Here is a 119,999-nt window from a genome sequence, read left to right as displayed (position 1 = left end):
TTTATGGCAGTCGGGCAAGGTAGCATGACGTCACGAATCGAAGTGCACCGCCCTTGTGCTATCTTGGAGGCGTTGGCCAACGCGCTCGCTTACCCGCGAGGAGTTAAAGGACCGCTCATCGGCGTTCTATTGGTCAATAATGCTTTCGCATTCAGAACTCATAAGAAGTGCTTAGGGCTCCTCGGATTTTTTTTAGATTGAACTTGTATGAAAGCAGAAGAGGCCGCGTGACAGCGCTAATAATATTGCAGTCGATCTACGAACGATGATAATCTGGCTCCACTCGCCAAAATAGGTTCGTGCACAAAACTGGCGGTTGGAGATTGACAGGGACACAGTCAATTTTACGCTGCCTGTTAACATGAAAGTGCTTGCCCATTACTGAGATAGCGGCAGACCCTCAACGCAAACCACGACTTAATCAATAGCAGGTTATTCTTTTCGACGCCCCCGTACAACGCCGTGTTCGTCCACTATTTCACCTGCATATCCACCCACCGTCTCTGCTGTGACCCTCAAAATACACACACAGACGCCACTAGCCAGAAATGCTACATGACGCACAAAAGCCACAAATCGATAAACGTAGATGTTGTGTAGTAGCCGAGTGGTTAGTGCCCCCAGCATCACATTGTGCATTTCCGCAAGGGAAGGCATGAGTTTGATCATCAGCGGCGGTGCTATAGGCAAAGTTTTCTTTTTCTTTGCCGTTGGCTGAAGGCGAAGCTGAGCATGGTGAGGTGGCCGGGGGCTGATGGGATAGCGGAAAGGAGCAGCGCATTAGGTACTGTGCAGCGAGACTCACAAGTAACGTCTGCCTGTTACATTGGCAGCGCCTTCATAGAAGGAATGTGCAGAGCTCATGCTAATGAAGCTCGGTATTCCACGCCGAAGCAGCCACTTCGTTCTCCTGCGCGAGGAACAATTATGGGCCGCTGGTGTGCCCTGTATTCCTGCTTTCTTTTCTTTCTTTTTAGAGCGAAGCTGTCATGGGCTCACCTTTCGATCGTCGCGTCCGGCAATAGAAAAAAACTCTCATTGGCCGCATGCTGTATGTGCGAGTGAAAGCGCGCGAGAGCGAGGCACGCGCGTTTTCACGGGGAGCGAACGCACGGCGGAGAGCAAACGCGACTTCCTAGTGGAAGGGGAGTGGTGGGTGAGGAGGACATCGAGGCACCCTAGACTGTGCGTGTGCGTGCCCGCTCTCCACTGCTATATTCTAGCACTGTACCACTGCGGCGTATGCGCGCAGCCCTGCCGGCCTCTGCCGCCGACTCTCTCTGGGCTCTCGCCCACCTCTCCCCTAACAGAGCCACCTGGCGCCGACTCCAAACGCACTCCTTTCCCAGCCCGCAAATATACGCACACTTTTACCCTGACTTGACAGACCAACACTGCTCATTATGTGGGTCCATAGCCTCCTTAAATCATATTCTCTGGGACTGAAGAGAAGGTCTCCCCCCACCAGATCTCCTGGCCGCTCCCTCGCCTGAAGCGTGGGAAGCGATACTCATGAACCTGAACCTGGAGGTTCAACTTCAGGCCATCAAAAGAGCTGAGGAGGTGGCTGTAAGGCACCACCTGGTAGCCACCCCTCACTAAGCAAATTAACAAAATAAAGTTGTTTCCTCCCTCCCTAACAGAGTCGACAACGACGACAACCGTTCATCACGTAGCCAGCATCTTGACAGCAGTTGTGTGCGGTCACACAAACAACGCGCAGAACTGTTCTCGACGGCGGTGGCGTTTTGCCTGCGCTCGCACCGAACGCGCTCGGCGTTGGTGACGTGTTTATGAAGAACGTGCCAACCTTTGCCGTACACCCTGTGGCGGTGTACCGTAGCGACCATAAGGCCATGGTCCCTGTGGTCACTAAATAAATGAAAACCACTGGATCATACATATTTCTCATTATTTAATTGTTCAAATAACCAATTACACCAATACATCTTAATAGTCATAATTTGAAATACATAATTCCCACCATAGTACAGCTTCACTGGTCTTCCATCTTCCCCCCAGTGGAAGGGCTGACAGATTTTTTGACAGTGGGGCTGTTTAAGCTCTTGGTTGCGCCGCGTAGTGCAAACAAAAACTGATCCTGCCGATGACGTCACCGCGCGTTGCCTAGCAACCACCTCGCGGAGCGGTGTGTGCTTCGCCTCCTCTCAGTGCCGTGCACAAGTCACTTTGACATGGAACGTTAAGGAGACGGATGGAGAGCATGCACGCGGCACGCGCTATGCTTGGGAGAAAGAAAGAGAAAATGAGAGAGAGAGAGAGAGAGAGAGGGGGGGAAAGAAATTGTAGCAGCACCAACGAGGCAACGCGCAGAGCTGCTGCCGATGCCGTCCGCGTTTCACCGTTTCCCTGCGTTCGCGCCAAACGCGCGCGGCGTCCGTGACTGCAGCAGGCGCCTCTGACGCCGGCTCGGCAGGTTTCGACCGGCCACGCACCGGCAAGTGTGGAGGAGCAGCTTGGCCGTGGCGTCACCGGGGAGATAAAGCTCAGAGCAGAACTCTCGTTGACTCTGTGGCGAGTACATGTAGCCTTGCCATGGGACGACCAAAGAAGATCCGGGCATCCGAAGAAGAAGCCGCTAATCTTGGAGCGCGTCGCGCTGCCAAGCGAAAATCTGCGCGTCGGCGGCGAGCCGATTTGGAATACCGTGCTAGCAGCACTTAGCATTTCCTAGCAATTCTTAGCCAAGCCTATTAAAGCCTGGAAGAAGCTAGGTCGATCAGCAGCTCCGCTGTTTACTTCAGCCTTGCACCACTAGTGCAAGCTGCCCCCATTTTTTTTCTTATTCGGAAGGATTTGCCGCAAGGCATAAAGGATAAAATTAACTTACCTATATAAAAACTCCCAACAGTGCATCGCCTAAGAAATGCAGCAGTGTCTTCGCGAACTAATTGACTATCACGAAATTGTTGCAGTGTTCAGGTAGATCTGGCTTCAGTCTACGGTAATCCGATTAGCATTCAAGCAATGTAGCAACACATGGACAGTTAGTCAAGGTTATTTAAAATGTGTAGTGGTCATTCTGAGACTTCTTTTGCTTAGGCTGTATGCGGCGCACACTGTCTCCGGTATCAGCCTACTTTGGTATGGCACTTGCTTGCCAAGGTTGCCCATGAGCATGACAGCATGACGCCAACTGTATGATGATGACAGTGACAACGATGGAATGACGAAGAAATGGCAAAAATAGAAGGACAAAGGCTTATTTTTTTTTTGGGGGGGGGGGGATTTACGTGCCAAAATCACGATTTGATTATGAGGCACGTTATAGTGGGGAACTCCAGAATAATTTTCACCACCAGGGGATCTTTAACTTGCCCCCTGTTCACGGGACACGGGTGTTCTTGCATTTCGCCCGCGTCGAAATGCGGCCGCCGCAGCCTTGATTTGATCCCGCGATCTCGTGCTTAGCAGCGCGACACCATAGCCGCTACGGACAAAGGACGGACAAATGACAAGGGACAAAGGCTGCAAGGAGAAAGGCTACATGACGACGGCGGCATGATGTCAGTGAGAGAGTGATTCTGAAATGATGACGATGGGATAAAGACGAGAGCGTCACAACGATGGCGTGAGGACACTGGAACGGCGACCAGTGTTCGAGACAACCTGATGACGAAGTTGGAATGAGGACGATGGCATGGCCCCGACGGCATGACGACCACGAGCACATACCTAGTGGCCCAAGTTAATAGACAACATGGGCCACTGGCTTGGCGTAGCAGGCGTGATGATGACGGCGTGACGAGAGTCAGGTAGTAGAAAATTGGAGGACGCTTAAGCTTCACCTTTAAGAGTGAAACGCGATAGCATTCATGGATCCCCGGCTGCTTCTCACGCTTCCCGGCAACTGCAGCTTATGTAACCGTAATATTTACCGGGAAACGTTGTTGATGATGTACGCTATATGCACGAAAGCGAGCTTTGTGGTAGAAACGCGGCCTCTTGTGTGGGCCGGTCCCGGAGGTTGTGCACAACTGCACCAAAAAAAGTTAGACAATTTTCAGGCTTCTGTTATTGTATGGCACTTTTAATATTTCAGTCTGAGAAGATTTAACATAAAAGGCATGTGCTGTCGGTGTTTTGTTTCGTGACATTTGTTAGTGGACTGTCGTTCTCAAAATTCCGAGGACTAACTTTGTCAAGAATGTAAGACAAAGTATGAGCAACTTTAGGGATAGAATGGTGTGGCAATATAACCCGCATATACCGCATGTCATATAGCAAGGCGTGGCATATACATATACCTAAACATATACGGAGCTTTTTCCTCCCGGACAACTCCGACGATGCCGACACCGGATTTTCTGACACACGGGGGGGCCCTTAACACTATCGTGTTAAAACTGCGATGACGACAGCAGAACGACCACGACAGCATCATGGCCGCGAACACATAGCTTATGACCCATGTTGGAAGACAACTTGGGCCACTGGGTCAGCGTAAGATTACAGACGAACGGACAGACAGGCATAGAGGCTTAAAACGGCCGATGTAGGCAAATAATGCTAATTACATGAAAAAATAAATAAAAGCGAAGTAAAATCTTGGTTCAGTTAAGCTAACATTTCCCATATTTATGTTGCGTGCTAACCTAACTTTCATTTGACGGGTGCTTTTTCAGGAGGCGACGTGGAAACGCTAGGGGATCTGGACGGATTTGATATGTGGCGGTACCTGTCTCAAGGAATAGGCTCACCTCGTGTCGAGATGCTCTACAACATCGACGACCGGTTTTTCAACAACTCAGCTCTGCGACTGGGCCGTTACAAGTTGGTGCTCGATGGCACCGGGTTCATGAATGAGCGCTACGCTCGACCAGGTGGCGGCCGTCCGCACGACGACCTCGATAAGTTGCTCACTCAGTCGACAGCAGCCAAAGTGCTCAGAGGCTTCTATAAAAGGGACCGGCTCAAGTTTCCCAAGGGCTGGAGAGAAAGAGCCACGTTAAAATGTGATAATCCAGACAACGGACGATTTGACCCGAACGACGCGGTCCACCTGTTCGACATAATCGAAGATCCGTGCGAATTGAATAATGTGGCCACCTCACATCCTGAGGTAAGAACTGATCGCAATTCTCTTCGCCTTGGCAACAGAAATTATAATTTGATTATTGTACGATTGCTACATAAGTAAATTTCGAATACAGAGTTAGAATGATACTATTCAAGTAAACAAAGCAATAAACACTCAATCAGCGAACGAACAAGCAAACAAGCAAGCAAGCAAAAAACAAACGCATGCGTCTGACGCATACCTAGTATACTACTGCCATGCATAAATGACGTCATTGAGAGGACGATGTAAAGAAGCAATGCTGGAAGACCATTCCACACCATTGGTTTAGGTTAATCCTACTAGGGCTTATGTCGTATTATTCGAGTACGAAGATATACAACACTTTCTGTAGCGCTCGAATGGCTATTCTAGCAGGTCATACCTGCTGTTAATGCACCAGCTTCATGGGTATAAAACTTACAAACAGGCATAGGGTGCCTCAGGAAGGCTGGCACCTTATCCCTGTTTGTAACATTTATACCACAGTGTGCCACTCCATCTGTCGGCTCCTTCTTGATTTCATCTTCGTGGTTGTCACTTTGGACGGCCGGCTTTGATTTTAAAGATGACGAACAAGGCTTTTCGTTGTGGGCAGTCGGTTATATAATGGCTGCGACGGCATTGTTGTGTGTGCGTATTTAAGCTGGTGCATGCACTAATTTTTAGAGCACAACTCTTAGGTGCCCCTTCCTGTGCCGAGTGTCGGCGGCGGCGTCCCTCGTAACCGAGCGAACGAGCACGGCGAAGGATGAAAGAGCGAACGCGGAGCGCAGCGGGAGATGAAAGACGGCGATACCGAAGAGATCGCGAGGAGGAACGTGGAGGAGGGTGCAGCAGAACCGTAAGGCGCAAAGCAGAGCAGGAGCGTGTGTCGACGGCGTGAGAAGAAAAGCGTAGTATAGTTGCTTAGAGGGTAACGGGTAAGAAAAATTCAGACGGGAGCCATGGCGTAGCACCTATGTATTCCAAAATGTCTTCTTTCTTTTCTTTGCCTACACTGGCTGGCCGCGGCTGGTCGCTGCGCAAGGCGTGCTCTGTGGCGACGATCGCTACCAGATGCCGCCAGAGTGGTGCGCGTCCGACATATGGAAACAAAGCGCTGCATGAGCGGAGGTCTGCCTGCCGCGGCTGCTGTGAATCGGGCCTACGCTTCACTCAGGCGCTGCCTCTCGCGATCTCCCGTTTAGCGAGGCGGTCGCGCCACACTTCCCTCCGTTTGCAATGTGTCGCGCGAGACAGATTGTCCGCGCCAGCCAATATATCGCGAAATGAAAACACGTATCGAGCTGCGCTCAAATTTCGCATTAGGGAGTATCGTAATGACCAGTGAATTTTTTTTAACCATTTTTACAGGTTGTGGAATTCCTGAGGACGCGCATTGCCGCCTACAATGCCGAAGCAATGCCAGTGCAGTACGAGCCCAAGGATCCCGCTGGCTTTGCCGAGAAGCACAATGGAACATGGGCGCCGTGGGTTCATACATCGTGCGGATAGCATCATGTGTGTTGTCTTCGAACGCAGCGTCAATTAGCTTTGAATGAAGCGTATCTCACAGCAAATGCCACCTTTAAAGAAAACGCCTAGTTTTCGACAGGACAGCGTTTGTTCTTAGGAGTATAAAGGGTGGTTCATTCTAGCTGCACCAAAATTTTAAACATTGCCTGTAGCAGATAGCACAATTATAATCCTTGATCTAAACTACTCGATCAGGCGGCCATTACTTCCATGAGAAATCAAAAATCTAATTGAATAATAACATAATTACGCTAATTTACTTTTTCATCAATTATTTTACGGCACATCTTTCAATACACGAATTATAGCCACTAAGTTCGCAAAGCGTATCCATTTGGAACCAATTCTCAGGACTGTAACAGTTGCGAGATATTAATTGTCAATGTGTGTGACTAAATGCATGGGCGTTCCAGTTAACTTTTCGAGGAAAACACTGTTTTATGCATTGAAGCACAGCGTTAACTGGAACGCCCATGCATTTCGTCGGACACTTTGACAATTAATATCTCTAAACTGGTTCAGTCCTGAGAATTCGTTCCAAGTGAATACGCCTTGAGAACTCAGCGGCTATATTTCGTTGATTGAAAGATGTACCGTAAAATAATTGATGGAAAAGTTAATTAGCGTAAATATGTTAATTATTCAATTAGGCGTTTTGATTTCTCGTGAAAGTAATGGCCGCCTCATCGAGTAGTTTAGATCAAGGATTATAATTGTGCCATCTGCCACAGACAATTTTTAAAAATTTGGTGCAGCTAAAATGAAACATCCTGTATACAGAAAGCCTGCGACGTAAGCAGCCTTCACTATGGTTCTTAGCCGATGTGTAAAACATACATGAACGAATCGTGAAAACACGTTCTTTTCAAATTCAAAATATTGTACAACTCATATAGTGCTACTGGCACTCGCGCTACGTTGGCCTGATGTGATCAGTAATACACTAACACTGATTTTTAGCGCTATTTATGCAATCAAAGGTTGAGTATGTGATGCCGATGAGTGTGTTATGCAAAGGAAAGCGTATCATTGTGGAAAACCCGCGCATAAAGAAGGCAGGAATAAACAATAACTAAAGCTTTCCTCACAGCGTTTGTATCTGTTGTACCTCAGCCAGCGCATCGTGCACGGCCGGGATCACTGTCACAAGAAACACAAAATGTATTTTCAAGAAACGATTATTATACTTACGTAAAAATAATCTTGAAATAGCGCGCAACAGGACGGCACAACAGAAAGGAAGACGAATACAGGCTCAAACTAATAACTGATTTATTGGAGTCAGACCCACAGGTACATATATCCACAACCTGCGCAGGCACACCGTTACAAGGAATATGAAAACCGTCCAACAGGAAGTGATTACACCAGGCGCGAAAAGAATTTCCTTTCTGCATTGTACAGCTAATAACGAGAAAACGCATATTGCTGACCACTGCAGTAGCTGTCCCACTTGTCAACCACGTTTCCATAGCGTGAAAATCCAAGGCAACAGCAAGCATAAAACCGCTCGTGAAACGGTAGAGGCTTTTTTTTTTTATCAGAAAAGCAGGTCAGGAGTGTGTAAGCGATACATCGATTGCACTGTACAATTCAGAAATGAAATTCCTTTCGCGCCTGGTGTAAACACTGTTTGACGGTTTCCATATTCCTTGTAACGGTGCGCCTGTGCAGCTTGTGGATGTATATACTTGTGGGTCTGGCTTCAATAAATCAGTCGTTAATTTCCGCCTGTGCTCTTCTTCCGCTCTGTCGTGCCGTCCAGTTTCGCGCTATTTCAAGATGGTTCTTATGCCAAAATACCAACTAGCCCAACATTCAAGTTTTTTAAAGATTATTATATATACTGTACATACGGGTATTTACAAAAGAGTTTGATGGTTGAATATTTAACCCGCACCTGTAATAGAGATAAATGTAGGATGATGATAATGAAGTTCTCTTACGTTTTAGTAAGCACCTTCTGAGCCCGTAAGCTCTCGAAGTTTCTCGGGTAAAATTTGATAAGTTGCAAAAAATAAAATAAAATTCGGCAGATACACTTAAGACTGCTTACGTGTGGTAATGCGAAATCATTATATCGTTTGTAGACCTCTTAACGTCATGAACGTGGTCAATTTGTAAGCTCACAACGTGGCACCACTTCCTCCCGAATGGCTACACCGTCACGTTCCCAATTACGCACGCGCTATACACGTTTAGTCAGCCAGATGGCTGCGGCGTGACGTGTGCAGTGACGTGTGCATTGACGCACACACTATAGGCACACCTTTAGTAAACCACAACCGTGGAGCCACCGTGGCGTGACACAGTGAACAAATAATCTTTAGAAAAGCGAACAGTCAGAAAAGAAATAGAGAGAGAGAGACATTCAACTTTTATTGGTGCCAGCAATCCCGAGGGCGGACGCAGCCTCCCTCCGCCTGGCAGACGGCCGAGATCCTCTGGGTCTCAGCGGCTGCCTCGGCTAGCTGGACGACCCAGACCTGGTCTTGCTGGTCTGAGCTGAGCGGCAGGGTCTCCCACTGCTGCCGGTTTGAATTTTGCGGCCCTCGAAAGGAGCCGCCTTCGAGCATGTCCATAGAATATGTGGCAGATCCGCCCTACCTTTACATAATTTGCATTGATCACGCATAAGCCCCCATAAACAAGGTCTGGATATTAAATTTGAAGACACCACCAATTCTGGCAGGACATGAACTAGGTTAACCTGCAAGAAGGCTCGTAATACCGGCTGAGAGCTATACTGAAAAAATAGAAAGCGCGAGACTAACTGTCGCACATATAAATGCACCAGTTCTAATTCTCCAACACTCACTGGTCGAAAAATGTTGTCGCATCTCATAGGTTCAAAACTGGAAATCAAATGCAAGTTGAAAAAATTATGTAAAAATGTTGAATATGGAAAAATATAGTAAAGCCTTGCGCAGTGAAGAACCGGAAACACAGAAAACTTTGGTTGCCAAAACTTGTTGCCGGCTTCTGGTCTTCCAAATATTGAAAGACGGTGCGGGACAAAGTTATTTGTGTAGCGCTGGAGGGCTGGAACGCGCTCTCTCATTTAGTGTGCACTGAACTTGCAGGTATGCAGTGGAACTCCTAGATATTTAGCTCGCGCACAAGACCACTCAATGCCAGCATAATGTGATGGTGTAATGGCCCAATATCCAAACCAAAGCCCTGAGCTCTTAGTGCTATTCAACCGCGTACCGCAGACAGAACCAAACTCTTCTATGATAGACAGTGTCACGAGAAGATCTTTACAAAGATTTAATATCAATGATGTTCCCACCTCCGTTTTATCGATCCGTATACATCACATTACCAGGACATCATGTGCTTGCAAGAGTGCGCAAAATGCCAGTTCCCCCGTCTACAAAAACTGTTCTTTTTTTTTTACAAATTACACACTGAGACATTGCCCGTTAGAACATGGCTTCAGAAAAAGAATATTTTTGTTTCGTCAATTAACTGTCGCCTTTGTGACGTGCCTGAAACCATTGAACACTGTTTTATCGTTTGTAAAGATGCCATTTTTTGGGGTGTTATCCATAGAAATTTGCAAAAATATTTTGATATAAATTCTCGCAGAATCCAAACTCTGGTTCCTCCGTGTGATGATGTACCATTCGATATGTTTTTACTGATAGGCCTGCATTGCCTATGGAAAACTCGTATGCAAGACCGAAATGCACAAAGAACAACTTCCTCAAGATCGCATTTCGCTCATATGAATACGCACTTAAAGGACATTTACGACCAAGAAGAATGTCAGCCGGATTGGTATACACTTTTGATTAGGTCTGATGACGCTTAAGCTTAAGTAGTCCAAGCCATGCTTAGCTAGACTTATCCTGGCTCAGCTTCGCTAGTTCACAGGGGTAAGTTCAATTGCGCTTGGACCCTTTCTGCAGGACCTCCAGGCTCGGCCCACAGTTTTTTGTACACGCTTCACGGACTGACGGTCGGCTCAAACCATAGAGTTTCTAAATAAAAAAACCTAGAGGGAAAAGTGGCGCTAGTGTCTACGGGGGTTCTCCTGAACGTCGCCTCAACCTACATGGGAATGATGGGAAGTACAGGCTTCGGATTGACTTCTGTCTTGAAACTGGTGGCGTTTGCATGCGGCGCAGTAAACGAAGCTGTATTAAAACATTTTCGTGCAAAAATTAATTTTATTTATGTTGTGTTTTATATAATGCATAATACATTGAATAAAGTTTGTATGACTTTGAGATTGAAGCATGGTTTACCACCAGGGTATGCATCGTTCTGCCTGATTTAGCGTCATTGAATAATTATTTATTTACTTTCACAACAGCAATAACAACCGTGCATGTGCTTATATAAAAATACTCATCAAATATTTGTGGGAATAAAAATTTTGTATTATGAGAAAAGTGTTGCGCCTTTGAGAGAAATGTTACAAGTGTCGTCTGCTACGACGCCTGCTCGCTGCGAACGCGGGGAAAGTGAACTTTTCTCGCAGACGCACTTGCGTCTGCGCAGACGCACTTGCGAACTCTCTCGCTCTTTCGAAAGGCTGCATCGGCTGTCACGATTGATGAACGTCTTCGAGTACTTTTAAACACATCTGCTGCAGTGCTATCTTGGACGCTTGTGGCCTCTTACGAGCATGCTTCACTATATTTTATGTTGACGTACCGCTTCTTCTGAAGTGCGCGCCAGCAACTGTTATGTCGTGGCTTTGCGCTTACCCGTTTTGCGACAGCAGACTACAGCCAGGAAGCAGCAACCTTTCCTACCACAAGTAAGTTTGTGTTCTACGGATTGTAGCAACTGCGCTTGGAGCAAAACTAGCGAAACCAAAACTGACAAAAAATACCTGTAGACTAGTTCGCCAGTCAACAGAATACCAATCCGTAGCCTGTACTTCCCATCATTCCCATGATAGTTGAACGATCGCAGCGCCACATTGCCCTCTAGTTATAGTAATATGAAACTCTATGGCTCAAACCGCTCTGCTGTTAATAAAGTGCAAAACATCCGCTACGGCAACGTTTTAACAAGTGTGTACTTATGTAGGGTGGCTTGCAGGATCGCATAAATAAAAAAAATATTACTATTTTACTACCGTGTTAAAAATACTCTTTAAAATGCTTCATCTTCGTATGTATGTTACCAGCACACGGAGCCCCCATCTAAAAGGGAGGCTAAAGAGAAATATAATTGGAACTGTATTAGTGAAATACCCGTTCGCAATACCAAAAACATGCTTGGTCAGCCAGAAAAGGTGCAAAAAGAAAATGCGATAGCTGATGCCGCCTTCAAGTTAGCGGAACAGTTCGGCCTGACGTCATGGACTTTGACATTGTTTGATAGGGTCTAGTTTGGACTGCGTATTATCCTCTAAAAGAGCCAAGGACTGAAAATGGCAAGCTTCGCGAACTTTTGCTATGCCGAGGCAACCCGAATACGGTAAAAAAAAAAAAAAAAAAAAAAAAAAAAAAAAAAAAAAAACTTCCGGCTCTCTCGTAATCGAGAGTAGATGTAAGCATGAAAGTGGCTACCGGCAAACCAGATTGGTGCCGCGACGCAGGCCTGAAAGCTTACTGAGCCGAAATGAACCTGTTTTGAACTGAACCTCATCGCGGTCAAACAACCATCCGCGCCGCGCCGGATGCTGCTGGCCTGGTCACGCAGCATGGCACATTCTCTCAAAGGAGGCGGCGCTAAACCCGCAATGTGGAACTCACGGACCACTGGCGTTGAAAAGAGCACAGACAACCCTGTATTACCGCCAAAAGATGACACTAAAGTGTATGGTACACTGTATCTGCATTTTGAACGTCTCTATTGGAAATCACAAAGGTTCAGCGTACAGCTTGAGTGATATTGTGAACAAACATTGGGAAGAAATCGGACGCGATATTTTTAAACTTGTTTGGGCAGTAACTACCTTATATAATGCGGTTCTTACAAGGGATTGGGCGACAGAGACCGCATTTTCTTAAGTTTGACTGGTTGCCCGGATAATCTCGTTTTGCTTTCGCAACGATGCCCGGATATTCTCGCAGGTTGTCGTTTCGTTCTAGCGCCCATTCTCGCCTTGAGTGCCCGGATAAAAGCTCTGGATTTTCACTCAAGGTCTCTTGAAGATCGCCGACAACGGGAGCTAAAAGCATTTCATGCTTAATATATTAAGTTCCGTAACGTCACACGGATGTACCGTTCATAGGTTATGGCGCGAGATTTAAAAAAATGAAATCTTACCTTCATTTTCTCTACAGATAATCAACCTAATATCGAGAAATTGACGACAATAGAGTTTTCAAAGAAGACTTTGTCAATCTAAACTAAGTCTCTCTCTATAGCGTCACTTGGTTCTCTTTAGCGTCACTTCGAGGCGAAGCTATAGCTCGAACCCAGCCAAATAGCTTCTATGAGACAACCACTGGACCAAATTGAATGAATTATGTTTCATTTGGTAAAGTTAAAGTTTAAAGACCGCAGTTAGCAGAATTTTGATTTGGAGCCTAGAATGTGTTACAAAACTTTTTGGTGGCGCACTTCTACTCTGCCAACAACCACGCTCGTCGCTCGCCAGCACCGTCACTTATATCCACACGGCTCTGACCTTTATGCGCCGTGCATTCGCCGCTCAGTTTCCATTGAAGCGATAGAGCGCACGTACCTTCGCCCGCTGCGGCGTATGCTTGCTGCCAGCGTTTTGACAGTCGTTGTCTGCAGTCATTCAGTGTGATCTATTCGTGTTTGTTTGTGCGTGCTCACACCACGCTAGTTCATTCAGTTAGTAATAGTCGGGCCACATTTTCCAACGCACGCTACACATGCAATGCTGCCCGGATCGGTAGTGCAGCCCTACAGGTGTGTCCCTTCGCACGCACTGCCCACGGGAAGCGCTTCTCATCAACACCACCGTTTCACACGCGCCTTCTCGTGGTCATCGAGTCTCTCTTCATGTCGGTCTACTTACGCCGCATCACACCTGCTTACTTAATCAGCTCGTGTTTACTACAATTCATATTGCAACCAAAGCCGCTCACCTTACTTCGTATGACATTGCTGTGTTGCTATCGCATTCATTGCTTCGCCCTTAGGGCGAAACTGTGACATTTTTTTAGGTGCAGTTAACAGAATTGAGACGTTGTTGAGTTATCTTCAGGCTTCAGGTATTTTCTATTTTCGGGGTTGTACCATTTACACATTTACACGCAGCAGAAGCTTTTTTGGGGAAAAAAACTATTGCTCTACAAATACGGCATGCAATGAAGCCGCTTTGATGCGTAATGTCTTCTGAAATAATTTTTTTCAGTGTTTTAGCCTGCTTTTTCCTGCGTTCCAGAAAGGAGGGGTCTTCTTTTATCGGACTGCACACAATTGCTTGAAGGCTCATGGCCCTTTAATACTGCTTCATTGCAAAGTGATAATACAAAATCCTTCATTGCTTCATTGCAGAGTTTAATTACAAAAGTTTCTTTCAAAACTCGGCGACCTGTTGAAATGAAGACAAACTTCATAGGTACCATGAGTGTTACGTGTGGTTACGCCACTAGAATGAAAGTGAATGAATCCGCATTTCACTGATGTCACCTTTCTAAACTGAACGCTCTACCGTGGGCTTCAAAAGAGTGCATAAAGTGGTAATTGAACCCATAACAAACTCCAGAGTAAAGGCTGAATTTACGCTTGGCGAAACAAAAATTGTAACAACTTACGTCAGCGAAGCGTCTTGAGAGCACGAAGAAGTGTAGCGTTGTAGTCAACCTTCTCAGTCGTTCTTGATCAAGTGGTACGACTGCTCCGGTCCCGCTGCCACCGACAGCTGACACTAGTAGTCCATGCTTCAGGTTCTCGAACATGAATTGGGTTCAAATGGATGGAGAAACGCTATCAATAGAGGTAAATGATTAGATGGCAGGATATGATATAGAAATTGAAGTCACTCGAGTTGCTTGACGTGGGACACGGGTATGAGGGATTGCTGGTATAAGCCTTTGTTTTGTAGTGAAATTAAATAGCCCGACAATGGCGACTACGAGGATGATGGTGCAAGAAAAAAGCTGCAAGGAAAATAATATCGGAACTGCCTCTCCGATGGATTAGCCTTGGCTTAATAGAACCTGTTATCCTTTCGTTTTATGCTTGCACTCTGGGATTGAGCCCCAAGAATGTTTGCTTCGCTGTCCAGGAATTTCTTATGGAGTCCAACCAAGTTCCCTGTTAGCCTTGTACTAGTTCCTTTTTTAATTATGATTATTCATTCTTCATGATATAATTATAGAGTAGGATTATTTATTCATAATAATTAATAATTATTGATTATTCATGCTATTTGTGCGTTTATGCTATCATGTATTTTTGACTTTTAATAGCACTTACTTTATAGGACTGCTGCATATTTACTTCGGAGTATAACTAAGAATAATCCATCTATTTCTAGGCCAATCTCTCATAGTCCGTATGAGCCACATGTTTGATGTGCAACACGTTTGATGTGTAATAACTCAAAATATGGCGTGACCGCAATGTTTCCACTGCAAATATACTTGTGTGCGGTGCATTTGGTCTATGTTGGAGCCGCTGGAGTACAAAGTCAATCAATTTACACTCATCCAAGATATCGCGAGAGCCTATTTTTTGTACCTCATTGTGTAGTTGTTTGTATGAATAAAAATCTCACAATGAGCACAGCTTTGCCATTTAGGACAAAAACCCAGTTAGAAAATAAAAAGGAAAGGTTGACGACTCATACATTTGCAGATGGCATGCTTGACAATTACCGAATCAACGTCCTTACATCCGTTGTTCTACAGCTAAATTGTCCGCTTGTTGAAAATTATGTGTTTCAACGTAGAGCTAGTAAACATGTACAAAAAATACACAAAATTCAAGAGTGAACAGTGCCATTACAGGCCTGCGTCGACCTCTTCATAATAGTTGCAACATGCTTTCTGGCATGCTTTGGTAATGACCTCGTGACTTTTGTTGCGTGACAGTTCGAGATACAATTCATTTTCATAATGAATCCGAACGCCAGCTGCGCTGCTACATGGATTCTAAACTAAGGATTTTTATAATTTTATGCGATGCATTCTGTTTTTATACGAAACAGACTTGCGACGCTGCATTTTGATTCGTATGGTGGCGGATTACCAACTGCATGAGAGGCTGTGCGCTGCCTAACACCATTGCTAATGCCACTTGGAGGCTTACGATTAAAGGCACGCCTGAGGCTAAGTGAGTATGCATGGTAGAACTTCTCGAGATCACAGAATAACGATTTCTACCACTGAGAAAATATGAGTAATGCATAAAACGGGCTGGCAAACTGGGAACAACACAGTTGTATAGCGCAATGTTAAAAGTAAAATTCATGCAGTTCTTGACCTGACACCTCAAAGAACGTGATGCAGTAGCACCTGTTCCCCTCTCAACACAATCCCATCTTTTGTTTGCCTAATGCTACTAAGGATCGTCTAAAGATTAGTCCACAATATGAACCCTAAAAGTGAACACAACACCCTAACAGTACCACTTGCTTGGCTGTACTTAACGTTTTCCCGACAGTTATAGTTTTCAACGAAAATAACCACGATTTACTCATTTGTGCAATATTGTAGTGCTGCGTGCAAAACAGTTGCCTGAAAGGGAATCATGGGAAAACTTTCGCATTTGCAGTAGTTCAATACTGTAATAGGTCAGTTCACTTTTGGCATGTTACGTGGAGAAAATGTATACTTGAGACAGCTCTGCATCATAAAATATTAAGATCGGATGTTTTATATCATGGTGTGCCAGCAGAAGGACATGCTTTTTATGCGATTGTACTCACATAATATTCGGACTGCCCCAGCGTAGAATTTATTGGTGCTGGGGAGAGCAAAAAATACGGTAGGTTTGTAGCACGTCACATTTATTCGTCAGAACTTTCTGTGTGGAAATGTTTTCTGCAGCAAATACACATGTTACTTTTGCCTATACTGGAGCAGATTTATGGGGCCCTGCTCTGAGACATTTGTCCTTTTTTCAGTTGTCCATGTCAGATAAACACATAAAGGCTGAAAGGAAATAAAAATACCAACTAGAAAATATTCTGGAACGTAAAGCTGTTTTGACTTGGTCTGACTTAATTTGATTCAAGGGATGGATCAAATTAAACGTACTGAAGAAACATCGAACATCTCACACACTGCCTCTGTTAACGTTGTATTATTTCCTCTTTTCTTTCTATGTACTTTTCAAATAATGATTATTGATTCTTCATACTATTTGCGCATTTATTCTATCGTGTAATTTTGCCTTTAAATAGCACTTACTCTATAGCACTCCTGCATATTTACTTCTGATTATAGCTAAGAATAATCCACTCATTTCTGGGCCAATCCCTCATAGTCCATATGAGCCACATGTTTGATGTACAACACGTTCGATGTGTAACAACTCAAAATAGGGCATGACCGCAATGTTTTCACTACAAATATACTTGTTCGTGGTGCACTTCGTGAATGTTGGAGCCGCTGGAGGTCAAAGTCAGTCAATTTACACTAATCCAAGATATCGTGAGAGCCTATTTTTTGTACCTCATTCTGTAGTTGTTTTCATGAATAAAAATCTCACAACGAGCACAGCTTTGCCATATAGGACGAAAACCCAGTTATAAAATACAAAGGAAAGCTTGATGACTCATACAATTGCAGACGGCATGATTGACAATTACCGAATCAACGTCCTTACATCCATTGTTCTACAACTACTGCAAAATGTTGTGCACCCAGTGCACAACATTGTCGGGTGTTGTGCACCCAGCGCACAACACCCAGTGCACTAGCAGAAACACTTGATCAACTAATGTTCCTCGGCACACTTGACTTGGAGTTCGGAGGACCATTTCTTCGGCATTAAGGACAAGGTTGCCTGCTTATAACTTGCTTTGCTGCAACAGGGCGGGTAAACCCGACCTGCAGAAGTTGAATTCTTGCTCGAGAGGGCCATTCAGGTTTCTGGTCGTCCTTATTTCCCACAAGAATGTGTCGTTGTCACTTCGGTTTCCCTGCAGTGTGTTACGTACAATGGGAGCTCTTCCTGGTGGCCAGACAAGTACTATGCTTGGTCATGCTGACCTTCAAGGTGACGCGTTGTTTCTGTTCTCGCTCGTCGCTGCAGCCATGGTCTGCGAAACCTATGCTGAAGTCAACGACACCCGTTTAATCTCGGTGTTGACCATCCTCCGGTATTTTGTCTGTGGCGTTATTTTTAGGCTACTGTGCATAGGCGACTTCGTTGTTATTATAGCAACGCTGACCTAGACCCATATATTGTAAGTGCTTGCCGAGAGTGTGATGCGGGACGCGGCGTTCCTGTGAGCGGCAGGTGTGGTCATGTCTGTACCCCGTTAAAAGCAGCATCCAAGACACATTGCCACACCATGTGTAATCTAGGCCTGCTGGTTTATGAACATTTTATTACTGTCTGTGTACGTGCGCAGCGAGATGACCGTCTTGGCGACGGTTACTCAACCGGCCGACCACTTTAACACTGTAGAAGAGCTGGAGACCCGCCGGGGTTGCCTAGTGGCTATGGTGTTGGGCTGCTGAGCACGAGGTCGTGGGATCGAATCCCGGCCTCGGCGGCCGCATTTCGATGGGGGCGATATGCGAAAACACCCGTGTACTTAGATTTAGGTGCACGTTAAAGAACTCCAGGTGGTCGAAATTTACGGAGTCCCCCACTACGGCGTGCCTCGCATTCAGATCGTGGTTTTAGCACGTAAAACCCCATAATTTAATTTTTTCTTGCAGAAGAGCTGGAGGCCGCCGTGGGCACGGATAGCATTACAGCATGCGTAGCCGTATAGACTGGGAAATCAGGAGATCGTGGAAAGCACCTCTCTGCATCCTAGCTCTCTTAGATATAGGCTTTAGTTTTATTACGCAGCATAATCAAACAGCCTGACAAGAAAATTGAACTTTGTAATTCGTATTGATTGTCTACAAGCTGTGCAAGGGTACATTTATCTAGGCAATAGTTAGATAGTCCTGAATCTTGAAAAGTGTATTAACCCATGGACCTGTAACTTCGATGATATTAAAAGAGTTGGAGAAAAATATATGGCCGGTGCAAAGCTCGGTAAACTAAAAATTATGCTTTGGCGTTAAAGAACAGAGAGACAGTACCACGTGTGAGAACGAAAACGGTTATAACAGATATTCTAGTTGAGATTACGAGACAAAACTGGAGCTGGGCGGGACACGTAAAAGTAGAGTAAAGACGTTAGGATGGGTAGTTGGGCGTGTTGGTTAAGCATGATCTGAAGTGAAGGCGCGAAAACGACTACGGGCGAAGAGAGAGCACACACACACAGGGCGCCACTTCCAACAATGTTTAATCAGAAAAGAACGCCACTAATTTATACAGGGAGCACAATCACAGTTTCTCAGTGCGCATTCGCGTTCAGGTAAAGTAGTTCTTTGCGTTATAGAGATATTGAGGCAACACTTACGCACTTATCACCTGCCTCAATGATCCGTTTGGCCTCAATTATTAAACGAACCCATTTGTCACGGCTTCTGGCAACCACAGCGCAGGCGTAGAAGTCTGGCTTGCATTTGCAGTCTCTACAATGAATTGCCAGGTGGCCCTCTCTCCCAATGTTGACTTTATTATTGTGCTATCTCAGCCTGTGATTCATTCAGCCTGCAGGAGTAGTTTACGAAATTCCTTTAGATTGCGGTAGAAAGTACGTGGGCCAAACCGAGCAGTGCCTGAATGACAGGCTGAGACAGCACAATAATAAAGTCAACATTGGGAGAGAGGGCCACCTGGCAATTCATTGTAGAGACTGCAAATGCAAGCCAGACTTCTACGCCTGCGCTGTGGTTGCCAGAAGCCGTGACAAATGGGTTCGTTTAATAATTGAGGCCAAACGGATCATTGAGGCAGGTGATAAGTGCGTAAGTGTTGCCTAATATCTCTATCACGCAAAGAACTACTTTACCTGAACGCGAATGCGCACTCAGAAACTGTGATTGTGCTCCCTGTATAAATTAGTGGTGTTCTTTTCTGATTAAACATTGTTGGAAGTGGCGCCCTGTGTGTGTGTGTGTGTGTGTGTGCTCTCTCTTCGTCCGTAGTCGTTTTCGCGCCTTCACTTGAGATCATTAGAGTATAGATATTCGGTTGACTGCTAGAGTAACAAGATGGTTCTAAAGAAAAGAGGAACGTGGTTAAGGTCGGCAGAAGATAACGTTGTGTTATGATGTTGGGAAACACGCCGGCATAGGATATAATTGACGCACTTAGGACAGAGAAATTTCAGTTGGTATTAGAAGCCAACTCGGGGTCTTTGTCTTGCAGTGCACATAAAGTAAGCTGTTGCTGTTTATGAAATCTAAGGAAACGAACGTTTTCGCATTCCACCACATCGTTGGCAGCAGTGGCCGGGAATCACAACCACGGCCTTGTGCTTAGTGCCAGAACACCGTAATCAATTATCAATTGAGAGAACAGAGCTGTACGTTTTGTATACTAAGCTTACATTGTAACACAATGTTAACTTAGTATTCTACTTAGTGTTTTGTAGAACGAAGCTACAACGGAAACCCAAACGTGTTTCTCAGAAACAAAGCTTTGTAGTTGAAGAAAAATTCGTCCTGGTGCTCAGATAATACCCTGGACAAACGCCTGTCCGGTGCGGTCGCTCTGCCATCTGAGATAACCAGCAGGGGTTCACTTCCTATTTTCGCGCCACAGTTTTGTGGATGACAATTATTTCTCCTTCACAACATAGGTAATACTTCAGGGACACAGAATAAAGCGCACTATACGCAAGTGCATCTGCATGGCTCTTGGGCAGGAACAAATATGGGCAAGAGCAGCTAGAGAGTTACTTTTTAACAATGTCACAGTTGTCCTCACTTAATACAAGACTCCACTGTATACCAGAAGCACACAAAGAGAGTGTGAGCCCAAAAAGATGTCTGCAGCGAACGTCTCCAGTTTTGTTAAAACATTTGCTCTTGCTCAGGCAATAATAACCTAAAAATAAAGTTCTGGGGTTTCACGTGCCAGAACCAAGGTATAATTACGTGGCATCCGTAGTGTGTAACTCCGGATTAGTTTGGCCAATTATAGACCTTTAATGTACACCCAGTGACCAACACGGGAATTTTTGCAGTTCACCCACATCGAAAGGCGTCCTCAGCGGCCGGGTTTTGATCCCGCGACATCATGCTTAGCAGCCCAATGCCATAGCCGCTAAACTCCCACAGGCGTGTCTCTTTATGCCAGACAAGCGGCGTACGCGCAAACGTGTTGCAATGGTTCCAGTTTTGCAGGTGGAGAGCCAGCACTGCTGCGATCGTGCCATACAGCGTGGAGTGCACACGTACTTTCCGGCATTCAACTTCACTCCCCTGGTCTCACGCTATTATCTAAATATACCGTATTTACTCGCATAATGAACCCACTTTTTTTCTCCAAAAATATGCGCAAGGTTGGGGGTGCGTTTATTATGCGGGGTAAAATTTTGAGCGACTTCTCTTTCCGCGGCCACCTCTAAAAAAGTCGCAGTTTCGCCCGAAAGGCGAACGATCGATTGATGTAGCAAACGTCTAGACAGCTATACGAAGTAAGGATAGTAGTTTTATTCGGCCGTATAAACTTGAAAAGTAATTTAACCAGCATGCTGTCAGCGCGCACAAGCAAACATGAACCAATCCCACTCGATGACAGTGGACACTCACTGTCGAAACGCTGGCGTGAGGAAGCGCCGCAGCAACAGCGAGCGAAGTGACCTTCGTGCCGTGTATCGCTTCAACGCAAACTGAGCGGCGATAACGGAGCACACACAAAGGTATAAGCCGCAGTTGCACCTATACTCAGCCTCCGACGCAAGTCGCTTTCAAGATAAGGCACGCGTGGCCGCGCAATGTGCAGTTGCTGTGCCGACCCCCCCCCCCCCCCCCCCCTCTCTCGGGAACCATGCATGCGACAAAATACGGCGCGTTTCCTCCCAGCTTTCCTCCCTCGAACGCGGGAGATAGAGCCGCGATCGTCGGCGCCGAAGGCAAAAATGCGCCTGCAGTGTCGATATGATTGCTATTGCAACCAAATTAGGAGACACAAGGTACTATTCGGCGTCCGATATGGCGTCCGATACAATCGTACCCGCCGGATGCCATGTCGGACGCCGAATCGTACTGTGTCTCCCCTACTTCACGGCAGCAAGTGCAGGGTGTGTTTATTACGCGGGAGGAAAAAAAACAATTTTGACGACTAAAGTTGGGGGTGCGTTCATTATGCAAATGTGTTCATTACGCGAGTAAATACGGCATATCTATATGTATCTCCAAATAAAGTACTGCATGGCAACCCAAATGAGTACGCTCCCTGTGAGGCATAAACAGAAACTCCTATGCGCTGTGAGCAGCTGTGTAGAGCAGCTGTTAAGTCAGGCAAAGTAAAAGGACAAGTGGAAAAAACAGAACAGATTGAACGAATGGGTTATCTTATCCACCTTAGTTTCCTGACATGTGCATCTGTATTTGGTGAAATCATGTACTTCGAAATTATGACGGTCACTGCTGCAGAAGCACTGTGTTAGAGGAGCACGTAAGTAACCGATAACGCAAGTAACCGTCCCAAGCCTGCTTTAACATGTAAGTAGTGCTCATGTATTTAAAGGAAGATCGTGTCACCTTAAATGAACTACGCGCTGCAGTGCGATTTGTGTACGCATCTGTGAGAAAAATGTCTCTCTTCAACAGCATTTATTTGGTAGCGTTGGAAAACGTCAGCAGTTTAACGTAGGTATTGTTAATGCTCGATAGAAAAAAAGAATGACCGGCTGGAGGAAACTGCAACTGAGCGTGAAACTATTTTCTCGATTCTTTGTTTTTAATGCTCTGGAGAGAAAGATCTTCGAGGTCAACGACGTGATTGAGCCGCCGCGATAGTTCGGTGGCTGTGGCGTTACGCAGCTGAGGTCGAGGTCGTGGGATCGATCCCGGTTTCGGCAGCCTCATCTCTCTGGGGGCGAAATGCAAGAACGATCGCTCTTCAAATTTCACCGATGTTCAGCGGAATCGAGCCTACGTCGCAAGGGTTCCTCAAGGAGAGCCACCCAACGCTTTAGCAGGCTGCGCCACGAATACACTGGATATGTGCCGGCTTTAACCGAACGCCTTTCACGTCAATGACTTAGCGTCAATGACTTACTCCTCCTATAGGAGTAGGCAGGCGTTGTGCCCCTCTCGGTGGCAGTTGTCAGCTTGCTCCCTCCTTAATCCCTTTGTGTCCTTGTGTGTATATGTGTACAATTCAAATAATAATAAGTGCACTGCGTATATGCCGCTCTTCAATGAACATCTCACCGACTTGGGTGACTGAGTGTGTGGCACTGAGTGTGCGGCAAGCAAGGGAACAATTATCAGCGTTCGCAGGCACCGGTGCGCCACGCTTCTCGTCACGGAGGCCACGCGCGGACTTCTCGGCGGTGCCACAAGGTGGCGCAGCGTGTCCACAAAGAAGCGCCAAGAAGGAGCCCGTTTGCCGTATGACGCGTCCCTCAGCGTTTACACGCACCGGCGCTCCATGCATTTTGGAGGCCATGCGCAGGCTGCGCGCTGGCGGCGCTAGCTGGCTCCGAGTGTTCTTATGGAAGCGCGAAAGAAAAGTCCAGCTGCAGTACTCGCCTCATCCATAAATCGTTTCCACGGTGGCGATAGGTTGTGTCGCTAAACGCAATATATCGTTGACAGTCCTCGCGAGAAGGGTTCTGCCGCACTCTTTTCTCCTTCAGTTCGGAATTAGCTAAGTTTCATGGCTAATCAGGCAGCTACATGTAGCTAGAGAGAGAGAGAATATTTTATTTAGATTATAGCTCTACGCCCATTCGGGAAGTGGGTCAAGGGAAAGGAGCTTAGTATGGCTCACTATGGACGCTTCGCCCGCGAAGCTCTGTAGTGAGCTAAGTGTCTCGTTAGCGTTAGGCCATGGTCGGACCCAATCCTCAGATGATGTCACCTCCTTAAGTCGGTACATCTCCGGAAATGTCTTGAGTTTTTCACATTCCCACACGAGGTGATGGACATTTGGAGTTACCGCTCTTGAGCAAGCATGGCATTTCACTTGTGGAGGTGATTACGAGCGGTCGGGGTGATTACGCTGCCGCTGCCATCGCCATGAGACGATTATGTTGTCTGTCACGGCATACCTTGCTCTTGCCTTGTTTTAAAAACTTGTGCTCCTCCAAATAGTCCTCTGATAAGAGGGTCGTCTGGATCAGGGATCGCAGCTGCATGTAGAAATTCTGAAGATGCTGTTGTTCTTTTTTTCATGTTTAAACCCTTTTTTTTCTGAATGACTTCCGTATTTTAAACACATGTGACTGTCCATATGTCCAAGGGGGGTGGTCGAGCGCATGCTGCTTATTATGTGCTTGTAAAGGACTCCACATGCGTGTTTGCATCGCCCACTACTCTGCCCTATCCACTACTCTTAGATAAGACTGCACGTTAATGTTCGGTGTTACCATTTTAGCAGCCCTGTGAGAAGATATCTAACACATTGCGCATCCGTTCAACCAATACTTTATTGACAACTCACAATTTTATAAAGAAATAAAAATATCCAAAGAACCTTTGGGTGGCAAATGCATAGTTAACCAAATCAGAAAGAAAGATAACATTTACCGAAAAATGAGGCGACAGCCATTTAATGCCGCTCAAGCAGTTAGCTACAAGAACTACAACACTCTTAAGTCCTTAACAAAGCATGCTAAGAAATGGTACTATGGCAATGCCCCCTTTAATGTTAATAAAAATAATCCCCAAAAACAGTGGAAGCTGCCTAATGAATTCTTAAACCTACCTTCCTCAAATACAGATATTTCTATAATTAGTTATAATGGCGTAACTCATCACCAGCCTGCAGAGGTTACTGAAGCTTTTTCTCAGTACTTTTGTTCACACAAAAGAAATCGCAATTCCACGTGCTTGCCAAGTCTTACGCGCTTTCCTCACTCATATTTTTCTTTTTCCCGCTACTTCGGACGAAGTGAATTCATTTATTCGTAACCTGAAGAATACTTCTGCTGGTTAAGATAATATTTCTCTACAACATTTAAAGTTAGTTTGTCCTTTTACTTGTAAATTTTAATGTATATAATTAACATTATATTTACCACGGCTCTTTTCCCGATTCCTTAAATTCCGTTAAGTTCGTCTAGTATTTCAAAACGGTGATAAGGAAGTCAGAACCAATTATAGACCATTTAAATTTTGTGTTCCATTAGCAAGCTTTAGCCGTTGTCTGTAACAAGATGGGATTCGTACCTCAATAAATTTAAGATCGTCAGGCATGTCAGGCAAATTTAAAATCATTAAGGCATGTAAATTTGGATTTCCTCGTGACAGCTCTAACCATTTAGCCTTACTTTCACCAACAGATTTCATTAAACACTAAGTTGATGTTGGTAGTTATGCGGTTTTTGTATATTAAATTTTTACAAAAGTATTCCACACAATTAATCACGCCATATTATTAGCAAACTTAAAGCCTATAGAATTACCGGTCCTGCTTTAACTTTCACGAAGAAATATTTGCACGATATACAATGCATCGTCTAAGCAGCTGGTGTATTGTAAGACAACAAAGCCAAGGACCAAGGTGTTCCTCAATGGCCTATTCTAGGCCATTTGCTTTTTGTCTTGTACAGGGTCGTCCGCTCTTAGTACGAACACGGCGCCGCGTGGCCGCGTAGGGTGCCTCGATGCCCAGCGCCGCCGTCCAGGGTGGAGACAACCCCGCTGGCGCCGCCATATTGAGTCACACGAGCTGAGACTCAGCTACGCTTGCGTTCATAAATAGTGTTACTCGCGGCGCACTTCCAAGTGCTTTGCCTTGATGAGGATTTTTTTTATCGGTATCGCATCTGCACATCTTTATAACCAATAGCCGTTAACTCGTCGAAGGTCCAAGACGTAAATGTATGGCGCCGGGAACATGCCCCAAGTTGCCTAATTCAATTTACATTTAACATGCCGTGTGTTTGTTTGAAATACGCACTATTTCTTTTTTGCGCTTTGATGCTTGGTATATAAGGTTTGCGACCCCCTGTGTGTGGAAGTTTTTCTTTTTCGCTGTTGTATTTTGGTTTACACGTCACGCCTCCTTTACCGTAGCCAGCCACTCGCGCACGGCGGCTAGTTTCCCTTGCGTTGCGCGTGCTCTTCGCGTTCGTTGCAATTATTTGACGATATCTACGCGCAATTTTGCTTTTTTTTGCCCACAAAACTGTGTGCTGACAGGATTAAGCTGGTGTCAAAATAAGTGCGATGTGAAAATAAGGTTTAGTTAGTGCTGTAGAGAAACATGTAACGTAACTTGTCTGTGTCAATCTTGCGTAGTACACACAAGAAACCAAACGATGCACAAAATACATTTGCTTATAATGTCGAGTACAATCAATCATGAAAGAGATATGTACATGAAAAATTATATGTACTGTGTGGCGCCTGAAGGTTATGTTGAAAGACGAGATAAAAAAAAATTCGCAATGTAGGCTTGACACACAATTCGGGATAGTGAGAGTTTTGTTTTTAATTTATTCATTACATGGGGGGGGGGGTTCAAGTGAGTACATCAACCTTATTACACACAATATAAATCGAAAACAAGAATGCAAACAAGAAAACGCAACCGCGGGTAATATTAATCAAGATATCCAGCCAGAATACATCAGCTACCATCGAATACGTCGCATCAGCCAAACACATCGATGGCGAGTACAGAACATTTTATAAATAACCATTAGAACACTGATAACTACATTGAAAAAATAAACAACACTGCATACATATCGCGTACAAAAACCGTAAATGAAACTAAGACAGTCAAATACAGATTAGCAATGTTTTTCACTTCGAAAATATAGTCCATGATGATGTAGGGCTGTTGACTTTAACAGACGGCGCCCATCCTGTCGATTTCCCTCGTACTGGTCCTCTTCAAAGTGTTTCTAAGTACAAGTAAAACAACAAAAGTGATTAGTGATATGAAAAGTTGCCTTGTAAATACAGAGAACCCATTACAGTGCTTAAAAACAAATTTTCGCAGAAGTAATGCTGTATTACCTCGCTTCACACGTTTCGAAGAAATGCACAGGCTACAACAGACACCATGCCAAAAAGTGCCGAAACATTTTGGTCCCATGATGCCCCTTAACTCTACTACACCTGGGCATACCGTGCACAGGCATTTAAAGACCGTAACAGTACCCACTACGATCAGGAATGAGCACGAATGACCATCGGCTTACGAGCACCACGCTACAAATATATTCGTCTAAAAAATCAGCTATATAACGTAACAACCTGAGATCCGCAAGATATCTGCTGAGAATATAGAAAATCACAATGCTTCGCTTGCCACGTACACAACAGCCGCTCTCCCCAGAAAAAGCACTGCGTTCTTTAGTCCCAAATAACCAGTAGCGAAAAAAGAAACTGAGGGGAAAAAATAAAGAAACAAGAGACACACGATGTGTGCTTCCCGTGAAAAAGTAAAATAGGTGGTTTACATGACGATTTGTAGCTAATGTAAGGCTATTTCGCGGCGAAGCATTTTCGTCAGTTCTTAAAGTAAGGGTACTACTCGCATAGACTGCGCTGATCAAAGCGGCAAAAGCCTATGCGACGCGCGCTCGCAAACCCTAGGCTACTCAGCATCGGTGCAGTGCTTAGTTCGTGAGCGAACGTAGGTCGTGAGCGAGGATCAGAGAATACTTTCTTATTTATGAAAAACACGATGCGATAGTCTAAACTTTCTTGACACTTACCTCGCAAATGTAGGAGCTATCCGTTGCCTTCCAGTGATACCGCTTTACTTGGGCTTCCCATCTCTTCCTTCGCTCTGGGTCCCGGGGGAAGCGTAAACAACGAAGCCCTTTACGCGTCGATCCGGTGCACTTGGGAACACAACAGCCCGTCATGTCGACTCGATGCACTTGACAAGCTTGTCATTCATGCGGCTGAACATTGTCCAGCAAGTAGAAGCGTCAGCGAAGCATCCGCGCGCACTGTGTCCCGAACTAAGCACCGGCACCAAGCACTCGCAACCGCTCGCTGTGACTCAAGATGGCGTCGCAGCGAGAAAGCGGCGGCGCGGGTGCGGTCAAAGGATGGCACCACCCTGAACGGCGGCGCTGGCATCGAGGCACCCTATGGCCGCGCTCCGCGGAGCGCCACCACACATGGCGCGGCCGTGCATCGAAGCTAAGCGGCGCAGGCGCACAGTGGCTTGGAGGCGGTGCTTCGTGTCGTCTGCTAAAGTGCGCGAGCGCGCTTTGCTTTAGCAGACAACAGGCGGCACAAACACGGCTCGCTCGCGCACTTTAGCAGACGACACGAAGCCCCGCCTCCAAGCCCCTGTGCGCTTGCGCCGCTTAGCTTCGATGCGCGGCCGCGCCATGTGCGCTGGCGCTCCGCGGAGCGCGGCCACGCGGCGCCGTGTTCGTACTAAGAGTGGACGACCCTGTACATTAACGACATTCACAACATACTGCGTTCAACCCATCGTTTTTTTTGTATGCTGACGACACTACGATATCATGTGTGCATAAATTGCTTACCTCTCTTTCCTTTAAACTAAACTCGGGATAACTGCGGTTGCTAACTAGTGCGACAATAATTACTTCATTAAAAATCTTTCTAAAAGTTAAATTCTTGTTTTTATATCAGCGTAGCGACTTTTATCGATGCAGATTGTTTTATCACTCGGACCTTATTTCATTTCTGTGTCGGACAGTGTATAATTTCTAGGAGTCTACTTTAGTTGCAACCTCGATTACAGCTCGCATTTTATTCAGGTTAAAAAAAAAACTGCGCTCGGTATTCATGCAATAATCAAGGCTCGGCCTTATTTTTCAACTAATGGGGTTATAACTCATTGCTTCTCTTTCATCCAGAGTCATCTAACATACAGAACCGTCGCCTGGGGAAACACGTATCAATGTTACATTATTACATGCAGTACACGCAGTACAAGTGATCTTCCATTGCACCGTGAATATCGCATTTTATCCATGCGCAGGTCGTTTCAATACTGCATTACTAGTTTATATTTTAAGATAAATAATAATGAACTGCCCTTTCAACTTATTAGTAAGGATTTATTGCGCAATACTAATTACACTCACGCATTACATTAAACAGAAGTTTATTATTGCCACGTGTGTATAAGAATTATCGCACGAAAACACTCCTATTTCCTGCAATATATCCTTGGAATAATCTACCACTGCATATAATGTCACCAACGTCGCTATATTCATTCAAGATAGCTATTAAGGCATTTTTCTTATTACATAAACTCGATCGGTGTTTTGTTGTTGTTTATATTTTTGTATTTTTACCGGTTTTATAATCATGTATTTTTTAAAAATGTATTTTTATCGTATTTTTACAAGTATTTTACCTTATTTCTTCTTTCATAGTGTACCTTGCTGCCTTATTCATGTAAATTTACCCCAGTAGCCTTGATCGGGGATCCCGTTCCAGTCTTTGAACTGTGGGATCTATGGTGAGAAATACGTTGCCTGTAAATTTTATGGACTTTGTACTATCAACCAAAAGTATATAAATAAATAGAGACAAACAAATGAATTAATAAATTAATAAATACCATTAGGCTTAGTGAACCTTGAAATATTTTTATAGCTTTGTGGTATTTTTCTTGTTGATGCAAATCTTCCGTTTCATGGAACTTCCTTCATCTTGCTCATGAACTCACTTCCTTACAGTTAGCAGACTGGCATAGGGACAGTGCATAATATATCATCATCATCAGCCTATATTTTTATGTCCACTGCAGGACGAAGGCCTCTCCCTGCGATCTCCAATTACCCCTGTCTTGCGCTAGCGTATTCCAACTTGCGCCCGCAAATTTCCTAACTTCATCATCCCATCTGGTTTTCTGCCGACCTCGACTGCGCTTCCCTTCTCTTGGTATACATTCTGTAACCCTAATGGTCCAACAGTTGTCCATCCTACGCATTACATGGCCTGCCCAGCTCCATTTCTTCCGCTTAATGTCAACTAGAATATCGGCTATTCCCATTTGTTTACTGATCCACACCGCTCTCTTCCTGTCTCTTAACGTTAGTCCTAATATTTTTCGTTCCATAATATATACACGCTAGTAAATCAAAATTTTTTGCAGAGGTAGACCAATGCCTTTGTACTGTGGTAGTTAAGCTCCAACGGCCAGTACCAACACTGGCTCGGCGATTCGCTAGATGAACAGAAAAATGACGAGGAACGCTTCAGTAACGAATGGGTACTCCTGGTGGGATTTGCTGCGATTTCCCAACAATATACTTTCTACGCACAAGAAAAAAATTAATTACTTTGAGCATACGGGTGGTCATAGGCGGCCTATAGATACAAGCCTGGTGGTCAAAATTAATCCGGAGTCCCCCGCTACGGCGTGCCTCATAAACAAATCATTGTTGTGGCGTGTAAAACCCCACAATTCAATTCAATGTGTCTTGCTATCTGTCGGATTCCTGACGTTTGATAGGCATTCCATACATGCGTGACCTGCCGAAACATTTTTACCTTTACAGTTGTGTTACGGCCTCGCTTGGGGTGCAAGAAACTTGTAGACTTCTCAAATAGCATGGTCCTCGTGGCTTTCTGACTGTCAGCAACTGGGTCATCAGTTTATATCGCGTGGTAGCGGCCGAAGGTTGGCTGCTGATCGTCACACAGAATAGAATAACAGGTGCTTTTAAACGGTGAGTGACAGAGATTTTTTTCGCTAATTTATTTAACCCGCAATCGAACAATAAAAAAAATTAAACGCACCTGCTCACACTTATGCACAACCCGAGTCTATGAACTAAGCCATGCAGCACTGTACCAATTTATGTGGGGATGGTCGCATGTGTTTTGCTCAGTTTTGCTCGCATATGTTGGATGCCTTTATTGCACACTTGCCGTGCAGACGTCAACCATTTCACCTGCCTGTCGGATGTGCGAGGGTAAAGTATCCACTGTTTGTTTTCCACATCGCACACGCAAGGATTTTATGACCCAGCAATGATGACGAAGTCAGAACACGCTGCGCTACACGAACCAATCAGGTCTAGACAAGCCTACAACGAGGAGCACGATTCTATTATTCGTCGTGCTTAGTTGCGGTTAAGTGCGAGAAAGAACTAAACTGCATTCTCTGTTTTAAAGCATGCCTTGCGGCAGAAGGTACGTTGGTGCATATTTCTTGTGTTTCTCAGCGTAACCTGCCTTTTTTTAGCATACTTGTTGAGATTATCCCATCAGATGTACAAGGTCGCTCCCTCTTATGGCGAACCACTCATTTAAGAAAGCACTGATATAAGCTTTAGTTTGAAATTAAATCACAAAAAATTACCTAATGATAGGAATATCTTTTTAAGCGTCATGTCACTCACTTTCGTTCTATAAATAAGAAGTGCCGAATCAATACGGTGGGGATCCTTATAGGAGTGTATCCCTCTATTTCCAATACTAATAGTATAAGCAGCGTGTCAGATAATTTTCTCGTTGTATCATTGTGGTATTAGTCGACCTACATTCTGGATGTTGTCGTCCGCTTTCCTGTCTGCAACTAACGATAAAACGGCAATAATAGTTTCTGGCTCAAATGTGCGAAGCCCAGAGTGCTTACTATCCATGCAAATGCTATTGCAGAAAAGGAGCGTGAGTCACGATTTTATTAATCTGTGAACTGTGGTTGCATGCAAGTATACAGGCTTTTTCTACAAAGAAGTTAAGTAATATTTAAAAAACTGCTGCTCCGTACTCCACGTTATCGGAGAGCGCTGGAAGTCCGCTGCTGGGTGACATACGCAGAACATTGCCTCGAGGGGCGCGGCTTTGAGCTTACTGCAGCCTCCCAGTTTCGGTTTCGAGCGCAGTTATAGCCGAAATACGTCAATCCACAGTTCCGCGGATAATCGCATTCTTCCAGATGCAAAAGTTGATACGCTTGTATGGAGAGCTCGCTTCCATTTCCCCGATTACGATGAAACCGTTGAAACTAAATGTCCAAAGTTAATTATTGCTTTTTGTTAATTAGCGACTAATTACCACGTATCACCCTTCACCGAGTAGTAGCCGCCACTGACGGCATGTATCCTAAGGGACCGTAGTTTTATTTCAAAACAGCTATTTTTAAATAATACCTAAAGCCTTCGCAGAAACACCCTGTATATTAATGTCCCAGCTTACGTTATACTGTTCAAAGAAATAAAACATGTCGAAATGACGATGCCCGATACTCTTACAGGAACTATACGGTGTTCGATCATGAGACATCTGATGACCGAACACCGTAGTTCTTGCAATCATATTTTTTTCACCGTGATTTTTTCATCATTTCTTTCTTTGAACAGCTCGGCTAACGTTAGCTGAGAACCCCTATGCATATAGACAAGGGAAGAACAGTTGCCATTTGGTGAGGCAGTATTCTTTTAGCATGCGCAATCTTTCTCAGACTAGCCTCAGTGACTTCTTCGCGTGTTCCAGAAAGAAAGTGAAGAGAATGTCGGCGAAGAAGGGGTCCATAATACCGTCAGCACTTTCTGCACACGACATGTGGAAGCACATATGCGAGCACTGCACGTGCAGAGAATCAATGATTCTGGAGGAGGCTGCCTAAGCAGGTACAACGATGGGCCGGCTGTCAGTATGAATCAAGACGTTACATGGTCAGAGCTTTATTGCAGAACTTTTGCTCTAGTCATCATCATCATCATCATCAGCCTATATTTATGTCCACTGCAGGACGAAGGCCTCTCCCTGCGATCTCCAATTACCCCTGTCTTGCGCTAGCGTATTCCAACTTGCGCCTGCGAATTTCCTAACCTCATCATCCCACCTGACTTTCTGCCGTCCTCGACTGCGCTTCCCTTCTCTTGGTATCCATTCTGTAACCCTAATGGTCCACCGGTTATCCATCCTACGCATTACATGGCCTGCCCAGCTCCATTTCTTCCGCTTAATGTCAACTAGAATATCGTCTACCCCCGTTTGTTCTCTGATCCACACCGCTCTCTTCCTGTCTCTCAACGTTACTCCTAAGATTTTTCGTTCCATTGCTCTTTGTGCGGTCCTTAACTTGTTCTCGAGCTTCTTTGTTAACCTCCAAGTTTCTGCCCCGTATGTTAGCACCGGTAGAATGCAATGATTGTGCACTTTTCTTTTCAACGACAGTGGTAAGCTCCCAGTCAGGATTTGGCAATGCCTGCCGTATGCACTCCAACCCAATTTTATTCTTCTGTAAATTTCTTTCTCATGATCAGGGTCCCCTGTGAGTAATTGACCTAGATAAACATATTCCTTTACAGATTCTAGAGGCTGACGGGCGATCCTGAATTCTTGTTCCCTTGCCAGGCTATTGAACATTATCTTTGTCTTCTGCATATTCATCTTCAACCCAATTCTTGCACTTTCTCGATGGAGGTCCTCAATCATATGTTGTAATTCCTCTCCATTGTTGCTCAATAGGACAATGTCATCTGCAAACCGAAGGTTGCTGAGATATTCGCCATCGATCCTCACTCCTAATCCTTCCCAGTCTAAGAGCTTGAATACTTCTTCTAAGCATGCAGTGAATAGCATTGGAGAGATTGTGTCTCCTTGCCTGACCCCTTTCTTGATAGGTATCTTTCTACTTTTCTTGTGGAGAACCAAGGTAGCTGTGGAATCCTTGTAGATATTTGCCAAGATATTCACGTAAGCCTCCTCCACTCCTTGATTACGCAATGCCTCTATGACTGCTGATATCTCTACTGAATCGAATGCCTTTTCATAGTCTATGAAAGCCATATAGAGAGGTTGATTGTACTCCGCAGATTTCTCGATTACCTGATTGATGGCATGGATATGGTCCATCGTAGAATACCCCTTCCTGAAGCCAGCCTGTTCTCTTGGTTGACTGAAGTCAAGTGTTGTCCTGATTCTATTGGAAATTATCTTGGTGAATATTTTATACAATACTGAAAGCAAGCTAATGGGTCTGTAATTCTTCAATTCTTTAACGTCTCCCTTCTTATGGATAAGTATAATGTTGGCGTTCTTCCAGCTCTCTGGTACACTTGAAGTTGTGAGGCATTGCGTATAAAGGGCCGCAAGCTTTTCAAGCATGATATCTCCTCCATCTTTGATTAAATCTACTGTTATTCCATCTTCTCCAGGCGCTTTTCCCCTGGTCATATCTTTCAAGGCCCTTCTTACTTCATCGCTAGTTATAGAAGGAGCTTCTGTATCCGGTTCATCACTATTTCGAATGGAAGAAGCTTGGCTGTTTTGGCTACTGTACAGGTAGGCTCTAGTAGGCACCTGCTAAATGCCACTCAGCAATTGAAGTTTGTTAGGGGTGCTCATTAGCATGCTCGGAGCCCTTCTGTGCGATGTGGAGATGACGTGAAGTCATTCGTATGGCACAATAACGTGAAGTATGCACCCTTCCAATCTTAAGCTTTCCGTCTTTTCTGATAGGTGTATTGCGCACTCACACACACACACATGCACCCACACAAACACATCCGCACACGCACATAAAACGCACTCACACACACACAAACGCATACGGACATAAAACGCAAACACACACACACACACACACACACACACACACACACACACACACACACACACACACACACACACACACACACACACACACACACACACACACACACACACACACACACACACACACACACACACACACACACACACACACACACACACACACACACACACACACACACACACGCTCAGGCACACACACAAACTCACTCAATGCTCTCTATCAAAATAAATAATAGCTGTTACCAAGCTTGCAGCATCAGTGCCCATCGAACTCGGTGTGGGCTTCACCGCAGATGCTACACGGTCATCATCAGTGACCACTGAACTCGGCGATGACTGAGTCACTGGAGGTCTGCGAAAGACAATAAAAACTGCGAGGGTCTTGAGAGCAGTCTTGGGCTTTATAAGTATTGCAATAATTATAGTTTGAAAACTTCTGATACTCTCCGTGGTTGCTTAGTGGCTATATATGGCGTTGGGCTGCGAATCACGGCGGCCGCGTTTCAATGGGGATGAAATGCGAAAACACCCGTGTACTTAGATTTAGGCGCATGTTAAAGAACTCCAGGTAGTCCAAATTACTCCGGAGTCCCCCGCTATGACTTGCCTCCTAATCAGATCGCGGTTTTGGCACGTAAAACTCAATACTTTTTTGTTTCATTCCGGAACAAGACGCATAGTTTAGCGACATTACTCAGTAAAAGATCGTTGTAGAAAACGTTCGAGAATAAATTTTTGGGGGCTTTCTATGAGAAACGCTAGCTCCAAAGAAATTGCCAAATTAAACACGTCTGGAACAGCTCCATGGTCAAGCAAGTGTTTGCACTATAAGGTCTATCTCGTTTCGCTGCTGCCCCTCATGTGTTTGGCGCGTTTTGTGCATTATGAGGACGTGGCTTTTTCAGCGAGCAGTTGTTTCTCATGTGAGCTGCATGAACACGACGCATAATCGAAATAAAGAACAGGATACTTCCGTGCATCCTTGAAGGTTTAATGTCCATGGGCGTTCATTGCCAGTCAGCATAGTACTGAATAGTTTATTGTGAACGTGAATGGGTGGTTCTCAGGCAACACAAAACATCCTCAGGAAATCCTCAAATGGTCTAAGCGTCCTCGTGCACGACCTGGTATTTTGCTCAAGAAAATACGCCTCATAGAGAGTCCTCTGGAAGCCTGAAAAAGACATTGATGGAACCAATGAGCCATGGTGCCGATGGTCCCGGGGAGTGACAGGTGGACGGAAAGGGCGCGCTAGCGTGATCTACCTCGGCGCTCTTCTATCACGGCGGAGCTGGGACCGATTGTTGCGCTGTTATATATATATATATATATATATATATATATATATATATATATATATAAAATCAGGTTAGCTATATTGGGGTAGCGTCAAAAATGAAAATGACGTACATGGGGCAACACTTTCTTTACTGTCCAAGCGGATGTCACTTTGAGTGCGCGCTGATTGGCTGGTTCATGAAAACCACTGTAATCATACAACGCGGCGTGTGCAACGTCCCGCTAAAGTTATCATCCGAGAATACGTCCGCAGGTCTAGCCAAGCCGAACACTAGTGCTTCGCTCGTTTCCCGCGCGAATTCAACCGACTTATTCTCTCCACTTGCCGGGATTCTTGGTACGGTTCCGCATGTATTGCGGCGTAAGACCACTTCGAATACCAGCTGGCCTCCAGGAGCACGAATTTCAAAATGGGAGAGAGCAGTGAGTATTCTTTATTCGCTTGCTCGAACGTTTCATCCTTTTTTACACTTATAAACAAAAATCAGGCACATTGTAATTTGTGATGTAATGTTTCTGCATCTTTTCTAGACTCCTTGCTGGGTGCCGTCGCGTGACGAGCAGTCTCCAACTCTTGCTGTAAAGCAATGTTAAAGGAACAGGACGAAGTATTTTTTCCAGTTCAAGACAAGCGATGTCTTCGTTTCTCTTTGCGCTTGCCTGTTCTTTTTGTAGTTTTTTTTGTTTTTTTAAGTACATTGCGTATAACTGTTGTAAAAGAAAGCATAGACCCTCTCAATAAGAAACAGCTGTTCACATTACTGCCAAATACATTTGAAGAAAAATTACTGGACAGGTGGCACACTATAGAACATATAACTGTGTGCACAACAAATCATTTTAGCATGTGTTGGTGAAGTACGAGCAGCGAATGTCATTAGGGTGCAGTATGGTTATTAAAGCAATCATATATTTCTAACTTTGAATTTGTATAATGCTGGAACGCAGTGATCAACTTTGCCTGTGGGATGCGTCAGTGTACTGCTGCAATGACACTCATGTCAGGTGGCAGCTGCTTAAAGCGTGCCGGCTGCCAGGTGGCAGCTGCTTCCTATCCAAGTTTGTGAGAATATTTATTTTATTTAGTTAATAAATATTTCAAGCCTTTCTCGTCTCCTTGTAGAAGGGTCGGAGATACAAGAAGTAGCAGGTGTTTAAATTACACAAAAATGCACTCGGAAAACAACACAAGCAATACACCTGAAGTCAGTTTGGATGTTTAAATTAAATCAAGCATTGACATTTTCAATAATTCGGGCGCTAGTTGAAGCTATGTTTAGTGTAACAGTTTAATGTAATGTTTAATGTAACCAGTTTAATGTAACATATCAACCCTCTATTTCACAGCGTGCCAAATTTGGCACATAGTGGTTATTATTTTTTTAGGCTATTGCAAGAAAGCTGGTGACGAAAATTATGCACCCAAAACAAGGCCCATAGCCTTCCTTATCTTGTATTAAACTTGTACTGCCATCTATTGAATGCTCTCCAATGTACAAACATTTGTTGTCTTGAAAAAACGCTTCAAATTATTTTGGCTTACGGGCTGGGGTTTGAACATTCGTTTTTTGTATTGTAAATGTATGCAACAACAATTAAATATCATAATTTTCTAATTTTAGGGATAAACAGCAAACAGGAATAAAAAAATATTTTTTATGTACGAAACTGTGGTTTTGAACCGCAAGACGGTTTGTGCCATATTGGGCACAAAGTGCAAATCACCGGATGGATGCAGCTGGAGTGAAAGCATGGACTCGCGCAGATTTTACGGGTTGAGAAAGCCTCGACAGAGGATGACTTGCGCTAATATTCCCTCTGGAAGTGAAGATTCAGACCTTTCGGACTCAGAACGATGATTATCGAATGGATGAGTAAATAAAACAATTGCGTATAACATTCGCAAATCATAGTAAAGCAGTGTCGACTTTGGCGCGCTTTTGTTTTTGGCGCCGAAACGGGATCCGATGCATGTTTTGTTGGCTGGAGGCACGCTGTGTAGGATGTTCTAGCCGACCAAGTGCGACACTGGCCCGAATTTGACGACAATAGAAAGCGCTGCAAGCGTATATTTTGCACAAAAAATCTTCTGTGCGCTGCAGTAAATGCAGTCCACCTGTGCTTGAAATTAGGAAACAATTATTGTGTTCTGTTTCACAAGGCAAGATAGTGCCTCCTTCAGTTGCCATTTTCACTTCACCTAATGCTGAAAAGGTTTCCGTGGATTTGCACAATTTGGCACATACCGATATCTTTATGAGCATGTGTGCAATAAACGTATTTTTTTTCAGAATGCTTTCTTTTGATGAAAAATGCAATTACACAGCAAAAAAATTTCCCGCGAGGTATGAAATTTCGTGAAGTAGAGGGTTAAGAAGGTAGACTGGAGCATTCAGTTGATGTTTGGATATAGAGCCATTGCAATCTTTCTGCTGTACATTTGAAGACTTTGACACGCCTGGGTTCTTGTTCACTTCTTTAGCTCCAGTATGACCATCCTCAATGTTTATATTATGCATCGGAGCAAGCATTATGCCTATACTTCTTTAGCCAGCCACTTGCTACACCTATGCAGATGCTAGGTGCAGCAACTAATGTCTGAAGTTCCCTTAGAAATACGTGCCGAATTAAGTCACACAACAAACACTCTTCAAACTTCTTGATGTTTATAGACAATATTTTTACATTTATTTTCACTTGTCCATTTAATGAGTTGATGTATTTGTATTCATCGACTAGTTTTCCATACTGGTATTTTATGACCATGCCTTGTTTTTTTAGAGATTTTTACGTTACTTTTACATTGCGTTTACAGTGCGTGTACATTAGCGAAATATTTTTATGCTTTTTCGACTTGTGTAACCTGAGCTTGCGATAATAAATTTTATATTTCAGCTTTTGTGAATGTATTCTTCACTACAATATGCATGTTCTCACCATTACATTTTGACGTGTAGCTGATATAGTTGGTAGTGAGTTGGCAGTGACAATCAATTTCACTTAAATATTTGTACGTATAATAGGAACAATGACATTTCATTACATTCGTTGCTCACCTAAATGCAGGCAGGAACATCTTGAAAAGATACTACAATGGTCCTGACGATGTCCTGAAACTTAGTCCTAAGAACGTTCTCAGTATCATCTTGGATGGACAAATAGATCCAGGTAGGACTAGCTGGGGAAATTGTAGGAAGACGAAACGGTCCTGAATCCCATGTCCTGTGGGACTACCTCAGGATGTATTTGTGTTGTCTGGGTTTATTCAATGAAAATGCATTCTGTGATGCAATCCTACCGCGATTACCTTCTCGTTACTGTATGATTATTCCTATGGGGACTATTATCTACTCTATTTATTACCACTCTTGTTCTTAGGTCAGCGAAAACCGGATTTTTCTACGTCACACTTGTACTTTTAATTCTACCTGTTGTACGGTACCAAAGACAGCCCCCTCACATCGTGATCTTCTTGGCGGACGAACTGGTGAGTGAGTAGTTTCGAATTAGAAGCTTGCACCGATTTGCCCGGGCGTGAGCTTTAAAAGTACACTAAGGAGAAATGTAACGTGAGCTATATAACCGAATTATGCTTCAGTAATAGCAAAGCAGCAACTCTTACCTTGAGAGGAGGCTTGGTGAGACAAAAAAAGTCGCAGTTTCACCCGAAAAGCAAAGCATCGATTGCGATAGCAAATTATTGGACAGCTATACGAAATTAAGGATAGTAATTTTATCGGCCGCATAAACTTGTAAACACCTGCATGCCTACTAAATTAACAAGCATGGTGTCACAAGCAAACATGAACGCATCTCACTGAAAACGCTGTCAAAACGCTCTAGTGAGTAAGCGCGGCTCCAACAGCGAGCGAGTCGACCTTCGTACCGCCGCTCGCATCAACGCGGACTAAGCCGCGAAAACACAGCGCAAGGCGGACTTTGCCACGGCCGCAGACGGCTTTCAAGATAAGCCCCCCGGGCGGGCGTGCGCGGCGGGTGCGACTGTTTTCAAAACAAATCCGTGCAGGGACGGGGCCTCGCCTCGATGACGTGGCCTCGCCTCGATGACGTATCACCATTTTCTTTTTTTTTTTTTTGCTCTGTTTGGCGGCGCAGTCGGTGTGCGGCGCCTCAGTTCGGATCAGCTCATTCCACGCGAGCGAGAAGTTTGCGTGCGGCTCATATTCGCGGCCTGCGTTGTTTTGTTTCGCTTATGAAAGCGCGGAATGCAACGATGAGCGAGCCTCCTGACCGACAGAAGGTGATCGAAAAGTACCTCCAAGGGTTACATCATCATGAATACGGCTACTCCCATGGATATCGGAAGTCTGCCGTCGGCGACGACGGCGCCGACGGCAGAAATCCACTTGAAGTGTCCATATAAGTGCTATCGCAATAAAATAAGCCCCGAAGCAGCGCTCTTATATATTAAAATTCTATAACACAAGAGTCTACATCTACATATTCAATAATTGCATGTCACATTGTTATAATTGCTATTAGTCTGAATTTTTCACAATGACCAAGTAAACAAAATTTTCTAGCATTAGTTTCAAGTTATTATTACAAGATTTTCGAGCAATGCATCTTCTATATAAGCACCGCCCTGTATTGTAGACAATTTTGCACGTGCCTTAGAAGCAGTGAACCTGCAGCACCCAAAATAACCTCTTGTGCCGCCTAGCTATTAGTCTGTAATGCATGTTTTCGAGTGTGTTCAAATCAGTTCAACATACGAGAGGCCATATTATACGTTCTCAACAATAGAAGCGGTAATTATGCCTCAAGTACAGGTATTTATATTTTTTGTGTATTACACGGTGAAATTTATTTATATATGCTTGAGTGCCTGCAGATTAAAATAGTTAAAAATCTGCAGCGTTCTGTTTCTCCCACTACTGCGACTCGCCACTATCTGTCTTGCCGGCTTCATTTTTGTGGTAAAACCGGTGAAATAAGGTTCCCGTTTGTTAGCAGCAGAATAGTTTTGTAGCATGAACTCATAAAGTTAGGTTGCCGATTACTGATGCTATATAAGCACATTGGCAATCTGACAAGCTTCGCTGATCAATTGTCATGCCGGTTGTTGCACATTTCAACCATTAAAGAAAACTGCGGCTTGAAACTGGTGCAAGCAGATGTGCCAGTCATCGCGTCTCACTTAGCATATGCTAACGATATTCGACGCTTTAATATAAGGCTTGAAAATACAATGTTTCTTTGGTCACAGAGTTTGTACATCTGTCGCTGTTGCAGGGATGGGACGACGTAAGCTTTCACGGGTCTTCTCAGATCCCAACGCCAAACATAGACGCACTCGCGGCAGATGGTGTCATCCTGAACAACTACTACGTCCAGCCATTCTGCACTCCTTCAAGGGCTGCCCTCATGACTGGGCTTTACCCTATACGTACAGGTGATTCCTCTTTGTCGTAACCGCGACAGCGAGTACCAGCAGAGCATAAGAGCGAGCCGCATAAATTTAACTACTAGCAAATTCTTCTCCATACCTCACAACGTTGCCATTTCGGTGGTGTCTGAGACTCAAACTGCTGTCTCTATGTTGCCGTCACCATGGCAGCCGTCCGGTTTATGATTGTTCATTTACGCACAGTCGCGTAAAAGGCATAAAACAACCTAGAATACCTTGGTTAATTTTGAATAACCAATGCATTTTCAAAAGCTTCCACGGAATACAATCTACAGTTCTTGTTGAGCGCATGCCGCAAAGAAAAACTTCAATAACTCTTTGCTAATATTATTGAAGCTTCAGTAGTAAGCCCACATCAAAAGTAGCGTCAGCTGTTAACCGGAATTCTTCTCTACTCCCTGCAACTTTGCCGATCACGGGAGAGAGAGAGAGAGGGGCTTTTTGTTATTAAAACAGATATGTTTGCCGCCGCGTATACAACCGCTGGCATGCAACTCTGCATAGGGATGGGAAATGGGATCACGGGAAAACTCCACCAAACTGCAGCGTGGGACGCACAACGAATGTTGCGCTTTTTTTTTTTCGGGCGTAAGCTTCTGTGTCGCAGCAACTGGAAACATAGAGAGCCCATAGAGCGCGTGCCTTATGTTATATCCGAGCATGAAGCCACTACTCAGGCCACTATGGAAACACTTGCATTCACCGGCATGACGTCAGTATTGCTCTAATTCACCAGCTATGCCTCCGACATCGACCCGTGTGCCTACACTTCCGCGAGCTCCAATGCTCATTGCCTGTTTATTCAAACCTCTACCAAGTGTTTTCTAATTAACCCGATTAAATTTTGAAACAATTACGACAATATGCCGGGTGTTTCATATACAAAATACCGGCTGTTTCAACAGGTAACTGGAACGCCCATGCATTTCGTGGACACTTTGAAAATTAATATCTCGAAGCTGGTTCAGTCCTGAGAATTGGTCCAAGGTGGATACGCCTTGCGAACTCAGCGGCTATAATTTGTAGATTGAAATATGTGCTGTAATTTATTTCATGAAAAAGTTAATGAGCGTAATTATGTAAATTATTCAATTAGGAGTTTTGATTTCTCGTGGAAGTAATGGCCACCTCATCGAGTAGTTTAGATCAAGGATTATAATTGTGCTATCTGCCACAGGCAATTTTGAAAAATTCGGTGCAGCTAAAATGAAACACCCTGTATTATTTCCAATCCGCCCGCTACTACCATCTTATTTTTTTCCCTGATCGTTCACAAAGTTCTGAAGCACTCTGAAGTTCCCCTAAAGACCGGTTTTTTTAATTTTTCGATTCCCAGCAACAGCTCAGGACTTCCGTATTTTAACTAGGCAACTTGTAAACCAGTGACTTCACGTCTATTGATCAACCTACAGTGACAGTTTAGCAATGTACTTGATAACCTCGATATATTCATATCATACGGAAACCGGACAGACGAAACATAGTTTAATGAAGCTTAACTGCTGACGCTGTAAAACAGCAATGCAAAACCAGTGCTACCTATACTCCATTTCACATCTCACAAGCTGGTTGCAGCACTGCCGAAGGTACGAGGCGCACACGGACAATATCTTTGCGCCACGGTATATAGTTCCGGGCGTAAGTGGCTGATTATTGGATACACTAGAGAGTTTTATTTTGCTGGCTACACGATACGGTGCAGCGATACGTGACATGCACGTCGTATACCGAGAATTACTGTTGCAGTTACCGCCCGTAACCGTAATAGCCACCTTAAGCGATGCAACATTGCAGTGCGAATACAACGCCGACCACCCTTTTCGATCCGAATTCGCGCTTGTTACTGGCTCCCCGGCTTGTCAGCGAGAAACAAGCGGCAAAATTCGTCATCGCGAAGTCTCATCTCAAGCTGAGGTCAAATGATTAGGTATGTTTTGTCGTAATTATTCGAGATCGGCTGTTTGTTTTCACGCTGCTATAGGACTACACACACGGCACCGAGCCGTAAAACTGGTTTGATTTCTAGTTAGCAGGTGGCACCACAGCATTAGCACTTGTGATGCATTGACGATGCGGAACGTCATAAAATGCTAATTGTTCACTGCATCATTAATTTACCACCCCGCTCTAGCAGGATACGTGATGACGGTAGTGAGCAAACGCAAAGTAGACGCCGAGCAGACGCTGTGGCGCAAGTGAACATATGTAAGGGCATTTGCCCCTACTACATGCTAAGGAGGCTGCAAGGTAACTGCAGGGAAAGCTTACAGGTAAAGCGAAGCCCTGCTGTCGCATGGATGTAAACGCAGCTTATGGCTACGGTGTCAAATTTTTTTTTGTGTCAATCCACCAACAATGAAGCATGTAACTGGATGGCAAGCAGATGCTCAGCAGACGCTGAGCAGACGACGTGGTGCGGATGAGCACATATCGAAAGGCATTCGGCCTTCCTATCGGCTAAGAATTCGTGTAGCTTCCACAGTTGCTGCAACCAGCTTGTGAGATGCAGTTTTGTTTTCCCTTTTTTTTTATAGAGCAGTCCACTACTTCTCTGTCGGAGGACACCTAGGCTACCCGATGTATGCCCTAAAGGCTCAAACAGACCATCTTAGAATAGGACCAGTAACCATGAAAGGTTCACGCAGGGTGCGTCCAACCATTACATTAAATCAGCGCCTGTCCGCAGCCTCCCAGGATCAATCTGACAAACACAAAAAAAGCAGAGACGTAATGTACAAACAGTTTATCGTCGCGGTATTGTCGTAAAGCGGCTACAACGTAACCAAGCAACGTTATGGACGTGTATTTTAGTAAAGCTTTCGCGTTAAAGGGCCTGTAGATGCTTATGCGGGCAAATCCTCACCTTGTTTTCTTCGACATTTATGGAACCTTTATTTTTGTTTTGTTTGTTTTTGGCATTGGACTAATACTTGCTCAATAATTTTGATTTGAACTCGTTCAGTTAATTTGTTGTACAAAATAGCATGCTGTATTTTTAGTATTTAAGCACCTTCTTGTACGCTCTCTGCCGTGACGTCATAAATAGGACTTTCTTTTTTCTTTATCTACGCCACTCAGGCATGCAAGGACTTCCTATTGCTATAGCTGAGCCTTGGGGATTGCCCTTGAGCGTGCGAATCATGCCCCAATACTTCAAGGAACTTCGCTACGAGACCCATTTAATCGGAAAGGTACGTGCCTCGATTGCACTGGTGAAAGGTTTGAAATGTTTTATTGAAGGTCTTGCTGGCCTTTTCCCAAAAGTCTCCCACCCCCTCAGAATTTTCTCCCTCTCTTGGTCTCTCTAAACGAACATTTTTCCTCTCTCTTTCTCTCTTTGAGTTAAAAATGCAGAACCGATAACGGACAGAGCTTTACTTTTTGTACTTACCTTCCATTATTCAGCTATAAACTACGCCCAATAAGTTTTTGGCGCTACAGACAACAAGTTTGTCCTTGTTGTCTACAACCCGCCGCGTTCACCCAGTAGCTACGGCGTTGCGCGTCTGAGCTCGAGATCGTGTGTCGGATCCCGGTAGCGGCGGCCGCATTCGGAGGGAGGTGGTATGCAGACGCACTGGTGTTGCAGGGCATTAGGTGCACGGTAACGAAACCCAGGTGGTCAAAATTGCTCCGGAGCCCCCCACAAGTCGTGCCTCTATCAGATCGCGGTTTTGGCACGCAATATCTCAGAATTTTCATGGATTTTTTAACAGCACAGTTGCAATGAGAAGCACTTTTTGGGATGCTCCGCATTAATTTCGACCACTCGAGGTTTAGTTTTCGCGTACATCTAAGAACGCGAGTGGTCTTACATTCCGACCCCGTCTGAGTGCGGCCGCGTCATGCCGGGAATCGACCTCGTGACCTCGTTCTCAGAAGGAGTAAGCCGCAGCCACTGAGCCACCCCGGCGAGAATAACCGCTAAATAAGCTGAAAAGAACAATACTATACCTTCTCCATAGGTTGTGCGTATTGATTGATATCGATGCATCATTCGCAGTGGCACTTGGGCAGCTACACGAAAAACCATACACCAACCTCTCGTGGTTTCGACAGTTTCTACGGCTTCTACAACGGAGAAGAGGACTACTTCACCCACAACGTTACGTGCGTAAGCATATATACGCAAGCACCAGTTGTGTCGTGCATGCGAACATCGTGCTCTAATAAGATTATGGTTATTCACTTGAGATACAAATGTCCTATGTTTCCAGATATGGCGCTCTCTTGGAGGGGCAATAAAACATCGATATCTCAATACGAACCCCATCAGTCAACATTAGATTTCGAAAGAAAAATTCAGGGGAAAGCAATTTTCTATGACTCATGGAGGAATATAACGGAGGGCAAGGCACGCTATAAAGCGAAAAGTCATGGAGGCGAAGTAGCGCTGCATTGTTCTAAGAGGCCACAAACGAAGAAACGACGATCGCACAGACAAGATGATGCACTAGTTGGTACTGGATTCATATCACGAACAAACAGCCTACATGCCACCGTTTATTAAACAAAGCGTTTGTTCATGTTACTTCACTTGCGAGGTCGGCCTGAGCTGTAGCTTGCTCTGGCCTGCTACTCTACATTGGGGAAAAGAGGATTTTTTCTGATGATTAGACATAAAAAACGCTAAACTCTTATACGCTTTCGTAAGCATCTTCAGCGCTCCTAAGCTCTCGAAGTTTCTCATGTGAAACTTCATATTGTTGCAAAAAAGACAAAAACTACAAAAACTATTTGTACCAATCTAGCTGCACCAGTTGGCATTCTGCATCACTGTGCTGCAATTTATAACGTTTGGCACCACAACTTACGGGTGCTGGCATACGCGGAAGGGTTTCATAATAATGTATTGTGTAGGGTAATGAAATTTCATCAGTAATGCAATATTATACCTTTCGCCAAACAAATTTGCACTAAAAGATAGATCTCTGTCTCACATGGAAATCACCCGAATATATTAGACGACATGTAGAACTGACATCTACCAGCTGATAACTGATTATTAAGAACATGCGACTAGTAACTCTTGAGACCGAATAGAATGCGAATGAAATATTGCCCGAAGTGAATCGAACCGAATCGCATATCGAAAACTTTTCGAATAATGAGCAGCCGTATTGACAAATAATATAAAGCGTTGTTTACATCCTGGTATCAATAACGTTAGCATGTTTCTGTCATTCCATTAAACGTTATGAAGCGTTGTTTATTATAAGCACAAATCGAGCAATAGAAAGAAATAAGCAGAATTATTCGCATGTATAGAACTTTTCAACGAGAGTGAATGATTAATTAATTGAAGTGCAAGTTTGGCTGTCTTAGCGATGAAGCCTGATCCACTATGTACGTTCTGATGATCAATACCCATACGATGCCCGTGGTGATTACATTTATCGCCCTTTTGTTGCAATTTTATAATTTATTGAGCACAGTTTACGTTCTGAACAATTCGAGAAGTATTGGAAAGATATTCGTATTTACGCATAGTGGCCGCTCGATTCGAAGACCGAATTGAATAGGGAGCTATTCTATTCCTTATTCAAAAGTCTGGAATATTAGCGCATCCCTAACTGATTATTTTACTTGCGAAGCATCTGCGACTGTTACTAGCCAGGTCATCTCCCTGACAGCCAAGGTGTTCCGTTCGCTCACTTTCTCACTTTCTCACTATACATTGATGTTCCCCGTCGTCCCGTTACCCGTTTCACTCCACATCTTCATTCTCCGCAATCTGCGGCATTCCCGCCAAGCAACTCCAATTCTACAATTTTTTTCACAGTGCGAGCTATACTACGTGTGCGTATTGTCTGCTGCTTCTCGGGAAATAAGTATACGTGCAAACGCCACCAACTTAACAGTCGGCTTCTCACGCGCAAACTGCAAATCCCGATAGTTATGAAATAATCAGGGGAAAGTGGAAGATAACAATGACGACAATGGCATGATGACAACGAAATGACGCCGACGATGTGACGACGGCATGACGATTAAGGGATGACAAAGCTTGGAGTGACGACGGTGGCATAACGACGACTGCCTGGCGACGACAGCCCGACGATCACGGCGCGTGATGATAACGTGATGCCGATGCTGTACGGCGACGAAGGAATAACAAAGCTGGCCCGACCCCGGCGGCGTCACGACGCTACAATGACAACAATGGCATGACGATGACCAAATGACGTAGCTGTGACGACGACGGCGTGAAGAAAAAATGTCGCAGTTTCGCCCGAAAGGCGAAGCATCGATTGCGATAGCAAATTAGTAGAGAGCTATTCGGAGTAGGGATAGTAGTTTTATCGGCTGCATAAACTTGGACGCATTGGCTTACTAACTAAATTAACAATCGTGGTGTTATCGCGCACAAGCAGACTTAAATAGATCACACTGAATGACCTCAGCCAACGACTGTCAAAACGATGGCAGCAAGCCCAGGTTCGCGCGGTCTATCGCTTCAACGGAAACTGAGCGGCGAATGCACAGCGCATACAAAGGTCAGAGCCGTGTGGAGATAAGAGACGGTGCGGGCGACCGGCACCGCCGGGCAAAGGAGAAGTTGTTGGTAGAGGAGCAGCTGCCCCCCCCCCCTCCCCCCCTCTTCCCGTTTCTTGCTTTCGCGTGGGAGATTGAGTGGCAAGATACGCCTTTGGTGCCGGAGCACAGCGCCGCTCCGCCTCCCTCCCTCCCATACCCCCACGGCCTCTCGGGCGACGGTTGCGTTTGCTTTCCACCGTGCGTTCGCTCTCCGTGATAGCGCGCGGGGGAGTTCGCCCTCCGTGATAGCGCGCGTCCCCCGCGCTCTTTCGCTCGCGCATACGGCGCGCGGCGACGATTTTATCGCCCTTGGAATCTATACGGAACCTCACAGCGACGCCGACGGCAGAAATCCGGTTGAAGTGTTCATATAATTGCTATCGCAATAAAACGTGATGTCGATGCTGGATTGGTACCGGTGCTATGACGAAGAAGGTATGACGACGGTGGTGTCACGGTGAAATGACGGAGCCGAAATTATGACAACAGCATGACGACAATGAGTTCACGATGCTAAAATAATTACAATAATATGTCAGCAATTGTATGATGACTACAAGGTGATAACGGCAGTGGAATCACTATGGCAGAAAGACGACGATAGAGCGACCAACATGACAACGCCGAAATCATCCCAATTAGGTGTATAGCGATACGGGTGCCGTCCTGTGTATGAGCTATTCGGCAAGCCAGCCAGGAACAGTAGCGGGAAAGTCGCTTTAATAATTGACACCGCCATAAATATAGCGCGATAGCTTAATGGGAAGGGCACCTCTCCCAACTTTTCGTTACCAGAGTTGCCTGACTTCAATTTGTATTGCAGAAAGGAAGGCCAAGTCTTAAATTTTATTGTCCAAAATGCCGTAACTGCTGATCTACGTGGCGGCGGTGTGCGTAGTGCGCGCCAGCCAATTTGTTTGTGCCTATTCTGAGTGCCCAGCCACAGAAACGTTTCCCCCTTATTCCTCTACAAAGGAATCCTTAATTTAAAGCTTCGTGACAGATTTCTTTTGAAAATAAATTCCTTTAATTAAAAAGTTATACTCTGGGGTTCTGCATGCTAAAACCACGATATATTTCAGAGGCACTCTGTAGCGGGGGACTCGAGATAAAGTTTGACCGCCTGGGTTTTTTAAGTGGTGCCCAGTGCATGGTACACCGGTGTTCTTGCACTTCGCCCCCATCGAAATGCGGCCGCCACGGCTGGGATTTGACCTCCCGCTCTTGCGCCTAACAGCGCTACGCCAAAGCCACTACGACACCCCGGTGTTGTTGTTTTTTCTTATTGTTCTGAAAGCCGTCTGACGCAAGGCGTATGGTGTGTATCGACGTTTTCCTTGTTCAATCTCCTGCAGCAAAACCAAACCGGTCTCGACTTTTGGCACAACACGGATCCATTGTGGACGAGTACCGGAACTTACTCTACAACCCTGTTCACACAGCGAGCCAAGCACGTTATTCGCAACAGAAAAAAAGGGAAGGTAACTTCGTTGAGACTGCTATTCTTACCTCCAATTGAAGAGGCTAGCATTTTGTTTTGCTATAAGGTCTGAATTTTATTTGTAAAGCTTTACATCTGTTACGTGTAGAGTTGGCCCTCTTCGCATTCTTTATCAGTTCAAACTTATTCTTACCTGTCTGCAGCCGCTCTTTCTTGTGGTGAGCTACCAGGCAGTGCACGGTACAGGGAGCAGCGTGCCACTACAGGCTCCACGGGAGAACACTGAAAAGTTTCCGTACATTGGAGAAACAAGCAGAACAATCTTTGCAGGTAAGATACCTTCGCGCTGCCCTTATTGTTGGTGCATCACTCACCCATATAGTTGTTCTGGTTCTTCGCGATGACGTTGGCAATATTCCGTTAATTATTTACCCTCAGAAGAGTGTTTCTTGCGGTAAGAAAGAATTGGGGCCCTACAAGGTAAAAGTATTCCAATCTGCTTTTATTCCACTCTCTTTATGTCAATCTGGCGTAACCACCGACGCAGGCATCGGGTGGTGACGCGTAGCGTTGTTTAAATAGCCCAATCAAACGCTCTCCTCGTTTATAGCAAGTCACTTTTATTGCCTTGGCCTACGATGACAGGTTTTTCCCTAATTAATTGGCTGACAAGCGGAGATAGAAACTTTATTGGTGGAAAAGGAATCAGGGTTTGTGGAGTAGATAGTCGGAGTCCTCTAGTCCGATGTCATATGTGGTGTACCACAAGGCTCGGTTTTAGGCCCTATCCTGTTTTCATTACACATTAACAATTTACCGCAGGCACTTAAGTTGACACGAGTATTAATGTATGCAGATGACACCACCTTAGTTTACACAGGCGACTCGCTCTCGTCATTGCAAGACATGCAAGACATTGCAAGACTGGTAGACAAATGGTTTTCAGAAAATAGACTAGCCCTAAATACTGATAAAACTAAATATATGATATTTCACTCCAATAGGAGAATACTAGATTACAGTACCTTTAATTTGACTCTAGCGAACCGAACTCTGGATCGTGTTGGTACGTTTAAATATCTAGGAGTTGCTTTAGACTGTCACTTGCATTAGAGAGAACAAATTAACCTTGTCTGTAGGAAACTCGCTTTGAGCTGTTACACCCTGGCCCGTGCCCGGCAATATTTTCCTCATGCTTTGCTTCGTTGTATATATTTTTCTTTATTTCATACCCACCTGGGTAATTGTTGTGAAATATGGGGCCTAACATATAAAACTTACGTAACACCTACACAGCAGTTGCAACAGCGCGTCCTAAAAATAACACTTTCTTCTGTTCATAAACTTAGTAACAATCTGTTTATTGACCTGGGTATCATTTCGTTTACGGCTTTAGGAATTATAACATCACTTGATAATTCATAAAATACTAAACACCAACTTCCCCTTACCCAACACCATATTTAACTTCCCACGTGCAAACACCACACAAGCAACTAACTTTAACTTAAACCTTCTTTATTGCAGCAATATCTATGGTGAACGATTATTGGAATTTTTTGGCGCTATAACATGGAACACTGTGCCTCTGGAAGTAAAAGTAACCAGAAACTTTGACTTTGCATGTAAACGCTTCTTGTCTAGTCAAACGTAATAACTCCTCCTTTACAAATTAACACTCGTCCATGTAAACAATGTTATTAGTCACTGAGAAAATATGTACGCGGTTGACCTATGTATGTTATTTCTATATTGCACCAGGTACTAGCCACATTGGCTATTGGTGCAACTATATTTAACGCGATAGCGTTTAGGGCCCCGTGTCGCAGAAAATCCGGCGTCGGCAACCGGCGTGTGATCGCGGGTGGCGGAGAAAATCATCCAACCACATCGACCGCGCAGGCCCTCCACGTGGTGCAAGGTTTCGGTGAACAAATATTGAATTTCTCCCAGTGAAATCCGTCAGAAAAATGGTAAAGTACGACTTTACCATTCGCCGTTATATTCGCCGTCGGATTGTTTACCAATTGGCATCGGAATGCAATTTGAACGTATGAGGAAACCTAATTCTGCTATGAGGAAACTCAAACATTTCTACCAGACCTGCGCGCGTCGGGGCAATAGCAAACAATTAATAAAATAATAAAAAAATGTCACAGTTTCGCCCTAAGGGCGAAGCAATGAATGCGACAGCAACACAGCAATGTCATACGAAGTAAGGTGAGCGGCTTTGGTAGCAATATGATTTGTAGTAAACATGAGCTGATTAAGTAAGCAGGTGTGCTGCGGCGTAAGTAGACCGACATGAAGAGAGACTCGATGACCACGAGAAGGCGCGTGTGAAACGGTGGTGTTGATGAGAATCGCTTCCCGTGGGCAGCGCGTGCGAAGGGACACACATGTAGCGCTGCACTGCCGACCCAGGCAGCATTGCATGTGTAGCGTGCGTTGGAAAATGTGGCCCGACTATTACTAACTGACTGAACAAGCGTGGTGTGAGCGGGCACAAACAAACATGAATAGATCACACTGAATGATTGCAGACAACGACTGTCGAAACTCTGGCAGCAACCGCATACGCCGCAGCAGCGGGCGAAGGTACGTGCGGTCTATCGCTTCAACGGAAACTGAGCGGCGAATGCACGGCGCATAAAGGTCAGAGCCGTGTGGAGATAAGCGACGGTGCGAGCGAGCGACGAGCGCGGTTGTTGGCAGAGTAGAAGTGCGCGCAGAGTGAAGTGGGCGCAGCTCGATAGCTTTGGAACAATAAGGGAGGGCTAAGTGCAAGGAAGGTGTAGAATTGGAAAGCATTATTTTCTTTAGTTCGGTTTTATTATGCATTAATCAATGTCTACACGTCATATTAGATAGGGAATGTTCGCAGTTTTCGTCGCGTCGCGTGACTGACAGGCGAAGTGGGGGTGAGTGAGTGAGTCAACTTTAATAAATATCCGGCAAATTGATGGCCTGGGTCTAGGCCGCGCGGGGGGAAGCAGAGGGACCCTGTCTCTCGGTAGCTTCCCGGGCTTGCTGGATGGCCCAAAGTTGGTCCTGAAGATCAGAGCTAGTCAGTGCGGTTCTCCACCGCGCCCAAAACATTGGGCGCGGGGTGGACCAAAAACATTTGACCAATGGCTGTTCTGATTGCAGAAATGCAGAAATAGAATAGAAAGTTTGGAATTGCTTTACGTTATAGCGCCCCTGAGGTAACAAAGAATCACGACAGCTGTTTGGACAAGAGCTCAGGGTTGCGATATAAATGGCCGCCTGTATTCACAACAAATTTCTTACGCTAAAGCTGCTCCTAAGAGCCGGCGCCAGCCAATTGGGATGTAGATATATTATAAACGAAGACGGCTGGTCAATGGCAAAACGCACGTAAAAATTAAACGGTTCGGGAATTCCGCTTCTGGCTATGTGCACAGCAGTGACACATGGTTCCTTTTTGCTGGATGACACGATGCTTTCTTTCTTGCTTAGTCATTTAAGTGCCACTGTGTGATTGCCCACTTTAAGATGTCATTGGACCTCCATATTATTCCAGTTCACTAGGTGGCACGAAGTTTTATTCCTTGCTTAACATATTTTACATGTCGCTTTTCTAGAGTGGACCTAAAAAAAACGGGCAAGCTTTCACTCGGTCGTGAAAAGCTTAGGCACAGCGAAACTGTCGATCCTCAAGTCTTACTGGCTGGTACTGCTAGGTATTAACTTGGTTGCCGCTAGGTCTTAACTTGGCTTAACTGAACTACGCATGTAGGAAGGTATTCTCGAGTGATCATTTTTGGAGATAACTTCCCTTTCGCGACATTTCATGTGACTAGCGCTGGACACGTCGGCGCCTACGAGCGACAGCGTTCCTGGCATGCCACAAACGCAGGCAGGCTAACCAAGGTTGGCACGGTTGGCACAGTGCCAAGAACGCTGTTGCTTGGCGACGCCGAACGCGTTGGCGACATTTCGCGTGACTAGCGCTGGACGCGTCGGCGCCTACGAGCGACAGCGTTCCTGGCATGCCACAAACGCAGGCAGGCTAACCCAAGGAAACCTCCTGGGGCTAACCAAGGTTGGCACGGTGCCAAGAACGCTGTTGCTTGTCGACGCCGAACGCTTTGGAGGCTAGCCACTCGATATCAATCGGCCAGCTTCCCTGTGTCTTGAGAGAGAGAGATTGTGGTTGTGAAGAGGAAGAGGCGCGGCCTAGTGCAAGCTTTCGCCTTTTTTTATTGCGATAGCAATTATATGGACACTCAAAAGCAGATTTATGCCGTCGCCGTCGCCGTGAGGTTCCGTATGACGTCAATGGAGATGAAATCGTCGCCGCGCGCCGAACGCTGTATGTGCGAGTGAAAGGGCGCGAGGGGCGCGCGCTTTCACGGGGAGTGAACGCACGGCGGAGAACAAACGCGCGTTCTGCGCCGTGCTCGCTTAAGGGCTGCAGAAGTAGGCGTCTCTTTCCTCCTTTACAATCACCATATATGTAGAGCAAACGCGCCTTCTTCCGACACGCGAGAGGTCATGGGGGAGGGGGGAGGGGGAGGGAAGGGAGGCGACGTTTAGCTGCGGCACCAAGTGCCTATTTATATCAGAGGCTCCGGCAACAGTCACCAACGCCGCACGCATTTTGAGCGAACGCGGGCAAAACGCCGACGGCGTCGACAACAGTTCTGCGTGTTGCCGGTGCTGCTGCATGTCCAAGTTTATACAGCTGATAAAGCTAATATCATTACTCCGTATAGCTCTCTACAAATTTGCTATCGGAATTGATGCTTCGCCTTTCAGGTGAAACTGCGACAACTTTTTTCTCCTGGCTCAGCGCGCCGCGGAGAGAAGAGAGACGAGGGTCGGGAAGGGAGGGAGCTGGCGAGGAAGAGACCATGTGCGCATGCGCCACGCCGCCCTCCTCCGCCCTCCTGGTTGCCATGGCTACGGCGTGGCAGTTTCTTGGTACAAACCACAAATTACGGCTGGCTTAAACAGCTTCGCTGTTAATAATATTACATGCTTTAACCTTCCGGTAGCTTCATGGCACGACCGGACAACGAAAGATCGCTGTGTTAATATACCACCATCTGATCTTGGTTTATTCTTTTTTGGCACGTAAAACCCCATAATTTATTTTAATTTTTTTTGTTTATTCTTTATTTTAACCAAAATGTTCAGTCAATTCAAGCACGCGCTTGAAGATGAAAGCAACGTGGCAGGGCATATATTTCGTATTTCAGGAGATCTTGTGTCGAATTTCAAACCAGCTACCATGGTGCTATTCAACGCGCCGCTCATGCTGACACGAACGGTGCCACACCGAGCGAATGTCGCACAATGAAAAGAACGCTAGTATTGGAAGTAACGTTCTATTCCTGAATAACAGCAATGGGCACATGGAAACAGACTCTGCTGTAGGGTGCATTAACTAAAAGTGTCCACTTTCTTGGCATCGGTGCGCTATGTCTAGGTATTCGTCTACAGTTATTCGTCTACCATAATACAACGCAACTATGTTCATTGTGCAGGCATGGTGGACGCAATGGACCTATCTGTAGGCGAAGTTTTTCAAGCACTGAGCGAGGCCAGCATGCTAGACAACACCATCATCGTTTTCAGCAGTGACAATGGCGGAGCTCCTTTTGGCATGCATTCTAGCCGCAGCTTCAATTGGCCACTGCGCGGTATAAAGGGTACGGTGTGGGAGGGAGGCACTAGGGCGGCTGCATTTGTCTGGAGTTCCCTGCTTGCCCGGAGACGAAGAGTGTCGAATCTACTAATGCATATTACGGACTGGTTGCCCACTTTGTACTCAGCTGCCGGTGAGTACAATGACTTCTATCGTTTGTGCATGAATCGAGATGCTAAAGGAAACAAACGAGATAGTAATATTAATAGGGGTTCAGTGAGACGTCGCTTCACACAGTGATATGTCGGTTGATGAAAACCGCTTGATCAGCTGCACCAAATTGGTAGAATTGAGAAGCTTCTCTTATTCGACGAAAAAAATGTCACGAGGAAGAAAACGCATGTAAAGGTTGAATAACTACACAGCAGTTTCACCAAATATACAGCAGTCCCACCAAAATGTCCACGCTGTATAGTGTATTCTAATTCAATTTATAAACAAAGTTTATTCTTTTTGTTACCATTTCTTTTGTCGCGCTGGAGTGGACTTCACTACACTGACAATGAATGCCTGATTTTGCTAACGTTATTTATTCACATTGAAAATTTCAACTTAGCAAAGAGAAAGCCTCCGCGCAGTGCCGATATTTCGTCCGATCAAGTTGTGTTTAGGAGAGTCTCGAAGAGAGCCTCGAACAAGAACTTTTGCCAATATAATCGCTTCACGCTGAGGCTGGAGTCTTGTTCCACTATTCGTCTCGTAAGTGTTTACATAACTGCTATCTTTTCTTAGGCCCGTACGATTTGTGTTTTTAAGGTGGCAACGTAGCGAAGCTTCCTGAGCTGGATGGACAAGACATGTGGCGGCATCTATCGAATGGGTGGCGTTCACCACGAACCGAGGTGCTGTACAACATCGGTCCTTTGCCCTCGGCGGCGGCAATTCGCGACTCGAGGTACAAGTTAGTGGTGGACAGCACCGGCTTCTTCAACCAGCGCTACTTGACAGCGGGAGGCAGCCGTCCGCGACGGGATCTGGACCACCTGCTCTTACAGTCAAACGTAGTGAAAGTGCTCAGAGATCTGTACGGAATGGACGGCGGTTTCAGGCTTCCTAAAGGGTGGAGACGACGAGCGACGCTAGACTGCAGTGAAGGGTACAGAAGAAATTTTTCGTCCAGTGATTCTGTCTACCTGTTTGACATCGTCAGGGATCCGTGCGAGCTGAATAACTTAGCCAAAGTCCATCCCAATGTGAGTAAGCTGTCTCCTTATTACTTTCACTGTAGCAGTTGTTCTAATCTTTGATCCTTATTGAAAAATACTGGAACACAACCATAACTTTTTTTTATCACTTCAATGAAAGGCGCGAAAAGCAGATTCTGAACGTTTTCGGCCTCACTTAATTCAACAGAATGGGGTTTCTACAACGCTTCCATTGAGGCCCTCTCGTAAGATGGCTCGAGATACAAACTGCAAATTCTTTATTTCGGCTGGGTGCACTGAGTAGGGTATGTAAATAGCATCCATGAAATGCAGACACAGATGCACATTCGAATTCTTTTGCACAGAAAAGAATGTTCCAGAAGCACTATTCAACCGAGGAGCAGCGGATCGCTTCTATTTCTAACTAGTATTAATGATTTAAACACATGCCAGTATTACATGTTGTGTAAAGTTTGGTGGAATGCAGAGAAAATGTTTCGAAAATTCAATACTTCTACCTTGAGCAGTTTACGTTATTTTATCCATCAATAGACGAAATGCACCATAGTGGTTTAAAATTACTACATTTCGATGTGGTAATATACACGCACGTGAACGCAAAAAAAAACGAAAGAAAAAAAAAACGGAAGTGTTCACTTCAGAGAACGCGAGCTATTCTGGAATGTGATAGTATCAATCAACTCAAGTTCTTGTTCTATACCACCAAAAATGCTCTCGAAAAAATTGAATCAATCAAAAGAAAGCAGAGTCACCGCATAAACTGACATGTGGCAGCCACAAAACAACTGCTGTTCATTAGAAGCAGGCATCCGCATTTATTTTTCACCGTTATAATTTTTCGGCGTATCGAAAAGCCCTCCAATTTAAATCTCTCACTGATAATTGCAATTCTATAAATTCGCAGGGCAAGCGCACAAAAATGCACAGACTTTTCAGAACTGCACGAACTCTTGAAAACGACCGCTGAATACTTTTACTACAAACACCGCGAAGTCTAGAGCCAATACACCAATAAAGAAACATCGAACTACTTTTTTTTTTATCGCTCTCAAGACACTGCTCATGACGACTAAGCACCTTAATACCATCGGAGACAATGAACTTTCTAATCTCTCGCATATATACGGGACACAATAAGCTGTGCATTTTCATTGCAACAGATTGTGGCGCACCTGCAGAAGCGCATGAATGCCTACCAAGCTGGTGCCGTGCCGACACTAAACAAGCCACGAGACCCAGCTGCTCTTCCGGACAGGCACAACGGAACATGGGCGCCGTGGGTTCAGTGAACCCAGAAGAAGTTCATGCATTGAAACGTTCCTAGGTTTGGAAGGAGGGGACAGAAACTCCGAACTTCCCTGCCTTCAAGTGACAGCTGCCAGCCTACGCCTTGCTTTTTTTGTCTCTCTTTCAAGTATACATGTGTGTACGTATGCTTTCTACCACCAAATAAAAATGATACAAGAACAATTATTATTATTATTATTATTATTATTATTATTATTATTATTATTATTATTATTATTATTATTATTATTATTATTATTATTATTATTATTATTATTATTATTATTATTTCATTCGTTTCTTTTCCTATTTCTGTTATTTCCTGAACTTGACTTTGCAGGGAAATTTCCTCTTCAGATTGTTTTCCACCACATTACAACGTCTTCCGCAGCGGACTTCAGTGGATTTAAAGGGGCCGTGAACCACATTTTTATCGAAGTGTAGAAAGGCATTTGAAGTGATAATAGGCTACTTAAGAAATACTTTGCAGCAAAAAGTACTCTGATGCGTTCAGCAGAAGCGGAGTTATTGGCAATCAAACACGGCCTCCGCTGTGCTCCCGTTCCTTTTTCAGTGCTTTGCACTGCGAAGGCTACGGCGGAGTGAGGCGTGCCCAGAACGATTCCGCCTTCTAAATGTCACCGTGGCGCGTAGTTCGAATTTCATTTTAGATGTTAACGTAGATGCCACGACTTCTGATCTTGGTGCCTACGACGCGCTAAACGTCAGCCAAACGCGGTTGTCCGAAGCGAGCCGCGCTGCGCTTAGCCAGTGGAGTCGTGGCGGCACCCTGCGGCGGCCGCGGTATCTACGCTCCAAAGCCGACCGCATGCAGCAACCTATCGCAGCCGAGTACGGTAATCCGCTTTATTACGAAATAAAGCATCCAGAAGAGAGTGAGGAGCAGGCTTCTGTTTGAAAAGAGAGCGTTTGAGACAAAAGTGACTTCGCGCCCCGCTTGCGAGCTCCACGCACCGCGGACGGCTGCAAAACTTGGCTGAGATGTCCAAAGCAGCACATACTACCCGCGGACTATGTTATTTCATCAAGCCTGAGGGATGGTTCAGGGCCCTTTAAACAAAAAGGTGGTAGCGTACTGATTGCTGTTGACAACTCACGGAGATGTGTTAGGCGCAATGACATAGAAAGTGTACAGGAGTCGATTTGGCTTGAAGTGATCCTAGAGCGCTGCGAAAAAAATTGCCTCGCCATCCATGCCCTGCGAAAGTCGATGTCCAGTGAAGCTGTTGAAAACCACTTCTACGACTGCTGAGGGGGTTATGCAATGCTTTATTGCTTTAGAGTAATGGTATTAAGGGTAATTTAGAGTAATGGTTTTAATGGTCATTTCGACAGACGCCCCCGCCCATAGCGGTATCAAACATTATCAAGTGCGCAGCAGAAAAATTTAATTTGACCGTGTTAACTAACAGCTCTCCAATATTTCTGCGTGTGTATCCTTACTCCAGCTGTATCGATGCTACGCTCTGCTCACATGAGCTTTCGATGACGTTGAATGATCAACAGACATAGAAACGCACGGCAGTGATCATTTTTTGGTTCATGTAAAACATCGTCTCATACGGAGTGAAGGGATCCGACGCTACTCAAAATATACTAAGTGGCAAAATTTTCGTCTCTGTTTAACTAAGTCATTAGAAGAAAATTCGAACTTTCAAAGTTTTGCAGATATATTGTGTCAGTCTTACATGATCTGCACAAAGCAAGTTATTCTCCCAAATGAGTACGCGGCAATTGATGGGGAATACGAATGTGTAAGAGCAATTAGAAGACGAGCAGAACGTGCTTACTGTCGCAGCGGAAAACTTGACTACACGATGGCACAGAAAGTTCAATCAACTTCGCACAGACGCTTACAGAAATTAGGTACAAGATGATCGCAAGAATACTGCGCGTCAATGTCTCCTTTTACTCCAGTGCCCAGTATATGATCAGTTACCCGATCTTTTAGTTATACAGTTACCCAGAGACATTATTTGCGAGCCCTGGCCGTAGCTCGAAACACTCCCCAAACAACTGTTGCTGACGAATTCTGTCAACTTATAACCAGAACAAGAATTCCGTTTACTTGCCTACAATTTGCAAGCTCTACAGTACTAGCAGAACAGAAAGTTCGTGCATGCTTTACGTCACAACACCCTCAATTTGACTGTGAGTTTAGCTTAGAGGAATTGAAACGTGATTTTACACGTTATGCCGTACAAGAACAACTGCTGGCCCAAACGGCGTCATGTATGTGATGTTAAAAAACCTCCGTCCAGCAGGTAGAATGGCTCTTTTGGAGATATTTATTGATATCTGTATAAGAGAGACTCTGCCAGATTCATGGAAATTAGCTCGTGTAATTGCAGTACTGAAACCAGTTTGTCTTGACTTCTTCCGACCAGTGAGTGTCACAAGCTGTTTTTGTAAACTAACGGAGAAGATGGTAGACAGTTGACTGCAATGGCGGTGTGAACACACAAATCTGCTTTCGAACTACATGAGAGGTTTTCGACAAAAGCGGTATACAATGGATGCAGTATTATACATTGTCACATGCATCGAACACGCACGCATGTGTGGAAATGTGACAATCGCAGTATTCACTGACATTTAGAGAGCATTCAACACTGTGTGTCACATATACACGTTCTTGCTGGTATGTTAGAGCTTGGTCTGCATGTCCGAACACTGCGGTCATATCAAATTTCATTAGCAAAAGAAAAATATTGATGGAACCAATTAAGGAGAGAGTAATCATCACATTATCACGCAAGACGTTCCACAGGGCAGTGCTCTCAGTTCGTTTTTACTCATCTGTGCCACTGCATCCTTGCCACAAAAACTACCGTCTGGCCTGCAGTATTCTCTGTATGCATATGACACCTGCATACGGGTTTTTGAATCTCATATACAAGACATTCAAACAAAACTGCAAGAGGCCCTTGATATTATCCCACTTTTTTAAAAAGACAGAGGCATGAGTCTCTCATACGCAAAGACAGCCATACTTCCTTTCACTAGACGACAGCTGAATAATTTCAAACTTTTCAACCTTACGCTTCAAGGGCAAACTTTAATGTTCGTGAACGAGCACAACGTCTTGACGGTATCCTTGGCCGCCAGTTGTCATGGGTATCGCACCTCCGCGCAATTAAAAAAATCATACCAATACTGTAATAAACGTACTTCGCTGACTAGCTGGCACAACCATGGGGGGATTAGTCTCTACACTATTACAAGTTCATAACGCGCTCATAAAGCAAAAGAACGTGGGCAGCTTGCAGTAGCGGTGCAAGGCTGGAGTAAACAGCGCAGCTCGTGATCAACCTAACTTCTTCCAGGTTTTACTGGGCTTGGCTAAGTTTTGTCAGAAAATCCTAACTGCTGCTAGGCACGGTATTCCGAATCGGCTCGCCGCCGACGCGCAGATTCTCGCTTCAAGATGAGCGGCTTCTTCTCTGGGTGTCCGGATCTTCCTTGGTCGTCCCATGTCAAGGCTACATGTACTCGCCACAGTGTCAACGACAGTTGTGTCGCCGTCGCGCTGGCTCCGAGCTTTATATCCCCGGTGATGTCACGGCCAAGCTGCACCTCCACACTTGCCGGGGCGTGGCTGGTCGAAACCTGCCGAGCTGCCGCCATGGGCGCCTGCTGCATTCACGGACACCGCGCGCGTTCGGCGCGAACGCGGGGAAACGGGGAAACGCGAATGGCTTCGGCAGCAGCTCTGCTCGTTGCCTCGTTGGTGCTGCTACAATTTCTTTCTCTCTCTATCGCTCTCGCTCTCATTTTCTCTTTCTCTCTCCCGAGAATAGCGCGCTCATAGCGCATGCTCTCCTTCCCTCTCCTTAACGTCCCATGTCAAGGCAACTTGTGCACGGCATGGAGAGGAGGCGAAGCACACGCCGCTCCGCGAGGTGGTTGGTAGGCAATGCTCTCGCTCGGCGAGGATGTTTTCCTTTATTGAGCAGACACATTGCGCCTTGCTTAAACAGCTCCGCTCTTAAAGAAAATGCTTATTCAGCACCTATTCTCCGTGGTTTATCGCTAACTTCTGAGGAACGTCTTCAATGTTTACTGGCAAGCAGGCTGAGAGTGTGTCTTGGGGTTCCGCAAGCTACCCCGAGTTCTGTAGTAATTTGTGAAGCTCGTCACCCACCATTTTCAGTCATACGAACGCTTGAAACATGCTGACATGTTTATCGCATCTTCAACTAAACACCGGAAGCATCCGTTAAACCTTGCGCTTAGCGAACGAAGCAAAAGCAAAATCACGATTTTGTTCAAGAACATAAAGCATTATTGCCAAGATTTGAATTATGCAAAGTGCATTTTAGTTACTCTCCTTGCATGTTAACAAGTCCTAAAAAAGAATTATCGGTCGAGGGGATGATATCTAAGACAGACATGTTTATGGTAGCCACACAGCACCTGCGTTATTCCAAATACACTCTTTATATCAGCAGTACATCCACGTGTATATTGACAGTTCATGCCAAACATTCCTCTGCTTCAGCATTCGTCATTCCACATTTGGTGCTAGAGTAAACATTTAAATTATCCTGGGAGACATCTTCCACCATGGCAGAGCTGTTTGCAATTGTGTGTTCTTTTCGTTTCATAATATCAGTAAAAAATGCGCAAAAATGGGTCATTCTTGACGATTCGCAAGCCACTCTCGCATTACTACAAACCAATAAGAAAACTTCTTTAAACACTTTGCTCTTGCAGGATACGCTCAAAGAACACACAAAAGCAAGCGCAATAAATCCCGCAATTTCATTTCAGTGGATACCAGTACAGTGCAATATTCCTGGTAACACTGCAGCGGATGCAGCTGAGAATCGGGTGCGCAATAACGCACAGACAATTAATCTTGCTCTTTCGCGTAGTGAAATCCATCTTTCCTGAGACAGACATTCCATCGCCTCAGCAACACTACCTGGTTTGAACAGCAAACTCGTAGTTATACATTATAGGCCCATGTACAAATTTAGGAATTCTATCAAATCGAAGAGAAATAAGAAAATTCAAAACATTACTTCACCGCCTGTGGCTTGGTACTGCATTTACGCGACACTTTTTATACAGGATAAAACGTGCCTCTATAGTCCACAGTGTTCTTGTGGCCATCCAGACGAAGATGTATACACCATCTCCTCCTCGAGTGCACAAAATATGATTCACCAGGAAGAGTATTGCAAGCAAATTTGTTGCTATTAAATAGAAGACCATTCCCTCTGAAAAAGCTACTTGGTTTAGGGCCAACAGCGGGCCTTCAGAAAAGATCACTTCTCGCTTTAAAAAAGAAGTTTTTTTGAAGACACACACATTTAGAGAAAATATTAACTTTCAGTTTATCCCAATGAGCTAAAATATCGATATAGATGTTGTTATGTGTTCTATTATTTATGAGGTGATCGTGTGATTACGCTATCTGTAATTATTTGTGTTCTGTGCTTTGGCCATTCAAAATATTTGACTTTATATATGCACATGTATTCTAAACGAATACATAAAACATTGTGATTCTTGTACTGGTGGAGTGTATTGTGTTTATACATCTGGTGCTCTACTGAGTGTCATATTTTGTGAAATTATTCACTCTCTTTGTACTTATTTGTTTCCTTTGCTAAGTGACAAGGAGCAGCCCTATTTTATTACATTATTCACTCTTTTCGTGCATATTTGTTTCCTTCACTGAGTGACAAGGAGTAGCCTGTGGCGCTATAAGGGCGCCAATCTCTGCTATTAGTCACTTAAGAAAAAAGCGGTGGTATAAAGGATTAAAACAAGCCATAAATGAGCGTAAACTGGTGTTTAAGAACCACAGAGAAACCAAAAGGTTGGGATTGCACGAAGATGAGGTACTGCTTAAGATGGAACAAGCGCCGGTAAAACAAAAGGTGGCTAGTGAACTAGTGCAAGAAATATTAATTGTACACGTGATCACTGGGTGCATGGAAACCGCAAAAGAAATAAAGGTGAAATAAAAATATTCCGGAACCATGTCAGGACACTAGAAGTACCTCCAAAATATCAGCAATCTTTTCATACCGCGATCAGGACGGTAACATCTTCGAAGGCGACGACGGGCTTCAGTAGAACAAGGGAGGTTATTTTTAGTCAATTTGACAGAAAATAAAGCTCCAGCCTCAGACAGTTCCAGCAAAATATTAAAATTTGAAAAGAAAGAAAATGGAAGAAATGTCTCTAATAACAAGACATTAGGGCCCACATAAATCCCAATACAGCAGATCAAACAGTCGTGTCCAAAGAGCATCGCACAGCTGCCTAGTGCCATCGAGCAAGTGATTAAAAGACATAAAATTTCAATTGGGTGTCATGAAACTGGGCGATTATAATCTATAAACGCAAACACAATGATACGAGCTCCAGCACCCCAGTTATAGAAACATCAGTGATATTGACACCTACGTGTTTATCTTTTTCGGGTGACCAGTTTTCACCGCGTCAAACATTATCACTCGGCGCAGGTCGCACCTGCATGTATGAAAACATTCTCTATTCTTGTAGCCGATTCTATCTGTTGTTTGTGTTGTCGCCGAACCTTTTGTGATCAGATTGCATGCGTGACGCGAATAGTGTTGTACATGGGAGGACTTGTACGCGCACCAATGATTACGCTGGATCTTCTTGAGTCAAGTATAAATATCCGTCGCGTCTGACCGTTTGACCTGTTTGACCCGCGGATCAAAGTTCCACGATCGACGAGTGTGCTCTACGTCATCATTGTTCTGAGTGTTGTTTTGCTGGGCTCGGGTCGCTCAATAAACAGTTAGTTCCGTGACTTGCAGTGTGCTACTGTGGTTAATAAACGTCACTACAAGTGACAATGTGTAGAATAGCAATGCAGTCTTTAAAGTTAGAACTGTTGAAGTGGGTGGAGAGAAATGATATATTTGGGGAACTACTGAATGGATTCCCGCCAGGCAGACACTTAGAGGATAATATCTTGAAGCGTTAGACATTTGATTTACTCGAAATAGAGCATTATGGATAACGAACGAGGAGAATATGAGGTCAGCATTTCTAGATAGATAGAACCGAGTATAAATCATTTGGGAAGACCAAAAATGTAGACAACTATCGGAAATTCACCTAGAAGTGAATCAAGGACGCCCTCTGCCTCTATTGCTGTTGAAGATTTGTGTCAGGAGAATAGGAGTACCGCTGAAAAATAATAAATGAGGTTTTGTTTCATGTTACAAGCGTAACGGACAGCTGGTGCAAGAGAGTTTCCATGGGCTGATGAATGCGTGTGGTAATGAAGTGACATATCTATGCCGTCATTTTAGCGTGGCAAAGTTGGGCTTTATGATGTTTACTGAAGAGACAAGCAGTAAAGTTATATCAATTCAACAGCAAGTCATGCCCATAGTTAGGCAATATAAACACCTGCCTGGGTATACACAAACAGAAAAGGACATGCACGACCATCCACCAACAAAATCCGAAGATGAAGTGGATTGTAGTTATAATGAAACAGAATTTTGGGGCTACAGTAAGTATGAGGTAGTGCGAAGAAATTCGGGAAATGGTAATGATGCCAGCGATAACGTTCGCAAATGCCATTTTGTGCTTAAAATCAGAGGCCTTGTCGTGGTTAGAAGTTAGCCGAAGCTCGGTGGGCTGATTGGAATTGAGGGCTTCAAGTAAAACGAAAAGTGAGGCAGTGAAGGGTGACATGGTTTGGCCGTCTTTTGAAGGCTGAAAAACGCAGAGCAAAAGTATTTTTTCAAGAAAGGCTCAGGAACATGGATGAAAATAAATCAGTGGTTAAAGTACACAAATATCTGCACCTTAATAGCGTAGACACGAAATGGATGAGTAGTTCAAGAAAGCAGGCAACGAAGTACAGGATAATCGAAATTGCAAATAGACAACCCGGAGTAATACAAGAGAGTGAGAGAAACATAGGTGGAACGTTGGATGCTAAGGATGGAAACAGAGGTTTAGGTAAATTTACAAAAATTCCAAGCATGGTATCACCAGAGAAAATTTATTCGATAACACAAAGGGCAATACATAGCTAATTGAGGCACGAGCTGGCTGCCTGAGGACAAAAACGCTGAGGAGGTAATTGTCGCAACAGGTTGAGCAATGTGTCGGCTGCAACAAGTCGGGAGACGGCTCATTGAATTTTATTTTAATGCCAATATATTCACCCAGTCAGGACCATAGGGGACGTTCTTCTTCCAGGAAAGCTAGAATTTAAAGCTGATGGAAGCATTATTACGTCAGTGGTCAAGACAAGCGAGATACTTCTGTAGTATTGGTGGAAAAAAGCAGGAGAGCGATGGAGCTAGGCCCGTTACAGGCATAGGTGTAACTTCACAATATGGAACTGGACGCCCGTCCGGTTAACCTCCCAGACTTTCCTGCTTCCACACTCTCTTTTTCACAATATAGAGCTACAGCTTGTAATGAAGATAAATAATGGGAAGTTCAGATATGCAAAGTGCCAGACTTCAATAAATGTAAGGCCTGATTAGTTTGAAAACGCTAGGTGGCTATTTGTCGTCGTCCTGTTTCAGAGGGGATGTGGACCTGAGCTAGTGCGCTTTATCGCTCTGTTCATATGAAGGACGAAACGTGACAAAACAATAACGGAACACGATGGTGACCGGGAAAGATATGTGCAATGAACATATAACGCAGTGGTTTCTTGAAAACATCGGACCCAGCCCAGTGCTGTGCAAATGGTTAAGCGCAGACCTTTAGCTGTTATTGCCGCCGTCATGTCACACCATGAGTCCAAAACAGTACCCCTCGATAATGTGTGACTGCCGGTGCTTGCCAGCGAAAGTGTAACCGTGTACCGCTCTCGCACGTAGGCATTCGCGAAGCATATGTTGCAGTCATGCAAGCAGCAACATGTAATTCTTGTTTTTTCATCTGTTCCAACCCCGTTCCCTAGTGTTGTTCAGCAAACCGAATTATCTGTTTTGATTCATTTCCATGACCTTCCCCTTTCGTGTCTCCTTATCTTGTTCTCTCACATGAGGGACGCATGTAAAAAGTTTGCAACCACTTGCAGCCAAAATTCTAGAATACGGAAGTAGATAGTAAGAAACAGAAGAAAGGACGCGGCCACCTAAGGCAATGACTGGAACCATTCTCTCACGAAGGGTTCTCTTACTGCTGAACAAATCTCAGAAACCCCTCTGCGTTCGGCAATGGCCATTAAGTTAGGCTTCATTAAGCAGTCACATTTAATAACAGCTAGCTGCTTGTCTCTGTAAACTCGGTTTGCTGAAAACAAGTGAACCTCGAATGGAAAGATTGCGCATGCCACTTGATTATTCGGTCTGCCGGCCGGAAGTTTTCTATCAGCACTTGTCTATTCTATACTGTTTACCACGTGCACCTGGTATCTCCCGTACCTCTGAAGTGTTTTCTTACTGGCTGCGATGGAGTCCCTGCTAGACCTCGTCCACGTGTTTGGTGATTAGATACACAAGCACTGCGTCTTGAAGAGGCCTTCTGCACGAAGCCTAAAAAATAAGGACAGTCGACTGTGAACCACGGAGAAAAAAAAGGCAGATGCTCTTTCTCAGCGGTAAGTTTTCTGCTGAAAACTGTATGTGTGAGTATATCGAACCCAATTGATTTTATGGGCCCTATGTACTCAAGATAACCTAAGTACTCAAGATAACCATTTACTGTTTCTGAATCAGTTCCGCACTATTATACCAGGTGCAGTAAGCAAGTAACCTTGGTTCACTTTTTTCTTTATCGCGACAAAATCAAAGGTATGATATGACGAAGCTAATCACTTTTCAACGTAAGTTGAAACTTGCTGAACTCTTAACGCATCTTCCTTGGATTTATTTTTGCCGAACACTTCCAAATAACTTGCCCACGAATGTGGCTTTCAAGGCTGGAAATATAACAGCGTGCATGGCATGAGATTCCTAACTGACGCCACTATGGTGCTCGCCTAACTGCAAATTGGAAGGCAAAAAAAAAGCAAAACGCGATTTCATGCCTGATCTTTCAAGTCAAGTGTCACTGGACGATAGCGGCGCAGTACAGACACAAAGAGCATAACAGAAAAAAATGACACATAACTGTCGATCTGTTGTGGTGTACAGAAGATTAGATAACTGAGTAAGGTATGTATACTAAGGCTACTGGCACCGGTGAGTGCAGAGACTGCAAAGGATTGAGCTCGTGAACTACATGGGTCACGACAACTGGTCTCACAACCTTTCCGCCTCCAATAACAGGCAGTTCTTAAAAAGTTGTTGGCTTTCATAAGATTTACATACAAGCTAACGTAGGAAATGTTCCTGCAGAAGCCACAGCCTCACCATCACGCTGTGATCCGCAGAACGTTTTCGACAGTACTTACTCACGTATTATTATGTGCGGAGTTTTTGCCTGCGGTGTGCTCGCCTCGGCCACACATTGTCTTCATGCTGGCGGACGACATGGCAAGTACCTGATTTGCAATATACATCTCATGTTCTAGCAGTTGCTCGAGGAACAAATCTACCCATTCTTGGGCAGTGCACTTACCATCGAAACACGAGAAATAATACAGGGCAAGCGCTGGACAAGCGTTGAATACAGGGCACCAGCGCTTTTCCTGTATCCTTCCTCGTTTTTTGTTTTTATATGTGCTGCCCAAGAATGTATAGATTCCAAATCGCCCGCTTTTCAACCCTTCAACAAACCTACCTTGGAGGAAAAGTCGCTATAGAGTAAGAGTACGTATAGTTCCTCTCCTGTTCAAGTTACGACTTGTATAAATGCTTTAGGTTTGCTAAACCAAAGGGAACTGAGAAGGTAACCGAAAACCCGCCGTGGTGGCGTAGCGGCTATGACGTTGCGCTGCTAATCACAAGGTCGCGGTACCGTTTGGATGGCGGCGAAATGCTAAAACGCCCGTGGGGCGTGCATTGGGGCACGTTAAAGATCCCCTGGCAGTCAAAATTAATCCAGAGTCCCCCGCTGCGGCGTGCCTCATAACCACATGGTTCTTTTGGCATGTTAAAGTCCATAATATCAAAAGTAACGGGAAAGGTTCGGCGGGGCAGGATTGCAACAATTTTTTACAACAGGATAACACTTGGTGTGGATGGCCATTTCAGTAGCTAGAGCCCCCCACAAGTTACGCGCCTCTTAAACGTTTTCTGTACATTTTCAGTTAATCACAGGGCACCATGCGATGACACCTACAGCGGAAGAAAGAAGTTTCAGCTGAATCCCTCACATTCATTACTTTTCTAACTTGCTCTTGACTGGTTATCTTGTGATAAATATTTTGTGTTGTGTGGTTCCCGCGTAAACTGTACTCTGTTGCTTCGCAGCGCCCAGTTAACGATTTCTTAAGCCACCTCGGTCTTTGTAACTGCATCTCGTGGTCGAAGCTGACGTCACTGCGCTGAAATATAGTTTTCTACTAGTAGTATAACACTGCAATGATGTGGAACCTATTCGTTGACTCGTCAGCTCATCCTTTTATGCAAGGTGCAGAACTAGCAGGCCATATAAAAATGCAGTCTTTGTGCCCGAAACAAACACTACCACTTTTTAGGGACACCGCAGGGTAATGTCCGAGCTTTCTTTCCCCACCCACGTACTCATCGAATCTGCTACTGAGTACTACTTTTCGCACACAATAATTTGCCTGTAGCAGGGCCGAAAATAAGCATCTTCTGCAACATAGTCCTTAAAAAACGCTTCGAGTGTCTTTCTGACTTGAAATACTCGACGGTTCCAGCAGTATGTTTTTTTTGTGTTTTTTTTTTCTTCAATTTTAGCAGCTTGGTGTAAATGACGAAATAGATTATTTGCTTTACAGTAATGCTATAGCGATTCTTAGGCATTTTAGAGTATAAATCATAAACTGACTGATTGAGATAGCTGGATATATGTATTTGTTTTGTGCTACAGCCTGTAGCTTGTCACAACAATAAGGTCCAGAGGGTTTTGCGGGTCGTAGAAAAGGCACCTGTTGTTTTTAGTCAACTTTACACTAACATAGTTTCATATACCGGCAAGCCATAACTGTGGATTGCAATTGTTTTTTTATTTCCTGTTTTGCTTCATGCACATGCTACATGAAACAACAATTATTCGGGTTTTATAAACATATTTTTTACTTATTTACTTAACCTAGAACTTGCATTTACAGTCATAAAAACGTGGGCGGCTTGCACTAATGGTGCAAGGCTGGATTAAGCAGCGGATCTGGTGATCGACCTAGCTTCTTCCAGGTCTTACTAGGCTTGGCTAAGTTTTGCTAGGAAATGCCAAGTGCTGCTAGGCACGGTATTCCGAATCGGCTCGCCGCCGAAGCACAGATTCTCGCTTGGCCGCGCGACGGGCTTCAAGATGAGCGGCTTCATGTTTGGGTGTCCGGATCTTCTTTGGTCGTCCCATGTCATGGATACCTGTACTCGCCACAGAGTCAACGAGAGTTGTGCCGCCGTCGCGCCGGCTCCGAGCTTTATCTCCCCGGTGACGTCACGGCCAAGCTGCGCCTTCACACTTGCCGGGGTGTGGCTGATCGAAACCTGCCGAGCCGCCACCAAAGGCACCTGCTGCAGTCACCGACACAGCGCGCGGTCGGCGCGAACGCGGGGAAACTGGGAAACGCGGAAGGCGTCGACAGCAGCTCTGCGCGTTGCCTCGTTGGTGCTGCTACAATTTCTTTCTCTCTCTCTGTATCTCACTCTCATTTTCTCTTTCTCTCTCCCGAGCATTGCGCGTGCCGCGCGCATGCTCTCCTTCCCCTCGTTACACAGCCTCGTGGAGTTCGTGGAGGCGAGTGGGATAGCAGCATACCGCTGAGCGTACCTGCCCTTGCCGGTCCCTGCCGCCTCTGCTGCCTACCCATGTGCGGACGAGCCCCCTGAACTATCTCTCTGCTCTTTTTCTTTACCTCCTACTCCCCCTATCCCCTACGACGCTGCGCCGTGCTCCCTTATGGGCTGCAGAATTAAGCGTCTCTTCCTTATGTATAATAAACACCTCTCTCTCTCCCTCTCGTTAACGACCTATGTCAAGGCAACATGTGCACGGCACGGAGATGAGGCGAAGCACACGCCGCTCCGCGAGGTGGTTGCTAGGCAACCTAGGTGATTCATCGCGCGGCGATGTTTTTTCGGTGGACGAGCACGGTTTTACAGATAGCTTAAACAGCGAAGCTGTTAAAAAAACGCAGATCGAACTTGATGTTTGAATCTAAGTGGTCGATAGTTTTTTTTTTTTTTTTTAGTTAGCGAGGTAGTCGCAGCAGCGGATAACACGAGCGTAACGTAAAGTCCCTATATAAGTACCGCCATCCTTTGATAAAGCCGCTTCTCTCTCTCTTGTATCTTCGATTGGACGATGATAGCGCGCGCTTTTCACTTCTTTATATATATATATTTTTTTTTTCGCCTCAGAGTCATGTTGAAAGTCCTCTGCGCAGCCGCAGTCGCCGGCGGCGGCGGCGGCGCGCGCCCGGCCTGAAAGCTTCAACGTAGACTTTCTAGGTGCGCCACCATCGTCTTGGCTTTCGCAAGCAAAAAGTAAAGAAAAAAGCCTTTAAGAGAGGAGGCGGCGGAGGAAAGAGTAGATGGCGGTACTTTTCTTATATAGGGACTTTAGCGCAACGTCGTCGGCTGTAGACGTTAAGCTATAGCAGTCTGTGTCCCAAGGACGAAGGCGATGTATGATGCTCGTCTCGGAAAGAATGTTGGTGAAAAGTGTACGCGCAGAGAAGCACGATACATATCTGAATACATTTAAGGCTTCTATACCTGTTGTGTCCCATTGTACGTGACTGGCCGAGAATGGGCGAGTAGCCAGTAGCAAAGACCCAGTTGCACATACCCAGTGCCAAAAACACAAAGGACACAATTGTCATCTAGACGGCAAGAAAGCAAGCAACAGCAAGTTGTCTAATGGGGGACACATATCCAGTGGCACACACCTAGGGGCTTGAGTTGTCTATTCGTCAATACAGCAGCAGCCAATGCCCACAGAGGGGGGACAGAGGCAATGAAAGTGTTGCTTTAAATATTTGCAGAGGATAGCGTATGCGGCTCGCTCGAAACACTGCTTGTGGGGAGACTTCTGCAGTAAGTTCTCAAGCACTTTTCCATTCCGTAAGGGCTAATTGCTGCTGCACAGCAGGTTTCGGACACTGTAGGTTTTCTGTATCGGCTTGGTCCTTCTACGTAGATATGTGCGTGCCTCCGTGCTTGCGCGTTTCCGTGTTGTTTGTTGTTCCGTGTTCGTGCTTGGTTGCATTTGAGCGTTTTCGTAAGCGCTCGTGCGTTAGGATAGCCATTTTCCGCTGCTTCAAAAATGTTTTACAATGTTGAACATAAAGCATTTGCACTTGCTCAAGTTTAGGAATAAGAACTTTGTTCAAGCTCAACAAGTTCAAGTTATTAAAACGCACCCGCTTTTCTCACTGTTACACTTTCAATGAAGCTGTCGGTGTTTTTACGTCAGCAATATAAAAATGCTTCTCCTTCGTCACCGAGGTCTAACGGAATATTTCGGCACCTTATATACATAAGAGCGTTGTGGCTGCATGCTTTTTGCTCATCCTAAATTCATACCTTGTCCTAGTTCTTACCAGGGGGTAAGCCTTGTATAGTGCCATTTAACGCTGCGAACCACTCCCATGATAATGGGTTTGGAAGCGTGCCTACGCTGCCTTGAACGTGGCGAAGTGAAACGGCTAGCAACTGACCAGCTCTGTCGTGCCGTTGACAACGACGAATGTGAAGAACTGAATCTTACGAAATAACATCTTAAGTGCTAAAAATACTCAATAATTGGACGCACTGGCCTTGAATTTACGCCAAGATGTCTCGGGTGGTGCCGGCAGACGTCGTTTTACAGGGGATACATAGAAAGCCATATGTGCGTCTTGACAACCTATATAGTTTTCTATACCAGATGCAATGTAGGCAGGGAGATTTAAAGTACTTCACATTCGAAGATCGAGAGCAAGGAATCACATCTGGTGAAAACAATATACAACAATGAAGCACCGAAAGTGGTAATTGATGTCCCGAATGAAATTCCGGAACACGAGAGAAAATGAAGAGATAACTTTATCGAGCGCCATTTTTAACGCGCTAAATTTTTGTTTCTTATTTCCTCCGGGCTAACTTTTGCAAGTAAAGTCATGTTGCGGCTGTTAGGTTTAGCGTTATATGCGGCAAAGCTTTAGAAATTTCAAAGAATAAAAACAGCGATAAAGTGTTTTAGCCAAGAAACGCTTGCAAATCTTTCCACGCTTTGACATGCAGTTACGCAGTGTACGGTTGCTGAATTTCTTAGACATCAGTTCTTGACAGTCTACTGTGACGTTTTAGCACTCGCTGCATAAGGCTGCGCGCCAAGGGAATCTGCTCGCTCAAGAACCGGACACCCAGGCCTGAAGTTGCAAGCTCTACGAGCCAGCTCTGTGAAAAAAAGCTGTCCTGCGCTTCCACCAAAATATCTCGCACACTTTAATATGAATGCACTTAAATACAGTTGCTATCTCGCTCAACTGCGCTTTTGGCGGGAGGAGCTGTGGGAATAATGCTTTTTATAGACGGTCTCCTGGGCCGCGATTTTGTAGCGATTCCTTCTCCGGTAATATTCCTTTTCGCACTTTTCGCGCTTTGTCATTGGTCAGAGCGACGTTGCGCCCGCGTTATCAAAGTGATCAGACGGCTGTGAACGGTGGATGATAAGAGTGGCATATAATCGAGCGGAAGGCATCGCTACAAAATCGCGGCCCTGGCTTTGCTCTGGTAGCCTTTACTTTTCCCTACCAAAATGGATGTGCCAGGAAGTATGCACATGCGCACTGCACAAAAAACAGTAGAACTTTGCTGCCGCTACCATCATCATCTTCGACATACCATCTTCATCTTCCAACCCTGTCTCTGTCCATTTCCTCACCCCATCACCCTATGCAGCCGTAGCAGGTCAGTCGCATCGCTCAGGCCGACTTCTCCACCTTTCTCCTATCAAAGTTGATCTCTCTCTCTCTCTCTTATTTCATGTGCAACCACTGACTGCTCTGTAGCAGGAATCTGGAAATGACAGAAGCTAACCTCAAAACTGTCTCGAATGGGGGGCTTGTGGTTGACATTTTGTCGTTAATACAAAGGAAAAATTGGAGGACGTTTAAGCTTCACTTTTAAGAGTGGGACGCGATACCATTCAAAGATCCCTGAGTGCTGCTCACGGTCCCGGACGAGTGCATGCAGCTTATGCAACCGTAATGCTTACTGGCAAACAGTGGCGGCGAACGCTATGCACGTAGGCGAGCTTTCTTGCGTGGGCCGATCCCGTAGATGATGCGCAACCACGCCAAAGAAATTGCATCATTTTTAAGTTTCCGTGTTTGTTTCGTACTTTTAATATTTCAGTCTGAGAAGATTTAACATAAAACGCGTGCGCTGTGGGTGTGTGTTTTGTTTTATGACATCTGTTTGTGGATTGTCATTCTCAAAATTCTGAGGAATAGCTTTGTCAAGAACGTGAGACAAGGTATGAGCAACATTAGTGATAGAATGGTGTGGCAATATACCCGCATATATCGCACTTCATATAAGAAGGCATGGGTTATACATATACATAAAAAATGCGGCAGATCCCACGCCCTCTGCGAATCGATGTTATGCGAAGCAGTGCGCGGGGAGCCTACCAAGTTAACGAAACGACCATGAGAGCACCAAGACGTAGGCGGCTCTTTCATGACCAACATGACACGCATGCCATCACATTCATGTCATGAGTCCTGAGGAGTCCCTTTAGCCTTTAGACCTAAGAGACCTTAAGGTGAAAGCCTTAGTCAAGCTCATGACTATGGCTTCTACCACCATCCTTTAGTATTTCATTCACTTACTACGCACGTCCGAACCTATTTCGGTTTTTTCAGTGTTAATGTTTTTTTTCCTTCCCTTAGTACCTGCGTCAAAACACATTTCAGTGGAATTTGAGTGTTATTCTTTTTTCGCTGAGTCATTGACGTTTTTTCTGAGTCATGCGCATCACTATGACTTCTACCACCATCCTTTGGTTTCCTTCATTTAGTATCCACGTCCGAACCCATTTCATTTTTTTTAGTGTTAATGTTTTTCGCTGGGTTATTGTCATGACCTACATGACACGCATGTCATGACATGTATGTCATAACCTATTAGTTATGTTCGTCATACACTCATGTCATGGTATGCCAATTTTGGTACCTACCAAGTTAACGAAACGACCATGAGAGCACCAAGACGTAGGCGGCTGTTTCATGACCTACATGACACGCATGTCATGACATTCATGTTATCATTTATTTTCGTCATATACTCTTGTCATAGTATGCCAATTTTGGTACATACCAAGTTAACGAAACGACCATGAGAGCACAAAGTCGTAGGCAGCTAGATAGATAGATAGATAGATAGATAGATAGATAGATAGATAGATAGATAGATAGATAGATAGATAGATAGATAGATCTATCTATCTATCTATCTATCTATTCATCTATCTATCGATCTATCGATGTGGGCGTTCAGGCCGCGGACGCCGGCCCCAACGCCCACGCCAACGCCGGATTTTATGCGACATGAGGCCCTTAACGCTGTCGCGTTAACAACGATGCTCTGCGTTCGTGCTTTTGCAGACTACTTTAATCGATGGATTGGGTTCAGCGATCACAATTGGTTTGACGTTGATAAATGTGAAAATATTATTGCATTATTCTGACAGAAAAAAAATACTCATACCTAAAATAGCGGCTGAGCGATGCGTTGCACTTAATGGTTGACTTTCACTTGTACCGGAGAGTTAATTGCGCCCTATTGAGTGTATTAGTAGCCCACTCACTGCGTTCATGCTGCTCGATGAACTGTGCGGCGTTTTCTAGCCTGGTCTGTCTATTCTGCATGTCCTGAGAGCTGAGCATTTGCGGACTTCTAATGGAAGCGTTCCATGCAACGCGTCCAGCATTGAAAATAAATGTGCCTGTTGAATAGGTCAGAGTTGACAAATTGCAATTGTAACAACGCACAGGGCTGGAACGACGTCAGCTTCCATGGCTCAAACCAAATTTCAACGCCCAACCTCGATGTCCTTGCTTCAGAGGGTATCATTCTTCACAACTATTACACCATGCAACTGTGCACTCCTTCAAGGGCCGCGCTACTTTCTGGATTGTATCCAATCAGAACAGGTGAGAACCCATGATGCTTTATTGGAAGTCACATCTACGGGAATTTAACGCTAGTAGCTGTGCAGATTTCATAGGTGAAGGTTAGCCGTGGCTGTGTTTGTTTGCTGTAGAGCAGTAGACACATGACAGCGTAATTGAGAACCTGACAATACGTTATACTTAAATTATTTATTGAACCAACAGAGAGTATACCAAAGAGTTTGATGGCGACAACGCAAAGAGCATGAAACAAACGCCTCTATCACGAAACATTACAGTGTCATGGGGGGGGGGGGAGGCGCAGTCATGTTGCCGTGCTGCTTTGCTATCTTGAAGCATGACACAATCTCCCCCTTTCTCGCACACTGTACTAATAGATGTTCAGTACGAGCAGACGGGGTCACAACTGTAAGCTTATTGTTCTTAAATTGGGTGTTGCATAACGTCAATTGGGTCTGATTCATTTTCGGTGGTTCAAGGTTATTCCTGCAACGAGAACAATTCGTGCGCCTATTGCTTGGTACTTAAGCGAAACCATTTATCAGCCAATCCCCCTAAAAATAAATGTGAACGCTTGCATTGCATCTGTACAAAGATGTGCAGTGAAGAAGCCATATCGCCACGACTATTTGATAGTTTTTTGCAAGCTTATATTCGTGGTACAAACAAAAAGGTTGGGATTAGGAATAATACAGAACGTTCAAATAAAGCCGGAAAGAAATAGCACCCACTCTTCGGGCATAACGTGAGTGGTGATGGAGCTCGCCGAAGAACTACGGCTCTGTGCGTGTGCGCCACTGTGCGTATTCTGTTGTTTCTAGCCTGCATGGAGGATCTCTGGGCACGTGAAGACTTATCGGGCCCGCTCACGCAATGCTACCCAACCAAGCTTGACATTGCGGTCAAACTTAATTGCATTGTAAGGTCAACAGCACCACGAGGCCGTAATGCACTAGAGCCGCGGTACCTGAAACGTCACGCTTGTATGCGCAAGACGTCGAGGCTTCGGTAACGAGGAAGCACACAGTTTGCACGGAGTGCTTCAGTGGATGCGTTGTCTCTGTGATGGCGGAGGTTTTCACTTGGCCTGTCGTGAGAAATGTTAGTCGTTCTAAATACGCCATCCACATGTTTTAAAATGCTGAGTCCGAGGATGCCAGCGCCAAATCTAGAACGCCGCATGGACCACATTTCGCCATTGTTACAGAAAATGTGCTTTGATTTATTTTTCTTTGAGCATACACCTCGATGTTCAAATTTGTTCATCGTGTTATTTCGCGGTATTTTCTGACACTACAGAATCGGACAAAATTCACATCAAAAGGGCTTCATATTCATTGCTGAAGATGCAAGGAATGGTTGCGCAAATCTCAGTTATATATTGTGTCGGTCGCTTCGTTCAAACAAAAAGAAATAGTACTTGTTCGAACATTTATCATTATCTGCATGTATAAGACATGCAGGCCTTCGCTTCATGGATTATTTCTATTTCTCGCAGGAATGCAATCGGGCATCATCGGAAACTCAGAGCCATGGGGACTTCCACTCAATTTGAAGCTTATCCCTGAACATTTCAAAGACTTGGGCTACGAAGTACATATGATCGGCAAAGTAAGATCATTCAACAAATTGGGCTGTGTACCATAATTTACGGTAAGAAGAAAATAGTGGTGCATATTTTTTCACATGTTTATGCGCTAAATTTGAAAAAATATCATGGTAAACATATAATATTTGAGAGACTTGTGGGCCTACACGTAGATCAAATAATGCAAGAACACAAATCAAATTGTTTTACGTAGGCATTCTGGGGGCGCTGGAGGCATAATATGATGACCACTGAGGTGGGCATATATACGCTTAAGCTTTCAAACACCTCGATTCTCATATGAGTGAAAGCCGAATGAATAGTAGTCGTAGACGACTTTATTGCGGAAAACCGTCCGTTTCCTACGAGTAGATGGCTGACAGGCCGTCTTTGTTAGATTTTGTTGAACAACCTGGTTATGAAATACATGCGTAAGGGCTGTAACATACACATGCAATTTATAACTGATACATTTCAAGAGGTTGTTTCTGAAGCACGATCCACCGTGGTGGCTTAGTGAATATGGCGTTCATCAGCTGAAGACAAGGCTGCGGCTTCGATTCCAGGCCACAGCCGCTGCTTACCGATGAACGTGGAGTGCATGAAAGCTCGTGTATCGTGCTTTTGGGACATGTTATAGAGCTCCAGATGGTCAAAATAAGTTTCTCACTATATTACCTAGAGGAAAATCTGGCGCTGCTGCGCTGTGATATGCTTGGGAATACCGGTATATTGTGACTTCGGATTGGCATCGTTCTCGGAGAGCCGCAAAGCCTTGAAGACGTGCCTGGCTAGCGGCGTTCCGTCTGTCACAATGACTCATTGCCTGCTGAAACACCACATAAAAACCAGTTTTAGCTTTATTATTACACCAAAATATGTTTAGTATAGTTTTGAGGACTTATTATTGAATGTACAATTATATGAAGCGTAAAAAGTATCAGCTGTCCGCTAAATTTGGAGGACAGACGACAAGATTCTCGCTCGCTTTGGAACAACTTATTGTCTGTTCTTGCTTCTGTTTGCTTAATTCGGCATTGTAGGTGAAAAAACTTTATGGAGAGATGTAATATGCGAGAATGAAAGCCTTTTATGTAGATTTCATTATAAGAGCACATTATTTGTGCAGCCATACCCACGTTTTCGACAAAGCCTCGTTCAACACTAGCCAACACAAGCCTCGCAGACAAATTTCCCGTCATTCCCATGACGGCGCATCGCCTCTTAAGAAACTTCCATAGATGGTGGCGCCAGATTACCCTCTACGTGTTATGGTGAGAAACTCAAAATAATCCCGAGTTTTGCACTGGGCATCTCTAATAGTCGCTGTGTTGCTTAGGGACATTAAAGTGAATCAATTATTTAACCAAGCAAGTTCCCACATACTATGGAAATCACAACAAGCCTATAGTAGGGGCGTTACACGTACCGATCGTCTCGAGAAGCAACTTAGGTATGGCACACGTGTATCAACGGTACGTTCACATGCTTTTCATTGACATTATTTTTGGGACTGATGACTGCCATCGCGCCAACTGTCCCCATTCCGCTGGGTAACTTTCCTAAAGCTTTCCTGGCCAAGGAGGTCTTTGAATTATTGTTGTGCATTTGCCACCTACTCCTTTCTCAAAATTTTACGTACAGCCTCACCTTTTACAGGATTCAATTAGATGGAACTTTAAGACAGTCAATTGGTGGGAACCAGTTCAGCCCGTTTAACCACGCGACAAACACAAGAGATGCGAGATAACTTGGACTTTCGATAAAAGAATATCGATAAAAAGTGAAATCTTTCGCTAAAAGAGTGAAGTAACCAAGGTGTGAAAATGACAACACCAAATGTAAACGCGATAATATTTTGTGGAAGGGATGGTTGGGGAGGTGAATTGCTTTCATATCAGGTAAGCTGCACAAATCAAATCTGCTCTTATGAAGCGGTCTGCGGTTAAGCAGGTCGCATTATAAGGTAATTTTACCCTCGGTGACCATTTTAAAGGTGACGCGTTTAGTAAAAACAATAGTGTACAATGAAAATTCAGGCCACACACAGACGTACGTTGCCGTTAGAGCGTTATTTCTTGTCGTTCGTAGGTGCGGAAAATGTGCAGTATTATTCACCAACAACCCCACCTAAAGATGTCAGAAGAGAATGGTCTCTTCTTTCTTCTTCTGCACGTCACTATTTTGTAAAAGGAAAAAAATTTGAGAAGAGGTCCGGAATAATGTAGTGAATCTATTACAATTGCTACTCCTCTGCGCGCTTCGTCAGTGGTTCGAGCCGCCCTCCACCTACGTTATCAATGACACCTATCAGCCGTGAACTGTGGATGGTAAAAAAAGATTAGAATTGAGTGAAAGAAATTCTTACATTATACCAGTCCAGTAGTGCGGCCTAAATGCGGCCACTGTTCTACAAAAGATTTCCCGCGAAGGAGTTCAAGGCAAAGAAACAGCTCGACTATGCAGGTTTACTATTGTCCACGTATGCACATTACAATGAAATCCCTGCTGACGTCATCGCCACAAAAACCAGTGGTCGAACTCGCAAAGCTTTTCGTTCGTAAATGTTCTTTACCAATGGCCGGCTGCTTTTGCTGATATTTCCAACGTCGTGATCGGCTAGCAGCTGCTCTTACTAACAGTTCTAGCGTAAGAGCATTTTTGTGTAAGTAGGGGCCGAAAATATTAGACGGCTAGTAGTCGCCTACATCCCTACAAAATATGGGACACAGAACACACTTTAACTTCTGGCTTTAACCTCTTAACCTTTGGCTTAGAAATTATATGTATACTTACTATACTGAGTGCTTCTAAGAAGACTATCAGCAATTTTTAAAGATCACATGTGGCAGATAACACAATTCTACTTCTTGAGCTGGATTACTCAAAGGGGCGCACATTATTTGTACTAGAAATTACAATGCATGATTCACTAACTACTAGAGTTCACTAATTTAGTTTTCTAACTAATTACCTTGCGGCTCATTTTGCACTTTACAAATTGTATCCTGGTGAGACGGCATGACAATAGCGACTCGAAAATAATTATGTGGATAACACCATTTTCGAGATATGTGCCATGAAACTTACGGTAAAAATGCACGGTCATTCAACTTACTTTTTAACTAAAATGCTGTTTCGTGCATTGAAGCACAAAATAAAACTGGATCACCAATGTATTTCTTTGCCAAGTTTGGGAATTATTATCTCAGAACTGGTGTCATCCAGAGAATTTGTTCCAAGTGGATCCACGTTGCGAACTCCCCGACTACAATTTGCAAAGGGCCTTATTTATGTATGTAAGGTAATCGTTTAAATACTAAATGAGTGAATTTGAGTAATTGTACTTAATTGTGCATTTCAATTTCTCGTTAAAATAATCTCCACCCCTTTGAGTTATCCAGCTCAGGGACTACAATGGTGCTATTTGCCACAGATGATCTTTAAAAATTGCTATATGTCTTCGCAGAAACACACGTATGTATGTAGGCTCATTTCACAAGTCTACGAGTTCAATAGAAGATCAAGCGATGTTTCACACTGTGTTTATTGTTGCTGTTTTTCCCTAAAAAACTTGGTCACATTCCTGATGTGCACAGCTGCCCGACCCTCTCATGCAATTTCATTGATTTTTCTTATTTCTCTATTTCCCAGTGGCACGTTGGTTTCTTTAAAACAGACTATACGCCTTTGAGACGTGGTTTTGACAGTTTCTACGGTTATTACACCGGCAAAGCGGACTACTACGACCATACGTCTGGCGGCTTGGTGAGTATAGACGACGCCATGTATACTCTCCAAAACGGAGAAGAAAAAACAGCTTCCGAAAGCTCAGGTGTTGAATACACAGCGAAGCTACTTCTATAATGAGGATATAGGAACGCGAACTTAAAACATATAAACAAAGAAAGAGACACAAGTGGACAAGTGCTTACTTCCGCCTATCGGCTTTTGCTTATTGCCCTGATACTCACAGGAAGGGAACATTCGGAAAGCAAAACAGAGAACAAAACCACGAAACCATCTAGGTGCGCATGCTTTTGCTTTCTAAAAAGAATATTTACCTTGCTCGCAATGCAACAGACTGCCTACTAAGAAAATTACCTTCTAGCGCTATGCGCGCTGCCTCAGCGATTGTGTAAGTAGCCTTTCTGTTTCATTGTCAGCAAAATAATTATTCTTTTTATATATCACAGGCATGCAAACCTAGATGGTTTCGTGGTTTTGTTCTCTATTTTGTTTTCCGAATTTTCTTTTCGTGTGTGTATAAAAATCCACCCAATAAACAAAAACCGATAGTTGAAAATTAACGCTTCGCGTCCTCGCGTGCCCCTTTCTTTGTGTATAAAATTTAGTTCATGCTGCTTTAACTTCACCATGCAAAACCAACTGAGCCAATCTTTCACCTTACTAAGCTACTCTTATGAGTCAATTTCTAGCCTCCAAGGCGAAAACGAATTAGCGCAAGTAAGGCAGAAAATTTCATTTTTTTTACTTTTTGAAAACATAAGCAACAACTGGAGACGCCAGCAGAAGCTTATGAAAACAAGAAGTAAAAGGGCGTGGTCTTTTAGAACGCAACGCCGGAAGCCGATTCTCGGAACTCCAGACATGGCCATGGAGAAGGTCGTAAAAGTGACTGCATGCTATTTGCAATGCAAATGAGGAGCTACGATTGCGGCCACAACTTCATCGTTTGCGTCGCCGAAAACCAGAAGGCGACTTGCTATAGTCCGCCTTTTCTATATATATATATATATATATATATATATATATATATTTGCATAAGTATGCCTAATGACCATATTCAACGAAACCTATAATGACAATAGAGGCTTTTATTTTTCATAACAAGCTTTCTTGTTTACTAGTCTCCTGCGCACGCGAGCAAAAGTTGCATCAGAGTTCATTGCAGAAGCAGCCATTCATAGAAACGGCAATGAGGACATGGCCTCTTACACTTTATTTTGCAGGAACACGTCGGTCTCGACCTGAGGGACAACGAGACACCGGAGTGGGGAGAAAACGGAACTTACGCTACTCACTTGTTTACCGAGAAGTTTATTTCGCTACTTGAGAAACACGACAAATCTAAGGTAAGCGTGCCAATAGAGGGTCAGGGGCTACTCAGCATATATCCTGATTATGCGACGCATAAGTTCGCCGACTGATTGATATGGGTTATTCGACTTAATTTGGTAGTACCGATAACTGCTTTACGGCTTTTAACAGCGGAGCTGTTTAAGGTCGAGGTTGATCCCTAAGGAGCGATGGTGTTCGCAGTTTCGAGCGAAGTGGAGAGAGGAAATAAAGAATAAATAAAACAAAATAAACTTTCTTCGCGAGGTGAGATTTGAATCCGGGTACCCACGGTCCGAAGGCGAGCGTCATAACCACCCATGCTTGCAGAACATGCATTTATGGGAACCATATGACCGCGTTGTACCGACAATCTTACCACAACATATGGGCGAGAGAAAGAGAAAATGAGAACGAGAGAGAGACAGGAAAAGAAAGAGACAGAGAGAAAGAAAGAGAAAGAGGCGGGATTTGAACCCGGGTACTAACGGTTCGAAGGCGAACGTCATACCCTCTACGCTATACACATACGCTTGCAGAGCTTTGCTGTTTCTTTGGATTTCACAAACATGGAACTGGCGTAATTTTTTTTGTGTTCATTCCACTTGTTGTACTTCTACCTTCGAACATTCAATACTATGGTTTAAACAGCCCTATAGTGTGCTTCCTGCACACATTCATAATGTTATTTTTAATGTAATAATAATGTAATTATTGTGTAAAAATAACGAAATTAGTGATATTCGTTTAGAACTATTGTTTAATAAGTCAATCATGGCAGATCCTTATGTCATCCTACGAACGATACAATACGTTCAATAAGTCAGCCAGTTCGATCATTCAGCCAGCGAAAGGGAACGGATAGGGATAAGACATTGCTTTAAGTCATTCATTCTGGCAATAAGGTTGTTACCTGAGGCCGCATTCACGAAAGCCGTCTAACGTAAGTTTCATCCGCTATTAGCCGTTGGCGAGGAGGCTGTCTCGTTATCCCGCCGATTTCTAGCTAATAGGGCGGGTGCTCGAGCGCCATCTTATGGAGAGACGCCCTTACGCCAGGATAGTTTTGTGAAAGCGATTGCGTAAGTGGACGATTACTATATGTAGGATACGAGAGGGGCTCTTAATGAGGTTTAACAGCTTCCTGTAGTGTACAAGGTGAAACGAAAGCGGCCAGCTGATAGGCTGTTACCTCCGTTTTAGGAGTGAGTGCGTAGAACACCGCCAATCTGCATTACACACTATTTCGCTCCGCTCTTCTTGTAGCGTGAAAAGAAAACAAGGGGCTCAATTTGGAAAGGTGTTCACAAAAACAGCTACCGGTTTAGGTATACGTATGTCTGTTTTGGGTAGCTGCTCCTACTTCCTAAAGACAAACACATGGAGGACGATGTTGAGCTGGAAATGAGGATTCCAGGTAACCAGCGCCTTTATCGCCTCCTTTAACCGTTACGCATCTACCAAGCTTTTTTAAGCATGAAATGTTTTAGCTACCGTTGTCGGCGACCTTCAAGTGACCTTGAGCCAAAAGCCAGCGCCGTTATCCGGGCACTCAAACGAGAACAACCGTGCATCGTTGCGAGAACGAAACGAGATCATCCGGGCAACCAGGCAAAACTTAAGAAAATGTAGTCTCTGATTCCCAACCCTTTGTGCAGGACCACATCACAGACGCTAGATACTTCCCAAACAAGCTGCAAAAAATATTGCTTTCCATTTCGATTTTTCTGCGGGATGTGCGTGGTTCGATCCCCACCGCGGGACACTCACCGGTTTTATCAAACGGGTACATGCAGCTCCTCGGCCAGGCATCTGGCTTACCATGGGTGCGTTGTACAGCAAGCGCTGCACAGAACGGTATGCTTGCTGTGTGCAAGAACCAAAACAAACAAAGCACCACACAGCTCTCACACCACACCAAATCGCCTTCACCACTGTGGAATCAATGCGTCGACATCTCGCTATTTTCATCAGCATGAAATGCTGTTTGCATTTCAGCACGGCTTGTGAAGGGTGCAGCAGTACATAAACATAAACATTGCACGACATAGTTGCGACCAGAGTTGCGGCCTGGAAACTCTAGATTAGGAATGATTCTGGAATCATTCAACATATTCAGACACCCGGAATGGAGTGGGAATGGAAAAGATCACACCAGTCTGGAAGATGGAATGTGAATGGAATGGGAGCTAGAAATTCGGGAACAGACCTGCGCGGTATGTGCACATAGGCCAGAAGCTCTAAGTTGTGATTTTAGGCGAGATTAAACATCAGCTAAATTTTCCAATTATGCTAAACTAGACTTAGCCAATTATTACATTTCTCTTTTTTTTTCAATACGGCTTTTTCAGTATCCGCGTATAGGTGACAACCTCTGCCGTGGCAACGTTTTCTCGTAACAGCGTTGAAGTACAATTAAAGACACCAACTTTTAGTTACAGACATAACGTTTAGTTAAGGGGTTAATTTGGCATAATTATTCAATTTAGCAGAAGCATGCTTGACCTATGACAAAAAGATGCAGGGCAAGACCGAGCACGTCGTAAACGGTTGCACCCCGCACAAGTCGATGGGGATTTCGAAAGCATGCCATGTTTTTTACGAACACTGTCGAGTATCCAGAAGGTACAATCACAGTCGATCAGATAGGTGTACTAGAATAGTGTGCCCGTTATTAGGCCAGTAAATGTGGAACAGAAAAGGGCAGACTTCAGCGGTTTCCTCGCCTCTGGACTTACTTACAGTGACAACACTATCCTCCCATAGTGAATTGTAATGTTAAGGTTGCTTGGCTGCTTTCCGATCAAAAAATTGCACTCGCCCACAAAGTTTCATTTACTGGAATTGGAGGATGGAATGAACAAGCTCAGCCACCCCAGGAGTGGGAAGGCACAACGTTTCACCCTCCGGAATGGAGTGTGAATGGAATGAAGGGCTCCACTCCAAAACTCTGGTTGGGACCTGTGTCATGCATAACCGTAAACATGGCTTATGATTACACGTTTTATATCGTGAAATTAAACGTAACTGTACAGATCACATTTGCTTGTGAAGCTTTTACATAACCGTTTCACATAGATTCTAACCTGCGCGTTGGATTTGCATAACTTTCTGTAAATAATCACCCAACTGGTGACCTGTAACATGAACAGATATTGATACTTCACAAGGGCCGTAAATTACTTTTCAGAGAAGACAAAGCGAAGTATCATTATTTTTCGGAATTCCGCAACTGAGCACGCGAAACTACAGCCACAGCGGTTGCCCTAAGAAAAAAGTTAAATTAACATTACCATGCATGCAGGATTTGCGTAACGTAACTCAGTATGGTGCCATGCGCCATTGGAGATTAAAATGCGAATGTTACAACGTGACTACTAAACTTAATCATATTTACACGTGCACTTGTTTATCTTTCTCTGGTGACCGATTTTCCCCGGCTGACAGATGTTGAACGTTATCGCTCGCCACAGGCCGCGCCTGCATGTATCGGAAGTTTCTCGAATGTTATCGATGGTTCTATCCATTGTCTGTTGTCATTGAACCTTATGTAATCTGATTTTATGCGCTACGCTAATTGTGTCGTAGTTTGCGGAAGGCATGCAGGCACCAGCGATTGCGCTGGAACCTTCGATGAGTGATATATAAAAGCCGACGCGCTTGGAAGAAGAAGTTCTCCGAGGCGCTGGCCCTGTTAGTTGATGCTCGCCTTTTACTCCAGTTTTACTATTTTTTTACATTGTGCCTGGACTTCATTACTCAGGAATTGAGTGAGAAGAAGTGTAGTGACCTACGAGTCCATTGAAACCAGGTACGAAGCCTTCATTACCTTCTCCGTCGGAGTGTCTCCAACCACTACGGCGGTACGCAGCCGAGAACGGCGGCACGAGCCCTATGACCGCCAGCGTGTTTTGAGGCACATTAGTGGAACGCAGGAGCGCGTCCAAGATTCTGCCAACGTACATTATGCGAATGATATCATCAAACCGGCATGGCTACTCCTTGAACATCAAGGTGCTGATGGCCCGCCTCCGGTGATCATGGTGGAACCCAGCGAAGGTGAGAGCAAGAGACCTCGTCTCGAGGAAACTCACAATCAGGATAACGACAATACTTCAAACTATGACCTAAGCGATTACGAAGACATTGAGTGTGATGAAGCACCTTTCACATCTGTGACCTACAAAGAGAAAATAAGTGAAGGAATCCCAGTGGTGTTCCGACCGTCAGAAGAAGGACACAATTTTTGGCAAGTGAATCCAAATCGTGTTTCCTCAGAAATTGTCTCAGCGGCAAAGGAAAAAGTTCAGACGTTCCAAGTAAACAGAGACGGCAGTTTCTCAGTGTCTATTACCTCAGTGGCATCGGTGAAAAACCTGCCTCTACTCCAGGAAGTAGCAGGGGAGGCGATGTTTAGCTGCGGCACCAAATGCGTATTTATATAAAAACGTTGCGAGGCGAGAAGGTGGGTAAGATTTCCGACGCTGCCTGACCAGTGTCCCATTCTGATCTCGTCGAAAACCTTCGAGCCGCCCCCAGAGGCGCCGGCAGCCGTCACCAACGCCGCGCGCGTTCGGTGACGGCAAAACGCCGACGGCGTCGACAACAGTTCTGCGCCTTGCCAGGGCTGCTGCATGTCCAAGTGTATAAAGCTGATTAAACTACTATCCTTACTCCGTATAGCTCTCTACTAATTTGCTATCGCAATTGATGCTTTGCCTTTCGGGTGAAACTGCGACAAATTTTTTTTCAGTAGAAAGCTAATTGCCTTCGATCCAAATCTGCTGATTTTGCTGCTTTGTATGCTGCTTATTTGTTTGCTGATTTTGTATGCTGCTGATTGTGCACAAGAGGCTGGCGTACGTGATGATTTTCGTATTTCTAATTACATACTTATAAATCGTCACGTCCATTGGAGACAGAGCAATGCTCTGCGTTCGAAAAGATTTGCCCTCACTCATTATTCAATCAAGCAGTTCGGATTTTCCTGAATATGTTGCCTGCAAAGTATATCTCGCAAAAAAAATTTATAACAATCATAAGCATACACCTGCAAGCATCGAGACTTATTACGACTGATAATTTGATTAATATTTTTAGCATCACAAGATCAAATATTATCATATGTGGTAACTTTAACGCACACAAGGTAACATGGGGGGAGTAACCACTGTGATGCACGTGGGAATATCGTTCAATGCGCCGCGGAATTATGCAATCTGTCAGTAGTGAATGATGGATCTGTGACATCTATGCGTGGATATCATTATGTCAGTTGTATAGACGTAACACTGTGCTCTAATGATCTTGTTACCGATGCTGGGTGGACAACATACGCAGAAACACGTGGAAGTGATCACTTCCCAATTCTTATATCACATCCACGGTTAAAAAGCGTGGCGAAAAGAAGATACGTGGATACAACAAATTGGCAACTCTTTCGTCAACCCTTGTCCAGTCGAGTAGATCGTGAAACTGACGTAGAGAAACTCACATCAGTGATACAAGAAACAATGGAATTGTGTACGAAACACGTGCCCATTCCTGATGAATACACATCAATAGATGGAGAATATGAACATTTGAGAGCTATAAGAAGAGGAGCAGAAAGAGCTTACCGCTGCAGTGGAATTATATAAGCGTATAAAAATTCGCAGTAAGTCCACTCAGTCATGCGAAGACGACTTCAAAAATTAGGGGAAAAAGATGGCGTGAATATTGCGATACGTTGTCTCCCCTGACGCCAGTTCCTCGAATATGGATGACTATTCAATAAGCAGCCCTGTTGTTCAAGCACAACCATTTCGTGCTCTCTCAATAGCCAAGGATATTTCATAATTAGTCATTGCTGAAGAACTCTGAAAGATTATAACTAGAACAAGCGTTTCTGTTACTAGTGCTGAATTTCAATATTCAGTTAAAATAGCAAAACAATGTTTTTGCGTGTTTTCAGTCACAGCATGTACAATTAGACTATGAATTCTCTATGATTGAGCTAAAATGTGCACTTGCGTCTTGTAAGACAAAGACTGCTGCAGGTCCAGATTTCATTACATACAGTATGTTGCAAAACATGGGATCTAATGGTCGATTGGCACTTTTTGAGTTACTGAATGACGTGTGGAAAAGGGAGTATATCCCTGACTCTTCGAAAACAGCACATGTGATACCTATATTGAAGCTTGGTAAAACTCCTCTATCTCTTGAGTATTTTCGTCCTGTGAGCCTCACGAGCTGTTTATGCAAAGTCATGGAGAAAATGATTGACACTAGGCTGCAATGGTGGTGTGAGCAAACAGAAGTACTTCCAGATCACATGACGGGATTTCGAAGGCGGCGATGCACCATGGATGCAATTTTGGATATCGTCACCTATGTTGAACACGAACGAGCTAAGGGAAATGTCACAATAGCGGTTTTTTTAGACATTAAGCGAGCCTTCGACACAGTCAGTCATGCTCATATATTGTGTGGTCTGCTAGATCTGGGAGTCTCTGGAAGGGCGCTACGGTGGATATCCAACTTCTTGAATGGCAGATAAATATTTATTCAAGCAAACGAAGGAAAAAGTTCCTCTCATAATCTTATTTAAGGAGTCCCGCATGGCAGTGTCTTAAGGCCGTTTCTCTTTAATTGTGCAATGGCGGATTTACCACGGAAACTTCTACGTGCACTACACTACTCTATATATGCTGATGATGTTTGTATTTGGGTCTCTGGTTCATGTGCGAGCCTTGTTCAATCAACTTTGCAAGAAGGCCTAAACATTGTGGACAAATTCTTAAAAGAAAGAGGAATGGAGCTGTCTTACAGTAAGACGGCTATGCTACCCTTTACCAGAGGATACCAAAAGACTTCCTGCTGTGCCTTGAGGGACAACGTTTAGACATAATAAAACAACACAAATTTCTGGGGGTTATACTAGACAGACAACTTTCCTGGAATGCTCACATTAAAGCACTCGAAGACCAAATAAACACAACAATAAATGTTCTTCACCGCGTAGCAGGCACTACATGGGGAGGGTCGGTTTCTTCTCTACTGAAAGTGCATAATGCACTTATAAAGCAAAAAATGGGTTATTCTTCACCTGTTCTGCATGGAATCTCCTATTCATCTTAAGAGCGACTTCAAAAATTATAGCTAGGAGCCTTAGAGTATGCTTAGGTGTTCCTCGAGCAACCTCAAGTTCCTTAGTAATTGCAGAGGCACGTCATCCTCCATTCCCAATTATGAGGACGGTTGAAACCTGTCGACACTACTTTCTCGTTTTAGTGCAGCACAAAAGACACCCACTAGCAATTACACTTACTGAGAGAGACAGGGCGAACATCAATACTGTGATTCAGGTGCAAAAAAGTCTACTACCACATAACGAATTTTAGATCTCAGATATTCCCTACCCTCCTTGGCGACTTGTCGCCCCAAAGTTGAACTTTCGGTTGATGGAATTATTCGCAAACGAGACATGTTTTTGCTAGCAGATGAACAAGTAGTGGTATACGAGATATACTTTCGGTACCCTAGATATAATTAAGCGTATACAGCCGGTTCTTCTCAAACAAATTCTTCTACAGCTGCCTTTGCCATTCCAGAATGAAACAGAATACAGACGTTTAAACTGTCTCACGCGACATAAACTACAACAGAGCTTTTTGCAATATTGTCTTTGTTACGATACATAAATTCAACGCAAAAAGGGAACCAATGGGTCATCCTTTGTGACTCACAAACAGCTTTGTCGTCACTTCGTGGTGGCATCAGCAATTCCCAAAACATAGCGTTAGTTTATGAGACACTAAAGGAACTCACAAAGGCAAGTGAAAAAAACTCGCACAATAATGTTCCAATGGATACTTGACCACTGCAATATCCATGGGAATGTTGCAGCAGACAAGGCTGCTAGACAAGCGCATATTCATAACGACACATACGGTCTCCCTCTAACGCAAGGAGAATTGCGGCACATACTAAGACAGATCTCCGTCCGTGGTTTCAAAGCGACATGGTTTGATCAGAACTCGAAATCTTAAGATTTATTTCACATTGACCCTGCGCTTCAATTCAAAATCCCGCCCACATTCGATACAACCAGAGCCTTTGAAACACTCATTCATCGCCTGCGGCTCGGTACCGCGTACACAAAACATTTTCTACAAAAAATTTCAAGAGCTGATAGTCTGGAATGTACTTGTGGCCACGCAGATTAGGATGTGCAGCATCTTCTGTTAGAATGTCCGCGACACGACACACACCGACAACGTTTAGCACGTGATTTGGGGACAGTAGACCACAGGCCCTTCAGCCTCAGGAAGATCGTAGGTCCTTGGCCAACATATTCGTTGTAAAGGCGAGCGTTAATGGCCCTCCAAAGATTTCTAGAAGCGACCAATATTCTCGGAAACTATTGAAAAGAGTGTTTATCTGTGATAAACTCACTCTATGGGATTTTTTTTTATCTGAATTTGGTCAATTCAACACCTGGGTTCAAGTACCTTCATTTGAATCGAATCCATGCTATTTTATGTGCCGTGATTTTAGTGCAGTTACGTGACCGAACTTTATGTTTACTGTAGTGCACCTATATGTGACTGAACATTTATGTGCCATTTTTCTGAGTTGACTTTCAGTTTTAGTGTGGCATTAGTGTAGTTATGTGACTTGATTTTGTGTTTACGTTAATGCGCCTTTGTGACTGAACTTTGTGTTATTGTGATTTGTAGTCGACATTTAATTTTAAAGTGTGTAGGACAATTCTTTTTTTTCTCTTTCATATCTCTATGTGAAAAGAGTAGCCGGCACCAATTAAAGGCGTCAACATCTCCTAAATACCATACAATTTAAAAGAATGCCAGGCCTGCGCGGCACACCCAGCACAGTCACAGCGTAAGCTAGACGAGCGTTTCGACAGTACTACCTAGTAATTTGAGCGAATGCGTCAGGAACGCGCTTTGGACGCCGTCGCGTTCCATCGCCGATGCCTAGCGCCGTTCGGCCCAGCCAAGCGGCCGACAATTGTAACTACGGCTGTCACATTCGCTCCCATTGCAACGCGCCCGACGCGGCTAGACGCGGCCTGCTTGGGACGCCGTCGCGCGTGCAAGCCGACGCGTTCCATCGCCGATGGCTAGCGCCTTTCCCGCTGTCGGATCGCAAGCGCTTGCGTGGCTCAGTGCCATTGAATGGCTCCCAAGAGTTGAAGCATTGTTAAACATGCCCGAATATTAACGGGATAGCGCAAAGCCAGTTTCGGGAGTCTGTTCTCCTCGAATGTATGTTTTTGTGTAATTGTGCTGTTGAATGTGGCAATAAAGAAAGAAAAAGCTTGCGTGCCTCAGTGGTAGAGTATCCGCCTCCCACGCAGCGGGCCTTGGTTCGATCCCGGCGGAGCGCAGGTACTTTTTTTCGCATGCGATCGCGGCTACGGGCCGGCGGTGGCGGCATCATCGCGACCTGAAACGGCTATTGGAATGAGCCCATAACAGCTTACGCTGTAAAAAGCCGACCCGCGTGACCCGCTGATCAGATTTCGACGATCGCCGACTGTGCTGACCACTATCGTTGTGCTTGAATGCAACTTGTTTTTCTGGGGCACAGGTTCACCCAATAAAGGGTTCGTTCATGATTCACCGTTATTGCTATTGTGTTTTTCGTCATCAATACAACGTGACAATATCCAAGCGTCATAACACTTGCATTGACCAGGTCATGGATCACCGTAATGGTGACTGGTAAAACAAAAACGCGAGTTTAGCAAACTACGCTGTTTGGTTAAACTGTCATCCAAACTTCTTTCGTTTCCTTCAAGCTGTTGTAAAGTTTTCTTGAACTGGCTGAGGACATTTTTGCTCCTTATGCCACGAGCTCTTTTGCCAAAATAGTGTGCTTGCGTACACAATCTGGGATTGCCTAGGAGAAGATAAGCACTTATCTAGCAGCATTGTGATGATGGACGTCATTCCTTTGTACAGAGGTCAACACACTTCTCTTGAACGCGTGAACTACGTTCTCAGGACTGAGCTGGCAAATCTTAAGATCACATGTGGCACAAAATCGGCTCTATGTGAGGTTGCGTGACCACATTTGCAGTTTCAATTGATTTCTCTCGACCTGGTGGTCGGCTTAAGCTTTAGTGGCTGCTTTGGCCCTCGGGATTGTGTTCTAGACAAGTGTGTGGACTTCTGTACATGTTTTCCTTGCTAGAGATGTTTGCACTGAACTTTTACGGGGAGTTGCAGCCAAATGCTCTTTAAGGGTGCTTTTGCGAAATGAAACTGTAGTTTCTGTGTCCGCCCAATGACCGACCGCATTCTGCAGACACGGTGCCCACCAACGAAAGTATCGACTGCAGCCTGTCAGAGGCTAGTATATTTAGCTATAATATGATTATTTCGACAGGTGGTCAAATGTCATTGGGCAGGTAACTATAGCATTGTACCTTTCCAATGTAGTCTCCGGAAATCTTCTTTCTGGGGTTTTACGTGCCAAAACCAGTTCTGATTATGAGGCACGCCGTAGTGTTGGGCTCCGGATGAATTTTGACCACCTGGGGTTCTTTAACGTGCACTACAACGCAAGCACACGGGCGTTTTTGCATTTCGCCTCTAGTCTCCGGAAATCTAGCAGTCCGTGCGAGCAGAAACGAAACCACTGCTTGCAAGATCGAAACTAACTCCAGGATGCCCTATAGGCCTTCTGTTGTATCTGCACAGCGCGAGTATTTAGAGAATGTAGGCTACCTCTCACCTTCGCTTTCCAGAGCAATCTTACAACAGAGTTTGTGTGGGGGGACATGAAGCAGGCTTAATGTTAGCGGTACTACATCTGTAAAAGCAGCTGTTGTTTTGTAAATCGCTGTGCACAGCATGCTCGACGGTCACATTCTTTAAATATTGTTAGCTTTACGCCATCTCTGAAGTGTTATAACTTTTTGTATTTTCTAACGCTGCTGAGCAATGGAATTATCGGAAAGAATTTGCGCATGATTTACTGTTTGATGAGTTTGTTAACCAAAGGCCTAATCATACTTGACTGCGGGTAGGTTTTCATATGTAAAGTGTAGATTCCCCCTGTGTTTTCTTTAAATCTGTACTGGGTATTGCTCTGTCTGGCTTCTCCTAAACAAATAAATAAATGTACATACTTAGCAAGACACACCGAATGGCTTTGTCCCTTTCGGCAAAGACTGAAGCAAGGCTTTGTGTATCGGTCCAAAAGCGAGAGCTACGTTATACTATGAAAGCCTGAAATCTAACGGCGAGATATATAAAATGTTCGCACGCCGCTTACTTTTTTTATCAGGAGTCTATTCTGCAGCTTTCCCATCTACCACCGGTACTAGTAATACAGCGAATAGGCTACCATAACAGCCTGCCCTTTAGTTTTCAGTGCGAGAATTCTTTGGTATAGGCTGTAGCTCTAATCCTATAAGAAACGATGTTTCTTTGCAAGAGAAATCTCCAAAATAGATAGCGCAAGCCGAGCTCTTTAATTAAGCAAAGTCGTGCTTTCAAATGAAGTACTGAACATTTGGAGCGCTCGGGTAAGTGTTTACGACTCCTAGGGAGACTTCTTATGTATGGAATGGGATCACTCAATGCGACGTCTCCCAATACTTACTGACAACGTAGTGTCATTTTTTTCTTCTAGCCATTTTTTGGATATTTCAGCCACATAGCCCCACACATAGCCTTCAATGAGGATCCGTTTCAAGCGCCTGAAGAGAACGTGAAAAAATTTTCTTACATAGGTGACAAGGACAGGAGTCGCTACGCAGGTAAGTGTGAAAGCAAAATAACGCCTAAGTTCCAAAGCGTGGACATGTTATTTTTATTACAGTCACAGAAAGAAAGAAGCAAAGGATGACTTGTAGCTTCTAAAGCTTACGAGAGCTCAGAATGTAAGCAGTTAAAGTTATCCATGTTTAGAGAAAGTCAATATTGAACGAAGAATGATACTGAAAACCTTAATTCAATTGCAATACTGCAAGAATGACACTGTATACAGACAGTGTTGTACCGATGACAGTCCCCTGGTTTCCCACGTGAACGTCAAGTATATTTCGGGCGTCCTTCAATAACATAAGCTCATATACCGGGTGTTTCCGTGAACGCTTTCAAACATTTTTAGAGGTTGCCTTTGGTAAATAGCACAATTCTAGTTCATGGACTGGTCTACTCAATGAGGTGAAGATTACTTGCACAAACAATTTAAATGCCTAATCGACTAATTAGCAAAACATCACTAATTAGGTTTTTAACTAATTACATTATGGCCCATATTGCAAGTTACAAATTCTAGCCGTGGGTTTCGCAAGGCGGACCCACTTGGAACGAATTCTCAGGATGACACCAGTTTCGAGATATTAATTGCCGAACTTTGCGGAGAAATGCATTGCCGTTCCAGTCACTTTTGTGCTTCAATGCACAAAACGACACTTTAAGAAAATAAATGGAACGCCTCTCCCTGCGATCTCCAATTACCCCTGTCTTACGCTAGCTGATTCCAACTTGCACCTAAAAATTTCCTAACTTCATCACCCCACCTTGTTTTCCGCCGTCCTCGAATGCGCTTCCCTTAATTCTCTTGGTATCCATTCTGTAAATCTAAGCAGTACACAAAGCTAAACCTACGGATTGCATAATCCAATCAGAAAATAATTACTTCCGTATTGTTTATCCTAACTGAATTTAATTACATTAATGATACTGAGCCTATTTATGAATGCTACTCCCAGTACTTAAGTACTACAAAGAAACTGTAAAAAAAAACGGTAATGTTTTGTATTTCCCCTTCGCAAAGCACGGCGATAACTCGCGATGTATTCACTTTATCGATTTTGACGTGAAACGTCTTTAACATCGGTCAGAGGGGCCGCATGCTAAAACCGAATGTAAAGAAAACATGTTATAGTATCATTGTTTATATCGTTGCAACCGTAATACCCACGCTCCTGACTTTGATGTCGTTGTGTACAGAAAGAAAGCCATTACTTCGCCATGCATGTGTAGCGTGTACAAATAGCGCCATTGTCTTGTAACGGATGATGCCACACAAGCTGAATTTAGCCTCTCACTGGGCGAGAGGAATAGCTCGGCGGTACCTTGGTCGATCCGAGCGGGAGTGGTCCCGTTTGGTGGAGCTCACTCAGCCATCGTAAGCATATTACGTCGAACTCAAGCCTCGGTTCATCAGGAGCTGTAACACCTCTAAGTGCGCAATTTTTTGCTAAATTTTCACGCTTACACGGTTTTGGCAGCCCCGCATTTGACACTAAGGGTCCAGAAATTCGGTCAACAAAGTAGGCGGACATTCAACCCATTTGACTACGGCGAAATGTGTGCTTCTCCAAAGCGAGCGCAAGCGCAGCAAATTGAGACAAGCGCAGAAACCTACGAGTGCAGCTGGTTAAAGCGGCGCAGGGCAGTCCCGGGGTCATTTCTTTACCCGAGTACCTAAACGCCCTCTGCAAAACAAACGGGCTCATTACGATTAGAAAGCGAGCACGATTGCAAAATCCCGCGTAAGAACCCCGCTAGAGAGACAGAGACAAGAAGGAATGGCAGGGAGGTCAACCAAGGTCTCACCCGGTTGGATATTCTACACGTAGGGAAGGGGAAAAAAGATAAGGAAGAAGCAGAGAAGGGAAAAAGTCATTGTGCACGCACTGGAAGATGAAACTTCACTCACGTATATGTTTACTCATAATGAATGTTCACTCACAAGAGCTCATCTAGTCCGGTTGTCTTCAAAAGTGCATTAGCGCTTTTGTGGCCTTGTGCAGACTAGAGGTATGCGGCCAGGGTCCCAAAATCTTAGCTTCCGAGAACGGTCTGTCCTAGTGTCAATGCACCAACTCTGCTGCATGCACAAGACGTTTCACGTATCATAGGCGGCTGCACCCTCACAACAGCCTACCAAGTTGTTTTCTTTTGTGTGAGTGTGCGTAGCTCAAGCATTGACGAGTGACTTGTGTGTTTGTTTATTCAGGCATGGTAGACGCACTGGACGAGTCGGTGGGGGCCGTGGTGGACGCTCTCGATAGAACCGGCATGCTGAATGACACCATCATCGTGTTCAGCTCGGACAATGGCGCCGCTCTCTTCGGTGAAGATTTAAACGGCGGCAGCTGCTGGCCCCTACGTGGATACAAAGGCACTCTCTGGGAAGGCGGGTTACGCGCCCCGGCATTTGTCTGGAGCGCGCGGCTCAAGAAGCAGCGTCGGGTTTCACGTCAAATGATGCACATCGTCGATTGGTTGCCTACGCTTTACTCAGCCGCAGGTAAGCGGTCTGCCGAGCATGTATAATGCGTGAGGCGGTGGAATTTGCAAGGTTCGTCGACTCTTCTACGTGGAGCGTGGACTTGAATAGAGTCCGTTATGTCAATATTAAGACCATAGCAAGGCGACGGTGACGTGTGCCGTACTTATTCGGCTGTTTTATCCCGTCATGCTCACAGCCAGTGGCACTCTTACGATGATGAACTTCAAGATTGGTATTCACAAAACACTTATCACATAAGTGTCGTCCCTTAGTCGTTATCACCGCGGTTTCATTGTCAAACCGATATATATAAAGAACAGTAAGCGCCAAGCGCCCACCCATGAAGAAATGCTCTTGCGGACCAGGAGTTCAGTCATTATGGGCCTTGTTTACATTAGAATAGACATCAAACAGTATGTGCTTGAGCGAGAAAATAACGAGAATTAGAAAGTGCTGAAAAACACTTTATTTGACGCGCAAGTTTCAGAATGAGGCCGAGGCATCATGGCTCATCCGTGTAATTCTCTACGTCCAAGACAAGCCGCCACAAGCGAAATTGTGCAGCACGGACTCAGTAAGATTACGTTGGTCGATAGCGACAAAGAAATGCGCCGCCTCACGGGCTTCTTTTTCAGCATCAACATAGGCAAGCGATGCGAAAATGACTCGACAAACAAGGTTGCTTGCGAATGCGCTGCAAACTGGCCAACCTCAGAAAAGGAAAACGCATAAAAACATATTTCTGTGAGAAAAGAAACTCGCCGACGATTACGATACTCCCTAATGCGAGACAGAGAGAGACAGAAGAAAGGGCAAAGGCAGGGAGGTTAACCAGATGGGAAGATCCGGTTTGCTACCCTACGCTGGGGAGAGAGGGGAGGGGAAGGTAAAGTGACAGCAAAGTATAGATAAAGAAAGTTTCCTAATGCAAAATTTGAACGCCGCTCTATACGTGTTTTCATTTGGCGATATGATGGCTGGTGCGGACAATCTGTCTTGTGCGGCACATTGCAAACGGAGCAAAGTGTGGCGCGACTGCATCGCCAATCGGGAGATCGCAATGGGCAACGCGTGGGTGCCGCGTGGGCGCGATTCACAGCAGCCGCCGCAGACAGGCCTCCGCTCTTGCAGAGCTTTGTTTCTATATATGGTATCGGTAAACGCGCTCGCCGCGTGCCATCCTTGAACAGACGACGGCGCGCTACTCGGGGGCTATCTCGTAGCGGTCGTCGCCGCGGAGCCCGTCTTGCGCGGCACTACGCTCTTCTCACGCTTTCGCCATACTGCCCTTCTCCGCTTTCTTTCTCGCGTTCTCTTCGCTATCGCAGTCTTTCATCCCCCGATGGGCTCCGCGTTCACTCTCATGTTTCGCTGTGCTCGTTCGCTCGGTTACGAGGGACGCCAAGGCACACCGACACTCAAGAAAAGAACGGGCGCCTTAAAAGTGCGCTCTAAAAATGGATCGCGAAAAAAGACCGTCTCTCAATTTCAGAGGGCATGTCTAGATAGTTAAATGTAATACCACAACCTGCAACCTTGGCCTCGCATGCACTAAGTAACAGACACTCTGACAGAATCGCTACAGCGTGCGCCTATCATAAAGGTGATTTTCATTGTGGGGACTTCACGGTTTAGCGTGGTTGTCAGTTTGAAGTGTGATGAGCGTGAACTCTTATGCGATGTAACGAAATGTGCCTTTTCTGGTCGGGCTTCCAGGTGGGCGCGTGTCGCACCTGGGCCCAACGGATGGCGTCGACATGTGGCATGCGTTGTCGGAAGGCACCACCTCGCCACGCCAAGAGATACTGCACAATATAGACCCGGTGTCTGCTGCCATGGCGCTGAGAGTGGGCCGCTACAAGCTATTGACTCAGGCACCCAGAAACAACAGCAAGAACAAGAGCAACCGCTACCCGGCAAAAGGCACGGATCTACCACTGGACGACTTGGTGCGATTACGCGCCAGTTCAAGGCATGCTTCGATTACTTTTACCATTGGAATGCTAGCGCATTTCATTGTTAAGGGAAGCACACAGTGCAGTGTCTGATTACAAATGAAACCTGGTTAATGGAATTTATGATTTCGGGGAGACGAAGGCCGCCCATTGTCATTCCCGCGAGATAAAGCACATTTTTTTGGTATCTGTTGCGATATCGTTCTTTATTTTAAGAAGGGCCTAGTTTGGGAATATAGATCATATTTATGGATCTGCTTCTTAGCCGTGCTTTTCGAATGAAAATTAAAAGTAATCGAAGATTTTTACCATCCACTAAGGAAATTTCTAGAAGGCGTTAAACAAAGTTATCAAAGATCTATGTATTTAGCTTTGACAATATAGACTGTGATGTCAAGGGTTCAGAAATTTGACGAACTTATGTCATGTCTATGACCGTCACCTCAACATGCTCGTCTACACTGCACAAGACTTTCGTATCCTTGATGTCGAAACTGTGCTGTTACAAAGTAAAAAAAAAAATATACTGCAGGTTTCTTTAACAATGTGTACATGTTCTTGTGTAACATATATTCTACAATTTAGTGTTTGACACTATTTGCCAGTTGACAAGATGTTGAAGGGGTGCACTACCACCGTTTCCGGGTGCTTAACCTGACATGCCTAATAATCAAATTGCTCACTCAAAAAAAAAAAAAAAAAAAAAAAAAAACGGAAGGCTGTCACTTCATTCAGAGCGTCAGACTTGGCATACAGCTTGCTGTTATTATGGCGAAAAATATGTGTGACTGGTGCGTATTTTGCTTATTTCCGTCGCAATATATTTTTCTTGCTCGCAGTAATGAATAAAACTTGGAACAAGTAAAATGTCCATTTGATGTCAGATGCGTCAGAGCAGATAGCACCGATTATCACCATAAGAATGCACATGATTAGTCTCGAGGCATCTTTTGTGAGCGCAGTAATCCTCAGCAATTATCTGGTACACACATCAGGGCCGGTATTTTGTAGCGATGCCTTTCTGGTAATAATGCCTTTTCGCACTTATCGCGCTTTGTCAGTGGTCAGAGTGACGGTCCGCTCGCGTTATCAACGGGATCAGCCGGCCGTGAGCGGTGGATGATAAGACTAGCGCGCACAGAATAAGTGATAAGTCATCACTACAAAATCGCGGCCCAGCTCTTGCACACTTATCCGCACCAGCTCTTACATCACCTTCACTGTTGCGGTCACAGAAATATGCAGCAGGAGTACGTGAATAGCGTAATCAATATCATTTGTGTTGGGAAGGGGAGCACATGTTATTAGACGTATCTACACTATTTACTGCAAACGAAAGATTAAATGACGCTGACATTTTTGTTTTCAAAAGTGTGAATTTTGTTCATATTTGCTACGGATAAAAAAAATCCTAAGGTAGGTGAGTTCCCATGCCCCGGTGGTCAATGAATACAGAAATTTTGTGAGTAAGTTCGTACGAGGCGGCACAGCTTCCGTTGGGTCACTGGATGCTTTGTACCACCTGGTTTTTTCCGCGGCCCGACTTCCTATATGTTTGCCACTTTTTCCATGTGGCTTAAGCAGGGAACCTATGAAAGTTGACCTTTAAGAGCGTACGCAAGGAAGCTGCAATTTGTCAATGCCAAATACAAAATACCCAACCGCAGGACGGCAAAAGTTCTCAGGCCAATGTACGGGCCCCTCCGCCATGAAACTGACAAGAACTGGACGCGGGATGCGACAGTGTACTGCGGGCCTGTTGCCAGCATAAGCCCACCGAGGAAGGCTCCCTACCTGTTCGACGTAGAGCGGGACCCCTGCGAGACGCGCAACCTGGCCGCATCGCACAAAAAGGTGAGTTCTTTATGACAACGTGTTTAATGACCGCAACCATGGATACCTTGCAAAAAAAAGCAAGAAGGAAATGACTTCCGCGGGCTTTAGGCACTCCAAACTCCTGCGCGCGCCTACTTCTAAACTAACCTGCCTGCGCCTTTTGAGATAAAAGTTATCCGTTTAGTCAATAAATAATGCCGCACACGCTACAAATAAAGAGCACGCAGTGTCAAGGTTCAATGTGTAGTTTATCAATATCATGAGCGTTTGACTTTCGGTAGTGCCATTGAAGTCGCCAATTTGGCCAACCGCGGCAGGTGTAAGTGGATGAATATTTCTGTACGCCTTCTTGTATCACCCTTTCTGACATTTCTGGATGGCTGAACAGTCCTGGAAAACAGATATAGTCTGCTGTTGTGCCGACATAATTTTGTGTCACATTTATTGCTCAGTGTCTTTGTTTACACAAGACACAGAGTATGTGGCTTGCAAATAATAAAACCGTGTGTAAGCAACCTGTCGCTGTCTCTTTCAAGTAAGGACGTCGCCAGTCCCACAAAAAAAGGGTATGCTAGTAAGAATAACTATTTGGTTACATTTACGACGGGAAGCTATAGTTTCTGCGTCTGTCGTTGAGTTCTTTGTGCTGCTCCCACAATGAATTTTGCATTGACCTGTTGTAAGTGGTGGTGCTCCTTCTTTCAGCGATGCTGTCCAGGTCGGTCGCACTAATATCACAAATAACTGCGAAGCTTGGATGCTTCGAGAGAAAGGCATGCTCGAAAGCACGTAATAGTTGACCGCCATCGTGCCCATCCCAAGGCAGTCGTAATCGCTTTCCCATGCTTGAATCAAGAATTTTCGATGAAAGCCTGTAGCACTCCCAAGAGCTCAATTATGCTCGGTTCCCAAGAAATTCACCATGCTTTCTTATGTGGCCGTACAAGAAGTGAGCAGGAAAGCCACATTCTTTTGTCGAGAAAATACACTGCAGTTAAATAATTTTCTGCGGATCCGCTTATTCCACAGAGAAATAGCAAATATTGATAGAGATCTATATACTCGGCAACACTGGTGGTGGCCCCTAAGAGTCTACCCTTCCTCTTTTCTCTCTCTTCCTTTCTCTCTCATGATTTAGCAGTTCTGGCTGTCATATGGATTTCTCCAATTCAAGATATACAACGTTACCATAGTCCGTCCTAAGGATTGACCTTCTGTTGTAACCTCTTCGCGGGCTGCTACTTCCGCTGCAATAATTAGCCCGTCTCGAAATGTCCTATGTAGTCCTCATCACAAACGAAACACTTACTTTACACGCACAAATCTGCAGGCAGGAGCGCCGCGTTCATTGATTTGTTTCTCGCCTGCAAACCGAAAATTTCAAATCTATTGCAAAATTGGTGAAACCACCACTTTCATGGACGTGGCGTGCAGCTCAGGGCATTGCCGCTGCACTCGTCTGCAGGGAGTCAGCCCTTTGTTATTGCTATCGACGAAGGCAAAACTGCGCTTACTGTATTCTGTCAGTCGCTAGGACGAGTAGTACGAAGCATGGCGCCTCCTGCTTCATTCTCCACGCAGCTCCCCTCACTGAGATGTTTGACAGAACGAGGGTTCCTGTTTTCTCCTGTTTTGAGCTGAACCCACTGCATGGGGCTCATGTTTCCAGTTCGTCCAATAATGTTCGCTCTTTCTTTTATTTCTAACTGTCTAGCATTTCCTAGAAACATGTGAGACGGCACCTATTAGTACATCGCTCCTCGTTAATATTCGCAGAGTTAGAACAAAATCACCTGGACATATTGAGCCTAGTTTCTATTTTGCAGACACTACTATCAAATGCGACACTAGGCTAAAGAACAAATGTTGCTCTTCTATTGCGCTCATATGACGTAGTAGAGAAAATTGGGATCGAATGAGACTAAGATAGCCTCAACAATTGCTGAAGTTGCGGCGTAACAGCCTTACTAGCTTTGGGTTACGACGGACGGACGAATAGACGGAGAGCGCATAAGGCTGCTGGCTACCTACAGGGCGACAGCCGTGGCCTAGTGGGTATAGCGCGACCGTCTCAGTGGCATGAAGTACGTGGTTCAAACCACGCCACCAGCCACTCACTAATTGTTATGACGGGTATAAATAGCCTCTTCAGAGGTGAGCTGCCTGGGAGAGGTTTCACACAAACAGCTAAAACCGAACAAAAAGCAATATTCAGAAAACGTCCGTACCAAGGATTTTGCCACGTGCAAACTATATCACCTGTAGAATGAAGCAGAGAAACATGGCTTTCATGTCACGTTGTGTAACTCCAAGCTGGATGATAACTTTTCATTCTATTCTCTCCCGTCAGGTGCTGCGCTCTCTCTACAAGAAGCTGAGCTCCTACATGTCGCAAATGGTACCGCCCCGGACACAACCGGTGGACCCGCGTTCGTATCCGGAGAACTTCGGTGGTGTCTGGTCTCCCTGGCTTGATTAAAAACTCGGCCAACTATGCGGAAAAAGTCCCGATTTTACACGGAATGATATGCTCGAATGATTCATAGTCTGACATGTGTATTTCTTTAATAATATCTTATTATACTCATGAAATACAGCCTCCCGCACAAGGGACGAAGACTAGTCGAGGCAAGAACACAGCAGATAAACTTAAATACCCCTGTATTGTTGCACACGCGCTGACACGTTCCTTCATTCATCTATGCCACCGTGTTGCATGGCCGGTATTTTGTAGCGGTGCGTTATGCTTTATTCTATACTACTCTTATCATCCACCGCTCACGGCCGGCTAATCCTGTTTATAACGTGAGCGGACCGTCGTTCTGACCACTGACCAAGCGCGAAAAGTGCGAAAAGGCTTAGCATCGGCAAGGCATCGCTACAAAATACCGGCCGATTTCAGCGGTATGCAATACAACCTCACCCCCCCCCCCCCCCCCCCCCACACACACACACACATTCTCTCTACCTGTGTACTTCAGTTCATAATAAAAGTGTATATTTTTTTTCGCAATATACTGTCCACTCTTCGTGTTGCTTTTTGTCTTTATTTTGGCTCTTAGATTTCGGTGAACATTAAGGAACCCCAGGTGGTCCAAATTATTCCGGAGTCCCCCACTACGGCTTGCCTCATAATCAGATCGTGGAGACAGACAGACAGATGCCAGTTATGTGAATTACAAACGATAAAGCGCTATATTTTAAAAAAATGCGTTCCATTTTGAGCTAGCGTCAGTTACATGAAAGCCCTATTCACCAAATTGCGGTGTATTCTAGAACGCCGTAGTAAAATGTGTTATAAATTTTGTCTACGTTATACGATCTAATGTGCTTTATTGTGTATATTCTATAGATTATTTATTTTCGGAGTTACGAAGTTGTAAACTCGATGTCAAACAAAATTTTTTTTAAACTGTGCGATTTTCCTCCATTCTTCAAGAAAAAGAAAAGTCACGCCCGAATTTAAACTCTACTTGAGACAGTCACTAGAATATGGTTTATTCTTCAAACATAACATATTTTATTCAAATTTGCACAGAGGTCGCCTAAAGAAATTAATTTACATTCTAATAGTTCACGTCCCTAACTCACGATCTGATTATGAGGCACGCCTTAGCGAGGGATTTCGTATTCATTTTGGTCACCTGGATGTCGACCCCATCGAAATGCGGCCGCCGTGGCGGGCAATCGAATCCGTGACCTCATGCTTAGCAAAGCAATGCCATTGCCGCTAAGCCACCACGGTGGGTTAGAAAGGTTGCCTAATCAGGACAGTTCCGTGTTTCACTGTAACTCAGAGTTTCTTCTACATGTCTCTCCTTCCGATTATTCATCAGACGATGATTTCAAGATGAAATTGTACGAAACTTGCCGTTAACTTTATGCTTGCATACATGAGAGTGCGGTTCGCTTTATTGCACTTAGCAAGTTCAAGTACATTACTCTATTTCTTTGCTCGATTTGTTTCTTTAGCCCTGCTCCTATCGCAGATGCGAAATACCCAACGCCGCATGACGTCCACAAAAGAAAGAAAGAAAGAAAGAACGAAAGAAAGAACGAAAGAAAGAAAGAAAGATAACGGACTTGACGATTCAGAATGCATCCAAGACTGTATGCAAAGTTGGATTGTCTGTATACAAATTCGCCTCTCTCATTCTTTCTGTTCTTCTGTTCCAGTTGGGTTTGGTGAAGAGATGGTGACCACAGTTAAAGAATTAATTAGATATATCCGGTGCCTATTTCACTGCTAGGAATCAGCACATCGAGCACATATCAGGCAACTTTACAAAACCGGCATCATACTTATCCAACAGAACAGTACTCGAGTGCACCCTGCAAACGATGAACAGCTGAAGGAGAGAGTCCTATGCTGCACACTGCTCACGGGTGCCGATCTAAAATAAATTACGACAAAATATTTAACGCGATGTTCTACTGCACGTTTATAATGATTGATAATAGTAATGATTAACCAGGGCGGCGAGCAAAAGTTGGTAAAAAAAAAAAGAGCGTCCTCTAAGCAGTCCTTGAAGCCCATTCTAAGAAGTTTATAGGCACGGCCGCCGACAAGGCTGATGCAGAGGAGGCGGATTATTCGAAATTAAGCACGGATATACAAGGAAGTCAATCGTATGTCTCGTACGACTGTGAAACCAGAAATAGAAACGCATAATTAGCTCTTCGATGTACAAATGCAAAAAAAAAAAAAAAAACATTTATGTGCAACGTGTGCCGCAAGGTTGGATTGTCACAGGCTATGGCGCTCAGCGGAAGTAAAACGGTAAAGCCTGCATGCTGTGTGTAGGCATCTTGCTACGTGAGTCCGGATATATATAGATGTGGCTCAAGAAGATTGTATTGTAAAACAAGTTGTAGTTCGACGTTTTGTATGAGAAGAAGAAGTGGTACCGAACCTCGGTGTCTCCAGCAGGCGACGAGTGATTAGCTGAGTTTTTATTTGATGCGGCGAGTGTCAGCTTCCACTGAATGAGAGAATCAACTCCCGCCTGACGTCACTTTGGTAGCCGGCGAACGCAGTTCCCATCCAACGGTATACCCCAAAAGCACATCTACAGCAGCATCAGCACGGCCAGCTCGTGTGACGTACCGGCACAATTGGAAATTGCCATCTGTGACAAGAAACGTTTCTTTTAAAAGTCAATTTCGTTTAGAATAGGCAGGGAATCGAGCATACGACACGGAAAGAAGTGGTAAGTGCTGTATACATACAAATAGATTAGAAAACGTTATTCTCTCATTCAATAAATCGCAAGTGTATGAGATCTTCCAGAGCCTACGGAATAATTTCCTTAGGTCTCTCTCTCTCTCTCTCTCTCTCTTTTTTTTTTTACTTTAGTAATATTACGGTGGCAGTTGCCGTTCTTGGCTAACTAAAACCGCAGTTCCTTGTTAGTGAGTGTATAGACGTGATTGTGCTTTGCTGCGGGTGCTATTGAGGTGCCATTATACAGAGCGTCACATCTATCATGCGCCAAGATTTTAAAATATGCAAATGCCACGTAAGTGGACAGAACTCAGGTGGTGTTGTTTTCCGTCGCTTGGAGATGCTATGATTATTTTTGCATTCCGCCTAATTACATAAGTACTCCTAATGAATTAATGAACTTCTCAAATATCATAATTAGATGAAAAGTGTCAATGAGAAAATTGTAGAACAACATGAAAAACGCCCGACACAGCTTTCTGTTGCTCAATACGTGCTACATAGAAGTGTTTTTCCGAGCGTGAAAGAAGTCCGCGAATACATGCAAAGTGCCTCGAGCGGCCACTCGATGCTTTTGCTATATAATGCAGACCCAGCTATTTACAATAGGCTGTGGCTAAAGGCACCTCCGACGTCTCCCTCCAACTTTCCTTACAGGTATGTCAAAGAACCCAGGTGGCCATAATTAATCCGGAGCCCTCCACTACGGCGTGCCTCATAATCAGAACTGGTTTTGGCACGTAAAACCCCAGAAAGAAGGAGAAGGTTAGATGGTTCAGGGAGTGTTTTTATGGAAGCACGTTCGACGTTCCTATTTAGTGTTTCCATGTTTCATGTTAGGACACGTCGGGCATCAGCCCGCTGAACAGTTAAATACATGTTTACCTCGCGTCAGCGCTTATTCTCTGTGTGTTTTGGTGCAGCGTGCCTGTTTCGGCGCCGCCCGCGCAGGTCGGTGTGCTCATCCTAACTGTAACTGCCGCGTATTTACAGTAAGAAAAACTCATCCCGTTCGGTGTCGCTAGGCGCGATACAATGACAACGTGTGCGTGTTGCAAATAGAGCAACGCTGCAATTTCGCTTCACTACCAATTCACTAAGTGATAGATCGAAATCCGTTCGCGCTGCAGCATTTGGCAATTATGAAGATGTTGAAGTCGAAAGTGCAACCCACAAATTGACACCATCGTTTACTAACGAAAGCGGGGAAGCGCAACTTTTCTCCGTAGAGTTATCACATCTGACCGCTCTTGAAGTCGAATTCAATTCTTGTTCGTGACCAGGCGCGATTTACCCTATAGTGGTAACGTTTGTTTTGTCGCTCAAACTGTTTCTTTCTCGATGCTTTTGCGGGAGACTGCTTCAATCATGCCGCTGAGCAGACCACTAATAAAAACTGAAATATTAGCAGCGCGAGTTGCCGCATCGTATATAAAGACGTCGGGGTTCTGCATACGTTTACAGGCATTTTCGGCCGTGTCACTAAAATAAACACACTTCTTCTTTAATGCTGCTTCGTCTACATAAAGTAGTGAGTGCTGTATAAATGCACAAACGGGATCGCACTGTACAAACGGGATCGAGAATACACGAAAAGTCGCTCATTTCGATGGTAATCAGTGCCAACGCGGCTGAGGGCCGGCTCGCATTTCTAACGAAACATGCAGCAGCTGTTTGTGTTAAGTACGTTATAGAATAAAGGTTACAGTAGAAGGTACGTAAAGCCACGGAGGGAAACCAATGTTTCTCCATCCCTATTGAATTCCTGCGTGGCTCTTGAACTAATCAAGAGCGACACGGGGGAGAATGCAATTTATGCTTGGGCGCGTGCTCGGTTTATTTAAAAGGCCGGGAAATGCAAAGTGTGCACGAGAGCTAATTTTTTTTCGTTTGCTGGCTCATTTTTTTTCTTTAATAATGTGATGCAACGTTACTGCGCCGCATCTGATTAAGGGTGGCTATTACGAAAGCATATGCACATTCCTTATTAGAATGTCAGATGCAGCCGTCTCTGACAGTGCAACATTAAAGAGGCAGTCGAACACGCATTGTGTTTTTCCGATTGTTATACCGTCGAACACCAGGTTCTTTGGAGCGCGTTAAGCCGGCTAGATCATATATACCATCTTCCGAAGCACAAATCCTTGGATCATGGTCGCACGCGTCGCAAGACCTACAAAGCGTATTGGGCATTACTGCACTTTTGGAAATCGACTGGCCTCAGTGGGCGATTGCATATAGGCGTGATAGGCAGCCATCAGCCACACTTGTTCGTACTGATAATGCTTTTTTTTTTCAAGCCAAGCCTGGATTGGCTCGCTTGTGTCGGGGTCGTTGTACGCGGAAAACTATAATCATCAATATTCGCTCGAGCGTCGTCGTGACTTCTTCCGCAGCTGGCTCGTTGACGCCCCTCGGGCTTGCGCTAGCGCTCGTGCTCGGCACGCGCTCGCGCCACTGCTCACACGTTCGTCGTCGTCTTCTTCCACAAATGGCTGCGTTACCGCTAATAATTCCAGCGTAGAATTTCACTTCTCTTCTGTCATCGTAGTGTGGAGGCCGTAATGTGAAATAAAGGGGTATGAGCCATTGCTTAAGGGGGTATGAGCCATTCATTGTCTTACGTGACGGACAGATTTCATTTTGAAGCAGTTTAATTTCGAAGAATCGCAAGCGGCAATGGCGGGCGAGTGCTGCTATACCACGCCGCCGAACAAAATCGAAACATCGAACGCAAGCGACAACGGTGGACTTGGTCCACCATTGTCTACATACTCATAGACGTGCCTACCCGACCGGGAGGGCTTCCGTAGCCGAGGCTCGAAAGTTGCACGAAAGGGTAGGAAAAGTAGAAGGAAAGGGAAGGACAAGTAATACGAAAGGGAAGAAAAAGTAGTAGGAAAGGGAAGAAAAAGTAGTAGGTCAGGTACACACACGACAAACTTCGCTTACCCCCATTTTCTCGACAGGGGAAGGGCTAGTGATATTTTTTTTCTTGCACTCTTCCCTTTCATTCAATCCCTTGACCCCCTTCCCTCTGCGTAGGGTAGCAAACCGGACCCGCGTTTGATTGACCTCCCTACTTTATTTCCTCTCTTCTTCCTCCTCTAATTTTGTAACCAGCCTTTGTAGCCACTTTAGTTTTAAGCAGTGGAAATAGCGCTTTTCCTTACGCTACGCTTAACGACATGGGAGCGAGTTGTGCTGCACAGCCTCTATGCGGTGGACCGTGCAGTGCATATTTCCGCCGCGGTTGTCACTGCCAGCGAGCGGCACGCTTCGCCTCGCTGAATAGTAATCTTAATCTTTCACTTGCGCTGACGCTCTGTTGCCGTTTTCCACGTTTTCGAACGCGCCACGAAGTTGGTCAGCCCGATGGCCTTCAGCGAAGGACGCAATTAGGTCTCCGTTGCTTAGCAAGGTCGTTAACAGCCGGAACCGCATACTTTCTTTTTTTCTTCTTCTTCTTATTTTTCACGCAAGGCACGTTACATTTAAGACTGCTTTAATGAACTCGCTTGAGGGCTGGAGCTATCGTGAAGCTATAGCGCGAGGTCTCTTTGGACGCTGTCTATGAAGTCGTGTTCTTGGGATTACGAATGTCTATCTTTCGATGCAATGTAGATCACTCATGGACAGCGCACTCGCGTTGGCCTTTCATTATCTGTGTTGAGCTCCGACTAAAGTTTCGGTTGGTCTGTTCGACGTCAACTATCTAGGTGTAACTGCCGTAGAGGACGAAACAAATACAACGTAAGGAATACGATACGCGTTGCAGGTTAGAGCTTATTAAGTGCTTTCAAGGATTATTCACACATATAAACAAACACGCGCTGTAGTGAAGCCAGGAAGAAGGAGAAAATTTTGATTGCAGTAGATCTCACAAAGGCAGTCAGGTATCTTATCGAGGTCCGCATTAATTCTGCGGTGATTTAGCGGTAAAAGCGAGACAAATGCTTTAGCATTACCTTGCACCTCTTTGAGGTCCAGGATCCATGGTTTAAGCCGCGTTCACCAGATTGCGAAATGTTGTTCATGCACTCAATCAACACATGTCCTGCCGCTTTGAAGAGCGAAGTGGAACGTGACGCTGGTCCAGAGGAGAGAGAAAGCACTTTGACGGTGGTCAGAGCAGACCACTGTCAGTTGCACGACATACAGATACACACGCAATTTTTTCCTCTTTGGCTATCATAATTGTAGCACTCGTGAAAGAGAAGGAAGAAGCGCACAGAGGAGACCAAAAGAAGTGAAGAGGTAGAAGAGGCAGCGAGATTAATTATGTCTGATTAAACGGAATGTTAATTACAATATTGCTCATACATTAAATAATATAGTGTTTTACGTGTCATAAGCACAACATGCTTGAGGAGAGTTCCTTGTTTTACACAATGTGCTTACGAGGCAAGCCGCAGTGAGAAATTCGGGATTATTTTTGACCACCTGGTGTTCTTTAACGTGCGCCTAAATCTAATGCACGAGCCTTTTTGCATCGAAATGCCGCTGCATCAGCAGGTATTGAGCCCGCGACCTCGAGTTCAACAGTGAAATATCATAGCCACTAAGCTACTGAGACACGTCCATTAAGATTGCAAGAATGAATTCTCAAGAGATACGTGTTTTTTTTTTTCATCCTTATATTACGTCACTACTATTTGATCTTCGCCTGGGATGTAGGTGCATGCTTGTCCTGTTCTCCCTTCATTAACAGGCAGCACTTTCAACGCAATCCGCCGTCATCCTTCTGTAACCATCATTCAGGATCTGTGACAAAACCAGAGAGCGAATGAACTGGGAAGATACGAACACGGCGCTTTTTAATCATCCGAGCGTATGCGCCCCATATTTCTACTCTCATGGTTTATGATTTGCATAGAGTTATCTATGCATAATGCCGAGGTGCGCGCAGTTTTTTTTTCTTTTTTTTTCAATAAAAAAAAAACGCGACACACAGAGAGAATAAATTCGATCTTTCAATGATGCATGCAGGACCCGCACTCTTTTTTTTTATTCGTCTATCTTTCAGACACTATCGCCGATTTTTTTCTATTTGTCCTAATGTCTTTCGTTACACATTCTTTTCCCTTCTTTACATTCGAAGCTCGTGCGGGAACCGCTAGGTCTGGCACTTCTAAACCCTTCCACCCCTTCCTGCTAAACGTTTTAACTGCTGGCGTTCCAGTCATCGCCGTTATTTTTGTTTAGCGGGCGCTATTCTTCTTTCAGCGTGACCTCGGAGGCAACGAGGCATCACCAACTGCAGCCTTGGAAAAACACCTGGCATATTTATACGAGTGCGTCCCGCTCAACGGCCGCTCCTTTCTTCACAAAAAGACCGTCGAGTTAAAGAAGAGAGGAGGCTGTACTACAAAACAAAGATTATTGTAAAAAAGCATAAACCTTAATGTGGGTGCGTGTTTTTCTTTTTTTTTTGCTTTCTTTTTTTTTCATTTTCTTCCGCTCACGCAAACCTGGTGCATCGTACGGTTGTTTGTTGTGCAACTATATGCATGGCCAGATTTGCAGCGAGTTCTTGCTTTCCCCCTTTTTTTTTTTTTTTGTCCGTAGGCTCCTCTCTGTTCTTCACTTCCATCGGAAAAGCTTGATAGCACGGCAGCGAGCGTAGCGTTCGCCTGTTGCGCGACAAGGGCAATCCTCTTTGCAGTATGCAATCTCACGCGATCACGCAATGCTACCACACCACGATCTTGCTGTCACCTCTTTATTCTTGCTGTTCTGACTTTTTTTTTTCTTTTTTCTCTTATACGTTGCCTGTTCCGTCCAGAGCTTGGTGCAAAATTATTCCAAGCGAAAATGCATGTGCAATACGCCCATACACTCACTCGTCGCAGGTCTGCTATTTTATTGATTCATGGTGCTTACATACAAATGTTACGCGAGCGCCAAACCCATGCCTTGTCTGTTTCTGCTTCCAGGAACAAGGAAGAAAATTTGTTTGCTGTAGAAAAAAAGAAAGAAAACACGCAAAGTAAAAATGCGTAAGCAGTCTGTAGCGGCACCCTCCTCATTAAGAGACTAAGGATGATTGGTATGGGGTCGTACATGCCGTAGTTATGGAAGTGGCAGAAATCGCAATGTGTAGCTATATGAATGGTGGCAGGCGTGAGTCGCTGATTAGGCTACATGTTTTACCCTAACATGAGTGGGAATATCTTTGGGGAAAAGGGGAACGGGCATGCTCAAAAGCAGTTCTAAGTTACCCTTGAATGCATTGTCATGGATGAAAGGCAGCACGCCTGAAAGTAGAACAACCAAAGAGAAGTATTTCTTTTGCTACCTTCGCTTGAAGAAGGGAGCGGAGAGACAGAGACTTGGGTTAAATACGAAATAACATGGCTTGTGCACAAGCGCCTGAAATTTAAAGTTCCGGATTGTTTTTTCCCGTATATAGCTCGATCTCAACTATTTTATTTAAAATAAGGCGTAACAGGCGTTTCTGGAAATTAGCGCACCGTTTTCAGCGTTCCCAGAAACAGAACCTATCAGCGAGTTCAACAAATGCTGCATATAGAAGCGAAGAGAGTGAGCCTGAATAATTCGTGGAAAACATAACTGTCGCTTATAAAATAAGCATACGGATTCAGGAAACGAAATGCTTATATGGAGCAAAAAAAAAATTGCGCCAGAACCCATGGCACAATGACTGTCGACGGTAATGCGTTATCATTGAATCAGTGTAGTGACACAACGTATTGCCACCACCGAAACAAGTTACGTATGAGGCGTGTACTTCATGGGACTCCTAGTATAGTGACACAACGTATTGCCGCCATCGAAACGAGTTATGTGTGAGGCGTGTACTGCAGGACACTCCTCCTTCATGTTTCCCTAAGAACACTCGGTGTCATCTACAGCTGCCACCAAGAAGCCTGCGCATGGCGTCCGAAATACACGGCGCGCCGTTGCTTGCGAACGCTGAAAAACGCGTCTCTCCCGGACTCATCTCTCCCGTATCTTCCTGGGCATGTTGCGCCAACTAGTGGCACTGACGAGAAGTCCGCGAGTGGCCTCCGAGTCGAGAAGCGTGGCGCGCCAGTGCCTGCGAACGCTGTTTCCTCGTTCGGCCGCACACTCAGTGGCGCATACTAAGAGGCCCAAGTTGACAAGGGGTTCACTGAAGAGTGCCTCATACCCAGTACTCCAAGTCGGCGTCAAATAGTTTCTTTGAAGAGCAGTACTTACCCAGACCCGCGTCTACAGTGACCCATGTCGGCGTGAAAGTGGTCAGTCGAAGAGCAGCGCGTATGTTCACGTTGCCACAATACTCAGTGGTACGATGGTTGGTTTCGAACCCTTTTACGTCAGCAGCCCGATGCGTTCCCATTCGATTAGCGACTACCCAGTGACCCGGGTTAGGCACAAACATATAAAGAAACATATATAGATAGCCCCCGAAAAGTGCGTGAAGTACCCAAAGAATGCTCACGCATTAAAGAAATACAGAATCGTTGCCGTTTCTTATAAAGCACACCAACAGCCAACCCATGATTGTCTGATTTCCTTGTTTCCTATTTTAGAACAAACTAAACCCTATACCCAGCGATCTCTATTATGGCTACACTACAATGGAAGAGGGCTGAAGATTCCTTTTTATGTTCATAATTCTCACGCTGGCAAAGGGAACCAAGTTTGTCAAATGTAATCGAGGGTCGTCGACTGCATTGTTTGTCATATACTCGTAGCTTTACAACGGCGAACCTTATTAATCAAATAACATGGTAGTGCGTTCAACGGATCGAAGAATGAGCGTAAATGTTTATGAAATGTTGCTAAAAAGTCGCTAAATCTTTGGTTTAGTAGTTGAAACAGTAGCTAAAGCACCGCTTTGCATTCTTTGACGGCCATTGTGCTCCGGCACCAAGAGCGTATTTCGCGACCGGGAGCCAGGGGAACTGGCGATCGCGGCTCAATCTTGCGCGCTAAAGGAGGAAAGAGGGGAGGCAGCCCGGGAGGGAGAGAGTGCGGCTTTACTGTGCCAGCAACTGCGTAGTTTGCGCTGGCGCGCGGTCTATCTCGAAAGCGATCTGCAGAAGGTTCATGCCTTTGTTCGAGCTGTGTTTTTGCCGCTCAGTTTCCGTTGAAGCGATAGAAAGCCCGAAAGTCACTTCGCTCGCTGTTCTGACCGCACTTGCTCACGCCAGCGTTTCGACAGCAAGTGTCCGCGGTCATCGAGGATGATGAGTTCATGTTTGCTTGTGTGTGCTGACACCAAGCTTGCTAATTGAGTTAATAAGCCAATGTTTCCAAGTTTATATGGCCGACAAAACTACTATACATGCTTCGTATGGCTGTCTACTAATTTCCTATCGCAACCGATGCTTCGCCTTTCGGGCGAAACTGCGCAATTTTATATCAAGTCAGAACCACGAGGAGAGAAAGTGATAAAAGCAAGGGACAGACAGTTAATATCTCCAGGTATCTACTGTCGGCTACCCTTTACCGGGAAAGGGAAGAAAGGATACGAAACATGAGAGAAAAGAAAGGAAGTACAGAAAGTGCGAATCAACAATGGAAGACTGTGTGGGCGCTGTCACACATGGACATAGTGACGCTCAGTCACAATTTGTTGCAGAGTCCGGTCTCCTTTAAGTAACGCCGTAGCGCCTTTTAGCCACTCGCGCTAATGTCTGAGAAAATACCGGCATTACTGTTTCTGCTCATATATACAGTTTTGGCTTACCCCGCTGATTCACTCGCAGATCACCTTCATTTCCAGGACTCAACCAACACTGTGTACAAATAGAGGGAAATGAAAACATTGGCAAGGCCGAAAAAAAGAAGACCAAGGAAATGCGACCAGCAATTATCGCAACCTTGCTTGTAGGCTGGCATAATGAAGCATCGCTAATTTTGGGGTAGAAATTCTTTACCGCAATATCAACACGTTGGCAAACAACCATGCAGCTTATCAAAGTTAGCAGTTCTCCCCGAAACAGTCCAAGACATTCTTCAGCTATTTTGCCCCACTTTTTAATGAAACCAGAATGTTGTAACACAGTGTCCTCGTTTACTTTATGAGAAGATATCCAAAAGATACCAACACCTATAAGTCTAGCTCTAGGCAAGATCGCCATATGCCTGGCCTCGGAAAACGCAATCCTATCGGCGTTGCCCCTCACTCGTTAACAAGGACGCTGACTCATGCATACATACACGCCACGGGTATGGGGTGAACTTGAGGCTTGGGCAGTATGTGATGTGTGTTACTTTTGTTTGGCTTGTTTTGTTTTCTTCTTTGCCTGCCTCCTGTAGTGCGGTCCATCACATTCGTTATTTCCCGAACTTATTTCGCTGTTTTGCTTTTGACCCGCCGTGGTTGCTCAGTGGCTATGGTGTTGGGCTGCTGAGCACGAGGTCGCGGGATCGAATCCCGGCCACGGCGGCCGCATTTCGATGGGGGCGAATGCGAAAACACCCGTGTACTTAGATTTAGGTGCACGTTAAAGAACCCCCAGGTGGTCTAAATTCCGGAGTCCCCCACTACGGCGTGCCTCATAATCAGAACTGGTTTTGGCACGTAAAACCCCATAATTTAATTTAATTTTTTTGTTTTGCTTTGCTTGTTTGCTTCTTGGCAAAGCAGCATACGTGTGACCGACTAAGAAGCAGTTATTCTCGTTACTGCTACCTTAAGGTAAGTCGTAAGGAAGGTAATAATTAAGATACAGCAGAGAGCCGGTATACATCGTCAAACAGGATTCTAGGTCTGACCCATGGGAAGGAATATCCTCTTCGGAAAGTAGTCTTGAACAGAGTTTTACTAGTAGCAGTGCTTTGTTTGTCAGTGTACGTAGGTGTTCCTGCAGATCTTTCAACTGTAGCTCTTCATCAGCAGCCATAAGCTTGCGTGGTCTGCTTTTTAGGTTTTCTTTTTTTTATGTAGGAGGGCATATATCGGTTGGTAAGCGACGGGCAACGAAGCGAGAATTGATAACTGGCCTACCACTTCCCTTTCCTGCTGAATTAAAGTGCTATGCATACAGCGACAGTGTAAGTATTTTATCACCATCTGCAATGCACGTCTTCTCCGTTTACCTCCTCCTCCTCTTTTTAATGGCATCTGATGCTTCCGATACTCTGTAATGACAAGATCTTTTTGCAAATTTAGGAGTTATCACTTAGACATCTGAAAACTGCTTGAATATTCCCCTTTTACCGCCGGCCGCATGTTTTGCCTTGAGCATACAGAACAGGATGCAGATTGCATTTCCTTAGAGTAAATTAAACCTGTTCCAACTTTTCACGCCCTTTGCTTGATAACTGCGTAACTGCGTCGCCGAGAGACCGTGCATACATAGCTGAATGCATAGTCACGAATAACAAACGCGCAGAGACAAATTCAGTGCTGAAACGCGGAAAGCAGGCTTTCAACTAGTACAGCGCTAGGAATAATGAAAATGTTTCCACGGATATTAATCTTATATTTTGTGTGTCACTGCCGAGGCAATCGACCGTGGTGTCACTGGCCTTTATCGCGAGCCGGTCACGAACAAGTCCTTTTTCGCGAACAGGCCACACTGACTGCGCGCACGCGCTTTTTGTCATGCGTATACTTACTATCTTTATGAAAAAGCGTCTAGTTATGTATCTATTGATTCAAATGTGTGTATGTATGTATAATGTAGACAATATATGCCGCACACATGCGCATATTATACAAGTGACTTGGCCCTGCATGAAATTGGCTGTTCAAAAGATTTCTACTGATGCGTAAGATGTATTGTCGCACATGCTGAACATGTAGGCCTTACTTCGGTATTGTCGCGAATATGTCATTCGTAATAATAATGTGCAACGTTTGATTTTATGTGCTTGCTTTCATTTTGATTGTGTAGTTTTTCTTCCGTTCTTGAGTTCTGTATTGTTTCTCCTGCTTTTATTTCCGTGAGCTGTACCAGTTGTGACTGCCTCTGAAGGGAACTCCGTCAAGCTGACATATGCCCTTCGGTTCCAAGTATATCTTGCGATTTTGTAAAAATGCAAATAAGTAAACATATAAACATAAATAAAACATAATATCCGTCTGTTCGCGCGAGTAATGGTCTATGCACGCGCATGTGCAAATAACAACTGTCGTTTCAAGAGTGAACGAAGTAGTGAGTGCCTTCCATGCAGATCAATGCACGGCGTGCAAACATTACACGCCGTATTTCTGGCTATCCATTTCATTTTCTATTGTTATCGCCCTTCGTCCTTGGCTTAGACGCCGCCACGCCAGCCCTTGCACCAGCCTCGGACACTCGACGTGACAGATGATTAAAAATAGTAATGGCAATTGAAATAGCTACTATATAATACGGCCCGGCCCCAGCCTAATGCATGCGTAATCACTTATTGGGCGCTGCCTCTGTATGCCACATAAGCCTTCTAGTTACGTTTAAAACCGCGCTATAGCAGTTGCAATGTTGCTATCTTTGCTACGTCAAGGCAAGTGTTCTAAAATGCAAATGTCTTCAAAAATGTCTTGCAAAGTGCAGTCGGACGTATGACACGGTGTGACACGAAGGGACTTACCCTTACACACTAGCTATAGCTTCTCGCAGAGTATGATTTATTCTTTTATTCTTCATTGAGCCGCTTTGAAGGATAGCGTCAACGAACTCGAAAGTTTCCACGCCGCCTTTTTACGCCTTATGTAACCAACAACACCAACATGAAGAACGGAATATAACTTGATAATATTGGTTTGAGATCACACGCGTTGGTGATGAGTCACGACCGCCACGGTAACCGATTATTCTTTGGAACTTCATGCAGAAAAGAGGGAAACGCCGCCTTCACGCTATAATCGGGCGAGTGAAATAAATTCGGATTGGGGGCAAGGTCGTCCGGGCGCAGTGAAGCAGTCGCGCTGCAGTTAGCTGGCAGGAGGGCGTTATCTTTTTCCCGGCAAGCCGACTGTGGGTCGGATAGGATCGCGACCTTGGCATCCAAGGAAAAAACATATTTGCACGCGCATCGAATCGTGCAATCATCGCTGCACTTTCCGCCGAGCACTGCGGTGGCGCTGCTGCGATGAGAATGGAGCGTGGTCGAAACACGCTGCGCGCTCGGCCGACACTCATGGCGTTGTACTCCGTGTTTGCAAGCTCGGAGGGTTCGTCAAGAACAGAGAAGCGTGTACTGTCGCGTTTGTCTCCGTTAGCTGGCACGCTGTCCATTGCAAGTCGTTAAAGGTAATGTCCCACTTATAGCGCGGTAACCCACAGGCGCAAACGAGCGAAGGTTCGTACTAGATAAATGCAATCAGAACCACTCGCCCAAATTTTCGCGACAGAAGTTCCACTTCCACGGGCTACATGTGTGTGTGCGTGCGCGCTTGAGTGTTCGGTTTCTTCAAGCGAATCTAGATCGATGAGTCGTGGTGAGGTTTGCGTAAGGAGCCCACTCATTCCCAGAAATATGAGGGCCTTTTCTACGTTTAGGTGCAATACGTTAGCAGTGGGCTTTATCCGAGTGCCCAAGTGATACATGACATCAAGCTTTAGCCGTCTTCTACAAAGCCTAGAAAAAATCATGTTAAAAGCTGAGCTAAAAAGGTTTCGTATTTCTACTTTCTTAAGGTCCGATACTGCACAGCCAACAATTTCTGAAGCATTTTTGGTAAGAGATGACGTAAATCCTTTCGCCAAGGCACTTCGAGCTCTTGTGTTACCGTTACATTGCTCGTCATTTTAAGTGTCTGCCCACCCCTCGCCGTTCTGAGCATGCCATTCTGTCACATCCACTCGCATTCATCTCGTGAAACGTATACCAACGCTACGTTATCTAAAGAGAAAAATGTGGAATTCAGCTCTCTATACTGAACTGGTACGAGTTTTCGCACGAAAGAACCAATTAACAGGCCTTCGACTTTCCCGTTCACTGGCTTAGCATTGGCAGTTTCCTCGGATGCTGTTAAGCGCTCACGAAGCCTCGTTCACAATTAGTGCCCATTAACGCTCCAAGCTTTTCCTCTCGTTTTTCTTTTGCCTGTCACAGGGAAAAGCGATTCGGGCGCACGTACACGCCAGGCTTTGATATTGAGCACGACCCCGAACTGCACGCAATTTAGTGATCACGCGGCAGGACAAGGCCGAAATGACCGCAATATGCAAGTGCGCGAACTCCATGCTGTTCTTATCCGTATAGGCACGTTAAGCTGATACTTCGGGCCTTTTGCACGCCAACTAAAAGTACTTCCGGAGATGAATGCAGTTAGGAAGGGAGGTGAACGAGGCGATCGGCAACCGAACCACGTCGACACGTTTTCTGGCGGAAACTGAGACGCTTAATTCAGCGTGCTCATTGGCACCCCTAGCGCTAATGTGTTTCGTACTGAATTCTGCATGCCTTTTAAAAATGCCCTTCCGTTGAGACTCACCGCGTTTTGATCTCAGACCAGTGGTGTCGCTTTTTTCTCTCCGAAGAAACATGCTTTCGGCTGAAATCTGCACCAAATATTAAAAATTTAAACATGAATGCAAGAATAAAAAGACCCTACGTTCATCCCTGTACCACCGACACCAAGAGGCGCATGTCAACGTTTCATTGGAAAGCGACACGCCCTCTTTTGCCCGTGTGTATTTCCTGAGGAAGAACCAAGATGAGGCGTCGGTTTCAGGAATCCGTGCTTATCCCCTTACACCCCGACGTATCACTTTTTAGGCTCAATTTGACATCTCCGAACTGTGATTCAAGCGCTGACGCAAAGCCCATGATAGCGGGGTTGCTTTCTTCTGTTTTTCTTTTCTTTTTTTTTTTTTTGTGGCGCATGTTTCAGTGGCGGGTGGTTCAAGAAACCAGTGACTCACTAATTAGTTACTATGCTAACGCATCTTTTGCTCAAGAACATTTAATTTTTCATTTTCATTAAAGAACTTCAAGCCAGAAAAAAACTGAACAAGTTTCATCTAATGAAAAGTTGTTTGAACTTTCGAGGTTATATTTACAAAACATAAAAACAATGGAGCTAGCAGTACGTAGGTATTTCATTTCCCCAAAATAAAGCTTGTAAAAGAAAAGCGATTTCCGGAAACCACTCACGGGAACTTCTCTTTCGTACCTCCAAGATCAAGAGACACTGCAGAGCGCTGCATATTTCTTTGTTAAGCTCGAAAGGTTACCGCATGACTGCTAGAAAACCCGCACTTTGCAAACTTCAACCAGACTCGTAAACTTGCCTTGGAAAAGCGTTCTTGTATGGATGGTACCTTCAAGATTCTCACACGACTACACGTCGTCTGCGCCCGCCAAACACCCAACCGTTCTAATGATAGAAACATTACTTCAGTCTTCATTTTCTTTATGCGATGGATTTACATATCCACCATGCGTTGCATGTATACTTCATTATTAACATTTTAAATGTATGTAAAGGGAGATTAGCACTCCTTATCATCACTTCCCCTTCTCTGCTCCAACGTGTCATAAGAACAAAACACTCACGCAACATAAAGCGAGAGCAAGTACAAAAATACGGTGAAGAAGGTTCCACGCGACCAGTTGACGTTTACTGAAGCGACTCATAACGCAGCTAACACATCTGAACTAGAAGTTCACGTTGCGCAGTATGTCTATGCGTGTGGGGAGAGAGGACTGGGGGGGGTGGAGGGGGAGAGAAAAGAAAACGTACAACAGACCGACCAGAAACAGCACCAAAATGCCACGCATCACGCTATCACCCACATGCGCAATGAACATGCACGAGAACAATCTCTGCGACGACAAGCTTGTTTGCATTTTCTAAAAATGCAGCAATGATTAAATGCGCACGATTAATCAAGTTTAAAGAAAAAATAGGAACAAA

The 119,999-nt window shown here is 44.8% G+C and overlaps 3 protein-coding genes across 4 annotated transcripts; all 3 read left to right on the top strand.

Annotated features, from left to right (window-relative positions):
* Positions 1–4,650: 4,650 nt before the first annotated feature.
* On the top strand, positions 4,651–6,634 carry LOC119442429 (arylsulfatase I-like). Its single transcript, XM_037707309.2, has 2 exons — positions 4,651–5,083; positions 6,437–6,634. Exons 1-2 carry the CDS (start codon positions 4,688–4,690, stop codon positions 6,575–6,577), a joined length of 537 nt encoding a protein of 178 aa, XP_037563237.1. The 5' UTR covers positions 4,651–4,687; the 3' UTR covers positions 6,578–6,634.
* A 29,872-nt stretch (positions 6,635–36,506) lies between these two features.
* On the top strand, positions 36,507–57,202 carry LOC119442428 (arylsulfatase B-like). Its single transcript, XM_049662997.1, has 10 exons — positions 36,507–36,580; positions 38,896–39,004; positions 40,774–40,933; positions 44,027–44,139; positions 44,952–45,062; positions 48,841–48,966; positions 49,130–49,256; positions 54,440–54,733; positions 55,357–55,793; positions 56,927–57,202. Exons 1-10 carry the CDS (start codon positions 36,507–36,509, stop codon positions 57,053–57,055), a joined length of 1,680 nt encoding a protein of 559 aa, XP_049518954.1. The 3' UTR covers positions 57,056–57,202.
* Positions 57,203–66,528: 9,326 nt separating this feature from the next.
* Positions 66,529–102,882, top strand: LOC119442426 (arylsulfatase B-like). 2 transcript variants are annotated; one of them, XM_037707305.2, is made up of 10 exons: positions 66,529–66,642; positions 75,105–75,264; positions 76,742–76,854; positions 80,486–80,599; positions 81,805–81,927; positions 93,560–93,686; positions 95,900–96,193; positions 97,892–98,147; positions 99,798–99,984; positions 102,317–102,880. In XM_037707305.2, exons 2-10 carry the CDS (start codon positions 75,204–75,206, stop codon positions 102,443–102,445), a joined length of 1,404 nt encoding a protein of 467 aa, XP_037563233.1. In that variant the 5' UTR covers positions 66,529–66,642; positions 75,105–75,203; the 3' UTR covers positions 102,446–102,880. The 2 variants fall into 2 exon arrangements, with proteins under 2 accessions (XP_037563233.1, XP_037563230.1); XM_037707302.2 differs by lacking the exon at positions 66,529–66,642 and adding an exon at positions 67,047–67,519 and having other exon boundaries at positions 102,317–102,882.
* Positions 102,883–119,999: the final 17,117 nt, after the last annotated feature.

This window comes from Dermacentor silvarum, chromosome 2 (genome assembly GCF_013339745.2).
Source record: "Dermacentor silvarum isolate Dsil-2018 chromosome 2, BIME_Dsil_1.4, whole genome shotgun sequence".
Taxonomy (NCBI): domain Eukaryota; kingdom Metazoa; phylum Arthropoda; class Arachnida; order Ixodida; family Ixodidae; genus Dermacentor; species Dermacentor silvarum.
Note: the sequence above shows the minus strand (reverse complement) of the source record. Positions and strands in the feature narration are given on the sequence as shown.

Coding starts and splice junctions, on each gene's coding strand:
- LOC119442429 (XM_037707309.2), top strand. CDS start 4,688: ATGTGGCGGTACCTGTCTCAAGGAATAGGCTCACCTCGTGTCGAGATG. Junction 5,084..6,436: donor TGGCCACCTCACATCCTGAG/GTAAGAACTGAT, acceptor CCATTTTTACAG/GTTGTGGAATTCCTGAGGAC.
- LOC119442428 (XM_049662997.1), top strand. CDS start 36,507: ATGACACTCATGTCAGGTGGCAGCTGCTTAAAGCGTGCCGGCTGCCAG. Junction 45,063..48,840: donor TCACCCACAACGTTACGTGC/GTAAGCATATAT, acceptor AATCTCCTGCAG/CAAAACCAAACCGGTCTCGA. Junction 48,967..49,129: donor GCAACAGAAAAAAAGGGAAG/GTAACTTCGTTG, acceptor ACCTGTCTGCAG/CCGCTCTTTCTTGTGGTGAG.
- LOC119442426 (XM_037707302.2), top strand. CDS start 67,370: ATGTTCCTGCAGAAGCCACAGCCTCACCATCACGCTGTGATCCGCAGA. Junction 81,928..93,559: donor AGAAACACGACAAATCTAAG/GTAAGCGTGCCA, acceptor TTTTTCTTCTAG/CCATTTTTTGGATATTTCAG. Junction 98,148..99,797: donor CGATTACGCGCCAGTTCAAG/GCATGCTTCGAT, acceptor ACCCAACCGCAG/GACGGCAAAAGTTCTCAGGC.